The sequence below is a fragment of the Triturus cristatus genome, chromosome 10, assembly GCF_964204655.1.
Source record: "Triturus cristatus chromosome 10, aTriCri1.1, whole genome shotgun sequence".
NCBI lineage: Eukaryota > Metazoa > Chordata > Amphibia > Caudata > Salamandridae > Triturus > Triturus cristatus.
In genome coordinates this window covers 141,856,904-142,001,082 of record NC_140593.1, presented here as the reverse complement: position 1 = coordinate 142,001,082, position 144,179 = coordinate 141,856,904, and positions in this window count along the sequence as shown.

Genomic DNA, 144,179 nt, shown 5'->3' with positions numbered 1-144,179 from the left:
TCACCATAAACTGACAAACAAAAAAAGTAAACTTTTATTTTTAAACACAGCCGATTCCCTTAAAGGAAAGCAGGCTGCATTTCCTTTATTGAAATGCGATCACAGACATGGTAAGCTGCAGACTCCAACAGGCCAACATCCCTGTGATGGCATTCAATCATAGCGAATCGCAGTTTGTGACCTACCTTATTAATATTCATGAGGTCGGTCGGAGTCTGACCCAGTATGATTTGCATTTTTTGCACTTTGCTACCATATATTACGACCTGATATTCACACATCTGGGTCTTTGTCTTGTGCCAGATCTAGGGAGGACTCAGTTGAATACTAGACACAAGCTGTTATGCTAAAAATTCATAAATCAGTTTTATAATATTCTGGTAGATCTGCTTAGTTTTGGAATGGGCATCGAGATTAACTGTCAAAAATGTGGACACCTCAAGGTTGTCCTCCCCAGATGACGGTCTTTTGAGTGAGGTTTTGTTGACAAATTCTTCAAAATGCACTAGTTAAGTTAGGGATTTTCCCAATAATCCAAAATTTCCCAAAATATAAGATTTTCCACACCAAGTACAAGTCTTTTAGAAAAAGACATCAAGACTCCTTGCACAAGTAACAGAGTAACTCTGCCAGTTTCAGGACTCAACTAAAAATTTGCTGAGCATTATCTGGGAGAGCATGTCTCCTGATTAACCCTCACGATCATGTAGGTATATTGCCTGCTGTCCAAGCCTTTCCTGATAGCCCATTTGGAGTCCAATATACTAAAATGCTTGGGCTTTGTGGACTGAAGGAGGACAGAGGAAATGACACACAGATGTGCTTGAGGCTGATGGCTAAGTGCTCAAAGTCCTTTTCCTAGCTGCCACAGACTGTGTGAAGCATTGGCATATAGCCGTCGGCACTGCCATAGACGTTGTGCCGTGGACATAGTCACAGGGTAATCAGTTGGACAATAAAACCTGATCATGTGACCCTCTACACTTAGGTACCTGAATTGCAGGATCACAAGCTGTAAAAAAGAGAGAAGGATTTCAGCTCTCCTTAAATTGAATGGACACACCAAAGCCAATCTGCTTGAACCATGGCCATAGTTATCCTTTAAGCCTGAATAGCGGGCCTTTCTCTTCTGAAAAAATCCAAGAGGATCAATCAAGGGAAGCCACATTGCACAAGCCAAGTGTAGCAGATGGTAAGTTTGGTGCCTCCTAACTGACGTCTATGAACCAAACCCTAATAATAAATCTTTATCTCAACTCATTTAACTAAGTTTCCAATATGTTTTCATCCACACTGGTATTAGAATGCATGTGGTAATACCGCATTGATTACCAGGGACAATTCCACTAAGATGAACCAGGATGAATTTCTCCCAAGAAAAAGGCACCGGACGTTTGGAAAGCTATGCAGACATTGGTGCAGTAAGATACATTCCTAAATGCAATTCCCCATGGGGTTTATAGGTTGATAACTTGTGAATCTGGTATTATCATAGCTGGGAATTACCATCAAGATGTGTGATCTCAGGTGTAGCTGCCACACCACAATGCCCCCTTCAGGCTCAATGGATGCTCAATGGTGAGAAGGATTGTCTTTGGCCTCTGGGGACACTTTCTTGTAAGGGAGGTATGAGAACTGAGCAAAACATCACCCAAAAGCATTTAACCACTCTCTCACTTGACCCTGTAAGGAGGAATTTTCAGAAGGATTTTGCACTGACAATTATATTGAGCTGTATTCACATATGTAAATTAGGTCATAAATGTATGTTTACAACCAAATTTCCTTTTAACTTTTTTAAACCTGGCTGCCAGGAATTCACATGGGGGAGGGAGCAGTGGGTCTATCAAGGTGTAGCTTGCCTCTAATATCTGAGGTCACCCACAAACATGGAAGCTTGTCAACATTCCCAAACCTCTTCCTGCCCTGGCAATGGTTGGAGATTTACACCAGCACAGGGCTGGCATACCTCCCCTGCAAGGGTGGGAAGAAGCTCGGATTAGGCCCCAAAGCTGGCTCAAAGAGTTAGAGAAGGGGGTTTCTCGACCATAAATAAAAATATGCCTTAGCACAGGGGAATCCATTCCCCCATGCAGGGTTCTATGCCACGGAGGGCTATATACAGTAAAGGATTCCCAAATTAGAAAGCACATTATCTTCCAAGTAATTTGCATTGAAACCTGTACCAGATGCACATTCGATGTAGAATCCTTGAGAAATGTGTTGAATTCTTAAAAGTGAGAAATTTGCACCTGTTGTGCTAGGTAATGCAGATTTTTAGGGTGCACTATTTCCCGGGATGGTATCTTGGTGCTCAGCAGCTGTGAGTCTAGCCAAACCTAGGGATTAGTAAGACTACTCAAAAAGTCAGGTCTTCTGCTTCTTGCAGAATTCAAGGAGGTTCTTAGGTCTAGTGGCAGGTTGTTTCATGATTTAGGAGTGATGTAGGAGGAGGCTCTACTGCCAGATCTAGTTGTCTGTATGCATGGGATTCTAACCGGCAAGTTCTGAATGGTCTGCAGCCTTCTGGTGAGTTTTGTGTTAATTCTGGCATATAGGGTGTTCCTGTAGTCCAGCTTGCTTATGACCAGGGCATGCGTGACGGTTCCCCAAGATTATGATGTCAGTCTTGAAGGTGTTTAGCTTCAGACAGTTCGTCTTCATCCAGTGAGCGAGTTCAGTCATGCAGACATTAAACTTGATCTGGGTACGAGATGCCTTGTCTGCAAGGAAAAGAAGTTGAGTGGAAGAGAGTTGCATGTTGTCGACATAGCAAAGGATGTTAATGGGGGACAGCAAATGATGCTGGCTACAGGGATCATGTATGTGTTAAAGAGGGTCGAGCTCAGGCAGAATCTATGAGGAACTCTTCTGATAAGGTTCTGGGCATCTGAGCTGTACGGTGTCAGGCTGACTGACTGGGTCCTTCCAGTCAGGAAGGAGCAGATCATCACAGCCATCCTTGGATTCCGACGTTATGTAGGAGTTGGATGAGGGTGTGGTGGGTGGCAGACTCAAATGCTGTGGAGAGGCCTAGAAGGATGAGGGGCATCTTGTCTTCTCTGCCAAGGGTCATGGGGAAGTCATCCATGGTGTTGATGATGGCAGTTTCCATGCCATGGCTGTGTCTGAAACCAGACTGAGTGGTAATAAAGAGCTGGTGGCCACTGAGGTGTTCGGTGAGGCCTCTGTTGATGATTTTTCTCTAAGACCTTGGCCGGGAATGGTAGCAAGGAGATGGGTCTGCAGTTGGCATGCATTGAAGGGTCCAGGGAGGGCTTCTTCGGAAATGGGAGAACAGTTGCTTGTTTTCAAGCATCTGGAAAGGTCACAAAAACGTTGAGGCATTAAGAACTGGTGTGGGCATGGTGCTGATGAGTTGCAGTCCTCTGAAGTAGGAGTGGTGGGGACAGAGACTGATGGGGCCCCTGAGTTGATGGATATCATTGCGGCTGTGGTTTCTTCTGGGGTGATTATAGGCCATGTGGTTAGCATTGCTTCCTTGGCTAAGATGTAGAGGCATGTTTGATGTTCTGGATCATTTGGTGGTTGTTCTCAGGGCGGATTTGATACTTCTATCTGCATTGTCCTGGCCCATTCTCCATTTGCGCTCCAGTTGTTTGCAGTGGTGTTTCATCAGTCTGAGTTCATCCAGTACTAACTGGCCTAGAGTCTAGATCTTATTGTATTGCTGTGTTTGCTGGGGAGCAAGGGAGTTGGCGCAGGAGATGTTCCGATTGTTGAAATTCTTGATGGCTCTAGGGAGGCTGTGACTGTGCTTGAGTCAGTAGGTGTTGAGAGCATGTTCCAGTCCTAGTCAGTTCCACATATGGCGGGCTGGTCTAAAGGTGTTGCGTGTGCGTTGGACCAGAACAGGGATTCTGAACTTGACGAGGACGTGATCTGCCCAGGAAAGTAGTATGTTCTTGTTTACTCAAATGTTGTTAAAGGTGGTAAAAACAGGGTACAGGAGGTGTTCGTCAATGTGGGTTGGTCCCTTTACTCATTGGGTGAGGCCCAGACTACCAAGGTTTTCGATGTGTGCTTTTGAGCTGGTGTCTACCTTGTCTTCCAGTTGGAAATTCAGGTCTGCGAGTAGGATGTGATTGCTATTATCAAGGGCGAGTGGTGAGATGAAGTCTGTGATGGTGTTCCTGAACTTGGTGCATGGACTCGATGGGTTCTAGGTGAGAGTGCGATTTGGAGCTTGAACGACAGGTGTAAATACCCAGGTAAACTCAGTGATAAACATATGTTATGACCGAATTTACCTTTGTGAGAAGGACCCACCGAGGCTGACATATGCATATGTATATATGCATATACCTATATATATATTTACACATATATATTTTTATATAAAACACGTAAACCTACATGTTACTCCGAGTTTACCCAATATGAATTGCAGATCATCTATCTTTTAAATGTATAGCGGTGCCAAAATAGTGGCCACTTTTTGTAAGGTCTCAGCAATTTTGACTTGGAAATCAGGAACAAAATTACAATCAGAGAAAATGCTGCTAGCATTCTTTAGAAAGCACCAGATTACCTTTTCACCTTCAACGCAGCAACACTTTTTCTGTTGAAATTGCTGTCGGATTACTGAGAAATGCTGCGAGATAGCTGCAGGTCTTCATGCATATTTTAAACACCTTGGATTTCAAATCCTGCTTTTTTTTTGCAGCACAGCACAGTGCTGGTAACACAACAAAAGGCATCTGTAACCCTATGTGACGAGTTCACCGGGCGGATGGGGTGACTGCACCGCAGATTTAGGAAACAGGATGCATGCATACAGTTTGACTTGCAGAAGCATTTTATTTCTCCCATTACCAGGAAATAAAAAGCAAAAACACACAAATGCGCCTAATACGTTTGTACAACTTTCCAGACTCAAAAAAGAAATCACAAGTTTGTAAAATGAAACAAAAAATAGTTACTTTTACGCCAGCTACAATTCACAAGAGATCAGTAGATGGATTTCAGTTTTAATAAATTATATTAAAATCTATATCCAAATCGTTCAGTTTTCTACCCATAAGTAGCAAAATCAGGTTAGCCCTGCCATCTTAGCTACCCCATTGTTGAGATGCCATCCTCAAGAGATCAGGAGGAACGCTTTGAGGAGGCTGTAGTTTCATTCTTCAGTTCACTTGCTGGTTGGTAATCCCAAATGTTGCTAAACTTTGTTACATTTATACTTTGATGGGCAGTTCTGGCCTCTGCTCTCCTGGCGGGGAAGTGCCACCTTAATTAGAGATCACTGCTTTGGGGGGGTTCTCTGTAATGAAATTGCATCCACTGGTGTGGCACATACACATTTTTGGCTGCTGTTGCATGGGGTGGGTGGAACTCGTGGAGTTACAGAAAAACTCTACGATATTCTGTGGCATTCTGCCAACGGGCAGAAAATATGCAGCTCGCGCAACAATTTAGCACCAGTAGTGCGAACACCGCTGAAAATCAGCGCGAACGGCACCATGTGTTGCGCAAGAGTGCAATGCCATTCGAGCTGATTTTGCTGCCACTCGAGTAGAAAATCTACTCGAGGAGCAGACAAACATACTCGAACGGTGGCCCTCTGACCGTGACCATTTGTGAACTCCAGCAACCACCAGTATTAGAAAGTCATGCTAGGGGAGGCCAAATTTTGCTCGTGTTTGTCAGCTCGCATATTCTCTCGGCTCGCAGGAGAGAAATTCCACCACGTGGCAATTGGCGGAATTTGCCAGAACTCCATGTTAAAGAGTAACTCGGAGGGGTAAAAATTCTGCCAATTGGGCAGGTGGAACGGAATATTTAGCCCACCCCTAATAAAAAATTGAATTGGTCCATACGGCATTCACTTTTGCTTTGAAGCAATATATCTCCATTTGGGAATTATTGCTGCAAAGCAAAAGACAAAACTCCCTAACGTGCAGGGAGTTTTCTCGCTGTGTATGAGAGATATTGGAATATTTTCTTTCTCAGGACCGGGATGCCTTAGGTTAATACTTGAAGTGTATGAAATTTGCATAATTTGTTTTTGCTTAATTATGTGATATTTTGGCATAATTCAGTGAAATTATGCGAGATGCAAATCCATCACTTTGCCCTATATTGTATCACAAAACGCTTTCTTGCGTCAATGTTGGGTGTGAGGATGCTTTTAACCAAAACACTTTGAATAACAGCCGCTGCCATTCTATTATTCCCTTGCGATTGTTGTAAATTTTTACCATGAATGACGTGTTGAGGTAAAGTTTTAACACATAATTATACACTATTGATAGTATATTTTTTGTAGAGAATGATGCTAAGTGAAGTGGAATATTGGCATAGTTTCAGGAATTATGCATAAGAAGCACTATGCAAAATTTCCCAAATTATGTGAATTATGCCAGGATAATTTAAATTTTGGCCAGTCTTAGTTAACACTTCACTCTGCCAATACACTTTTTCTTTTCATTTTTTACCCTTTTTTATTTTTTGTCTTCCTTTGTGTTTGAATTTTTTAACTTGAGTATTAAACTCACAGTAAATTAAAGCCAATTGCACCTTTAATTTTAACTAATAAGAATCAAATTTCCAAGTGATTTGCATTGATATGGAAAAGGGGTTTTGTACCTGTTGCTCATACATTAGGCTCATAGGTGGCACATAAGAGAATTGGCTAACACCTGGCAATACCACCTAAGGCAAGCACTCCATAAAAAAAGCATGCAGCTCTATCGTTCTACCAAGAAATCAGAAAGACCGAATTTCTTGTGAAAGCAAACAGCCCAGCTGGCTGCCCCTCAGAACCAAGGCCACCATGAATATTAAAATATATATATATTATCAGCATTAGCATCTCTACCAACATTGAATATAATTAAGACTCCCAGTGCTCCGTTTTTTACTAATTTGTACAGATAAATGCAGAGAGAAATCATCTATTCTCAGTCAATTCATTTTTAATTGTCGAAAAATATGAAAAATAGGTCTTCTTTTGAGTTATGGTTGATCACTGTCAATCAGGCCATCTAAGCCAATAAACAAGCAGAGAAGTTTAAGAGTGGAATCATGTTTTTCTATTAACGTTTTTAAACAGTTTCAATGTGCATTTATATTAACATGCTATGCCATATGTGTGCATTGCACATTAGTGATACATTGTATATGGCTTCTTAGAGTACTAAATAGTTAAAAAAAAGATAAAAAGAACAAAGAAATATGGATACATATAGGTGGAAATGACTAGAACAGGGGTTTCCAACCTTTTCTGTAATAAAAGCTACCTATGTTCAATGAAACTCACCAAGAGGTACTATTAGTACTAATGTAATAGTGACAAGAATACATCAGTGGTCACTATATGAAATATCATTAGCAGTGATCACTTCAGTGCATCGGGTATCGTTGCCAGCAGTAATGTTAAAAAGGCTTTGTCAATATAGAATGCCTTTACATGGGTGATCCAAACAAAACTTAGCTGCAATGCCTCTGGCACCAAGGTAATACCATTTGAAAAATAATCTCCAATGGCCATGATGTAAATCACTCAAATATCAGCTTTAAATATACTTTGGAAATTCATCCATTTTTCTCCAAATATTGGCTTATGAGTTCTGAACATAAACACATTTGTGTCTCAAATATACACTCTCAATTTTGGTATACATAGATACATTCACTCTAGCAAAACTTTCTAATTTAGTATGCTGGGCTGCACACAAAGGAGCTACTTACAGGTAGCTGGAGATCTTCCAGTAGCTCATGAGCTACTCGTGGTAGAAGCCTGGTCTAAAACATAGGAATCATGAAACATGGGGGCCCTAACTCTAATAAATAATCATCTATTCACGTGAATCTTTCCACAGGACATATGTAAAATATACATACAACCATTATTCAGGAGAGGGGATGTAGCCTTATGGCTAGAGCGGTCGACCTCAAAGCTGGGGAACCGGGTTCGAAACTCGGCAACTACGCTCAACATCCTGTGATTCTGGGCAAATCACTTAATCTCCCCGTGCCTAGCAAAAATGGATGTGTCTTTGTGTAATTAAACTGGTGCTCATGTAAAGTGCTCTGATACCCGATATCTTGGGGTCTAGTTTGCACTATATAAAACTAAAAATAAATAATCAGGAAGAACAACCTGGACCCAAAAGACCCTAATAACTGTAACCAATTTTTAATAGACCTTCATTGGCAAACTCTTTGAAAGAGTAGCATTTCTACAAATCTTCCAATTCCTAGAAGTCAACCTCTTTTTCAGACTCAAAAATGATTCCACCCAGGAAGGGGCAGAGAAGCTGCTCTAATCACCATCCAGGCTAACTTCAAAAACAGTACTGGCAAAACGGTGTACTAGAACCTCTTGTGTATCTCTCTGCACCTTTCAGCAAGTTTCATTATCAAACTATAATTCTCAGACTCGAAGAAATTGGTGTTGATAGTATAACTCCTGTCTCCTAACTTCATGACAGGGCTAACATGATATATATACCCCCTTCTCCTTGCCACCCCCTTGACACTTTACTAAGTAAAAACAGGAGCTCTCAAAATCTCTAAAACGTCTCCTTTCCTCTTTGAAAAATACATGAAACCATTAACAGAGCTAATCAACAGAAGCACCATAAACAATGATTCTGCCACAATGCTGGAGTCTATGCTAATATTACATAATTGATTGGGCAGATTACATTTCCTAGGAAAACCCAAACATATTTGGTGTAGGTGGACTCCAGGGACTGAAGATAACATTCTCTTGGCTAGTATTCTATGATTTTCGTTTCTCCTTTTAGAAATTTGCTAAAATATTGACCAAATTCTTTCAAAAAAATTAAAACGTCCACATTTTTTTTTCAGACTTCACTGAGATATTGATGTGGAGTGAGCACTGATACATAGCCCTGAAGGTGCCGAAAAAGTATATTTTTCATGGGTACACAAAGAGACTAAAGTCGTATAGTACCAGAACAGCCTAATGCTGACTTTTTGAAAAAAAAGCTCTGGTGTAGAGCTGTGTAAACACCCTGCCAGTGAAAAGTTAATTAAATTATCAATTTTGATGTATACTTATCTGTATGCACTGTTCAAAAATCAAACCTGTAGGCTTTCTCATTGCATACTTGTCATTAAGTGTATTTATAGTGCAGAGTACCCCGGTAATTCTGTGGGACTTTGGAGTTGCTGACAATTAATAATACACGATTCACAGAATAGAATTATAATTTTACATAATGCTCAGAACTAGTAACACATTGCACATTTTTAATTCAATACATTGCACTTATTACATGGCAGTAACTGAGCAAAGCAAGCCTGTCAGTGTTTTCAATATATGATATCAAATAAGTGTTGCACATAGAAAACAGGAAAGAATACATCAATCTACTTCCTGTAACTCAACAACATATAGATATCAATCAATCAATCAATCAAACATTTGTAAAGCTCGCTACATATCCATAGGGTCTCAAGGCGCTGGGGGGTGGGGGGGAGGTGCTACTGCTGCTACCGATCGAAGAGCCAGGTCTTGAGGAGTCGTCTGAAGGCTAGCAGGTCCTGGGTCTGACGTAGGTTCATAGGGAGGGTTATCCAGGTCTTGGCGGCGAGGTAGGAGAAGGATTTGCCGCCGGCGGTGGATTTCTGGATGCGTGGAACTGTGGCGAGGGCGAGATCAGCAGAGCGGAGGTTGCGGGCGGGGGTGTAGAAGCTGAGTCGGTTGTTGAGATATGCTCGTCCGGTGTTGTGAAGGGCTTTGTGTGCGTGGATGAGGAGTTTGAAGGTGATCCTCTTGCTGATGGGGAGCCAATGCAGGCCTCTCAGGTGGGGTGTGATGTGGCTGCGTCGGGGGACGTCGAGGATCAGTCTTGCTGAGGCGTTCTGGATGCGTTGCAGCCATCTCAGGAGCTTGGTTGTTGTTCCTGCGTAGAGGGCGTTCCCGTAGTCCAGTCTGCTGCTGACGAGAGCATTCGGAGGGTGTTGAAGCAGGATGCGGAGAAGGCGTTGACTTGCTTGGTCATGGAGAGGGCGGGGTCGAGGATGACCCCAGGTTGCGTGCGTGGTCGGTGGGTTCTGGGGCTGTTCCTAGCGATGTGGGCCACCAGGAGTTGTCCCAGGCTAATGGGGTTGGGCCGAGGAAGAGGACCTCCGTCTTGTCTGAGTTCAGCTTCAGCCTGCTGTCCTTCATCCATTCGGCGACGGCCTTCATTCCTCTGTGGAGGTTGGCTTTGGCAGTGTGGGGGTCTTCGGTGAGGGATATGATCAGCTGGGTGTCGTCGGCATAGGAGATGATGTTGAGGCTGTGTTGTCGTGCGACGCGGGCGAGTGGTGCCATGTAGATGTTGAACAGCGTCGGGCTAAGGGACGATCCCTGTGGGACGCCGCAGATGATCTCGGTGGTCTTGGATCGGAAGGGTGGGAGGCGGACACTCTGGGTTCTGCCGGAGAGGAAGGATGTGGTCCATGCCAGGGCCTTCTCCTGGATTCCGGCGTCATGGAGGCGTGTTGCTAGGGTGCGGTGGCAGACCGTGTCGAAGGCTGCAAATAGGTCCAGGAGGATGAGGGCGGCTGTTTCTCCTTTGTCCATCAGGATCCTGATGTCGTCGTTGGCGGCGATGAGGGCGGTCTCGGTGCTGTGATTGCTCCGGAAGCCGGACTGGGACGAGTCCAGGATGTTATTGTCTTCGAGGTAGTGGGTCAGCTGTCTGTTGACAATCTTCTCATGTGATTTAGTGGGGAGAGTAACAAATAAACAAAGCAAAAAAAGAATTGAATTATAATGCAGAAGATAAATGTTGTACATGTATTTATAACTCGCTGTACTTTGAAAAGGAAAAGAATATGCCTGAACAACTTCTCTTTGACTCTCTATTAGTAGTAGTAGGTCAATGAACACCAGACCAAATGTATTATATCTGGTGTGTAACTGGAAATAGCATCCTTTACCACAGACAATAAGGCCCAGGTGTACGTAGCTTTTTTGTGATTGCTAATGGCCCGATTTGCAGAATTGGGCTGTTTGCGACCGCAAAAAAAAGCATTTTTTAATGTACAAATGCCCAATTTGCAATTCAGTAACCTAATAACGAATTGCAAATTGGGTTTGCAAGTCGATATTTGGAAGGGGGGTGTTTGGGGCATGTCAAAGTGGTATGTGTGAATGTTTTGCGACCGAAATGCGGTCACGAAACTTTCACATTTTACTGCCTACTTCCAGGGCCGTTTCTACCATTAGGCAAGACTAGGCGGCTGCCTAGGACAGCAAAAGGGCTAGGGCGGCAAAAGGGAGAATAAACTTTTAATTTGTGCATGAATATAATGCTCACTGGAACAGTCTTCATTCATTTCACAGAAGTAGCAGGTGAAGTTATTTACGTATGTTATCCTTCTTTTCATTTTTATAATTTCAGTATTGTAAAGAAACCATAGGGAACCCATTTCGTAACCTTTAAAAGCAGTATAAATAATGCCACCATTCTCATGCAGACACATGGAAAAGAGTACACATGTAAGTGAACGTAAAAAAAGTAAGAAAAGCTACAAATATATTGTATTTTAAATAACCACTAAGTTTGCAAGGAAATCTTTGCAGTGCTCCAAGTGACAAATGGGAAAGTAAAATAGAAAGAAAAACATGGAGAAGTGGAGATAAAGGGGGTCGTCAGGGATAACAAAGCGGAAAGGAGCACAACATACAGCACAATAAGCTCTTTCTTAAAGTGTCAAACAGAATTTCTTCCCAGAATCCATGTCGTAGATCACTGCAACTTATTGGGAGATTCAATCTATATGAGCAGTAAGGAATGAGGGCCTAGATTCACAAAAAGTAATTACGAGATGGGCTGCATCATAAGAAGTTGTACTGCACTATGCAACTTTGTTGCCTCATGGTCAGGCAGCAGCACCTGTATGTCAGTGCAAGCGCACCTGCTTATACATGCTGCGCAGCGCACCCTAGCATAGTGGTGTGTGGAGCGGGCTGGCGGTACCAGAGTGTGGGTCCCCAGGGCAGTCAATCTTGTAGTGTGGTAAATCTCTACCAATGACGGCCCTGGGCATCATTTTTGGCCAGCCCCCGAGCGGTGCTTTATGCAGCAGCCAGTGACGGTGACTTCGTCTCGCACGTCGCACCACCCTCTCTCTCGGCGCGTGGGGGACGGACTGTTTGTGTCGGCTGCTCTGGTGCAAAGGAAATAAAATAAAAATGTCAGGTAATTGTTTTATAATTCACAAATTCATTTGTTTATAAGCAGTGCAAACAGGTGGCTAATAGCACGCCACACATAAAAAAAATATGGTGCCAAGAGGCTTATTTTTTCCATCACGTCAATCTGAAATTCTTTTTTTTTGTTTTTTCACCCCAAAATACAAGTTTCGGTCTTATTATGGTCTGGAAATAGTGAAAAAAAAGACGAATAGCCATAATTTATTTTCTAACCTACAATAAAAACAAGTTCACATTGTGCTCTGCCTCTTGCGCTTTAGCTTTTGGGGTTGTTTGTCACGACTTATCGGTGGCTAGATTTGAAGTGTGAGGTGCTTGACCTGCATGAATAAAATCTTATAGCAAGACTCTCCAATCCACCTGGTTCGACAGTCAGTTTGGCAGCTCCATATGATTTACCACTCAAATGTACCCAGGCAACTATTGTACCACGCTGTGATCTTCTACGGCTACGTTTGCGCTCTATACGCCCCCTTACAAAACATACATCGCTAATTAAATTGTGCCTCGGGGCTTAGATAATAGGTCAATATTACTCAACACAAAGGCACTCCTTTTTAACTTGGAAAGATAAAAGGCTGAGTAGACTGCAAATATTTCAATTTATGACCAGCTAACACTGCAGATCTCTGCAGCAAGCAGTTATCCTATTCAGCTGTTTTGCTATGTGCTCTTTGATTGTTGGTGTTATTTATACTCAGGGCCACTTGAAATTAAGCCGCAGGGGGAGACAAATTATGCGAAGAGTTGGCTAAATTATGCGCCAAAAAAGGCAAATTATGCAGCATAACGAGGCACATTTTGTGATCTAATGCATTAATTCTTCTAGCCTGGATGACAGGGGGAGAGAGTGATGGTAGTAAAAGGGAGGGGGCGGCATTTTTCAATTCTCGCCTAGGGCGGCAAAACACCTAGAAACTGCCCTGCCTACTGCAAGTAGGTGGTAAGCAATACGCAAATGGGAAAGGGTTCCAAATGGACCCCTTCTCCTTTGTTAACGTATGTAAAAACTTTATTTAAGAGCGGGTAGTGGCCACCCGGTCTACTCCCTACTCTTAAAAAAAAAATTAATTTTGTTTTTCTTTTTGAAGTGCATCCCGTTTTCCTTTAAGGAAAACGTGCTGCATTACAGAAAAAAAGCATTGCTTTATTTGAAAACAATCACGGGCATGGTGGTATGTGTTTTTTATTGATTCCCAATGGGTTGCAAACCAAGACCTGCCTCATGAATATTAATGAGGTAGGTTTATTTGCACTGAGAATCGCTAAATATGTGAAACACATTTGTACATATCTGCGATTACCAAATAGCGAATCGCAAACATTCACTATTAGGTAATCGCAAACCCAAAGCTACTTACATCTGGTCCTAAATCCCTTTGTAACTGTGGCATCCTATGTAGGATCAGTACAGTTTCGCCCTTTTATAATTAACTCCTGTCAATTTTCAAAAATATGCGTAGTAGTTGTGGACTTTTTTGATAAGAAAACTTTAAAGTAGTTGTGTTTTCGGAGTTGAGCACCTTTTTATCAGATGCTCAACTAAACCTCATTTTGGCTTGATAAATGTTACAATAATACCACACAATAATGCTTTATTGACAAACGTTCTTAAGTATTGATTGATATAAGAAATGTGGTTACTGGTGGATTGGGTGGTGAAAACCCTTCTAAAGCAGCAGGCATAATCCTTGTCACGTTAAAACACAAGCAAACCCCAAATCAGCCTATGCTTAACCATCGGTAAGATTGGCACAAAAGCAGTCAAGCTTAACATAGAGGCGAGGTGTAAAGTATTTATGCAGCACTTAAAATAGTAACCAAGTGAAAACGCAACACAAGAAAAATCACACACCAATTTAGGACAATAGAATAAAATGTAATCAATTATTTTGTACCAACACAAAAAAATCCAATCAGTAGAGATATGCAATTTGAAAGATTTAGGTAAAAATAATGCTTAAAAGCACAAAGCACTAACTATGGTTATCTAGTCGCACAGGACCGAGACAAAGTCACAAGTTCAGGCTGACCGCAATGGAGCGCAGGCCGGATAAAAAAAACAGGTTAGACCCGCAGAATAAGCCTTAAATTCTGATTGCCGAGCATTGCGGGGTCCCATGTCAAGGATGCATTGCACAGCGTCGGTTCTGGGGGCTGAAGGGCTGCGATGCACACTCTTGCGTCGAGGATGTGTTGTGCAGCAGCGGTTCTGAGTAGTGGCAGGGCTGCGATGTAAGGTCCTGCGTAGAGGATGCGTCACGCGGGGTGGTTCCGAGGAGCGGCGGGGCTGTGATGGGAAGCCCGGCACAGAGGATGCATTGCACAGCAGCGGTACTGATGGGCTGCGAGGTAGTGAATCAGCAATGCACTGCACAGCAGCGGGTCTGATGTGGAGCTGTGAGACGATGCATTGTGCTGCATTGGTTATGCTGGGGCCACAGCTGGGTTGGCGGGGCACCTTCAGGCCCACTTCCAAGGGTCCAGGGCTGAGGGGGCACCACTTAAGGGGCAGGACTCACAGTAGGCAGAGTCCAGGTCCTGGGTTCAATGTGGTTGGAGCCTTTTCTGTCCCAGAGGCTCTGATCAGGAAGACATCCAACTAGCCCTTTGAGTCACTCTGGGGGTCCTGGATTCAAAATGCAGGTCCAGGCCTTCTCACTCAGGTAGCAGAACAGCATGGCATCAGGGCAGCAGAGTATAAAAGAAGTTTCTAGAGGCTTCCATCCACTGAGGTGTCTGGAGCATCCTCCTTCCTTGCCCTTTCCATAGCTTGTCTGAGGGCACAAAGACTACTGTGAAACCCTTTGTGAATGTGATGTGCAAGTGTGGTGGGTGACAACTCCTCCCCCTCATCCTGACAGAGATGGCCCATCCTGCCATCACCTATTCTCTCTTTTTGTCACTGTCTGGGAGCAATACACAAAGACCAACTGCCAGCTGAACCTAGTCCTCTGACCCAGGGTATAGGATGCATGCACCAAATAAATGGGACAAGAAAATGACAACTTTCTAAGAGTGGTATTTTCAGAATTGTGACTTATAATCTGACATTACCATTAAAGAGGGTTTAAAATTACAATTCTTTAGACACCAAAGTCAACATCCCTACCCACTCCCAATTGAACGTTATCACTTATTAAATATAATAAGGTAGCCAATGTTACATTATGGGAGACACCGGCCTTGCAGAAGAGAAAAACGAATGTAAGAGGTTTTCACTACCAGGATATGTAAAACCTTTTAAGTGCACCCTGGCCTATGGGATGTTTAGAGCCTACCCTAGTGGTGACATATATATTAAAATGGAATGTCTAGGCACAACAAAAGGTTAATTTTACCTGGTTAAAATGGCTACAGTGGCAGACTTGAGACATGTTTGAAAGGATACTTAAATGGGTGGCACAATAAGCGCTGCAGGCCCACTAGTAGTATCTAATTTACAGGCCACGGCTACAGGTAGTACGAATTTACTAGTAAAAGTAAATTAAATGTGCCATTGGGTGTAACTTTTTACAGAGTGAGCACATGCACTTTAGTACTGGTCTGCAGTGGTAAAGTGCACAGAGTCCTAAGGCCAACAAAAATGAGATCAGCAAAAATTGAGGAGTAAGGCAAAAAGTTTGGGGGGGGAGGACCACACTAAGGCTGACAAGTTTAACAATTGAGCAAGTACATACGTTAGATTCATTAAATGGTCAGGGTCAATTTAATGCTCAACTAGTGAGGCTCAATGATTGCTCAATTTACTGAATTGTAGTTTATATTGAGCAATCTAATTTGCATGTACAAATCTCATTGAGGTTTACCTTTACTACAGTAAAAGAATAGTTCAATGCCATTGGGTGACTGCTCTATTACAAGTGCTGGTAGAAACACAGCTCTAACAAAGGGCAGACATGGCACTAGTGGCACAATTAGCACACAGGTGAGTTATACCTACTATTATATTATTTATTTTGCAGTTTTCAATAGCGCAAGAGTGGCCCAAGGGCATTGGAGCACTTAAGAACAGAATAAAGTCAAATATACTGAAGCAAGAATGGTCAGATACAAACTCAAACAATAGAAACATTCAGTACCACAATTAAACTGTGTCACAGAAGCAATGAGATTAGATGATGGAGTTTGATATAGTCTCATTCAGAATATCTTTCAAGAAGGAGGGTTTTAAGCTCCTTTTTTTAAGGTAACCAGACACTATATAGGGCTGGGGTAATAGACTTCCAAATCTTGGTGACACTGCCTGAAAAGGATTGTTCCAATACTTCTCTTGCTTGAGAGTCAGAGTTTCAAAGAGGTGAGATTCTGCATTCCTCATGCCTCATTGGGACAGTAGTTACTAGCCCGACTGGACCTATGAGATTCACGAGAGGAGAGTGGATTTATTTACTTACACCAGGAACAGAGACAGAAAAGGAGGATTTACTGGGGAAAGTGGAAGCAGAATTATTAATTTACTGGTATTTCCTCTTTTGTCAGGGGAATTTCACGGTTTAGTACGATGCCTCTGTTAATTCAACACCCCTCCATTTAACTGAACCCTCAGAATACTTAACCCAGGAGATATGAAATTTACTCTCTCTCTCCCCCAGTCTGGGCACTGATAATGAGGCCATAAGTAATTTTTCTGACTTTATTTATTCTTGCCAGCATCTATTTCTACATTTAATATTATGTTTTCCTGCTGTGATTGCTATGTAACGGTCACACAGTGCCAGGACACTGGCCTGGCGACTTGCAGGGGATTTGATTTATTCCTTCCTAACACGGCTGATTCTTGAACAGTCTGTTTCTGTTGCCCAAGATTTTTCACAACTACCTCACTTCGCCCTTCCAGAGCTTTCCTGACTACTGCAGATCGACCAAGACGAATCCACAGAGCTTGGTTGAAGGCCTCTTATAAACCAGAGATCCCTTGGCCGCCCTTAACTTACGAAGGACGCCCAAGGCTACCCTGACTGGGCTGTCTCCTCCTTCCATGTCCTGAAGAAGACCCGCCACAACATCTTAATAAAGACTTGTCTGGGTCGAAACGTCGACGATTCCACATGGTTCAGACTTATCAAGTCTCTGGTTCCAAATCAATAAGCAACTTATCCATCTACCAGAGACATTGTTTTGTCCTAATACTCTCACCATCTTCATTTTCATTCCCTTGTAAATACGTACATTCATTGACCTTGTATATATGATATGCACTGCACTTTAATCACTGAGCACTGAAATGTCACTATAGTACACATTACTTTATACCATTCCTTGTTTTGACAGCCCTGTTGACAGTTTTGCAAATATATATATATGAATGCCTTAATTTATATAAATATTGTTCCTTGAAAGTACGTAAAACTCAGTGTCTTTGTCATGTGTTCCATGATGCCTGTGTTTCCTTTAAATCACTGCATTTGTTTGAGATTGAAGGCATGATTTTATCTATTGTATATAAAGCAATTATTCTCTGATTGATCTTTTGTTCTTAAAGGGATAGTGTATCCCTGACAGAACCATTGTTGGTTTGCATATACACACCAAGGTTCTGAGGGACACAGGGTTAACCCATTATTTTTTACCGTGATTTTTCTGACAGCAATCAGTTGTATCAAAGGACCTGTTATTGTATTGGTGTATTAAAGGTGTACCTTCCTGCACAAAAACAATCATCCCTACAATGCAGGACCCCTGGCAACATGACAAAAGGGTGTTTGAATTGGCACACCGCTGCTGTTTGTGCGCCAGACAGGAATGCCCTGTACCTTGTAGATACGGCGCATTCCTGCCCTTTTATTGTGACGCACTGCAGCTCAGCAGGAAGGTTTGCTGCAATGCCGTGTGTCAAAATATAGTAAATGAGGCCCTTCAAAAGGCCCTGTTTAGCTTTTACCTTGAGTCTGTATGACATTTCTTGCAGACGTACTTTGTTCATTATAGCCAGCCAATAGACTTAAAATACTTACAAAATGCTTGATGTCCTCTTTTAAAAGGCTAAAACATAAGAGTTAGAAAAAGAAATCAACTAAGTATGAGGGAGGTGGAGTCATGTCATATTGTATCATGTTAGGTCTTCTTCTAAAGCACACTATCACCTGTGAGAGTATCCTGGAGCTGAGCATGTGTATGTGCCTAACCATTCCCATGGTAACTTGGTTAATTGGAAAGCCATGTCTTGATCTCTTCATCTTCTGTGCAATTCAAGAAGAGAGGAGGAGGCTCAGATGTACAGTGAGATGACTTTCCATGTACTAGGATTGATGTAGTAGAACGTCAGTCCTCCTAACGTTGTTCTGTGTATGCGTGAGATGTGTCAGAGTAGGAGTCCTGCAGATCAGAGTTATGTGGGTGAGTCGTCGAAGGAGATGCAACTGTTCAGATAGGTGGAGCTAAGTTGTCTAGTGCCTTAAATGTGTATGTGAGGAGTTTGAAATGAGCGAGTTTTTTGTATCTGGAGCCCATGGAGCTCCCTGAGGTGTGGAGTGATGTGAGTTCTTCGTAGGAGGTTGAGAATGAGTCTGACTGTTGAGTTTTGGATGGTTTGTAGTCTTCTAGTGAGTTGCTTGGTGATCCCGGCACAGAGGCTGTTCCCATATTTCATCTTGCTGGTGACTAGGGTGTGTGACCACTTTTCCAGTGTTGGTTTGGAGCTGCATGAATATTTTCCTCAGTATCTTCAGGGTGTAGAACCAGAGATATGCAACTTCAAAGATTTAAGGTAGGTATGGCACCTAAAAGCACAAGTCCTCACTCGCAGTTATCTGGTCATGTGAGAATGGGTAAAAGTCACAAGTTCAGGCCTAGTGCGATGGAGCACCGGCCAGATACAGGGACCAGGTTAGTATCGCTGAAAAACATACCTTCTCAAAGTCCAGTGCAAACAGTCCAGTTTGCGCTGGAGGAGGCTGCGTTGAGCAGGGAGAGCGTTGTGTATGGTCGTCGCTGTAGCACGAAGTTCCTCTTGGGCATCTCCAACCTTTTCAGCGAAGGAAAACTGGCAATTGTCTCTCACCTATTGCCACTGTGTTGTGCTTACATGTGTAGGAGTGTTAGGAGTCTCTGCTAGAGATCTGATAGAGAGTCTCTAATCTCCAGTGAGTGAGGTGGAAGCCCGCCATTTACACCTAAATCAGTACTCGCACACACATAGTAGTATTTTTTATTATACAATTATTTATTAGACTTTAGTGTTCTTATTATTATATGAGTAAGAATGATTGACATTAGAAATAAGCCAGCAAGTAAAAATTAGAAAGGGCAAAGCTTATGTTATCTGAATACTCGTAGCACGCTAATCACTCCCAAGGGTATCCATGCTCTTGTGGTAGGTGTACAAGGCCGAACCTGGAGGGCGTACTCAAATACAGAATTCAATAAGGGAGGAGGAGGCTTTGATGTGTTAAGGGAGGTTGTTCCAAACTTTAGTAGCCACGTATGAGAATTGGTGACCCCTGATCTACTTTTCTATATGTATCGTGTGTGTGTTAGTACGAGTCAGATAGGACAAGGTGTCTGGAAGGTTGGTTAAAGTGATTACGGGTGTTCCGGTAGGCAGGGCTTATGTTTGTAGGTCTGTGTGAGGAGTTTAAAGTGTCAGGAGTTTGAAGTGTGCGCGGTTGTGTATCGGGAGCCAGTGGAGTTCATTAAAGTGAGGTGTGATGTGGGCTCAGCGTGGGAGGTTAGGGATAAATCTGGCTGCTGCATTTTGGATTGCCTGAAGTTTTCTTGTGACTGTGAGCTGATTAATTATTCCTCTGCAGTCCAGTCTGCTGGTGATGAGGGCTTGGGTGACCGTTTTCCCGTTGCTGTCTCGTAGTAGCTTAAAAATCGTCTTCAGCATCATCAGGGTGTTGAAGTAGGATGAGGCAACTGCATTTGCCTGGGTGGCCATGTCCAGTTAGTTGTCTACATTGATTCCAAGGTTTCTTCCTTATGAGCAGGACAGTGGGGTAGAACCGAGATCTGTAGCATGTTGGGCTAAGCGAGGAGCCCTGCCAGAGTCTGCAAATGAGTTCCCATGATTCAGACATGTAGGGTGGCACGTTGACAGTTTGCATTTTTCGAGTGAGGAAGGTGCAGATCTAATGAAAAGCATGTCCCAGGTACCTGCCTTGTGGAGCTGTTAGTTCAGAATGGGGTGGGAGATGGTTTTGAAGGCTGCTGATAGATCAAAGGGGATGAATGCTGCGGTTTCCCCCCGTCGAGGATCAACCAGATATCTTCCGTTGCTACTAAGAGGAAGGTTTCCATGCTGTGGTTGGGTCTAAATCTTGATTGTGTGGCATTGAGAAGCCGATGATTGGCGAGGAGGCATTTATGGATGGCTTTTTACAGGACATTGGCTGGGTAATGGAGGGGGGATATTGGTCAGTATTTGGCTAGTTTGATCAGTTCTGCTGAGGACTCCTTTCGGAGGACGTTGACGGCTGGTTGTTTCCATCTCTCTGAGAAGTTGGTTGTGCTGGTGGGGGTGTTAAGGATATGGGTAAGGACCTTGCTGATGGGGTTGCTTCTTTGACAAAGGCATGATGGATACAAGGGTCCAATGGGGCCCTGGATTGTATGGTCTTCAAGATTGCTGTGGTGTCCCCGGCGCTGATGGTGTCCTATGTGGTTATTGTGTTTTCTTTGTTCATAACCAGAAGATTTCTGGTAAGTTTCAAGGGGTCTGGTTGCGGGGTAAAGTTGCCGTCAATGGTTGTGGTCTTGATGTTTGAGAGGTTGTTACATATGTCTTACGTGGGCTGATGTTGCCGGTAACTTCTGTGAGTGTGGTGAAATCTTTGAAAATTTTGTGAATACGTCTGTGCTGCTTTTGGAGATGGCGTATATTCATTCAGCTACGTCCCTTCTCTTGGTTTCATGGATTAGCTGGTAGTATTTCCTCAGGGCAGCTTTGAAAGTGTATTTTTCCAGTTCTCCTTGGCTGGTTCTCCATTTAATTTTCAAATGTTTGCGATGTTGTTTGGTCATTCTGAGGTCTTCCGTGTACCAGTTGACTTGTGATCTTGTGTTTGTTATGTGGCTTTTTCTATGGGAAGACAGGGTGTCGGCACAGCCGGTGATCCACTTGTTCAACTTTTTGATGCCACATGCTAGGGGCCTATGGGTGCAGGTTTGTTCTTGTGGAGGCCCAATCTGTCAAACACTAACCTGGTTATCTGGCTGAAACAACACGGAAGCCTAAGACACTAGGTCCCAATTCCTCCTCTGCATCACAGCTCTCACTGTGACACCACACAGCAAAAACTAAGGTCCAAATGGGGAAAGGGGAATGGGACAACAAGAGAGAGAGTGCTCGACAGGTGGTTTCTCGTGTTTCAATCATTCAGGCGCGTTTGCTTCCGACTTCCCTTGTTTTTCCAGGAATCATCTCCACTGATCTTTCTGCAATGTTAGAAAAGTAATGTATTAATACTTTATCCTAACCCTGGTTTCCTTCCTCAGCAGCCCTGTAGGGCCTAGTCTGTACCTTCTAAATTCACTCTTTCTCATCTTTGATGCTCTGTCTCTTGTGGAAATGGTGTATGTTGGTTCTACCGCCTTAAGAAATTATACAGAACAACAGTTCATGTTATCCTTAATCTCCTATCATATATGCTTGAGTTAATCAGGTTAGTATTCATCTATATACCAGTGTCTTTTCCCATCATTATCGCCTTATCATTATTGTAGATGCCAGTTTGACAATATCACCTTGCAAACTTGTTCTGATTCATAGGTATGCCTTGATGATTAGAATTGTTTGTATTCATTCAGGCTATAATGGTTATATTCATTAACATGCAACAATGGTTAGGTTTCTTTCAGTTTTGTATGTGCCTTAAGAACCAATGATGTCATTGAGGGTGATGTACCATTACTACAATTGCATATAATCACTTTCATATATCATGTATGGTGACAACACAAAAACCATTCAACTAGTCTTGTTAGTTCTCTGTGTTAAAGGACCTTGCTAGTTCTGATTATAAAATATTTCTCACTGTTCTTTTTCAGGGTCATGTGTTCTCAGGTGGTGATCTTTATACAAGGCACATCGCAATTAGTTTAGCGCTATCAGTGTGAGCATGTTACCAACTTAAAATTGTTATTCATCACATTCTTCTTCTCTTTCAGGAGTTTGAGATCAATGGATTTTCCTTCTGAGCAGAGGGAATCCTGGGTGCGGCGGAACAGCGACTGAAGCGTGGATCCTTCTCTGGTAAGTCCAAAAGTAGAAATCAAGTTCTGGAAAGTGAATATGGCTTTAAACAGAGGTGCGTCCAACATGGCTGCCTCTTCTCTCTGGAACCGAGGGAAAAGAGGAAACTAGAAGCAAGTGTACAATAATCAAAAAGTTCTGAATTTCAGGACAACATTACAATGATTATACATGAAAACATTGTGCATTAATATAAGTCAAAATGACCATGTTTAATTATTTGTTATCAAAACATTGTTATTTTAATTTTATTTTGTTTATTATATCTGTATATCAAAACATTATTGTCACTTTATGATAAATAATAAAACTTGTCAATACATAAATAACAATATAACATACTCATGTAATCATGTATTCATGAGAAAAACTGTGCAATTAATTTATGCAAGTAATTAAACAGTTTGTTTCAATGCACATTTATATACAGAAGGGAGATCCAGATAATTCATAGACAATGGGAGGGCTGGCGGTAGATGGAAGCTACATGCGTTTCGGCTGAGGTGCCTTAATCAGGGCACCGTCTCAACTTTCTCTATTTCTGTATCAGCAAGAGGCTTATTAAAAAATAAGCAATCAATGTATTTTCTCTGCGATTCATTTGGTGTATATTATTCAGTTAAGCTTGTGACATAGGCAAAGAGTCCAAGTTTGGTGCAGAAAAAGGAGATTTTTAACCTTCTACACACTTTTCTCAAACACACTATGGAGTGCTTAATGTTCAAAGTCCTGATTTTATTATTTTTCTTTTTATTAATGCCTGTGTATACAAAGGATCCCAATCTCGTATGAAGCAGGGTCTTTTTTGTCGTTTGTGTGTTTTTCTCTATACACTTCAAAGTGTTTATTTTTTGGGGTCCTTGATATATTATATTTCTCTTTATTCATTCAGCACTTTAGCATATGTTAGGATGGTATATAGTATGTATAGTATGGTTCTTTCAATCTTCAAAGGACGCTCCTAGCTATTTGTACCGCTCTTTGTCTCTGTCCGTATTTTAAGGTAACCGATCCCACTGGAACTGCAGGTCTTGTGAGAGTTCGGGTGAGTTCATTTTTTGTTGTTTCACTCCCCATGAATGTAGTAACTTTTCACCGCTGCAGTTCTGGAGTATGGGACACCACTTGTGTCCCCTGTTCATTTGTGTGTGATGTTTTTGTGGCTCATGCATCTGGCATTCCCAGCCCCAGGGGGAGGGAATGAGTGAGGATGGTTCAAGGCCTCAAGAGGCAAGATGGTAGCAGGCCGGAGACAATCCACTTCTACTAAGTTGTTCCAGTGTTGTTGTGCTGGGCCCACTGTGAGGGTTTTTCTGTGTTGGTGGAAGTTAATTGTGAAGCTTATCAGGACTTGGTGGTTCAGGTGAGTGACAGGCCTGGGTGAGTGGATCGTGTTGTTGTTGAAGGATGTGAAGACGGGGTCTAGGATGTGTCTAGCGGTGTTGTTGGGGTCCGTGACACATTGGGTTAGCTCTAGTTTGCTGATGCTGTCTAGGAGTGCAAGTGAGTTAGGGCCGGTCTGTTCTTCTAGATGGAAATTGAGGTCTCCTAGGAGGATGAAGGTGCTGGAGTTGAGGACTAATGGGGCAATGAAGTCCGTAACGTTGCTTGTGAAATTGGCTCGAGGTGCCTGGGGGACGGTAGACCAGGGTTCCACCCAGGGTGAAGTTTGGTGTGATTTGTATTTTAAAGTTGAGATGATTCATGTAGTTTGTTCCGGGTTCAGGGGATGTAGTGCAGATGAAACCTTCCTTTTAAAAGTGATGCCAATTCCTCCTCCAGGTTTGTGCTGACTGTCTTGTCTGGGGATCTTCTACCCAGTGTGGATGGCAAAAGTGATGTCTCATGTCAATGCTGACGATCCAGGGTGATGGAATGAAGAGCCAGGGTAGGGTCGTACAGCAGGTCCCAGATTGCTGTGGCGTGCATGCTGAACTTGCGGGTGTTGAGCAGCATGCATGATATTGATGTGTGGGGGGGTTGTTGGTGGGTATTCATGTGGGTGTGGTGTTTTGTGTGTTGGTTGTTGGAGCTGCAGGTGAGTTGATGCAGATGAAGTGGCAGTAGGATCAGGTCAAAGCTCTCTCCTTGTTGTGTGGTGTTTCATACCAGCAGAGAGTAGAGGGTAATCTGGGGCTCAGTGAATGTAGCAGTGGGTCAGTGGTGGGCCAGTGGTCCTGGCGCTGGGCACAGTTCAAACGCATACGGTTTCAGACTGACTTACCTTTGCCTTGCTCCTTGGGGCACGCATCTGCACTTTGACCACCATTAATTAGGCATAGGAGGGCGGTGGAGCACAGGGGGCGGTGGGCTGCGCTGAAGAGGAGCACAGTCGGCAGGACAGCATCAAGGCATGAGAGGCGCGAGGATCAGAAGCGGGGGGAAATGAATGGTTGCAGAGAGGGTGGTAAAGCGGCACACAAAGGGGCACACAAAGGCAAAGAATGCAGGCACAAACAACACAAGCAGAAGAGCAGAGGGCTAACAGGATAATAAACAGTGAGAAAGAAATGACACATAATGTCCCAAAAGAGTGAGAGAAAAGTACAAAAAAGGTAACGAAGAGAGCGCGAGTGAGAGGAAAAGCAGCATAACAAGGGCCTAACAGACAGAGTGAAAGACGGCACAAAAGAGTGAGAGAAAAAGCACAAAAACATTGCAGAAGGTGAGAGAGAGGTGTGGGGGAGAGAGTGAGTGAGCAAGTGAGAGTAAAACGAGGCGGGTGCCTCGTGGTCCTGGAGCCAGGTTTGCAAGGGCCTTGATTGGTCAAAGAACTGGTCACAGGTAAGTCCGGGGGGGGCTGGACGTATGCACCTGCTTAAAGGTTTTCCTCTGTATAAATAGCAAGATGAGCCCTGAGGGCAGTGGCGTAACCATTGTGCCTACGGCCCCCACAGTGTGGGGGCCCGAGCTCCTGGGAGCCCCCCTCTGGCACTGTGCACATGCGGTGGGCCCCTGCCCTAAGAGCTCCTGACTGGTTCTGGAGCGTGGGGGCCCCCTCCATGTACTTTGCAGGGGGGGCCCTCAAGTTTTGTTACGCTACTTTCTGAGCTTTGCATTGCAAGCGGGATTCCTGTTAGGCATGGTGCGCATATGCCATTGTGTGAATGGTGGTACAATGCAATCCAGGTCTAAGCCTACTGGTTTTTGGAGTGGTCAGCCACCCCACCCACCCTCTAGTATTAAGCAGGAAATGGTCTTTCCTAAACAGCTCACCATCACATTGTAAAGTGAAGTTCTTTTTAGTGGGATACAAAAGTCTCCCTGGGTTGATTAAGTCATGGTCCTTCAATATGTCAATAAGCCTTGTCTTTTGATTTTCATGTCATGTATTGGGCCTTGCCACTTTGTCCAGGACAGTGTCTGGGGCTAGATTCCAGTAGCTCTTACCACCTCTTAAGTAGTGCTGAATTCTGCTAGCAATCTGCACAATATCAATGTTCTTTATGAGTTTTTGGAGCATACACTACACCCAACTACATTGTTCCATTAAACATTCTTAGCTTTAGAAAGGCCACCTCTTAAGGATTTTTATGCAGCAACAATTTTTGTTAGGGATGGTCACCTCGCATTTCTTAGAGACTTTTCCAGTCGAGGTATGCTCACCCTGCGAGTTCAACCATCCCCGACTACTGACAACTGACTACATTGACTAACTAAAAACTGAGCCCACCCAATCCCCACTCAGTACAAAGACTCAGCATCAGACCAGTGAGTTTCCTGTAAGAGTGCAATATCTACTTGTTTTGTGTGTAGGTTATGCAGAACTTTATCACACTTGATATAATGGGATAGGCTATTACTGTTCTCGCTGATGGTTGTCAGCGGACTAGGCAGATCTTGCTGGCTGGTCTACAATGGCCAAGAGTTTTCCTACTGTTAGAAGACTAGTTGACAGTTGTGCCAGCTTGTCTAAAGTACATGTCAATTGAAACAGAATCCAGATACCTGTCCACAGAAGTACAGGGGCATTTTCTATTAGCTTTCAGTGTCCCTAGGCTTCATTAGTCTATTAATACAAATATCTGAAGCAGAGCCTCCTGCTGCACTCTGTCCATCCAGGTTCATGACACCAGTCTCTTGCATTTCCATGTTCACAAAGGCATCTTCGGTGAGGGGAGGGCTCGCGGCACGTGTCCTATTGTTTTGTCCACAGTCCCGAGGCAATGGGCTTGCACCATGTTTCCTATGGTTTCCAATGGCTGTCGTCCACAGTCCCCAGGCTATGGGCTTGCGCCATGTTTCCTATGGTTTCCAATGGCTGTCGTCCACAGTCCCCAGGCTATGGGCTTGCGCCATGTTTCCTATGGTTTCCAATGGCTGTCGTCCACAGTCCCCAAGCTATGGGCTTGTGCCATGTTTCCTTTGGTTTCCAATAGCTGTCGTCCACAGTCCCCAGGCGATGGGCTTGCACCATGTTTCCTATGGTTTCCAATGGCTGTCGTCCACAGTCTCCAAGCTATCGGCTTCGTATAAAGAGCTGACAATAAGTCGTAAAACTCAAAGTGATATCACCAATAATGAGACATTCGAGAATCCTCACTTTCGCTGATTGTTAACGGTGCAGCATAGAGAAAAAATAACCTATATTTTCACGTTGAATAGATGTCTCTTTTAAGGAGGACTTCATTTCGTTATTTGAAGATTTACAAATAGAAAGGCCAAATAACATGAGGGTTTATCTTGCCTTATCTCATATCTACCATCTAATGGTATGTCTCTCATATTGAAAATTATTCAAAATTATGTTCTCAGGTTACATGACATCTAACTGTTAACATATTTCTGGGTTAATGTGACTTACCACGGGGCAGATTTAATTTTGGAAATTCTAGCCAAAGTAGGTTTTCATTTGACTTTGAAGGATACTAGTTACACAATATGGCTGCAATCCATGGAAAAACGACCCCCTTTGTATATAATGAACTTCTTCAAGAGCCATGCTTATGTCCTAAAGCATTAGTAGTGCACTGAATACCATGAATCAGAGGGGTCCTTGGCGTTGCCTTTCCGTGAAATCCCTGGGAATGTTGCAGCAGTGGTGGGTGGGGTAAGGGTCTGGGGCAGCTGTAAGTGGCATCTTGAACTTTGCAGCAACAGCGTCTAATTGTCATGAGACAGCAGAAAGAAACAGTTCTAAGTGCAGTCTCATCAGGCAGGGAAATCTCTATTTCTTAGAAAAGGTTATCAGCCATTTTGTCCAATCAATGATGACGTGCATGCCAACTTCCTGAAAGGGTGTTCATTGATTTGGCGTGCATTAGGATCAATAAAACACCCTTGAGGAAAATGTTTCCGATTCACAAATCTATTTGCAGGTGTAACTTAATTTACATCTGTAAACATGCTTCTTCCGATCGTAAAATAACTTCTGATAATCATTAAAGGTGGTTTTACAAATTACAATTGTATATTAACTCTCAGTGGCAAGGGCAGCGTTCCACGTCAGGGTGGGCTGAAAGCTCGTGCAGACTCGCCCTTGTACTTGTTTGTGGGTTTTTAAACGTGTTTTTCTTCGCTACCACCATTGAAATACTCTGGAAATGGCTGCTGTCAAGGGGGAAGTGTAACTTCTATCGTACATGCCAATAGTCCCCCCCCCTCCCGAATTTGTACGCCACAAATGGCTTTATTTTGTTTGCCTCCCTCTTGATTTTGCTTCTCATTTAATAGAGGTCAAAGGGGGAAATGCATTCTTCTGATTATTATAAGTTAAAACTATAGGAATAGGCAATGTAGTTAGAAGTATAGACAAAGGGTGCCCCCACTATCAAAAAGAATGACGCTTGAGAACCTTACCAAACGTTTCATTGTTGGTCATCAAGCAAAGAGCAAGCTTCAGCTGGTTCCATGGCTCTGGGCTCAGGGAAGCTTAAGGCTTCCACACAGCTGTACACATTTATAAGGGGGGCTGGAGAGAATTGGCATAGCGTCGGAGCGAAAAAGACCTTCTAGAGCATGGCAGGAGAGTCATGCAGAAATATTCCTGGGCCTTATCCTATTGAAGGCTCTGTGTGGAAGACAGTGTACTTTAAACGGAATACGTTTCACCACCTGAAACCCATGCAGGATGCTGCGGGCTTCAGATATGTGTTCAAATTTGTTAGACCTGGCACCGTTGGCATGGGATTCCCCTATATTTTTGCCTTTTGCCTCCTGTGTTTTTGCTGTGTGTTGGACTTCGTTTTGCTGGTCTAGATGCTTTGGGCACTTTGTCACTGCTGGTCAATGCCAAAGTGCAAGTGCTCCCTGTAGGAAGCTGGCTCTGTATATACTATACCAAAGTGAGGTATAGTGTGCACAGAGTCCAGTGGAACCCCAAAGGTCGGCAGAGGTAAAGCGAGATAGAACCTTACTCTCTATTTGTGGTACAGTGGTCGAGCAGTAAGGCAGTATCAGAGGACAGACTTAAGCATTTGTTGTACTCACTCAATCAGCAAATGAATTCACACACTTAAAGACTGAACTTCAGACCAATTTGTTTTGTATAAAAATATTCTTTTAGTTATTTTATTTTCTAGAACCAAGCAAGCCTGGGACAGGTAAGCAATAAATACTTTACAGTACTAATGCAGTTTGTAAACAGTTTGGATTGCAATAGTAAATGTACTTTGATTTGACTTACAGTATTGTTTCAGAGAAATGCAATGCTTTCTAAATACAGTACATAGACTTGAATGGGATTTTCAGTAAAATACCAGGTAAGTTACTTTTGAGATTACTTTTCTTACACAGTGTAGTATACCTGGATACTACACTGGGACATCTCCTGCAAACAGGTAAATAAAATCATTTTTGTTAATCGGTACAATTTTGACGAATTTCTTTAGGTTTTCAAACTCCACAATTAACCCCTTGAGTGCCCCGCCCTTTCCCCGCCCTGTGCCGGCCCTTTCATTAGCGGGCGGGGTTCATGACGAGATAGTCTCGTCATGGGCACAGCGCAACCGCGGCCCATGACGAGACCATCTCGTCATGGGCATTCAAGAGGTTAAAAGATTTTCACAGAAAAACAGTCAATGTTATCCTATGGAGGAAAATAGTGTTATCAGTTTTGAGGTAAGTATTTGTTAGTGGGAGTTGATGTTCTGGGGGTAGACTCAGGGGTCCCCCAGGGTCAGTGATGTACACTTGTTATACCCTCAACGGCACTACGGCGGCATGGTGCATAGTGTTGAGGCCCATTGTTATCCAGTGGGGGATAGGGAGCCTCCGGTTGGTGGCTGCTGACGAGCAGGCCACTTGGCTGTGGGAGCTAAGCTCCTTGACTTTAGCTTAGGGCAAATGGATAAACAAGCCAGCACAAAAGGTGCAACCTCAGCGGCGCGGAGACGGCCGGATGTAGAGTGCTGTTATGGCTTAGGGTGCCCTGTTGTTTTTAATGGGGATTTTCGTTTTTGGTTTTTAGCTGTATGCTTGGTCCAGGAAGACTTTCGGAGGAACCAACAGCTGGGCAGGTAATTTGGAGGGTACGGGACGTAGGTGCACCTCAGGTTCTTTTCTCCAGGGCGCAGGGCGGCTGAATGCAGGGGTGTCTTTTGAGGTCGGATTACACCTTACCGGGCCACTCGTTGGGGGGTCTCTATGCAGAGGCTGCAGGCGACGTTGGGTAGTCCTGGAGGGGTCAACCCACGGTGGACTCGGACTTTGGAGTGCTGGGGGACCTCGCTGGAACCAGTGGGCCACTTGTACTTGGGCCGTAGGTGTCGGGTGCAGTGGAAGTTCCAGGTGTCGGGTTTATTTGTCCTCAGCAGGCTCAGAGTCTATTTTCGGAGTTTCTTTTGAACAGGGCTTCTGTTCACAGCAGAACCGGTCTTTGTTGAAGGCAGTCAGTCCTCCCAGGGGTTCTGGAGGTTGCTGGCTCCAGGACAAGATGATTTTTGGTGCAGGATCTTCATAAACTGCAGACGGGCCGGTAGTGCTGGGGCCAAGTCAGTTGTTCTCTGCAGTCTCCTCTGCTAGGCATCTTCTTTTGTCCTTTTCATTCTCAGGTTAAGGGAATCTGCTTTCTTGGTTCAGGGCTGCTCCCTAAATACTATATTTAGAGGGTATTTTAGGGGTCTCAGGGTCAGTAGCCAATGGACTACACCCTTGGTGTGCTCACCCCACTTGGGGGAGTGAGCACAATCCCTAATCCTGATTGGGGAGTGCCTGCCATCCGCGAGAGGCCTTTAAAGCTCCCCTGCCACAGATGGCTCTTCCTGGCCTGGGGAAGGTGTGAACACCTCCGCCCAGGAAAGGCTTTGTTACTGGACTCAGGCAGTGAAGGCTCCCACCCTAGGGGTCCAGAAACATGTCTCGTGGTGGCAGGCTGGTGTGTACCAGTCAGGGAACCCACCAGAGGCTGGTCGTTTTTCAGGGGGCATCTCTGAGTTGCCCTCTGTGTGCATTTTTCATTAAGTCTCACACTGGCATCAGTGTGGTTTTTATGTGCTGAGAAGTTTGAGACCAAACTTCCCAGTTTTCAGTGTAGCCATTATGGTGCTGTGGAGTTTGTAATGACAAGCTCAGAGCACCATATACTCTTAATGGCAGCATTGCACTTACAATATCTAAGAATGGACTTAGACACTGTGGGGGTACAGGGCTCATGCACCTTTAGCCTCACCACTGGCATAGGGCACCCAGCTAGAGGGGTGACTGATCCATGCCAGGGCAGTGGGTTGTAGGCATGGCACACAGGGATGTGTGCTATGTCGACTCTTCACTTTGTTCAGCACCAAAACACGCAGCCTGCAAAGGCAGTGTGTGTGTGTGTGTAAAGGTACAGGGCTCTAAGAGTGGCACAATAAGTGCTGCAGCCCTTAGAGGTCTAACGTGGTCACAGTGCCCTGGGTACCTGTGGTACCATTTACCAGGGGTTGACATGTGGCCAAAGATGCCAATTGGGTTCGTTTTGCGGAAAGAACACAGGCCCTGGGAACCTGATTGGCAGGGACCCAGGGCACATCAAGTGAAAGTGCATCAGTAGTCTGGCAAACAGTGGGGGGGTGGTTACTGCAACAGAAACCAACTTTCCTACACTCCCTTTGTAAATTGTTGTTATGTATTGGAGATTCCATGATTGGTATATTTGATTTACTAGTCAGACCCTAGTACAGTGCACTGTGTGTGCCCAGGGTCTGTAAATCAAATGCTGCTAGTGGACTGCAGCACTGATTGTGCCACCCACACCAGCAGCCTGTAAATGTAAACTCTGGCCTGCCATTGCAGAGCCTGTGAGCAGTCTGGTACACACACTTGCCAGTCCCTAACCTTCCCTTTTGGTAGGCCCAAGGTACCCCTGTGGGCAGGGTGCATTGTATGTGAAAGGTAGGACATCCCCTGATGTATGTGGCATGTCCTAATAGTGAAATACTGCCAATTTCGTTTTTCACTATCGCAAGGCTACCTGCTCTTATAGGATAGAATGGGGAGTTTGTTTATAACATCTTATAAACATAACAACCCTTGGGAACAAGGTAGGAAAATAAAGTTTGATATAACCGAAGTCAGAATGTTACAATGCATGTGTTAGTGAGGGTGACTTTTTTACATTCTGTGTTTGAAAATACCACTTTTAGAAAGTAGTTATTTTCTAGCTTAGCCCTCCAGTATGCCTCTGCTAGATGTGTGTATTGTATGTCTGGCTTTGGAGTGTCAGGGGCTGGGGAGCTGGACTGAATAGGGCTGGGCTGAATAGGCCTGGTCTGCATTTGAAGTGGTGGGAGGAGTAGCACCTGCACCTAAATAGGGCTGTGTCTGCCTTCCACAATGATGGCTCCGCCCCCCTGTGGTGTGTCTGGAGCCAGGGCTCACACTGACAATGGACGTTGTTGTGCACTTGCAAAGTGCCCCACAGAACTGGTTTTGGCTGGGTACAGACACTCTCTGCCTTCAACTGAGGTTGCCTCCTGTTCTGAAGTCTCAGGGACAAAAAGACTTCACCACCAGCTCCCCTGAACTTCCTTGCTGGGAGTTCGGACCTGCAAAGAGGTGCATGCTGTGGTTTTGGACCTCTACAGACTGTTTTCCACTGGGAGATGGAAGAATCCACACATCGTCCCGGATCGTCGCTTCGCATTGAGGCGCCAAGTTTGTCGCATCGTTGGGGGACGCAGTAAGAAACCAACGCATCACCTCCCGACACAGTAAGAAACCAACGCATCACCTCCTCTCTGATAAAGAACCAACACATCACCTCCCCTGCGCAGTAGTAAGGAACCAACGCATCACCTCCCCCAGAGCAAGGAACCGACACATCACCTTCCCTGAGTGTAAGGAACCAACGCATCACCTTCTCTGGGGCCCGTTTTGTTTGTTTGCGTGACGCATCCCAGGTACTTTGTGTGAAAGATGTTGCATCTGCAATTTGCTTTGAACTGAACTATTTCTACCATCTGAAAGTCATATTTTTATTACTGTATTGTGGATTTTTGTCGTTTGGTCTTCTTTTGGTTTAGATAAAGATTACTTATTTTTCTATTTCCATTTGTAGTTTTTTCACTGTATTACTGTATGTGTTCACAAATGCTTTACACACTGCCTCTGAGATAAGCCTGTCTGCTTGTGCCAAGCTACCAAGGGGGTGAGCAGGGGTTGTTTTAGAAGTGTATCCCCCTTGCCCTGACTAGAAGCAAGGGTCCCTATTTAGACAAAGGTACCTACCTCTGTCAACTAGAGACCCCCATTTCTAACATTGGTGGTTAGCGGTGAGGATCAGGACTTGCATTTGTGTCTTGCATACAGTGGTTGGTGTACACTACTGGTATAGTGCAGACCATTACGCAACCACATACATTTGGTGGAACCTTTTCTTTGGACCATTGTTTTTCTTGCAACTGAGAACTGCCAATCTTCATCATGTCAAAAGCAGCATCACTTGCATCTTTTGATATTGAATTTAAAGAGGAGAGGGTTGATACCTACATTGTGCCACAACTTAAAGCTGTCTGCAAAAAGTTCAAAATCTCTGTAAGAGGCCTCACCAGAAAGGTGGAATACCAAAAGGCGCTGAGGGCCTGGTTGGAGTCAAGGAATGCCATGAGCACACCAAATAGCCTATGGTGGAGGGAGAGGATTTGGAGGAGCAGCAGAATGGGCTATTGGGTCTGCCTGAGGGGAGGGCCCCTTCCTGAGGGGCCAGCAGTGTCTCTTCAAAGGGGCTGTCTCCAGCAGAAGAGCTGAAGGACAGGGAGAAAAACAGGATGCATGAGTTGGAGCTCACGAAGCTCAGACTAGGGATGGAGAATAAGGAGTTGGCATTTCAGAGGGGGAAATTAGCCCTGGAGGAGAAAAAGATGCTCTTAGAGCATGAAAGAGGGTTGAGGGAGCTAGATCTAAAGGCAAAGAGTTTAGAGTCCAATCCCCCTGGTTGCAGCGCGCCATCAGTGCCTGGAGACGGGAAGGTATACATCCCCAAGGAAGTTATTTAGGATTTCATGAAGCATGAGGACATTGGTCAGTGGTTCAAGGCCTATGAGGTAGCAATGAGGTCCCACAGAGTCCCTGAGAGAGATTGGGGAGCGGGCTCGTGGGTCCGCTTTATCAGTGAAGGAAGGGAGCCGTTGCTATCTTTGCCCACTGAGGATCAGATGTCCTATGGCCCAATGAAGGAAGCCTTGATAGCCAGGTATAGGTTGACCCCAGAGCTGTATAGGCAGAAATTTAGAAACTGCAGGAAGCTGGAGTCAAGTACTTGGGTGGAGTATGTGTCCTACTTTTGGAAAGCATTGAATGGTTGGGTGAAGGGTAGCAAGGTGAATGATTTGCAGGGGCTCTATGATTTGGTTGCATGGGAGCACTTGTCAGATAATTGTTTTCCAGAGCTATGCCAGCACTTGATAGACAGTAAGCTGACTGACCCCAGAAAACCTGCTGTGGAGGCGGACCGCTGGGTCAGCACCAGGGTCCAAAAAGGTTGTGAGGGAGACTCCGCCAAAGGTGGGCAGGGTCCCCAGCAGAAGAGTGGGGGGACAAGGGTAAACAGAAGGAGTTCCAAAAAGGGCCCCAAAGTAATCCTCAAGGAAACCAAGGTAAGGGTTCCCAGCCTCCCACTGAGAAGAAGCCATGGGTCCCGACAGGTAAGCCTGTTCAGAGGAGTTTGAAGGCTTGTTATGGTTGTGGTCAGTTGGGCCACTTCCAAGGGGATCCTAGGTGTCCCAAAAATGTTACCACTGCACCCACCCGTGCACCGCCCCAGCAGATGGTTAGTGTAGCCTGGGGAGGAGTCAGGTGCCCAAGATGGGTGGGGTCCTGCAGAGATGTCCCAGGTCTCTTTAGGAGACAGTGAGATGGTCCCAAGAGCTCCTATGCCTGATAACACTAAGAAGTACAGGCAGTGGGTGACCATCAGTGGCCATAGGCTCTGAGAGACACCGGAGCCAGTGTGACATCTGTCAGTTGTTGGGTGGTGTCTGAGGAGCAGGTGGTCCACAATGCATTCTACCCAGTAGCTGCCACTGACAATTTAGAGTGCCTCTGCAAAGTGGCACAGGCTCCCTTTGAGTGGGGGGAGGGGTTGTCTCAGGTACCTTGAAAGTAGCTGTGTGGCCAGCCATGCCTGTTGACTGTCTGCTAGGCAATGACTTGGAGAGCTCCTCTTGGGCGAAAGTGGAGCGAAGGTCTCTTTTAGAGATGTTGGGTCTGCCTGAGTGGGCGTGTGTGACAACTCGGTCAATGGCAGCTGGTATGGGCATTCAAGAGGACCTGGAGCCTGAAAGAGTGGCCCAGGTGCATGCCAGAAAGAGAAGAAGCAGGGTGCGGGGGAAACTGGCCCCCAAAGTTCCTATGGTCCAGGAGGAGGCAGACCCTGAGGGGGATACCCTGGAGCCTACAGGGGAACAAGTGGCTGAACTGGGGGACCTGCCTGAGCTGACCAATTGGCAGCAGGAAGGAGGCCCCTCCAGGGAGGAATTCTGCCAGGAGCAACAGAAATGCCTTTCTCTTTTTGGTTTGCTGCAACAGGCTGCAAACCAGACAGCAGGTGATCAGTCTGGATCACATTGGATTTACTGGGAGAATGGTCTCCTGTATAGCGAGCCTAAGGTTGCTGAGCCTGAGTCAGCCTGTGTGCTGGTGGTACCCCAGCACTTCAGAGACTTCCTACGGGGTCCGGCTCATGATGTGCCTTTGGCAGGACATTTTGGGCAAAACAAGACCTTTAAAAGGCTTGTCACCCACTTTTACTGGCCCCAAATGTGTAAGAGTTCTGATACTCATTGTTGCTCTTGCCAGACTGTCCAGGCAAGTGGTAAGAGTGGGGGGAAGTGTAAGGCTCCTCTCCAACCTTTCCCTGTGGTCAGCACCCCCTTTGAGAGGGTGGGTATTGACATTGTGGGGCCTCTGGATTTCAAGACAGCCATGGGCAACAGCTTCATCCTGGTCTTGGTGGACCATGCCACCCGGTACCCGGAAGCCATCCCTCTCCGGACTGTGATGGCCCCCGTGGTGGGTCGTGCATTGATGGGGATTTTCTCCCGTGTGGAGTTCCCCAGAGAGGTGGTGTCCAACCGGGGCACCAACTTCATATCTGAGTATATGACGTCCCTGTGGCAGGAGTGCAGTGTTACCTACAAACTTACCACTCCATACCACCCCCAAGGTAATGACTGGTTGAGAGATTCAACCGGACCCTGAAGGGCATGATTATGGGTCTTGGTGAACCCATGAGGCATAAGTGGGACGTCCTCTTACCATGCCTTTTGTTTGCTTACAGACCGGTACCGCAGAAGTCCTTAGGGTTCAGTTCCTTTGGGATCCAGTATGGGCATCCTGTAAGAGGACCTCTAAGTCTGGTGAAAGAAGGCTGGGAAAAAGCTCCCAGTAAACCTCCCCAGGATGTATATAGCTATATGCTGGCCTTGAGAAACCAGACTAAATGCTTCAGGCAACTCGCTCAGGCAAATCTGGAAGCCAGCCAGGAGACGATGAAACATTAGTATGATCAGAATGCCACTCTGATTTTCAGCCTAGACAGAAAGTGTGGGTCATGGCCCCCATGGAGCCCGGTGTGCTCCAGGACAAGTGGACCCTACCATTTGAGGTGGTGGAGCACAAGAGTAAAGTCACCTACTTGGTGGACTTGCAGTCTCCAAGGAACCCTTTGCGCGTTCTGCATGTGAACCATCTTAAGCCCCACTTAGAGAGGTCCAAAGTGGGCATGATCCTAGCGGCAAATGCTGGAATGGAGGAGGAGATTAAACCTCTTCCTGACCCTCTGTCTGCGAAGGAACACAATGGGTCAGTGGAAGGTGTAACACTCTCCCCTGCCCTGACTCCTGAACAGCAGAGTGACTGCCGCCAACTGTTGGGGAAGTTTGCTGCTCTGTTCCCCATGACCCCTGGTGTCACTCAGTGGTGTGTCCATGATGTTGGCACCGGGGACAGTCCTCCTGCGAAGCACAAGATTTACAGAGTGACTGACAGGGTCAAGGCATGCATCAAGGAGGAGGTCTCCAAGATGTTAGCACTAGGGGTGATTGTGCCCTCAAACAGCCCTTGGGCCAGCCCAGTGGTCTTGGTCCCAAAGGCTGCCGCACCCAGTGCCACGCCAGAACTCCGGTTCTCTGTGGAATACCGAGGGCCCAATTCGGTCACCAGGACTGATGGGCACCCAATCCCCAGAGCTGATGAGCTCATCGATCGGTTGGGAGCTGCCCGGTACCTCAGTACATTTGACTTAACGTCTGGGTACTGGCAGATTGCCTTAACTGATGGGGCAAAGGAGAGGTTAGCATTCTCAATGGAGGGGCACTACCAATTCTGGGTGATGCCCTTTGAGTTGAAGAATGCCCCTGCTACCTTTCAGAGGTTGGTCAACCAGGTGTTGGCTGGACTGGAGGATTTCCGTGCCACCTACCTGGATGACATTGCAGTGTTTTTTTTATTTTTTTATTTTTATTTTTTATTAGCATTTTAAATGTGTACAAATCAAATACAACCATAACAGTTTTGGTCACAGTACAACAGCATCCTTCATCCAGTCTTAGTGATCCATCCCTATTCAACGGCCCTCTATGCCCTCCTCCCAGCAATGCAGTAGAAACAATCATTCAGTTCACTTGATGCAGATTCAGGTATTGGGTTAGATATTTCCAATAATCTCTTGGCTTCGATCTGGTAGGAAGTTCTTCTTCATAGGTCTTTAAGGTATCCCTACAGTACGTTAAGTCAGCATTCCAGGCTTTGGGTTTCGGAATCTTCCTGCTATTCCAGCAGAGCGAGACCCTCCGCTTGGCCATGAGTAACGAAATCACACAGAATTTACGCTTTAGGGCTGTCACCCCCGGCATCAGTCCCAGCAAACAAGTTTTAGAATTGCACTCCACCTCACCACCCACCATAGCCCCCAGCATCTGCGTTACTTGTGTCCAGTATTCCACAAGCGCCCTACATGACCATGCTAGATGTACAAAATCCGCCCCCTCTTCATTGCAGCGACCACACCTAGAATCCGATCGTAATCCATACCTGTGCAGCCTATCTGGTGTGTAATATGTCTGGTGTAGGTATTTGAAATGAAGGATGCGTAGGTTGCCATTTGGTGTTAGCATGCCGGTTAGTGTACAGGCTATCTCCCATTCTTTCTCAGTTAAAGGAGCATCCAGACAATTATTCCACTTCTCCATAGATTTATTTGTAGTCGCCGCTATGTCTGTCTGTAATTTAGTATAGAGCGTGGATACCAAGTGTTTGGCCGTGGGCGTGGTTATTAGCCATTGCAGAGCGGTCAATTCCGGCGGCTCCGCCGGAAACGTTGGATACAGGTTTTTCATGGCCTGTTGTAACCTGTAGTAGTTGAATTGGAACAATGCTGTCTTATTACTAATGTATGTCAGGTGTTCGAGCGTTTTGAAAGTCCCCTCCTCATAGAGATCTCCCATCGTGTCTATACCGACCTGGCGCAGCAACCTCACCCCCACCTCCTCCTGGGTAACCGAGATCTCAGGATGCCACTGGAGCTTGAGAGCTGGGGCGTATAGTGGCAGTTTGTTAGCTTTTCTACCCATCGTATGCCAAGCTTTGTTTGTGGCATCTATCGTATTGATATCGTTCTTGTGTAATGGAGGTCTGCGATGGGTTATCACCGCCTCCAGTGGAATCGGCAGGGCATCCCCCTCCTCAATTGCAGTATGGGTGAGGAATGGGACTTTATTATACCAGAAATGCGCATATTGCGCTTGCGCACAAAGGTAATAGAGCAACAAATCGGGAACTCCGAAACCCCCCTGGCAGTAAGGTAATGTAAGCGTCCGCAGCTCGACCCTGGCCGTTTTTCCCGCCCATATTAGCTGGAGGACCATCGATTTAATACGCCGAAAAATCTCTGCTGGAGGATGGATGGGGATGTTATTGAAAAGGTATAACAGTTTAGGTAACACTACCATTTTTACAATGGCAATGCGGTCCGCCAGAGACAGTGGCAATTGAATCCATCTCTGCACTTTCCCCTCTAAGGCATCGATTGCCCTCCCATAGTTAGTCCTAATCACAATTTCAGGGTCGCGATGGTACCATACGCCTAAATATTTTACCGGGTCGGTCTTCCACTCCAGAGGGTAATCCATGGGGTGTGGCTGCGTACTATCCATCAGGGGAATAATCAGGGACTTGGCCCAATTTATATTTATACCGGAGTGGTGTGCAAATTTAATATATTCCCTCAGCAACGGGTTCAGATTGTCCCCTGGGTCCCGCACATATAACAGCATATCGTCAGCATATAATGATATATGCAACGGCCGTTGTGGAAATTGCAGAGCTGAGTAGTGATGCCCCTGCCTGATCCTGCATGCCAGCGGTTCTAGCGCCAGTGCGAACAAGAGAGGGGACAGAGGGCATCCCTGTCTGGTCCCCCTTTGTATAGCAATGGGCTCCGAGATATATTTATTCACCCGAACTCGCGCCACTGGCGCATCATATAAAAGTTGTATCCATTGGAGAAACATGTGCGGAAAGCCCATCCTCTGCAGCACTGTATGTAGGTATGTCCACTCTAGTGAATCAAAGGCTTTGGCCGCGTCTAGGAAGACCGCCGCAGCCTTGGTAGTAGGTGTTAGATAGTGCGATAATGCAAACAGGGTCCGCGTATTGTGCGCAGTTGAACGCGACGGAATGAATCCGGATTGATCAGGCAAGATCAGCCTAGACATTAAGGGGTTCAGACGGGCCGCAAGCAGCTTGGCCAAGATCTTATTGTCCACATTGATAAGAGACAGGGGTCTATACGAATCACATAGTTCCGGATCCTTCTGCGGTTTGAGCAGCGCTAGTTGTAGTGCTTCCCTGAGGGTCGGAGGCAGGCTCTGCTGTTCATGGGCATTCCCATACATCTCCACCAGCCTAGGGGCCAGCAGATCCACAAAGGCCTTATAGAATTCGCATGTGAACCCATCTGGGCCCGGGGCCTTACCATTGGGCAATGATCTGATCACCTCCGCGAAATCTTCCACCGTGATAGGTAGAGACAGGTATTCCCGGTGTGTGTCCGACAGCCATGCTATCGCCACATCGTCTAGGTATTCCAGTATTTCGGCCGAAGTGGCCGTGGGCCTGGATGCATAGACCGCTCTATACGTAGTCACAAACTCTTGTAAGATTTCCTGCGCGCCATATTTCTGCTCCCCCTGTTCATTACGGACCATTTGGATGTGCTGTGGTGCGTGACCTTCACATATTTTAGACGCCAGACATCTGCCCGATCTGCCACCCTCTCCATAGGCCCTCGCTACCTGTCTCTTCGTTGTGTATTTAAGTTCTTCTTCCGCGTAACTCTGGTACTCAGAAAGTATAGTTCTAATATTACCTAGTATGTGAGTGTCGTGCGTTTCCTCATACTCCCTCTCCAAGTTTCGCAATTTTTCTTCCCTCATCGTGAGTTGTTGCCGTATGTCTTTTAAAATACCAGCGTTCGTGCTAATACAGACGCCTCGAATAGTTGCTTTAAAAGCCTCCCAGAGCACGCCAGGGTCCTTCATGGTAGGTGCATTGTGATCAAAATATTCTTGTATCGCCTGCCAAATGGTGTCTACATACATGGAATCTAGTAGCGCTTTTGCGTTAAATCTCCAACTGAAAGGAGGTGGTGCATAGCTCGGGAGCTCCAGGGACAGGAGCACTGGGCTGTGATCAGACAGCATTCTGGGCAAGTGTCTGACCTCCCGTGTCCATAGAGCAACCTCCCCGGTTACCAACCAGTAATCAATGCGGGACCAACTAGCGTGTGCCGCTGATGCATGTGTGGCCTCTCTCCCCTCTGGATTCCTACTTCTCCAAACATCAGTAAGCCCCCTGTCCACTATGATATCTTTTAAGACCTGCAGCGCGCGTCTGTGCGGCTCCACCGTGATCCCAGATCTATCTACGTCATCACACAAGGCAATATTAAAGTCTCCTCCCCATATCAGGTGCGTGGCTTGCAGGTCCCTCAGTGTACCCCACAGGGAATGGTAGAACTTCGGATCATCTACATTCGGCCCGTAGACGTTCGCAATAGCCAGTCTCTGCCCCCGTAGTAAACCTGCTATGATGACAAATCTTCCCAAGTCATCCGCCACCACGCTGTCTATTGCATACTGTAGTCCTCTCCTAACCAGTACCAGCACTCCCCTTGCATAAGATGAGTATGACGAGTGATGCACCGATTCTGCCCACCTGCGCCCTATGCTGGGTTGATGAGTCGGCGCACAGTGTGTCTCCTGTATGAGTGCGATGTCAATGTGCCTCCTGTCTAGGTATGCTAATATCTGTCTGATCTTCTTGGGGTTACTAAGCCCCCGCACATTCCACGTTAGCAATTGGAGGCGCCCCGCCCATACTCGTGTCTCAGCCATTCTGCATCAGCGATACTATAGCAACACTTATACATGCATTCAGTTTGCGCACCCCAGTAACGATCTAGGCATAGAATGACCTCATTGTTTCCCATCAAAAGCATTTGGATTTCAGCGATGCGTCTAATGCTCTGTGACCAACAAAGTAACTCTCCAACCCCTCCCCTCCTCCCCCCACCCACTTCAGCACCCCAAACATGCCAAAGACATGCCCCCCAGAAGAAAACTGTCATAACGTTACTGAATTCGGGGGTCACCCGTTTCGGGGAACCACCTAGAGCACACCTCTCCATCCAACTGAATGGATGTGGACGGGGATACAGTATGAGTTAGAGCCTGAGAGTCACCACAGCTGTGCAGTCATCCCATCGTCTTATACCTGTGCCTTTCTCTGATCCGTGCTGGGTGATCCGCAACACAGCATTTCCGTCGTCAGGTGGGTTGCAGCCCATTCTCCAGACAGCGTCTGCACAGTCAGCCCAGTAACAGGCACGTGTACTGGAGGACCAGCGCTAGCCAACGTAGTCTGGCCCTCCATACCCCATCTGGCATAGTATCTCACAGTCTCGCAGGCTCCGTATGGCCACAAAGGAGAGCACCGGCACCGTCGACCAGTCAGCCCCAGAGTATGCACGCGTTATCCTCTCAGCAGCCCTCCGCAAACAACGAACTCAGTCCTACCTGGACTAGAGCGCACCTGAAGCTACCATATCTTAACATAACACGTGTGAAGGCATAATAGTTCGCAACACTCGTACTTACAGTCAATGCTGGGCCAGGATGCTCCCCCTGCAGGGTTGCGGATCCGCCCCCATGCTTTTCACTACAGCAGGTGTAGTCGCCTCTTCAGCTGCGCCTGTCTCATGCTGTCATCTCCCAGCTATTCCCCTGCATCCGCATGTAAGTCGGCGTCCGTGTCCCGGTCGTTTCTCTGCCTTTCTTTGCGTTTGGCGGCAATTTTTTTGACGAGATCTTGTGCCGCCCTGGGCGTGTGACACAGCGTCGCGTGGCCTCCATGTGTCACTCGGAGCCCAGCTGGATATAGCATGGCATAGTCAATTCCAAGGTCGCGCAGTTTTTTTTTTACTGGGTTGAATTCCTTCCGCGCTAGTTGGACGGCGACCGTAAAGTCCGGATAGAATTCCAGTGTGTTGCCTTGATGGGTAATCTTCTTCTTTTCTCGCGCCAGTCTTAAGATGACATCTCGGTCTCTGTAGTTGAGGACTCTGGCAATTATGGGACGTGGGGGTGCCCCGGGCTTCGGCCTAGGGGCCAGTGAACGGTGCGCCCTCTCAATCAAGAACATCGGGGAGAGATGCTCCGTGCCCAGGACATTTAGAATCAGCTCCTCCACTTATGTTTCCATCCGGCCCACATTGGTGGATTCCGGAACCCCCGTGATTCTTACGGTTTTGCGCCGCGACCGCGCCTCTAAATCTTCCGCCTTATTTTTTAACACCTCCAGCAGTCGCGCAGCGTCTGCACACTTTTGGGCCATGGCCTGCGAGACGTCCTCCACCGCTCCAATGCGATTCTCCGCCTCCACCAGCCTCTCACCGTGCCCATCCAGCCTGGCCGCCATGCTGTCGACTCGCAAAGTGATGGCATCCAGTTTGCCATGGACATCTTGCAGGCTCTGCTGGATGGCCCTCAGCATTCCCTCCATACCTGGGGGCGCCGTCTCTTCAGCGTCGGGGTCAGTAGCCGGTGGCGCCGCAGCCCCCTTGGTCTGGCGCTTCGATTCAAAGGAGAGTTTAGATTGGGTTTTTTCCGGCTTCCCCATAGCTCGTTGCTCCACCATCAAACACCGGGAGAACCAAGTTGCAAATGTGCCAGTCGGGGCCGGCGCAGTCCTAGACCCGCAAATGCAGTTGGCCCCTGCCCAGCAGCACACAGGCCTCCAATATCTTCACAGTGTCCTGGACAGTCGCGCTCGCAGCGCCGTATTTCACGGAGCTCCCCCGCTCTCAGTCTATCACCCCCACAAGGGCCGCAGCAGCATCACACAGCGCTTCTCCAGCCTAGCGGGCGCCCAGTGGAGCCAATTCACCAGTACGTAGCACAATCCAGCAGAATCCGTGCTCCCCGCGAGCATCGGCCCTCACAGGTTTCTCGGGGAGGAGGCAGGGAGCATTCAGGCAGGCGCACCCACGGGCGATCGTCAGCTGATGTGCCGCGAACCAGGCCGTTATTCTCCATCCTTTCACCGTGGGACGCCGGAATTCAGGGCCCACGATCCCTGGGTCGCTCACGCTGCAGCCCCGTCTCCCAGCAGGCACACCATTCCGTCATCTGTCCAACGGCCTTATGTCGGGCAGCTAGGGTCTCCGGGGCAGGCACAGTCACACCATATGGGCAGCACTCACCCTCGTCGTCGTCCTATAGGCAGCATGGGGCAGTCGTCAGGGCCCCGTCTATATCACAGCCGAGCGCCAGCACCGTCCCCCCCGCGGGGCACCTTCACTCAGTGTGGCCGTCAGAGCCGGTCGCAGCCGCCATCACGCTCCTCCTCTCGCTTCAGGGCATACATGGCCACAGAGCCCCCGAAGCACCAGCGCGAGCTCAGCGCACACGGGCAGCGGCCGCGTCAGGAGCCCCAGTCCGCAGAAGCAGCCCGCACCTGCGATCCCAGCGATCCCGCGCCTCAGCAATCCTCGCTCAGTCCGGGTGGCGCCATCTTGCCAGCCGTTAGCTATTCTCACCACGAGCCTCCCAACACCGCAATGCCGGGTCTATAGTGCCTGAACAGTAGTCTTTGCACCAGCCATGGGTGGACGCCGCCTTCCGGTCACTCAGGCATCGATTCCGGGCGATGGCATAGCCCGGATCACATCCTTTATGCCGTTTTTCACCCCCGTCCGGCGGAGCTGTCTCAGGAGGCAGCCATTCCGCTGTGCGCCCTCTAGCGCCCCCCGACATTGCAGTGTTCAGTGTCACTTGGGAGGAACATCTGCACCACCTCTGGGAAGTGTTGAAGGCTCTGCAGAGGGCAGGCCTCACAATCAAGGTGAGTAAGTGCCTGATCGGGCAGGGATCTGTGGTGTACTTGGGGCACCAGGTAGGGAGCAGCCAGGTGGCACCCCTACAGCCTAAGATGGATACCATTCTGGCTTGGGAACACCCATGACCCAGACAGAGGTGAGAGCCTTCTTAGGACTCAATGGGTATTACAGGAGATTCGTCACGGGTTATGGCTCCATTGTTGTCCCCTTGACAAAGCTGACTTCCAGGAAGCAGCCCAGGAAGGTGAACTGGACTGACACCTGCCAGAAGGCTTTTGATGCCCTGAAATCTGCCATGTGCATGGCGCCCGTGATTCAGGCGCCCAACATCTCAAGGGAATTCATTGTGCAGACAGATGCTTCAGAACATGGTGTGCGAGCGGTGCTCTCACAGCTAAATGAGGAGGGCCTAGACCAACCTGTAGCCTTCATTAGTAGGAGGTTACTTCCACAGGAACAGAGGTGGAGTGCGATTGAGCGTGAGGCATTTGCTGTGGTCTGGAAGCTGAAGAAGCTGAGGCCCTACTTGTTTGGGACTCACTTCTGGGTTCAGGCCGACCACAGGCCCCTCAGATGGTTGATGCAGATGAGGGGTGAGAATCCAAAGCTGTTGAGGTGGTCCATTTCCCTACAGGGGATGGACTTCGCGGTGGAACACCGGCGTGGTACAAACACGTCAATGCTGATGGTCTGTCCAGATTTTTCCGCCTTAGTGAAGAGAACTCCCAAGAGGGTGGGTAGTTCTTCCCTCATTTCAGCTGGAGGGGAAAAGTGTTAGACCTGGCACCATTGGCGTGGGTTTCCCCTGTATTATTGCCTTTTGCCTCCAGTGTTTTTGCTGTGTGTTGGACTTCGTTTTGCTGGTCTAGATGCTTTGGGCACTTTGACACTGCTGTTCAGTGCAAATATGCAAGTGCTCCCTTTGTAAATTGTTGTTATGGATTGGTGATTCTATTATTGGCATATTTGATTTACTAGTCAGACCCTAGTACAGTGCACTGAGTGTGCCCAGTGCCTCTAAATCAAATGTTGCTGGTCGACCCACATAAGCAGCCTGTAAATGTAAACTCCGGCCTGCCATTGTAGAGCCTATGTGCAGTATAGTACTGCCATGTCGACTTGGCAAGTGCACACACTTGCCAGTCCCTAACCTTCCCTTTTCTTAAATATTTGTCACCCCTATGGTAGGCCCAAGGCACCCCTGTGGGCAGGGTGCATTGCATGGGAAAGGAAGGACGTGCCCTGATGTGTGTGGCATGTCCTAATAGTGAAATACTGCCTATTTCTGTTTTCACAATTGCAAGGCAACCTGCTCCCGTAGGATAGAATGGGGAGTTTGTTTATAACAAATAATAAACATAACTACCCCTGGGAACAAGGTAGGAAAACAAAGTTTGATATGCTTGAACATAGAATGTTGCAATGCATCTTTTAGTGAGGGTGATTTTTACATTCTGTATTTGAAAATACCACTTTTAGAAAGTAGGTATTTTCTTGCTTAGCCCTCCAGTATGCCTCTGCTAAGTTTGTGTATTGCATGTCTGGCTTTGGAGTGTCAGAGCCTGTGGAGGAGCAGTGGCTCCAGAGAGCCTGATGAAGGGCTTGGCTGAATAGACCTGGTCTGTATTTGGAGTGGTGGGAGGAGTAGCACCTGCACCTGAATAGGACTGTGCCTGCCTTCTACAATGATGGCTCCTCCCCCCTGTGGTGTGTCTGGAGCCAGGGCTCACACTGACAATGGAGGTTGTTGTGCACTTGCAAAGTGCCCCACAGAACTGGTTTTGGCTGGGTACAGACACTCTCTGCCTTCAGAGAACAAAGGATATTTAGGTATAAAAAGAGGGGCCCAGACCCCAGACTTTTAGATCACTTCTGGGAAATCAAGAGGAACCTTTGCCAAGGAGAAGAGCTGGAGAAGTTGAGGAGGAATACTGCCCCTGTGCTGTTTGCTGTCTGGGGTTGGCCTGCAGTGGCTACTTGCTGCCAAGTAAAGGAGAAAAGATTTTGCTGTTTGCTGTGTCCCCTGCTTGAGGAAGATCTTCAAGGGCTTGAAACTGAGCTTGCCTCCTGTCCTGAAGTCTCAGGGACACAAAGACTTCACCACCAGCTTCCCTGAGCTTCCTTGCTGGGACTTCTGACCTGCAAAGAGGTGCCTGCTGTTGTGTTGGACCTCGAGAGACTGTTTTCCGCTGGGAGCTGGAAGAATCCACTGCATCGTCCCGGATCATCGCATCGAGGCACCAAGTTTGTCACATCGTTGGGTGACGCAGTAAGAAACTGACGTATCACCTCCCCACGCAGTAAAAAACAGACGAATCACCTTCCCTACGCAGCAGTAAGGAACCGACGCATCACCTCCCCCAGAGCAAGAAACCAATGCATCACCTTCTCTGAGTAAGGAACCAACGCATCACCTTCCCTGTGTCCCGTTTTTTTTGTTTGCGTGACGCATCCCAGGTACTGTGTGTGAAAGGTGTCGCATCTGCAATTTGCTTTGAACTGAACTATTTCTACCATCTGAAAGTCATATTTTTATTACTGTATTGTGGTTTTTTGTCGTTTGGTCTTGTTTTGGTTTGGATAAAGATTACTTATTTTTCTAAACTGGTGTGGTGTCCATTTGTAGTGTTTTCCCTGTATTTCTGTATGTGTTCACAAATGCTTTACTCACTACCTCTGAGATAAACCTGTCTGCTCGTGCCAAGCTACCAAGGGGATGAGCAAGGGTTATTTTAGAAGTGAATCCTCCTTACCCTAACTAGAAGCAAGGGTCCCTATTTGGACAAAGGTACCTACTTCTGCCAACTAGAGACCCCCATTTCTAACAAAATGTAACCAATTTTTGGAGCATTCACTGTCTGACCACCATATTTTGGGTACTCTGTAGCTTCTTGATCAAGCCAACAGGAAGGCACGTGTAGCAGGCATCAACATATTCAATTCTTGATAGGATACCCTTGCGGTTGATAGTGACCTTCACAAATACACATAAGATGACATAACATAGAAGAGCAGTTCCCACTACTGGGGCTTGCCATTGCTAGGCAACGAATGAGAGGATTTTTCATAGTAACCTCATAAGAAAGGAGTGTAAATCCAAAAGAGAGTTAACCTGACTCCTCAGCTGCAACGCCCATTGAGCATGCAGTCAAGGCTTTTAACTGTGGCGACTGGAGATGGCACAGTTCCCAGCTCAAAAGGACAGAGGAATCAACAGATTCTGCTGACCCGGAATGAATTCCGCCATGTTGTTGGTTTTGAGATTCAGGAAATTACTACTGCTCTCTCAGGCCTGGATGCCAGATAAACAGTCCTGGAGAGTGTTCTGAGTCTTGAGCGGAGTTCATTGAAGCTGCTCCTGCTAAAAGAGGGGCACCAAAAGGAGACTTATAAACAGCCACTCATAGACCAGGCAGTGGTGAGCAGAACTATTATATTGATGAATAGACCGCTGATAACTCCACAGTAAGTTTCTCAAGTAGTGTATTGGTATGCACGATTGGATAACAGCAGCAGCACAAAAGCTGTTATCCCCACCATGTTGTACTTCCAACTGTTCCTACATCTGACTATTCCAGAACCCACATCACAACACATCCGGGTTCTGGAATGCTCAACATAACACATCTCCTTCCTTCCAAACAAACACAACCAAAATGAATTACAACAATAAGATAACTTATAAATATAAACCATACTTCAAACAACCCTCAGGCATGGATTTCCTAAATAACATATAAATATAACATTTGACATGTTTAAAAATTAGGCTACAATTATGATCAACAAAAAAAACATGAATCATGCTAAAACAAAATCCTTATACTTTGATGGGAGGCAGCGACATCTCCACTGATTCTGTCGCCTTTCATAAGTTTGCAACTTCTTCTCAACTGTAGCTTTAGATTAGAGCGTATGACCTCTGGTAGCCCTGGCATATTCAAAGGAGTAATTGGACTGAGCAGTACAATCCTTGTAATGCAAATTGTCTTCACTTAGACTACAGGTTCACAATTCCATCACTGACCATCCTCTAGTTTTCCTGCACATCCATCTGCACTTATTGTCACTACCTTATGTGTGTTTCCAAACTCCTGATGTCTTTTCATAACTTGATTCAGGTCATTTGACTCTTGCAAAATCTCCAACAATCCATTGCCTCCCTTTGGTACTCTTAGATACATAGTATTTGTCCTTACTTTTAGTATGGCTGCTCATGATGTTGTGTTTTTCTCTATCAAGAATCAGAACACATTCTTCTTCTGGTAACACACTCAATTCTCTCTTAATCACTGTCAACCACCTAAGAAATAGCATATTGCAAACATTACGTCTTCTCAAAGACATAAATGGTGTTGCACCAGTGACACTGTATGGTGGGTTGCAGTATACCCATAACATTGTGCTTAATACCAGCATCACACAAAAATTTATTCATCTCACGAGATGTGAATTGCATCATATGGTCCAAGACAATTTCCAGTGGGAAATCTTCTCTTGAGAAGACATCTGACTTCTTGTATTAGGTTCCCTCAGAAACCTCACCTCCAGCCACTTTGAAATGAAATCTACCATGACTATACCATAGATCTGATAAGATGGCAACACCTGTAAAGGACCAAGAAAATCAACACTCAAGCTCTCCCATATATTACTGGGACACTCTACAATTCTCATAGGAGGAGTCCCACATTCCAGACCCTTGTCATTGGCTTTATACACAACACATGTATCAATACAACGCTCAACATCTCTATCCATTGCAGGCCACCAAAGCCTTTCTCTCAAACTCTTCTTGCTGGCTGTCATTCTAAAATGTTCTTCATGAGATAACTTCAACAACCTATTTTGGATTTTACATGGAGGAGCTAGCTTGTCATTGGAAAATAACAAACCCTTTTCCAATATATGTTCATTCTGCACCTTACTATAAGTTTTAAACTGAACAGGTAATGAATTTTCACATGGCTAACCTACCACCACACAGTTCATAACTTTGGCAAGTTCCCAATCTTCAGACAGCTCAGTTCTCTATTCACTTACATGCTTATTTGATATCCAAGACACACTTGAAAAAGGACATTCAATGTCTTCTTCATTCTGCTCAACAGAACACGTAGACTCTGATTCCTCACTTTTAGGCAACCGAGTGAAACAATCTGCTTTCTGTTTTTTTGCTGCCAGGTAAGTATTTCACTTCAAAATAATATTACAAATGTTTGGAGCTCAATTTTAGCAGCATTGCAGTGGCTTCTTTAGATGAATTAATATTGTTGCGATTCAGAAGTGGGACCAATAGTTTATGGTTCATCCACAGAAGAAGTTTGATTCCCCAGATGTGTGGTCTAAACTTTTTAATAGCCCAAACTTTTTAATAGCCCACATACAAGCGAGCATTTCTCTTTCTATTAACAAATACTGATGCCTGCGGTGTTTCTAGCATCAACAGTGACACATATTTTTCCAAAGGAATATAAGATGTCAAAAGTGGGGCCTGAACCAAAATTGACTTAATTGAAGTAAAGGCTTGTTGCTGCTCCTTGCCCTACACATATTGCACATTTTGTTTTATAAGAACTTGTACATGGGTTCAGCAATGGTTGCACAATTTTGAATGAACTTTGAATAAAATTCACACGAACCCAAGAAATGTAACAGTTGTTCACGATCTGTAGGAGTTGGCACCACCCAGTTGCCTCCAAAAGTCCTGGTCTTGGTTTTATCCCATTTGTAGTGAACATCTGACCAAGATACTCAACAGCACCAACTTGAAAAACAAACTTATTCTTCCTGAATGTAATACCTTTCTCTTGAAAAGCATTCACCACACATGCCAACCTCTCTATGTGCTCTTCCTCAGTTTCCCCATAAATCAAAACATCATCTTGGTTCAATTAACACTCCCTTGTATTCAGGCAATGTCTGACATATCAATCTCGGGACTCTATTGTGCTGGTGCGGCTGCTATTTGACCAGGGAGAGTAGTAGAGTGTATATATTTATATATATATTCACTGAAAAAACCATAGGTTTCACACATGTTATAGTTAGCGGAAATTTTACTGATAAAAAACCAATGAAATTGCCCCGTTATAGTTAGTGCTGGCAACTATAACTCACGCGACCGCAATCCTCTGCTGATGCTAATACTGTATTTAGACACTTATTTGCCCATGTCTTCTTCCATACATTTTTAGCTATACATATATTACAAATATTTTTTTTTATAAAGACACATATGTCATCAGCAGAAGATTGCGGTCGCGTGAGTTATAGTTGCCAGCACTAACTATAACGGGGCAATTTCATTGGTTTTTTATCAGTAAAATTTCCGCTAACTATAACATGTGTGAAACCTATGGTTTTTTCAGTGAATTTGCAAGGTTTTTTAAATGCTAATTCCTAACTATAACGTGTGTGAAACCTATGGTTTTTTCAGTGAATTTGTATGGTTTTTTAAATGCTAAGTTACTTTACGCCATTCGAGGCGTGCGCGCCCACTTAACGCAGTGCGTTCCGTGCACGGTTTTTATCAACTTTAATAAGCCCTGTACATTTGGTGGCCTTCGGCCACCAAAAGCACAGGGGGTGGGGTCAATGTGGATAGTGTTTTTTTTATTTCGATTTTATAATTTCATGTTGCCAAAATATAGTTTTTTTACTGATTTAATAAGCCCTGTACATTTGGTGGCCTGCGGCCACCAAAAGCACAGGGGGTGGGGTAAGTGTGGATAGTGTTTTTTTTATTTCTATTTTTTACCGTACGCTTACGGTAAGCGTACGGTAAGCGTACTCGGCGAAATTGCCGAAAAAAAAATAAAACCGTTTTTGCTCTTGGGGGATGTTTGGGGACTCCCTCAACATGACTATGTGGGAGGGAGTTGTCAAAACAGCCCCGTAACATGTTTTTGGGCATCATGTTTGATAAATAACACTCAGTGCGAGAGACAAAATGGCGGACGCCGCTTCCTGGTTTCGGCCGATTCGAATGTTTACTAAGATCTAAGAGCCAATCAGAATCGCGCTCGCGCACGCCACCGTACGCGTACGGTAAGCGTACGGTAAGCGTACCGTAAGCGGGCTCAGATATATATATTGATTTAAAGGCTATTTTCTCAGAATCTACTGAACAGATTTACACCAAACCTACAAAAGGCACTTCCTTGACCTACGGACTACCTCTCTGCCAAATTTCTAGTAATTCTGTTCAGCCGTTCGGGCTGTAGCTCGTTCTAAAGGTCCTATGGAAAAATGCATGGGAAAAACGCATTTTGGGACCCCCCTTTTATCTCAGCCCCCGCTTGACGAATCCCCCCGAGACTTTCAGGGTAGGAGCGGAGCGTAGCGCCCCACCTATTTTGAGAAATTCGCGAGGATTCATCGACCGGCGCCAAAGTTATTCAAAATAGAATGTTGCGGATTTCCTATGGAAACAGGGTCCTAACTATAACTACCTACTGGCGACCGCCAGTAGGTAATATATCTATATATCCTACTGGTGGTCACCAGTAGGTAGTTATAGTGCATAGTTTCCATAGGAAAAGCATTTTTTTACTAACCTATAATATTGAAGCCACTTCACGAATCTTCACGAATATTTTCCCAAAAACGTGCCCCAGTGATTTGTGTTGCACATGGAAGGTTTTGGGCTGATCTGTCAAGCAGGGGCTAAAATAACAAGGGGGAGGGAGGGTCAAAAAGCGTGCATTTTCCATGTTAATTCCTTTAGGACTTTTAGACACGGCTACAGCCCGAACTACTGAATGGAATTACACCAAATTTTGCAAGAAGGTAGATGTTGGTCCAGAGAAGTGCCTTTTTGTGATTTGGTGTAAATCCTTTTAGTAATTGCGGAGTTATTAACCGAAATCCAAATTTGTGTAAATAAGAACGTGGATCCTCCAAGGTTCCGACAGTCTCCATGCTCATATCTGATTGACTGCCAACACTTCAAACCAGGCCATGCCTCCTTTCTCCACCAAAGATGCGTCCTAGCACAGTACTGGTTGGGGGATGAAGTCCCCTTGGATACTGAGGGTCTTGGGGCGCCAGGAATCACTCCTATTACCTCGAGTAAGTCCCACACAGCGTGATTGCTGTGAGGTGGTGGGAGGTCCCACCTCCTTTCTTCACCACTCTGCATATGGAAATCTTGCCACACTACTGATTGGGGAATGAAGTCCTCTTGGATGCTGAGGGTCCTTGCGGGCCAGGAACCCCTCCTATTACCTCCAACAAGTCCCACACAGAGGAACTGCTTAGAGTTCTTCGGGGGCCATGCCCTCTTTCTCCACTACTCTGCAGATGCGACTACCAGTTAAAAAAACACAGAAATTCTCTTAAAAAACCAAATGTTACATGGACGTTATAGTTAAGATATAAAATTTTAAAAACCTTGGAAATTGATTGATGTAATATGTGAGGTCATAAGCAGTGCATTGCAGGGCGTAGGTCATAGTTAGCTTAAATACCTATAACTGCTGAATTTCTATGGCTTTGTACAAGTGAAATCTGAGCAGAAATATAATGTTCTGTAACCTTAGGTTTTTTTCAGTGAACTTCTAAGGTTTTGTTTTAAATTCTATTTCCTAACTATAAAGTCCCTGTAACCTATGGATTTTCAGTGAATATATATATATATATATATATATATATATATATATATATATATATATATATATATATATATATATATATATATATATATATATATATATATATATATATATTTATTATCTATATATTATCTACTGGCGGTCGCCAGTAGATAGTTATAGTTAGGACCGAGTTCCCATAGGAAATCTGAAAATTCTATTTTGAATAACTTTGGCGCCGGTTGACGAATCCTCGCAAAATTTTCAAAACTAATGGGGCGCTCCGCTCAGCTCCTACCCTGAAAGTCTTGGGGTGATTCGTCAAGCGGGGGCTGAGAAAAAAGGGGGGTCCCAAAACACGTTTTCCCATGCATTTTTCCATAGGACCTTTAGTCGAAGGTACAGCCCGAACGGCTGAACAGAATTACTTGAAATTTGGCAAAGAGGTAGTCCTCAGGTCAGGCATGTGCCTTTTGCATATATGGTGTCAATCTGTTCAGTAGTTCCTGAGAAAATTGCAGTTAAAAGTACATAAATGTCTATAAGCGCGCACCGTGCGCGCACCATAACGTGCGCGAGCGTAATTCTGATTGGTGGTTACATGTCAGTCAACATTCGAATCGGTCGAAATCAGGAAGTTTCGGCCGCCATTATGTGTGTGACAGTGAAAAAGAAAGGTGGAGAACGTGAAAAGGGGGCAGGATAGAGAGTTCCTGACCCCCTAGCCTTTGTCTTTTCAAAAAATCGCGGGGTGCGCGCACGGTGCGCGCACGGCAGAAAAATTTTTGTAAAAAAATAGAATTAAAAATCAAGTTTAAGTGTTTGGTTGTTGGTTGGGTCTGAAAAGAGCCGTTGTGTTAATGGAGGAACAGAGGAACACAAAAAAAAAATGAAAAAAATTATGGGGTGGAGCATGTGTGCTGCTGTATCTTGTTCTCTATTAGGTTAATGCTGCTCTCACCATAACAGAGAACAGCATTGCACACATTGCACCGGATATGCACCTTCTCGAACAGAGGGTGCATATCCCGAGGTCGAGGAAGTGTCTTAACATGGAGTAAATACTGAAGGAGTATTTTTTTTTAGGGTCTCCTCTCGATAAGACCACTCCACAAACAGTGCAGGTGACTTTAGGAGCATTCACCTTCTTCTGGCCCTCTGGATATGTAAAAAATTTCCAAATAAATGAGTCTTTTTGTTTCCTCTGCGTTGGTGGCACAAAGGTCTTTTCCTCACTCCCTGAAGATGACTGCTGCTCATAGGTAGCTTATTGTAAAATAAATATATAAAAAATATAATAATACATTCATAAATTAGCATTTAAAAAACCTTTGAAATTCACTGAAAAAACCATAGGTTTCACACACGTTATAGTTAGGAATTAGCATTTAAAAAACCTTGCAAATTCACAGAAAAAACCATAGGTTTCACACACGTTATAGTTAGGAATTAGCATTTAAAAAACCTTGCAAATTCACTGAAAAAACCATAGGTTTCACACACGTTATAGTTAGGAATTAGCATTTAAAAAACCTTGCAAATTCACTAAAAAAACCATAGGTTTCACACATGTTATAGTTAGCTGGACATTTCACTCGTACAAAACCATTGAAATTCCCCAGTTATAGTTAGTTCAGCTAACTATAACTCGCGCGACCGCAATCCACTGCTGATGACGTCACATATTACATCACTCATGACATGGTCAGTGACATCACTCATGACATCACTCATGACATCTCAAATGACATCACTCATGACATCATCCTTGTGTAAGAGTGGCAGACCTCCTCTTATCCTAATATAAACTTTGATACACACATTGAAAAATACAAACTAAAGTTTTGAAAACTATAGAGATACCAATACCAGTTAGAACAACCTATTCAGTAATTCCAAAATCTACATACGCATCCACTCATTCATCAACACTTCTATATAGTCACTCATACATGTACTCAGTCATCATATGTACTCATACACCTCTACATCCTGTTACACACCTACACTCATACATAGTTACTCACACACATACTCACCCATGCAAATAAACATCCATTTACTTGCATATACAGCTCTACACACACCACTACACTTACTTCTACAGAAACGTACACATACTTACTCTCTTAAACAATCACTTATAGAAACACATACTTATTTATACAGGAACTCTTCCAATCTCTCACTCTCATAGATCCTCACTTATATACATCAATACTCAGATATACTAGTTTAAAACATATGGACTTACTCATAAAGACACTATTGAGACAGTCATTCACTCTCTTACTCACCCATACACACACACTCATCCACCCATACTGTCCTGCTCACATACTGTCTTCAAAACACATACAAACAGTGAGTCACTCATTCATGCATCTATACGCTAAGTAACATCCCCCACTGAACCATACAGACACTCATATTGATACTCTAAAAACGAACTAATAACCCATATACACACTCATGTAGCTACTCACCAACCCATGAAGCCACTTATACACAAAGTGAGACACTGATACAGATATTTAAATATTTAAACATTACTCACTAATACTTGTATTCACTAAGATACTGTTAATAAGTCAGTTATACAATTAATTTTACAAAAAAAACATCCATTTAGACACTTATTTACCCATTTATTCTTCCATTAACCTTTAGATATACATATATTGAAAATATTTATTTTTCAGAAAGACACATATTCACTGGATGATGTCATCAGTGATGTCATTTGAGATGTCATCAGTGATGTCATGAGTGATGTCACTGACCATGTCATGAGTGATGTAATATGTGACGTCATCAGCAGTGGATTGCGGTCGTGCGAGTTATAGTTAGCTGAACTAACTATAACGGGGGAATTTCAATGGTTTTGTACGAGTGAAATGTCCAGCTAACTATAACATGTGTGAAACCTATGGTTTTTTCAGTGAATAGATAGATAGATAGATAGATAGATAGATAGATAGATAGATAGATAGATAGATAGATAGATAGATAGATAGATAGATAGATAGATAGATAGATAGATAGATAGATAGATAGATAGATAGATAGATAGATAGATAGATAGATAGATAGATAGATAGATAGATAGACCCTTTCTGGCTTAGAGTGCTGCATTAATTATGCAAAATATGTAGAAAACTCTGAATAGTTTCCAGAGGAGCTCATGTGTAGAGCTCCCTACAACACCAGCAACACTCTGAATCTGCTCACCTCAAATGTCTCTTTTTCTAGCAAAGTTTGCGATATCTATAACTGGTGAATTTCAGTGGTTTTGCTCATTTAAAATGGTATGTTTTACCTGATAGACCTTCAAAACTCAAAATCGTTGTCTTTTGAACTCTTAATTTACAAGTCTACATTTAAATGACATTAGCTATGGCAGGACCTCCATCGTGTGCCCCACATGCCCTCCTCTGCCAACCCACTCGGTCTCCTCTCTGCTGGGAGCATGCAGCTGACCTCCTCCTGCACTGCCTCAAAGAAAAAGATAAATTACCTTAGTTGTTTCAGACCTTAGCAGCACCTGTGGAAAAAAGAGCATACATTTTAATGTTGCTTGCAGGATGACTTAACCTTTGTCCCAAAAAACAATACATGTATTTAAAATTGAGAAACGTGTTGGGACACCGGGACATTGGTACTGTCTGGGGAAATCCGGGACATCTAATCTGCATCCTCTTTTCCTTTGGGCCTGCCACCTAAACATCATTTTGCGACAGTGGTTACTCTTCCCTAAATGTATTTTGTACAATTTCTATGGTGGATGCTTCATGAAAAAGACGTTTGTCAAAGCATATTTTTTACTTTTTAAGGCATGAATTGACCTTATGTTCTGGTTAAGACATATTGTGGTTTTGCTTGTAAACCGCTGTTCCATTGTTGCCAAGAAAGAGCCAATTACCCTACAGCATGTTGCATCATGGAACTTGTAGTCAGGGTCGGCTTTAGCCCTTGTGGATCAAGGTGCGACAGTCTTTTTTTGGCTATCCCCCAGTGACCTCCCTCTCCACTAATAATAATAATAATAATAATAATAATATTATTATTATTATTATTTATGTTGGTAAAAGCCATAAAAGGTTCACAGGTTAAAGCAGCCATTTATACAATAAAATAGTTAAGTTATATAAAATCATCATTTTCCACTAATTCCCTCACTACCACTCTCCAACAGTGCCCCTCATCTCTTCATAGCCCCTCTCTGACACACTTTTAATTATTTATAGCTCTCTTCATAGTTCACTCACACTCAGTTCTGTGATCTGCTTGGTGCAGGTTCTTTGCAGCAGGCACATTTACTCTCTTCACTACTTTATGATGAGTCAAAACTGCCACTAGGCAAAATCCCGATCCCTCACCAATAGGAACAATAATCACCAGAGTTATCTTCATATTTTTGTTGTCTGAAAACTGCTGGAAGCATAAGTGCACGTGCTTTTAAAGTTATTATTAAACACAGCCCCCCCCCCCGACCAAAGTCAGGGCCGGGTGTGGCTGCACCGGTCGCACCGCCCTGAAAGCCGGTCCTGCTTGTAGTGTACATTTGAACATCATAAATCTGGGCTGAAGAAGTCCCAGAAGGCAATGTGCTTTTGCTTAAAAAAACAGGACTGCCAAACTTGTCAAACATGACACACGGCCACTTCTCAGCAATGTCGTTGGAAAAACTGATTCTAAGGAATAAAATACCACCACATATACAGGAAAATGATATTGTAAGGCACATTTGGCTTCCGCGACCTTATAAAGGCAATATTGTACTGTACAGTTGAGGATGATTTATCCCATGATTTAGCTATTCATGTTAATTAGTTCAAACACTGCCATGTAAATTTCTTCATCAAAATGTGATGAGTTTTGAGCAGTTTCACAAAGGCCATCCCCTGAAGTACTCAAATTTAATTTAAAACTCTCCCTTCACTGTCACTCTTAAACTAATAAACCAGATAAAATATGAATTTGGTTGAAAGAGCTCTTGGCTTTCCAGAGTCTGTGCATACAGAAAGAGGTGGAAACTATACATTATGTCAAGTCTCATAAACATGATATGATGTATTTATTCATGTGGCATGCCCAAAGCTCACAAAGCGAATTTTAGGTTTACCCGAGGAGTCATTTTCATTCTTTCTGAGTGTTTATCCTTTCAGTGTGGCTCATTAGATGGTTTGTAGGATATATTGATCCACCACCCTGTGTGCCCCTTTTGATTTGTGTGCACTCTGCTGTGCCTCGATGCCAGGGATTTAGCTGCTTTGCCTTTAATTTTTAATAGCATTGCCTTTTAGCTACAGTTATTAATTGCTTGTCCTTTAACTGCTTTACTCATTCTTTTGGTTTGGGCTTGTTCTCTCTTCTCATGCAGCCCTTCCTTACTGAATGGCACAATATCTGTTTCAGCATCTCTTCTGGCCCCGATGATGCACTTTGAGCAGCACCACCTGCAGGGGAATTAAAGTTTACCTTAGTTGATACAACACTTTCCTGTTCATTCAAATAAAATCACTTAGGGCTGCAGTTGAAGTTTGGCAGAGTGGGAGCATTGTCGTAAATCAGCTGTACTCCTGCCCTGCCAAGCTCACAGTTCCCTGCCCATTTAGAAGTATATTTTAGTATTACCGGCTGTTAGACCTGGCCTCATTGGCGTGGATTTCCCCTGTATTTTTGCCTTTGCCTCCTGTTATTTTGCTGTGTGTTGGACTTTGTTTTTGCTGGTCTAGATGCTTTGGGCACTTTGCCATTGCTGTTCAGTGCCAAAGTGCAAGTGCTCCCTTTAAATTGTTGTAATGCATTGGTGATTCCATGAGTGGCATATTTGATTTATTAGTCAGTCCCTTGTACAGTGCACTGTGTGTGCTGGGGCCTGTAAATCAAATGCTGCTAGTGGGCCTGCAGCACTGATTGTGCCACCCACATAAGTAGTCTGTAAATGTAACTCAGACCTGCCACTGCAGTTTCTGTGCACAGTTTGGTACTGCCATGTCGACTTGGCAAGTGCACCCACTTGCCAAGCCCTAACCTTTCCTTTTCGTTTTCTTACATGTGAGTCACCCCTAAGATAGGCCCAAGGTACCCCTGTGGGTAGGGTGACATGTATGAGAAAGGTAGGCCATTCCCTGATGTGTGTGGCATGTCCTGAGAGTGAAATACTGCCAATTTCGTTTTTCACTATTGTATGGCTATCTGTCCCATAGGATAGAATGGGGAGTCTGCTCATAGCATCTTATGAGCATAACTGCCCATGGGAACAAGATCGGAAAATAAAGTTTGATATGCCTTAACTCAGCATGTTAAAATGCATCTTTCGGTGAGGGTGATTTTACATTCTGGGTTTGAAAATACCACTTTTAGAAAGTAGGTATTTTCTTACCTAACCATTCAGTGTGCCTCTGCTAGGTTGTTTTTTTTTATTTTTATTTTTACTCCTCTTATGACCTTTGTAGATGAAACAACCTCTCGATCTATGCCACCCCTGTTGCTCTTAAATGGGGTCCAGACTCAGCTGATGTTATTTATGCGAAGCCCGGTTGCACCACACATCTTGAGCTGACAAAGAGGTATAATCATTGGATAATATAACATAATTTAAACAGCATCTATACAGCCTAACAGATTCCAAAATAACCTCAGGTCTGGTCTATCTCTATTCAGATTAACCTTTTGGTCCAAATCTCTAAAATATCGTACTGCATTCCACCAGGCTCTACAAGTTGGGGGCACAGCTTAACGCCATAACTTACCAATATCCCTTATTGCTAAAAGAACAAGGTAGAAAACCAGTTTACTTTGTACCCCGAGAGTCCCAGCACCCTTTCGGGTTTCAATGCAATACCAAAAAGAATAAGAGAAGGGCTTACCTCAACCTCCGTGCCAAAAACATTGGACAGGGTCTTACCCACAGTGCCCCAATAGTCTTGAATCACAGAGCAAGCCACAAAAATGTGAATATCATCTGCTTTCGGGGCTCCACATCTCTTTGCTTCTTCATTACCCCTTATTTTAGCGAGCTTCAAAGGAGACCAGTATATCCTGTGGAGTGTGAAAAAATGATTCTTCCTGAGTGCGGCAGATTTAGTCAGAGGGTGTCAAATATCTAAGGATACTTGCCATAAATTTTCCAGATCTTCACTCGCCAAGCATCTCTTCCAGACCAGGTATAGACGCTCCATTTTTCTATCCGCTGCAGCAAGAAGATGATGGTACCACAGTCCTACTTCCTTTTTTTTGACAGTTGGGTCTTGTAACTCATCTTCCATGGTGGAATCCTCAGGGGTAGACCAACATTGACTCTTACACCAAGAGGAGATTTGATAATACTCAATCTGGAAAGAGTTCCACTGGTGAGGTTTCTCCAGACTTCCCAGGGGTAACATTTATTGCCATCCACTATGTCCTTCCAATGTGAGACTCCAGCCTCCTTTCATGGTTGAACAAGAGCGCCTCAGAGATAATCTGGTGTTCCTGGGGAGTCCCACACTGGGGCTCACTCGCTATAATATGGCAGTCCCGGACAAAGCCGGCATTCCGAACATACCTTAGCCGCCACAGATAAAGTCTTCAGCCTGACCTTTTTGAAATACTTAGGGGCACCACATTTATACATGAAGCCTACCTCATCTAGGTCTAAAAGCATAGCTTTAAACATAATGCCAATCAGGGAGCTGTCTGGCATTAAATGTAACATCCTGCAGTTTTTTTGTTGATATGCCCAATAATAAAACTGGAGATCCGGCAGACCCATACCTCCCTGTGACAATTTGCACCTTAATTTCTTCCAGGACAGCCTGATCCCTTTGGCTGCCCAGATAAATGAGGAGATCTTACCCTGTATTTTAAGAAGATCGCTTTTATTCCAAGGGGATATTATTAAAAAGATAGGCATACTTGGGGAGGGCACACATTTTGATCAGATTGACTCGCCCAAAATGCGATAACGGCTCTGCCATCTCTTCAATAAGATCTCGACCTCCTTAGTAACTTTCTCTAGGTTTATTTTAGGGATCTTTCCTTTGTCCTGGGATATTATCACTCCCAGGTATCTTAGTTTGTTAGCAAGCCTTACTCCCTGAGCTGGAGTATTTCAAGCCATAATCTCGGTCTTGTTACTATTGACTTGATATCCCAACATTTTGCCAAAAGCCTGAACTTCAACCAATAACTCAGATAGCGTGGGGTTAACATTTGAGGACATTAAAATGAGATTGTCCACATACAATGCTACCTTCCTAGTAAACCCATTAACTTTAAAGGGGGAGATTTTATCATTCTTCCTTTATCCTTGGGCCAATGATTCGATATACAGATCAAAGAGAATGGGGGATAAGGGACACCCTTGTCTCGTGCCTCGCTGAATTGTTACTGCCGTGGTAAGACTTCCATTAACCAAGATCTGGGCCCGGGGGGTTTTATATATTTTTTTAAGGACTTCTCTAAAAATGTCTACGAAACCAAAAGCCTTCAAGGTGTTATTTAAATAATGCCAGTTGACTTGGTCGAAGGCTTTTGCTGCAGGAACCCCTTGTTTTGTTGCCAGATCAACTGAGCCCATTAGGGAGTAAACCAAGTCCAGCATCTGCCTGCCTGGGAGGAAACCCTTTTGATCTTGATGAATTATTGACCCCACTATCTTACTAAACTGAGCATTCAATATGCCTGCAAAGATTTTATAATCACAGTTTAGTAATGATATGGGGCAATAAGCCTGACGCTGAGTTGGGTCCTTCCCGGGCTTCAAGATAAGGTTGATAACAGCCTCACTCCATGAATCCGGTAGAGAAGAATTTCCTCTAAGGAATTCATTGAACAATCTCAAACAGATCGGAATAATTTCATCAGATATTACGTATAGACCTCTATTGGGATTGCATCAGGTCCTGCTGCTTTCCCTTTCTTGGCTTTATTTAAAACTGCCAATATTTCACTCCTTGGGTGAGTATTTTTTGCTAACCAAATTCAATTTTGCTAGTTGTTTCTCAGAAAGCCAATGGTCTATGACCTCATCCTCAACCTTTAACTCCTTGCTATATAGGCCTTGAAAGAATTCCATAAAGGCTTTCTCAATATCCCTCTTTTCCTCCACCATTTTGCAACCTGCCATAATCTTACTGATGTAATTACGGGATCTATCAACTCTACTTTTTATGGCTAGTAGTTTATAACAATTCTCACCTTGGTCAAAGTCTCTCATTTTCCTTGCCTCCCTCTTTTGGAGCATAATTGCTTCAGTTTTAGACCTAAACTTCAACTGTAAGTCTTCGACCCTTGCTAGTAGAGTTTCTTTCTCCCCCTCCGCCATCTGTCCCCTTTTAAAAGCTGTCTGTCCAAATGCTAGTTGTTTCTCTAAATCTATGAGCTCAACCTGCAACTGCACCCTTTAATGTCCCCCTCAGCCATGCCTTAAAGGCATCCCACACTGTATGCAGAGAGGCCGAGTCTAAATTATAATGAAAGAAGGTAGCTGTTTCTCTCTTTAGGGTATTTGGGGTTGAAGGTTGCAAAATAAATCTCCTATTAAAGGTCCACCTCCTCAAGGTCAGCTCAGAGGGAAGTTCTAACTTTAAGGCAATAGCACCATGATCTGAAAGGTGAATCGGTTGATATTTTATTGACCTTACAATTTCTAATTCCGAGAGATCAATAAATATATAATCAATTCTGGAATAATGGCGATTGTTTTTTACTATAAAAAGAATATTCCCATACCTCACCCATTTTTTTCCACCAAACATCACAGAGATTATAAAAATTTAGCATTGTACCTAAATAGGCTTTCACACGTGGTACCGCAATCTGTGTTCTAGGGGAAGATCTATCTAGTTTGATTATTAAGCAAGACATTAAAGTCACCACCTAAGTTCAAGGGGGCTTCGAAATCTGCCAGGGCTAAACATAGATTTTTCAGAGGGTCAGTATCGTCCTCATTTGGACCATAATAATTAGCTAAAGTATATCTGGTACCTTGGTACCTCACCTCAGCTATTACCCACCGTCCTCTGTCATCTATCTGTGACTTAATAAGCTCCACTCCTGCATTTGTTTTAAAGATTATAACCAGTCCCTTCGAACAACATAGTTGGTCAGAGGCTACAACCCTCTCCACCCATCTTAGCTTCTCGAACAGAGCCTTGCATTCTGATTGCAGCAAATGTGTCTCTTGCAGCATGAGAATCTTGGCCGGGTTATCCCTAAGATGTTGCAAGACCAAGCGTTGCCTTCTCTTGACTCTCAAACCGTTCACATTCCAACATAGAATCTCAAAGAACTCCCCTCCCCCTAACCCCGGTCTACCCCCTTTCACATTCCTTGTTCTTCCCTAAGCTAGATCTATGGGTACATATTAAGTCACATGAGGTCCTATATAGGAGTTTTTATTTTTTTATTTTTTCCCAATGCTCCCCACCTACAGCTGCACATGTGAAACACCCCCCTACCCTCCCACCCCTTGGGAACCCTCCCTTACCATTCATGTGCCTGTTTGGGCCGGAGCCCACTGACCAAACAAAATATATATATACAAAAACAAACAGCTGAACTCCCTTCACTAACCATATATTTTCAAATTCAGCTAACTGCTGATTTCTTATGGGTCAAAAAGTTGTCTACTTCTTATGGTGATCTAAAATTTTACATCTTATTATCTAACATGACCTTCAGAAATGCCGGGAACCTTAACTAGACTTGTGCGCCTAGCTCTTTTAAGGGGTCTATCCGTTTGCCTAATTCCCACCTTCTATCCTCTGTGATGCGGGAGATATCTGATCTTATTCTGCGAGATGTACCTTGTTTTTGGATAGTTTTAAGCTTCAGAGCAGCCCCAAGTAGTTGTTCCTTAAGTGTATATGATTGAATATCCACCAAGATTTTCCTGGGCTTCTTCCGTCCTGGATTTAATTTAAAAGAGTCTCTATGGACCTGTTGGATCTCAGACTCCCAGACAGACGCTGAGGCAACCTGGGGGAACGCTTTAGTCAGAATCTCTATAACATAAGTCTTGATGTTACCCCCTTCCAATCCTTCTGCTAAATCCAGAATCCTGATATCATTCCTTCTGGAATATTTTCAAGTCTCTCCAGTCTTTCCGCGAGGTCTTTCTCCTTTTCCTTTAGCCTACTCACTTCTAGAGTGTTCCCCTTTACATCTAGACAAAGCTCTACTACTTTATTATCTAGCTCCTCCATACGATACGTTAGTGCAGAAATATTCTCCTCTAGATTAGTGCATGTATCCTGTATCTTTTTCGGATTCACTTCTGAGATGGAAAAGCGTTCCTTTATCTCTAAGGAGAGCTGGATCAACATCGCCTGTATCGAATCCGAGCCCTGTGTTGTTATCACCTGCACCCTGTCTGTGGTTTTGTTCCCTATGTAGGGACCATCCTGTTGCGGGTTTACCTCAGCTAAAGAACTTGGCTCAGAGAGGACAGAAAATCTATTTGTGAGTGTGATGTCAGAATCTGCTGGCATAAAGTTCTATGCCGAGGGTACTCCCTGCTTCACAGTTTCCTCATTCTGCATATTCAATTTAAAGTAGGACCTGAGTGATGGAGTCACCCTGGCTGGGGGCAGGGTAGACTTCTTCTTCCGCTCCTTAATAGGGGTCAGTTTCCCTGCCTTACTCTGCAGTTTTCTAAGTCTGTACTTGCTTGGCGCAGCCTCTACTACTTGACTAGGGGGTATAGTTTGGCGTAGAGGGAGTTCCTTCCCTAAAAAGGTGCTAGATATTAGTTTGTATCTTTTCCCTGATAAAGTCTCACTATCAACAGTTAAACTGGTAGGACGGCTAGGGATTGAATTCTGCTGCGCATGAGTGTCTCGTTTGTATGGCTGCTCCTTTCCCCCACACTGCAGAGAGACTAGCTCCATACACCTAGATCTACTCCCTGAAATTGAGTCTGAGTCATACCTTAGCTCACTTGCCTTTACTTCAATTGGATGATGACATACATCCACGCAACAAAGTTTCCAAATAGCCAGGGGTCCAGAGCACACCTCCGTGTGGGGGCAACACGTCTCTTGCACATTTACTGATAAACAACACACATAGTGCGCGCAAGCCTTTCCTGGGCTGATCCGATAGCAAGGGATCGACTCGGAAGAGCAAGGCTGGGCTCAGTGAAACTCACCAAGCACTCTGGCAGCTCTAAGGAAGGCAAAAGCTGGTCCACCACACATCCGGTAACGAGGGGCAGGAAAAAAATAATAATAATAATAAAACAGGATTAAACAGCTTTACAGTAGCCTTCTCCTCTTATCTTAATAAAAACCTTTCCTGCCCATACAAGGCACAGTCAGGCAAAGTAAGGGGGGGACCTATTCCTTAGATAACCCCTTAAATTTCACCTTATACTCTACTCAAGGATACTCCAAGGCCCCCAAAAAAAAGAGCTTCCCAAATGGCCAGCTTCCCGACAGTCCCAATAATCCCAGCAGACCCCCGTTATGGAGCGAAAGTGCTCACCGTTCGACTGGTTACGAGTCCGGAAGCAAAGAAAGACAGATACGACCTCTGTCACCGAATGGCAGAGATCCAGAACAGCGCTGCCGACCAAGAGCCAACGAGCCTTTCCCGCCCACTATCCCCACCTCCAGCCTCCAGCCTCAGTAGCAAACCAGAGTGAACACCACACCAGCCTGCCCCGCCCCTGAAGCCTGCAACCGTGAACCGCCTTACACCACACGGGTCTGCTGAACTACCGCGGCGGCGGGCAGGCTCGGAACGGGACTTGGAGCAACCATGCTGCAAAACTCGGCAGAAGTAGACAAAAAAAGGCAACAATGCCAGATAGCTGCAGCTACCAAACATCTAGCCGACAGGAGTTCAAGTTCATGAGGTCAGTGGAGCTCGACCCACGACCGGCTTCTTAGCTGGCCGTCATGTTCCCCGTTTTCTCTGCTAGGTTGTGTATTGACTGTCTGGCTTTGGAGTGACAGGCGCTGAGGATGTGCATTCTGTTCAGACAGCCACTTGGGGGGTTGAGGTGTGTCCGGCCTTTCGAGGGTGAGCCAGGGCTGGGCTGAATAGACCTGGGCTGCATTCAGAGTAGGGGGAGGAGATTTCTTTCACACCTGAAGGGGCCTGGTCTGCCAAGGAAACCTCCTGCCAGGAAGCTGCACCAAAGAGGACAGAACTGGTTTGGGCTGGGCAAAGAGCTTCTCTGCCACAGAGAACAAACGATTGTGCATTATAAAAAGAGGGGCCTTTTAGATTACTTCTGGGAAATCAAGAGGAACCTTTGCCAAGGAGAAGAGCTGGAGAAACTGAGGAGAAGTACTGCCCCTTTGCTGTGTGCTATCTGGGGTGGCCTGCAGTGGCTGTTTCTGCCAAGGAAAGGACCAGGACTTTTCCGTATGCTGTGTCCCCTGCTTGAGGAAGACCTCCAAGGGCTTGAAGTAGAGCTTGCCTCCTGTTTTGAAGTCTCAGGGATACAAAGACTTCACCCCCAACTCCCCTGAACTCCCTTGCTGAGAGTTCTGACCTGCCAAGAGGTGCCTGTAGCTGTTCTGGGCCTCTGGAGGTTGTTCTGGCTGTGGGAGCTGGAAAAGTAATGCACCGAAGAAGAAGCGCGACACTTCCATACCTGTTTCCAACGCATCGCCAAACAAACCAATGCAGCGCCTCCCCACGGCTCGAGAAATCGCCGCATGCTGCATCGAGTGCACGATCTACAAAGGCCGGGATTACCGCACCGATTCTGACGCAGGCCCTGCTGTGCGGCTGCAAGAACCAACGCATCGTGGGACCACGGCTGAAGAAATCAATGCAAGTGTTGTTGCCACTGCCGCATCGAGAACTGATGCATCCCCGATCCTCACGCAACACACCGTGGCGCCAAGTCTACAAGGACGTTGGGGCCGCAGTATGAAACTGACACATCAACTCCCCGCATAGTAAGAACCCGATGCATCACCTCCCCTTCAGTAAGGAACAGACGCTTCACCTCCCCTGCATGGGCAGTAAGGAACCGAAGCATCACCTCCCCTGGAGTAAGGAACTGACGCATCACCTTCTCTGCGCATAAGGAACCGACGCATCACCTTCCCTGTGGCTGTTCTTGCTTTTGATTTTGACGCATCCAAGGTACTTTGTGTGAAAAATGTTGCATCTGCAATTTTCTTTACACAGAACTGTTTCTACCTTTTGAAAGTCATATTTGTATTACTGTATTGTGGAGTTTTTTGTAATTTTGGTCTTGTTTGGTTTAGATAAAGATTACTTATTTTTATTAACTGGTGTGGTGTCCATTTGTAGTGTTTTCACTGTATTACTGTATGTGTGCACACATGCTTTACACACTGCGTCTGATTTAAGCCTGTCTGCTCATGCCAAGCTACCAAGGGGGTGAACAGGGGTTATTTTAGAAGTGTACCCCCTTAGCCTGACTAGGAAGAAGGGTCCCTACATGAACAAATGTGCAAACCATTGCCAACTAGAGACCCCCATTTCTAACATCGGCTTTCTTTAGAACATTGTCCCCTTCTTTAACTCCATGGTGAATACTGACTAACGCACAATGATCGCTATGATGCAAATCACACAAAAAACTTGCAGACCAAAGAAAATGAAAAAGACTGTAGTGGAAAGGCTAGCTATAGATCAAAATATAGATGTTAAGTTATAAAATATTAGCACATCAGTTAAAATATAAAACTTGCAGACCAAAGAAAAGGAAAAAGACTGTAGTGGAAAGGTTAGATATAGATCTAAATATAGAAGTTAAGTTATGAAATATTAGCACACCAGTTAAAATGTAAAAGAATTTTAAAAAGATAGAGTGAATGGATTACAAAAAGTGAAGAAAAAGGTCAACTGAATGAGCAGCGATGCTTTAAATTTGTCTTGATGTCTTTAACGAGCTACACTTAGCAAGGCACCCCATCTATAGAAGTTTTAATCTTCAAGTCAACCAAGTTCCAACTTCCCAGCCTGTAACAAGAGAGGTGTGAAATTACCTGAGTGTAATGTCACCATAAGTTCAATATCTGGCTGCACAGTATTTTGAGTCATTTTTGTTTTCCTTATTCTTACACTGGTGATGTAATTTTTGGTTAATTTACTGGATTTGTTTAAGCAAAAAATATCTTCCTGAAACTATGAACCTGAATTTGCACTGCAGCTGTATGATATGCACGTGACTTTAGAAACTGTGTGGATAATACTTTGAGCGGGTATTTTGTAACCCTGGGCAATGGACTCCTTTCCTCTGCCTAGAGTACGCATTAAATAGAAAACACGGAATTCAGAACCGTTCCTCCACGTAGCAGAGTCAGCTACTAAACTGCACCCACAAATGCTTTGATAAAGCTACTTCACATGCAAAAAAGCATATAACCAATTCACAAAAGTGAACTTAGAAAATGAAAAATATCAGGCAATGAAAGAGGTGAAGATTTTGGGGTCTCCTCTAACCTAGGGGGAGGACCACGCAGATTCCTTGAACACAAAGAGCATATCTTACTGAACGATTCAGTGGTGATCCCATCCTCTTAGGACCACCCCAAGCACAGTTATGGGCAAAAATACAATCCCAACCAAAGGCCCTGCAAAGCATTATGGGACGAGATTAGCAGTGGGCAGTGAATATTATAGTATCCAATATCAAAATAATTCTACAAAGAGCTGCAGTTCAACTAGTCGTTACTAGGTGTCCCTCACGAGTCAAATGCAAAAGCATTGAAATTATTACATCAAGCTGCATTTCAACTAGTTGTTGCTAGGTGTCCCTCAAGTCAAATGCATTTGCATTTGACTCACGAGTGACACCTAGTAACAACTAGTGGAACTGCAGCTTCATGAAAGGGTTTCAATGCTTTGCATTGGGTTTCCCCTCCCCTCCTCCATGGGAGGAGGGGAGGGGAAACCCCTGTTTGTCAGAACTGCCTCACGGAAAGTTTCCTGCGTGGATCCTAGGCGACTGCTCCCGTTCCTCCCCGGCAGTTTTGACAAACAGGGGTTTCCCCTCCCTTCCTCCCATAGGGCCAGTGGCTTTGGTTTTTAGGGCTTGAATCTAGGAGTCATCCAATTGTGGAGTGTGACACTGATCACGCCCACACAGTGGTACACTCTTGCCACTTTTGGTAAGAACGGAGCCCCCAATTACATATTTAGGTCCTGATGAATGCCCTGGACCTTCCTGGGCCAAGACGGCAGAAACATGTCGACCTCTAAACACAACGGTTAGGGGACACTAATTACCCCACATACCATCACCTGCTTTTAAAACATCATATAGTTACCTCTCACATTGAAAAAACACAATGAGGATAACTATAATGATTTTTAATCTCACTCATTTATACACGGGCCCCCACTTAGTTTAGAAGTGCATCCCTGTCGTCAGGTGTATGCCCGCCCTCTATCAAACCAAGGTTTTAGAGGGCGAGGACTGGTCAATGATGAAGCATGACACCAGGTGGTGTGTGAGACCAGTCCATTACTTTTTGTGAGATGTCCTCACTCACAATATAACTCAAACCTTATAGTGATTATCACTTTAGGAGCAGCTCTTTTGTGGTTAAACATTCATAGTTGGAGGCTGCTAGCTCCTAAAACCCCGCGCCTCTTGTTCCCTCCTCCACACAGTGTGGAGCTCATGTGTTTTTGAAGAGAAAGGTGTCACCAGATCGAATTGAGGCGATCATGAATATGGCTGTGCCTACCTCTCAGAGGGAAGTTAGAATGTTCCTGGGGATGGTTGGCTACTGTCGCCAATGGATTCCCTGATGGCGAAGCCCTTGCAGAGGCTGACGCAAAAGGATGTGAGTGATCCGGTACCATGGGACAACGACTGTCTAATGGCGTTCTTGGAGTTGAGAGAGGGCCTATGTTGTGCTCCGGCTCTACGGATGCCTGACTACAACAAGCTCTTTTCATTGTTCTGTTGTGAGAGAGAAGGTTGCGTATTGTCAGTCTTGACTTAGAATCATGGAGGTGTCCGTTGACCAGTTGCCTATTTCTCCGCTACTTTAGATCCAGTAGCTTCAGCATTGCCCGGATGTATCAAATCCGTTGCTGCAACTGGTGTCAGCATTGAGCGGTGTGAAAGCATTGTTATGGGTCACTCTTTGATTGTGTACGTTCCACATTTTCTTGAACTGTTAATGACGAGGACCAAAACACAGCACCTGACAAACAATAGACTCACACGCTACGAGTAAGACATACTTGCTGCAGAGAATGTGACTCTGAGAAGGTGTTCTGTTTTGAATACAGCCACACTGATGCCTTTACCAAATGCTGATGATGAAGATTGTGAGGACCATGACTGTCTCGATGTGACTGAACTTTGCACCAAACCGAGACCTGACATTGTTGATGAACCTCTGCCTGACCCTGATGAAATCTTCTTTGTTGATGGTTCATGCTTAAGAGACAATGTTGGTCAGTTGAGAGCAGCGTTTGCTGTGTGTGCCAATACGGGAGTGGTTGAAGCTGCTTGTTTAGAAGGAGTATACTCTGCACAGGTGGCTGAAATCATTGCGCCTGTTTGGCAGCTGATCAGATTCGAATAACCATCTACACCGACAGCCAGTATGGGCTCGGTGTGGTTCATGATTTCGGACAGCTATGGTCTCAGAGGGGTTACATGACGTCATCTGGTTCTCCCATTAGAAATGGAGAATATTTGAGACAGTTATTGGAAGCTTTACAGTGTCCAAAAGGAAATTGCTGTTGTAAAATGGGCGGCTCATGGGAGGGGAACAGACTTCGTTTCTCTCGGCAATAAGTATGCCGATGAAATTGCACGTTTTTGCGCTGAACAAGGGTGTATATTTACTGGAGACTATACAGGAGAGCGCCAAGAGAGAACCGAGCTCAACATGATGTTAGCCATGACAGACACTTGGGATGAGCTCAAGCGCCTGCAGGAACGGGCTTCAGAGTGGGAAAAGGAGGTGTGGATCAAATCAGGATGCAAGAAAGGGGATATTAACATTTGGGTTTCGAATGATGGTCGAGCAGTGTTACCAGATGACCTATTGAGCCCGATGGCGAGGCAGATTCATGGTTGCGGTGCACCTTGGAAGGGATGCGATGGTGCGAGTGTTCAGACAGATGTGGTACAATCCACGATTTTGTGCAGTTGCCGAAGCTGTGTGTCAGAGGTGTGTTACCTGTCAACAGATGAATGCTGGAAAGAAAACTGTGGTTACGTTGAGTCATATTGGGAGGTCAGGAGGACCTTTTAATAGGATGCAGTTAGATTTCATCGAGATGCCTAAGTGCAATGGGTTGAGGTACATTTTAGTGGTGGTGTGTGTGTTTTCACGGTGGGTAGAAGCTTACCCAACACGGAGGTGTGACACCCTCACTGTAGCGAAGCTGCTATTGCGGGATCTGATACCTAGGTTCGGTTTTCCAACCTCTTTGGAGTCGGCTAGAGGAACACACTTCAACAGCGAGATCATGAAGTTGCTTTGCACCGCTTTAAGTGTTGATCAGAGACTCCATTGAAGCTATCGACCAGAGGCTTCTGGGATAGTGGAACAGATTAATGGGACTTTGAAAGCACGGATGGCGAAGGTGTGTTCGTCTACATCTCTGAAGTGGCCTTATGCATTGCCTTTGGTGTTGATGAGTGTTCGCAGTGTCCCTGATAGAAGGACCGGTCTTTCCCCGCATGAAATACTTATGTGGAGGGCGATGCGGTTGCCAGCGGTACCAGCCACAGCTTTGAGAAACATCACTGATGAATTGGTCCTTGATTACTGCAAACGACTATCTGATGTGGTCCGTTCTGCGTCCCAGCAGGTCCAGGCTGCCGCTGTTCCCGCTTCAAGTAATCTTTGGCACGACCTGTGCCCAGGGGATTGAGTGCTTGTCCGCAAGCACATGAGGAAGAGCTGCCTGGATGCTCGGTGGCGAGAGCCGTTTCAGGTAATACTGGTAACGAACACGACAGTGAAGTGTGGAGGATTGCCAAACTGGGTACACGCTTCACACACCCACATCGTTTCAGCACCCTTGGAAGAAACAGCTCCTCTCACGAATGAAAATCCAGCTGTAGTGGCAGGGCCATGAGAGGGGACAAGTCAAGCTGTGAGGGTTGCTGGCGAAGCTAGTTGCTCATCGGACCAAGGTGAGGAGGGTTACACTATCCATAACCCAGACATTGACTCTGAGGAAGAAAGTCCCTTTGGGAGTGGTTTAGAGTCAGACTGAGCGGAAGGAAGTGGTGTCCAGAGTGATTGAGAGGAAAGCAGAAGGGCTAGAAGCACAGAAGAAGCGTGGCCCGAGAGACAAGAAGGCTGAATCTGCGACTGGCTCCAGAGAGAGATCTTGCTCCTGTGTCTGAGGTCTCTGAATCGGAAGAGAGCGAAGAAGAGCAGAATCAAGGTCTGAGGAGATCCAGAAGGACAAGAGTGCCTTGCCAAAGATACGCTGCCCCGGAGTGGACCTTTGCAGTAACTCATGCCGGGAGTAGTGAGTTCCGGGAGTATGAGGTCCGTGAAAGTAGTCAGCAGGAATCCTCTACTGAAAATTGATGTGGTGCTACTAGTGCCAGGACTTGAGATCGAAGGAGTGCTGACAATCACGGTTCCGAAACCCCCAGTCTTGAGAAAGGTGCGGACCCTGATCTTGCACAGATTAGTATTCCAAAAATTTGGATTTGAACCATCACCCCATGAAATGATAGATTTTCGTCTTGAGATTCTGCAACATGTTTTAGCTGCAGTTGGATCTGAACTCATTGTAGATTGCGAATGAACTGTATTTTGTAAATAGGTGTCATAAGAAGATAACCTAGGCCCGAGTGGAGGAAGAAAAAGCTTAGGGACTTTCTGTAGAAGAAGAAAGAGGGTTATGGAAGTCTTCTTTGGACTGTGTAAATAAGGAACAAGAGTACTGTTAAGGGGATTTCCAGCACAGAGGAGTGGTGCTTGAACTGGGTAAAACAGCAACTTGTGGAGGAGAAAGAGACTCTAAGTGTTCGTTTGCTGAAGACCAACCCGACAATGAAAATGAAGGCTGGAAATCCGAACAGTATGTCCAAATGTATGATAGGTGCACTCATAGTAGGAGTGATAGTTTCAATAGTCGTTGTCATCATAGTGTCAGTTGCGATTCCACATGAGGTAGAAGTCGATGAGGTGAAGGGAACACTAACACCTAGCACTTCAACCAAGAAAGAGGGTATCATAGGAGCTGAAAAGGCTTTGCTAGATCAGAACAATCATAGATTGCATGTAGATTTGTCTAGAGGTGATTTCAAGCTTAATGCATATGCCAAGCTGCTATACGAATACATGGAGGCGATGGATGCGAAAGATTGTTATGTGTGTATGCAGCTGCCTGCTTCAGTGGATGAGGGTATTAAGTATCACCATCTTCCACTGACTTGTGGAATTACATGTAGATTGTAGCTCAGTGTATTCTATGGAAGAGGCCATTATGAGTATTTATTTTCGAATTATGATGCAGGGCTTTCAGAAGTACCAGCCTACAAACACCTGACCAAGTATTATTACTACAAACAGGAGGATAGGATTGGGAAGTATTTCATACCGGCTACAATGCTAGACACCTCTTATGCCCATAGACATAACCTGACCTGCTCACTAACAGATGTAGAGAAGAAATTTGAAGATCAAATAGAGGATAGATAAAGACAGCTAACACAGACACATCACACGGGAGAAAGTCCAGTATATTGGACAGATGAGGAGAGAGTTCACAGAGCGAAGGGAAGCTATGGCCCTATAGCATTGGACCTAGTGCAGAAGGGGAGGTTGTGTTTGAAGCGTGTGCCAACCTATTATGATAAGGTCTATGTAGGACAAAGTTCGTGTGATCATGTTTTCACTATGGAGGCATCCGCAAAGGACTTTCTGCAAGGTTCGGTGCAGTTGGTGCCAACAGTATACTATGTGTGAGGAAGGAATGCTTATGTGAGATTGCCTGCGAATTGGTATGGCACATGTTATTTGAGTATGATTTTACCTAAGATCTACAACGCAGAGGACTTAGAACTTTTGGAAGGTGAAAAGCACTCTAGAACAAAGAGAGATGCAAGTGCAGGAGCGGTGATTGGAGATATTTTTTGAGCGGTAATACCAAGTTTGGAAGTGATTTTGAATGATGTGAAGATAAGAAAGTTGTCGACTGTTGTAGACCGATTATCGACAAACACAGCTAAGTCGTTAATACTGGTGGATGGGGAGATGTTGTCGATAAGGACAATGGTGATGCAGAATCGTCTTGCTTTAGATGTCTTACTAGCAAAGGAGGGAAGAGTCTGTAAAATGTTGAAGGTTCAAGAGTGCTGTACTTATATACCAGATAACAGTAAGGATCTGGAGAAATATATAAGTAACATCACTGTGATCCATCATGAGATCAAGGATCTGACTGAGGAGGGAGTTTGGATAAAGGCTGATAAAGGATTTGGAAAGGTAAGAAACTGGTTTGCAAATTTGGGGAAAGGTATCATTAGATATATACTGAAGCCAATCATTATCATTGTGGTTTGTGTGGTTTGCCTGTGGGGATTTGCGAGAGCTTACCAGTGGTACAGGGCGAACCAAGTTGAAAGAAACCTTAGGGAGCAGGAGATAAGGATGGCTAGACTGCAGGACAGTCACTATCAGAATATTAAGAATCTAGAGAAGTTACGACAGGGAAGAATGGCTACGAGCTCTGTTTAGGTCGGTTCCTTCTCCAGGGAATTGTGATTTTTGGTGATGACACTAGTCATCAAAGGGGGGAACTGATAAAGCGCCATGAGATTCTGAAAATTGTAGGGGTTCATCATAATCATGAATAGTCCGCACCCATTAGAAATGTAAACGTAATAATGAACATTTGAGTGTAATGTTAGAAATTTAGTTTGTGTTAGTCGAAAGAGTAAAACGACATTTAAATGTAACTACCTATTGCAAAATGCCTAACGAATCAATTCATTTGTAATGTAATGCATTAGATTTAAACGTGCATCATAAAGTCTGTGCGTGTAGAGATGATCAATTGTGCCTTAAAAGTGAAGAAATGTAATGATTATAAATGCAATTTATTAATGCGTGTAATTCTCAATGTATAAAGGCCTAAATTAATGTTCACGTTTTACTATGAAAAGGCCTATTGGTAGTTTCTTATGTTAGCTGAATTGTGTAGGCCAAAGTGTATTTCCCTGGAAGAGCTCTCAGTTGAAGGCAGTCAGCAAAATTCATGTGCGTGCAAGGTTTTCTCATTCACATGCTTTCCGTTGCAGGTGCAAGGACATCGTCTCCGTTAGTTAGACTGGTGCTCTTTGTTTTAGGAGTTAGGTATGGAGGAGACCTGAAACAGTGTATCGTGGAATGCTGATAATTAGGAGTTCGCTGAAGAAGCCTGAGACCCAAGGACATATCATCCGTTGTTGGATTGAGTTCAAGTTTCAGTGGAAAGTTACCTACGAGAGGTGCCTGGCCAGAGGAGGTGTTTTAGGGGCGTGTTCTATTGAGTGATCATTTTGTATTAGGGACAGTGCCCCAAGGGAGGAGAGGCAGATGCGAGCAGAGAGCCATTAGGAGGGTAGGAGAAGGGATCAATTCTTAGAAGGGAGACTTAGCTTCGGCTACTGAAACCTTTCAACGTGAGTGTACTTCTTAGGAAGTCTTCACGAGTTAACACCCTTTCTTGATCTTGCCTTGGGAAATGTTAAGTAGGGATGTCACCTTAGTGTTAGTGTAGTGACAGAGTTAACTAAATGTTTCCTTTCCGTCACAGCTGATGAAGACTGTTTTAGATATTGGAGCAGTTGTTGCTTGTGTAATCTTTTTAGAGTTGCTTATTCTTTTCATGCTGCATCGAATCAGACTTGTACGTAGGATGAATTTTGTATTAGTACCCATGTATTTCTTTAACCTCATCATGAGGTGCTTGTACGTTCAGTTATTTTTGGCTTTGTAATAAATCCCCTAAACGTAATTTGGAGTTATTCATTCTTTAGAATCGGAATTGATTGGTTATTTGGTTTGATTTAAATGAATTGGTTTTCTCCCCTTTACACTTCACAGCAGGTAAAACGGTCCAGTCGGCCGAGGATTCTTAGGAGTGATAAGATAAGGTAAGATAAGAATCCGGCGTTATCAATCTTCCACAGGAGGACCTGCTCAAGCAAACAGTAAAGAACCTATTTGCAATATGGGCCTAGCCAAAGGAGTACCCTCAGTTAAGGACAAAATAGCAGACTTACCTTGGGCAACTGTAGGGGCAGTCATATTCAAGCGCTAGTGGAACGTATGTTCTTGGCCTTAATGAGAATATTGTGAAGCTCCTACATAGTACATTAGATGGGGTTGATGGGGAAGCTATTTATGTTAGAATCATCAATTGCTGATTTAAATGTTTTGCTATCTGATAACAGGAACCGGACCCTAGTTAAACCCCCTAGTGATTTCCAACCTGGCCATAATGTACATTCTGATGGCCCTAGGTACCCACAAGGCACTGCTATACGACAATCTTCTGGAGAGGCAACAAATGCCACTCATAGTGCCGGGTTTTTGCCCAAGGGGGGCACCAATACACTAGCTTAACCCATTACTCAGGGAGGGATAGCTCTATCTAGGGCTCAGTCAACCAGTGGGATTTCACTTTCTGCCCTCTCTGGTAGGGAGGTACAAAGGCCTGACACATGGTGCTATGCCAAGCCTACAAGCATGGAGGGTGAGATGCGTAGGCTTCAGATTCCCCCTGAGGCAGCACCTCTTGTAGCTGTCCTGGTGCAGATGCCCCCATTGAGAGCTGGTTTATCATAATCCACTTCTGAGCTCATTCGTAAGCTAAAAATTGGTGCAACAACTTGTTGGGGTCGGGCTCACAGTCCTCCTCACATATTATGGCTAGATGAGTGGGTTGGATGGGCCCAAGGAGGAAAACTGGAGAGGGTGACTGTGTTGTTATTAACTTTGACCAATCTGATATTGCTGGGGAGTTGTTTTTTCTGGATCTAATTCTTATATGGAGAGCATCAGAGCACTACTACTTTTTTTTAATTCTCCTAAGAAGTTGGAGCAGTCAGGATTTATTAGTACCTTTCTGAGAGGACCGTCAGTAAAGCAAAGAGGGCTACAGGAGACCAATACAAAGACAACAAACAGATATCAACGGTTGAGCCACTTAGACATAAATGAATGACTGATGTCTGTTCCTATCTCTTTACTCCAGGCAAAGGATAATGATGCCCCTCTAGGGCCCAAAACCACAATTAGGAGTAATATTGCCCCAAATTCACTTAGTCAGCTGAGCGTTCTCAGCTGGAATATTGCCGGGATAAATAACAGGAGTGTGGATGCGACATAGCTTAGTCATTTACTGGACCAGCATATAGTGGGTTACAAGAGACCTGAGACACTGATAACACATTTTTCTGGATAGGTTTATGTCCTATTTTGAACCAGCCTGACCATCACAGGTGGGCAGTGCTAAAGGGGAGTTACTTACTCTTATCTCCCTTAAAATTGTGGGTACCCATCAGAAGTTTGATACAGGCTCTAGTAACCTTTTGGTGGTCCAAATTACATCTAAAAATGTCTCAAACTAACTTATTGTTAATTTTTATAACTCCTTTGAGAGGGCCCACTCCCCCATGAGCATTTGATTAGCTTTAACTCTTTTTAGAGTTGTATAGGGATAAGCGGATTGATCCTAGGTGATTTCAATGTGCATCTTTGCCAGAGGGGACACCACATATTTGAAGAGCTTGGCCCCAGTATTGTTCAAATGCTCATTTTGAGCACACACAGCAAGGGGGGTTCCTGGAGGATATTATTGCTGATTTTAATTTACAGCATGCGAGGAAAGATAAGGAAGGCAATAGTATTCCTTCATTTCATTCAGAGGAGCGAATACCAACATTGATTATATTTTCATCTCTACGTATTTTTCTCTGTTGGTTCTGTCCTGTATAGTTAAATGGTTTCACTTTAGCGATCATAACCCATTATTTTTAAACCTGAATTAAGGTGACGAGGAGATTACTGACCCCTCTGGGGGCCCTTATAGTGTTGATATCAGCCCCCAGGATCAGTCTCGTAGACTGAAATAGAGTAGGTTGTCCCCAAGCAATTCATAAATGCTCTAACAAATACCTGCAGAGATTATTTTAAACTCTGTTTTAGATAATATTACCAAAGGGGAAACATTATTAAATGCATATTGTATGATATGCCAACATGTAGCCAACAGCCTCTCCAGACCTATAAGCAAAGTCAGAAATGGTTGGGAAAGATGGTTTGACTTTAAGTCTTCAGAGGCCCATCAAAATGTATTAAAAAGCTCTGAGACAAATACCCCCGATAAAGCAAATATAATTAGGTGTAGGAAATCCTACAAGCTAACCCTTGAAATCCATAAAAAAAGACATTAAAATAGAAGCCTGCATTGACTTATTGCATACAAATGTCTTTAAAAAAGTGCCCTGTTTCGGGAGATTGTAAACCGTCCATTTTTTTCAGCGCCCGATTGACTGTTCCATACCCGCAAATTGTTGGGTTACACACTTTATGAGCATTTATGGCAATCCCGTAGAAATAGTCACCCCCTCTGTCCCAGCATTTGCAGATGGTAAATACGCCCTGGTTTTTACTGAAGAAGAAGAAGTAACTGAGGCCATCTCATCAATGTCAAATAATAAAGCTCCCAGTCCAGATGGTGTTCCAGCTGACCGATTTAAGTTAACTCTTCCGATGTGGTCCAAAATCCTGACAATTGTTTTTAATGCAGCTTGTATGATCAGATTACCAACGTCCTCATCTGTGTCCACTATCATCCCAGTTTTTAAAGAAGGAGCAAGTGCTGACCCACAATGCTACAGGCCAATATCGCACATTGATTCAGCAGTGAAAGTTTTGGGAAGAATTGTACTTGTTAAACTGTCTGAATGGTTAGAACAGCATAATGTACTTTCCAACCTACAATATGGTTTTAGAACAGGAAAGGGTACCATAGACTAGTACCTCAATTTAAAGCTGATAGTTGGAAAATACACTGAAGCTAAAAGAGGGGCAATGTTTATGGCTTTTATGGAACTCTCCTCGGCATTCGACTGAGTGAATAGATCAAAACTGTGGTTACTACTGATTAACTTGGAGGTGGAGCAAAACAATGTGATTTTTTTGCAAAAACTCCATAGGGACCTCTCTGTTTCTGTAAGATATAGCCATACTACCATAACGGTACATAGGGGTGTTAGACAGGGGTGCGCAATAGCTCCTTTGCTGTTCACTCTATAAATAAGAAATTGGGGCCCGGTTTTATGTTCAGCCAACAAAGACATTCCCCGGGAAGGTACTCTGTTAATTCCTGCGTTACTTTATGTGTTTGACGCAGTGTTATTTGCGAGGATGTCCAAAGGGCTACAATGTCATTAATTAATTTGCAAACTTCATGGCATCATTAGACTTCAATACCAATCTGGTTCAGTCACACATAACACTTATGGGCCAGACAACTAAGAAGCAGAGAGCTCTCTATGGGGAGGCTCATGAAATTACAATGGTTAGTACTTCTCCTATTTGAGGGTTTTGTTTGATGAAAAGGACACTGGGGCACCACAGAGAAAAGCAAAGAGATATGCGATGGAAAGACCTACAATTGCAGTTCCTGACTTCGCAAAAAAGTTGGGGGCCAAGCCAGTTCAAGCCACGTTAAATGTTTACAGTGCATAGTGTAGCCAATTGCGTGCTAAGGGTCGGATATCTGGGGATATAAGGATTCAGGAGATCCCCAAATAGTGAAGAATACGTTTTTGGGAAATCTGCTTTCTGTTCCTCAATCTGTATCATCCTACATTGTCCATCAGGAACTGGGGGTAGGTTATGTCTCTGACCTGGTGGCATTGGCTCCATTATTACACTGGATAAGGATGTGGACTTGTTCGGAAGTAGAATTGAATAAAAAAATAGCCAAAGATTGCCTGCACTTGGAGAGGGAAAATAGTATCCCTTGGTTCTGCTAATTTAAGACTCTAGCAGAGAAACTAGGGTGCCCTGATCTGTTTGAATCCCCAAATGGATTAGTTAAAAAAGATCTGTTCTGGGCCAAAAAAAAATATTTGTCAATCATGAACGCAGAAAGAGAAACAAGGAAGCATCTTAAATCTACTGTACGGGCCTATATCTTATTAAAAACGTCCCTGTCATTAGAGCCATATTTGACTCTAATTATAATTCCCTACCATCGCTTTCTGTTAACGAGGTTCCGAATACATCTTTTACAGAACTTACTTGCAGAGCCCTCGAGGTGGCATAAGGTCGATGAATTGGGCCCATCCCGTGTGACAATTTTTCTACTCAGGATACACTGCACTTCATGATGTTCTGGGATCATTATTGTTCTCTCCGCCAACGATTTATACGACCGTTATTACACAATAAAGGCTTTTTGCACGTAAGACCGGAGTTAATTTATCTCCAGATGCTAATAAAGACTTCTAGCATGTTGTAGTATTGCACATTTTTAGTTGCGGCTGTTAGGAAGAAGAGACGAGCTGTTTAACATTTTGAGAAGTAGGTTTTTATTGTGTTTTTATTATAGATATGCTGTGATATTTATTAATGAGAGTATAAGAAGGATTATTTATGTAGGTGGATTTTATGTCTATCTTTGATTTTATTGCATGTCCTTTTATGGTTTTAATTAACCGAATGAAGTATTTTTGACTGACTAACTGAGACATAATTTAAGTGCACCTCCCCTGTGCACATCTGCATTGGAGGAGCACAAATATTGTTTGTGCAGGTCAGCTCCATTTTTAGCCACAAAGCTGACCAGTTGGCAGAAGCCCAGTGAACTGTCCAGTGCATTTGAAACTCAAAGGTCCAGCTGTTAGAACTGACATCCTTGGTGTGGTCTTCCCCTAAATATTTTATCTTTTCCCCTCCTGTTTTCTGAAGCTCATTTTTGTTAGCATTAAGACCATGAGGATTATTCACCATTGCTATCTAGAGCTAAAGTGCTTGTGCTCTCTCTTTAAAACTTGCTACAATTGGCTTACACCCAAGTGGCACATTTCATTTACATGTAAGTCCCTAGTAATGTAGTACTACATATACCGAGAGCCCATAAATTAACTGCTACTAGTGGGCTTGACGCACTCATTGTGCCACCCACTGAAGTAGCACTTAAAAACATGTCAGGCCTGCCATTACAGCATGCAATGCAGTTTTAAACTATCAATTTGACCAGGAAAAATAACCCTTTTGTAAAGGCCTAAACCTTGCTTTTTAATACATTTAAGTCATCCCTAAGGTAGGCCCTTACTAGCCCACAAGGCAGGATGCATTGTATTTAAAAAGTAGGACACATGTTTTTACATTTTACATGTCCTGGTAGTGAAAAACTCTAAATGTGTTTTTCACTATTGTAAGACCTACTTTTCCCATAGGAAAACATTGGGTTGCCTTATTACATTTAATACATGCTAACTTTTAATTGAATACAGGTAGCAAGGTCATGCTTGGACTAAAACATATTATAATTTAAAATCCTCTATCGGTAAAGTTGGATTTTGAATCACCATTCTAAAAATGCCACTTTTAGAAAGTTAGCATTTTCTTGTCATACCCATTTCAGGTCAGATGTCACATTATTTGATGCAGGGCAAGCAGCAAGACAACTTGCTGCACTGCATCAAATGGTAAGGTCAGGATTGTACCATATTTACTAACATTGCAATACTGCATTTTCACAGTGCTGGTGCACTATGTGCTGCCTAGCGCCAACGCTGGCACCACCGCGCCATCCTTCAAGGGTGCCTGCGTTGCAGGCAGGATTGCCTTTTTGCAGCAAGGGGACACCTTCCTGAAAAAAAAAAAAACAATCCTTAGAGCCTTTTTCATCTTTCCAAGTGTGTTGCAGAATAGCACACTTAGAAAGAGGACACAACGAGGAGAAATAAAGATATTGCTCCTCATTGTGCATCTTTCTGGAAGGTGCACCTTTTTTACGCATTCCCAAGTTTAATACTCTTGGTAAATCTGTAAATGTGGCAAAAATCAAAGGTGGATGCTTGAGAACATCCACTCTCCACCCATGTAACACCTTTCCAGGGCAGAATAACGCAGAACAGCAACTTGTGCTGCCTTGTGTTACTCCAGATTTGCCCAGCCATGCAGCACCACACAAGGTGGCGTAGCGTGGCTTGGTAATATTTGACTTAAGAATTGCGCTGCCCGTGCGTCACCTTGCATGAAGCAAGGGCGATACAAATCTTTGATAAATGTGGGCTTTGGTGCCGGCTGTCAGTGTCCTGGGTCACATGACCCTGCTGCACTTAGGCTTTGTTTATTCTTCCCAGAGAGTGAGACAATAGGTTTTAGGGGTGGGCAGGATGCGCCTTGATTGGTTGGGTGGGAGTGGAGCTGTGTCCTGCCCCACTTGCACTTTCATAAGGACTACCTCCATCGCTCACAAAGAAATCTAACACCAGTGTTTTGCCACTCTAGACTTCTTGGAGCCTTAACAGGGGAACTTTCTAGAACCAGATCTGGGGCTAGCCTGGAAGTTTTTCCCACGTCAAAGGCTGGCACAAAATATAAATATTGGACCCTCAGACCAACTCTTTAGTACACTCCTGGGCCTGAGGAGGACTTCATAAGCCCAGCTTTTTACCACAGAGAACTGTTCTGCTGCTTGAGGCCTAAATTGTACCCAGAGAAATGCCCACCCGATCCCAGAGGATTGCCCTGCTGCTTGAAACCTGCTTTGCTCCCCAGAGTCCTGCCCTGTTGCTTGAGGCCTGCTTTGCGGCTGGAACCCAGGACTACCAGAGCGACTCCAGGGATGAATTGTCTGGCTTTCTGTGTGAGCTACCGGAACATAACAGCCTCCAGAGACCTTGAACCCTGCACCTTTATTTTTGCTGGACTGAGTCCATACTCCTTATAGGGGTCCTTCATCTGCCTCAACCTGTGAAGGCCAGTTGGAAACCTACCCTTGGCTTGCCTAGTCACCCTAACAATGATGGTTAGCTGGCACCTGCCAGGGTTTGAGCTGGAGGGTAGAAGTGTTAGCCTTCTTTGGCTTACATCTGGGAGAACCAGTGGAGGTACTCGCTATTGGTAGGGGACAAAGAGTATTTCCTGGAAAGCACCATATCTGCAGTCTCAGGGGTTTCTAGCATAAACTGCATTAAAACCCAAAAGCAATCAAAGCAAACTGATAGGAAGAAAGGAAATTTGGCAGAGATGGTAGAGCCACTGAGATAGTACTAAACTTTGATCAATGTGCCTGCTATCCTGGAACTCATGGTCCATCCCTGCACCATTTCCTTTCTTTGCATCATGTACAAACCCAGCCTCATTCACCCAGGTCTGTCCAGCATCCTTGCTTCCCTTCCCACCTTCTGTGCCTGCTTCTCTATTAGCTTTCCTCCCCAGTCCATTTCTTTCACAATATAATCCCCACAGCAAGAGGGTCTTTTCACTTGTTATTCAGCAAAGGGTCTAGTCATAAAATCTCCTACAGTCAGTGCATGATATTATTGAATTATGCACAGTCATTATAAATCATTTTGCCACCAAACAGCACCAGTGTGGCCACTACCACAGGTTGTTGTTCTTTTGCACTACTGGGACTGACCTGGTATCAACATTTGAATAAATCCCTGCTCTCCTCCTTGGAGTTTAATGTAATACTCAGGGTGGCAGCTACCTGCATTAAAAGATTTATCCTCAGATGCCCACTCCGGTCTAGTGTCAGCAGACCAGCATCTGCTGGTGCTACCTCCCTCTTGTTTTCTAACCAGAGCCAATCGAAAGTTGCACACGCCTCACCCTTGGAAACCCAAGACTTAATTTGAGCCAGTGGTTTCCAGTGCTCGGAACCGGCACTTAATTGTCTGCACCTGCTCTAGTGACAGTCCACCACATGGTGGCGCTGTCTGAGATGTGCACAACAACCGTGTCAAATCCCATTGAAAATGAATCCTCTCACCCATTATTACAGCTTTTTGTGGCCTGAGTAGAGTGAATTGTCACACTTAGAGGAGTGTGATGGTTAGGTGTAATGTTGATACTGTCATTGGCGGCGTTGGCAGGGACACTGTGAGGTGCGTGCTTCAGTAGCATTCCGAGAAGGACTCTGGCACTTAATTTCTTACAAATTAAGCACAGGGAAAACCCTCTCCCTTCATGTTCCTAGGGGCGCTTGTCTTCAGGTGTCTTCGTATCCTATGTCTCATTTTTAATCCCTGGCTTCCTATTCGTCCTTGGTATTGCAATTACACTTGTAATGTAATTATTACAGCGCTTCATACGCCTGACGAGGTATCAATGCGCATTATTGGACAGGTAGCACTCTACACCATAAGAGGGTCCTAGTTTGGAAGGCGGGTGAATTTGGCATAAACCCCTGAATGAAGTGTTCTGGTCTCGTGCATGAGTGATCAGAGGGGGACTTTATCCTGTATTGACCAGCAGCCCTGATCAGTGTGATGCAGGCAGACAGTGAGGGATTGAGTGTCACCTGTATGCCTCACTCATGGTCACATATGCGGTTTTAGTGATGCATGACATAACAAAACGTGAATTTGTAAAGCGCACGTTCACTCCCAACAGGGCATCTTGGCACTGAATAACAGATGTTTATTTTTACCCAACGCTACTCATTTTATCGACCCCAGAAAGGATGAGCAGACACCCCTGGATTTGAACCTGTGACCATGAGATCGAACATAGGCCCCTGTAGGGGATGCATTAGTCCCCTGTGCCACCAGACCCAGCTCTGGGAATGTAATCCACGTGCATGTTGAACACAGCAATGATAACAGTGTCCTAAATGTCAATTTATATTTTCAGTAACAGGTACCTTGTGAGTGAGGGAGGTAGGGCCATGTCTCCAAAGAGCCCCTGAGTTATGAAGTGGACCCAAATTCCACATAATTGGAAATGTCTTTAAAGGCGTCCACAGAAAAGGGAAGCCTTTTTAAACCTCCCCATGATTTATTAGGCCAGCTCTCAAAGAAAGGAGGCCGCCAATATTCTGTTGTCAACCCTAATTTATCTTCTCTCTCATTTCCTTTCATGTTTTCATCCTCTGCGCTTTTTGGAGTGTCTGCAAGGACATTTCGTGATTATTTTTATCTTTATCGGTGAAAGGTCCTTTTCTTCAACCTCACAACACATGATATTGTCTGACCTTTGGCAATGTGGAATTGCCTCGGAAATCTAGCGGGCATTAACCTGGATTAAAGGTACATTTTTTGGGTATGATGGATGACTGTTCTGAAACGGAAACTTTTTGCTCCTTATCTGGAAAAATGTGTCTGCAGTATTCATACTGACTGAATCAGAGCTCACAAAACATATTAAAATCAGAGAAAAGACCCCTACAGATCTTTCTCAGCGAGCATTCAAACGCTTAATAACACTACGGGGCAGATTTACAAACATTAAGCAGTGCTGGGTTAGTGTCACAAAAGTGATGCTATAAAGCACTACGGGGCATATCAACAAGGGCTTTATCTCTGCTTTTTTGGGCTTTAAAAGCCAAAAAAGCAGAGATAAAACTAGCGCCCTATCAGCAACAGGGTGCTAACACGTAAATTCGCATGTTAGCACCCTTTTACTCTACGCTTCCCCTTGCATCTCTAATGAGATGCAAAGGGGGCATTCCAGAGTAAAATAATAGGAGAAATGTCACTAAGCGACATTTCTCCTATTATCAAGGATAAAAAGCAGCGCTAACCGCGGTTAACGCTGCTTTTTTACGTCTGGCATTTTTCTGACTTAGCCATGATATCCTATGGAAGGTGAATATCATGGCTAAGTATGTCTATCCCTATCAGCAAGCTATCGCCAAACCTCGTGGGATTATCGCTGTATTTCCTGCGATAATCTCACAATTGCCAGCTTGCGCTCTGAATCTTATCGCTTTGGAGATAAGTGTTGCTGATAGCACGCTATCTCTGCGATAAAATTCAGAGTTGGCCGGCGATAGTTATCCTCACGCTAAGAGCGCTGAGCGATAATTATCGCCGGCCTTTGCTGATATGCCCCCAGATGTTTTTTTCCTAATTTACCTTCCAGCTTAAAACTTGTTTTGCGCTGGAAAGTACCCTAAAAGTAACTCAAAGCAGCGAAAAGCACTGCTTTGCTTTACTTAGCGCAAGGGGTCCTTACATGGGCGTTCCCATGCAATCACCCATTCCTTTTGGCGCAAAACTCTATCTACAAAAAATAGTAGACATGGTTTTGCACCAAAAGTTAAGGCCACTTCAAAGGAGGCATTAAAAGGAGTAATGTTTTTATTTCTTTTTTCTTTTCTAACTTTGCATGTGTACTGCACTGTGCAACACACATACAAAGTAGGAACATTGTTAAATGTGTCTAATCATAGTATAGTGTACTTTTTGTACTACTTCCAGTAATAAAAAAGCCATGGTACCAATGGTAAACTCATGCACACACCCTAGCACTATGGCGCTAAGGTGTGTGCCTGACGCACAACAGCTAAAATCAGCGCAAGCGCTAGGGAGAGGGGAGGAGAGAGCCATATCTCCGTAGATATAGTGCTTTCTGGCTACCTCCCTGCCACACAATGCAGCGCGGCTCTTCTGAAAATATGGGCCCGCATGTTTTTATTAATAAATCATCTGAGGACTTAGTATGAGGTTCTTGAGGGTCCTCTCATTACACTGGAGAAGACTTTAATCTCCTTTCCTTTTGCCCATTAACTGTGGGCTCATCAATGCTCAGTCTTATGTAGGACTGTTATTTTCTCCCTGCCTACCTGCTACATGAAATGCATTGTACCTTGTCTTTGCTCTGGGCTATCAATTTTGTTACTATTTCATGCTATCCATTGGTGCTCCCTACACATTTCCATCATGCCTCCCTCTTCTCTTCTTCCTTGATTCTCCCATGTGCCAGAGTTCTTTGAAACTTACCTTTTCTCTCTGGCTACCTTTCCTCTAGTTTTCCCACTCTCGTCAGTTGTAGTGTGTTTTATGTTTAATTTATGGCTTCCATCTCTTTGCCCATGCTTGGCATCCTCACCCCACCTGAACCCCTCTGTCTGGTCCAGCAACTGCTACCATGCTTACTTAACTGTCACCACATCTGGGCTGGGCGCTTACTTAGGGCATCATGCAAGTATTGGAAACGCTGCGTTTCTCATGCATTCAGGCAATGTGTCACAGGACTCCCCACTCAGCAAATGTCTGGACAGCTTCTCGGCTTAGACCATGCTGTCATATACATGGTCATGTTCACCTAAAGGGGTGCTCTGTGGCTTGTGAGAGGTATCGGCAGGAGGAGCAGTGGTAGGACTGCAAAGTTCAGCACTGGACAAAAGATGTCAAACTTGGTCCTTTTCTTGTGCCTCATCAACGCCATGTGTAGCTGAAAGGGCATGTCTCAGCCTTACGAAATGTTCTTTTCAGGGATTACTGTGTGAGCTTTCCAGTCCAAGATGAAGTTAAACCTTTTCCTGTGATGGTAGTTCCTCTTTGACCATATATAAAGAAAGCATTAATAAGTGATCGATATGTGTCAATGCATTGATTCCCTTATTGTTGGTTGCCCGCTTGCTATTATATTTAATTTTTGTTCCTTCGTCCTAGCACAACTCAGAAAAAGTGATCAAGGTTTGCCTCTTTCTGTTTCTAATCTGTACTGTGCCAAATATTGCACTAACTCAAAGAGATATTGGGTTAAATGAATTAATTTTTCACACTGCTGGTGCCATATCATGATATCACTTTCAGTGTTGGCGCAGAAGAGATGTGTGCTTTTCATTTTGGCGTCTTTTCCACATTTTGTAACTCTATATATGTCCAAGTTAGCAAATATTGTGCTGACAAAAACACTTTAAAACACTTTAAAACACAGGGTTATAATTGCCTCTTTGTGTTTCCAAGTTCTGCTGTCAGCAAAACATGAACTAATTTGGAGATATTATGATTTGATGTATGTACTCTGTAGGAAAGTCATCATTTTTGCCCAGATCACCCCCCATTTTTTGACTGATGCTGGTGGTTACTGACTCTGAAGGTGCCCTGGACTCTGCTAACCAGACCCAGGGCCAGAGCTCTGTCTTCTAAAGGTAGATGTTAATTTGTATAATTCTGATTGGCAAAAACAACCTACCTGTAAGTCCTTAGTATATGGTAGGGCATGTAGGTTTAGAGAACCCAGTGGACTTAATACACTGAAGTGTACCTTGATGTGGTGTTTGGTGTCATTATAAAGTCAAGCCTGCCCTGCAGGTTGGTTTTTAAATAAAACAATGTCCACATTCCACTTTGGATTTAAAAGTACTTCCAAAGTTCAAAACTACCTTTTTAATACGTGTGCGTCTCCCTAAGGTCCGCCCTAGGTGCCCCAAGGTAGGGTGCATAGTTATAAAAAGCAGGGACAATATAAAAGATGCTTTATATGCCCTCGTAAGGAAAAACAGCAAAAGTCATTTTTAGCTCTCGGCTCGAGGGCTGCGCTTGCGCAGTCTCGCTCCGAGATTTAATGACTTGGAGAAGTCAAGTCAAGTCAGAGATACTTATATCGCGCACATATCACTCAGAGAGTCTCATGGCGCTTGCAGATACTCCGAAAAGAACAGAGGGCCACAGATTAATTGCCAAAAAGCCAGGTTTTTAGCTTTTTACGGAAGTCACCATGATTAGGCATGATACGGAGATGGTAAGGCATTTTGTTCCATGAAGAGGGGGCCAGATAGGAGAAGGCACGGCCTCCCTGCCTAGCTGTACGAATCCTTCGGGGGATAAGCAGGGCAGCATCACTGGATCGCAGGGCCCTGGAGGGTTTATACCAACGGAGCTTTGGCAGCCAATACTTGGGACCATTTCCATACATTTGCTTATGAGTTAAGCATAGTATTTTAAACAGGGTTCGTTTCCTTATTGGGAGCCAATGAAGGGAGTTTAAGCAGAGGCGGGCCGAGGTCCTATATGGGCAGTCCAGGACTAGCCTGGCGGCCGTATTTTGAAGGACTTGGAGTTTAGCCAAAAGATCTGAATTAATGGCATGCAGAAGCGAATTACCATAATCCACTCTGTTCATGATGAGGCCTTGTATTAGAGGTCTGCGGGCCTCTAAAGGAAGCCACTTAAACACTTTACGCAGGCTCCACATAACACCATAGCATGTGCTAATCACATGTTTTACGTGGCCACTCATAGACAAATTATTGTCAATGTGAAAGCCCAAGTTTCGGACCACGTTCTTAAATGCAGGGCAAGGTCCGAGCTTGGATGGCCACCACTCATGCGTCCAATGGTCAGCTGCATTACCGAACAGCATGATCTCTGTTTTGGTTCCATTTAATTGGAGATGGTTTGATGACATCCATTCATCAACCTGGATCAGACAGTCTTTAAAACGCTGCTTGGTTTCATCTGGGTCGGGGCCCAAGGTGATTAGAATCTGAGTATCATCTGCGTAAGATATGACATCAAAGCCATTTTGTCTAATCACAGCGGCCAATGGAGTCATATAGAGGTTAAAAAGGGTGGGGCTTAATATAGAGCCCTGAGGAACACCCATCTTTACTGTTTGTTCACTAGCTGTGATGTTGCCCACCTGGACCACGGTTTTGCGATCTCTCAGATAGCAGCTAAACCAGTTTAGGGCCGGCCCCCTGACCCCCATCTCCCAAAGTCGGCGTCCAAGTATGTGATGGGAGATGGTATCGAAGGCCGCCGACAAATCAAGCAGAATAAGGATAGCTGACTGCTGCTTATCCAAGGCTAATCTAATATTATCCGTGATCTCAATCAGTGCTGTCTCTGTGCTGTGTGCCGCACGGAAACCGGATTGAGAGGGATCTAAAAGCTCATGGCTCTCGAGATGACTTACGAGCTGCTTATTTACTAAAGACTCCAATATTTTTCCAAAATATGGTCGCAGGGAGATTGGCCGATAATTCAGGAATATATCTGGGTCCGCTGAAGTTTTTTTAAAAATAGGCCTGATTCTGGCTTTTTTCCAACACAGTGGAAAATCGGCTTTTGCTAGCGACTTATTGAAAATTTCAACTAGCCTGGTTAGGATTGTAGGGGCTAGCGAAGGGAATATTTTAGGAGGGAAAGGGTCATCAGGGGAGCCAGATTTAATTTTTGTGATGGCCTCAGTGACCGACTTGAGGTCACATTCCTTAAAATTCTGTAGATAGTCCTCTGGAATCAGAGGGGACTGTGAGAGTACTACCAGGTCTGTGTCTATGTGTGCAGTGGCCGAGGGAAAGGTACTATGGATATTCATGATTTTGGCCTCAAAAAAGTCCGAGAGGGAGTCCGTCCATGTTTGAGAGACGGGTACTGCAGATGCATTTGTAGGAGTTGTAAATTCTTTGAGAATATGGTATAGCTCCTTAGAGGAATTCTCTGCCATATTTATTCTATTGACCAAATATGATTTCTTGGCTAGCTTGATATCGAGCATATAACCATTATGCATCTTTTTATAGTTATCGCGATTAGCGTGATTTCTAGTTTTCCTCCACAATATTTACTGCAATACGGTACAAACGTTTAGTGGCCTTAAGTGAATCAGTGAACCAAGGAGAGTTTCTAGTCTTAGGCCTAATGTTCTGAAGCGGGGCAATTAAGTCTATAGTGGTTCCAATAGCATTGTTTAACTGCAATACATCGTAGTCAACACTTGAATCGTAGTTTAGAGGATACAAACTAAAGTTATCTTTGAATAATGGAGTAGTGACCTTATGCCAAGGTCTACGAAGAATAGACTCATTACCCTGATGAAATTTCTTTTTCGGTGCGGAAGGAATGGCAAATTTTAAAAGGTGGTGATCCGTCCATATTAGTGGTATTGGAATTTCCACCGTCAGGTCCAATACATTAGTGAACAAAAGATCAAGCGTATGACCCGCACAGTGAGTGGGCCCGTTTACCTGCTGGCCTAGTCCAAGAGTGCTCAGATCTGAAAGTAGTTTATCTGTGTCTGGATTGGCCAGTAATTCCGCGTGATAGTTAAAATCCCCAATAAGCAGGAATTTATCCGAGGCCAGAACATGAGGGGCAATGATTTCGACTAGCTGGTCAGAAAAATTGCCCTTTAAGCCAGGGGGGCGGTAGACCAGAGCTCCTCTCCAGGAGCCATTAGAAAGACCAACAATTTTAAAAGAGCAGATTTCAATGGTGCTACAGGATACAGAATCCAGGATGCTTATGGTAAACGCTCCTTTGTATATGATAAGTAGGCCACCCCCTCTTTTCTCCTTTCTATCGACTCGAAGACTTTTATAATCAGGGGGAAGGGCCACATGTAAATCAGGTCCAGAATGCTCATGTAGCCAGGTTTCGGTAATGAAACAAATATCTGGGTCATTGAGAGTCAGAAGATCCCATACATCCAGTGCATGTTTAGAAATAGAACGAGCGTTAAAATAGATGGTGGTCAGTGACGTAGAAGGAGCATTATTTTGATTGGGCACATTTGGTCTGGTAGATGGAATAGAACTGATCTGATCCTGAGAACGCCTGATTTCTGGATGCTGAGACATGGCGATTTCATGAGGACCCAAATATGTAATGGGTGGGATGTTAAGGCTTTTTAATTGGGAACTAGGATATTGAATTAAAACCATTTTAGGAATAGACCAAAATACTAGCAAGAGGGAAAGTGTGAAAGACAGATAGCACAAAAACCCAGGAACAGACCTGTACAGAACAAGGGGTATGGCCGCTGCGCGCGTCCGCGCCCTGATTAAGTAGTGAATGGCCCTGAACAACTAGAGCGCGACCCTGGACTTCCGCCGGGAGCAGGAAGTGTGAGCGAGCCCCTCCTGACCCTCCGTACAATCGGCACACGCCGTGACGGAACGGGGTCGGGCTCACATTGACTAGAGGCAGGAGATTGGAGCGGGTAAGCTAAAAAGATTTAAAACAGCAATTACAATGTTTTACGCAATTAGATTTCAAACAGATTACACTGACATGTCTAAAAACGTACAAAGTGCAATGTGCAAGATATAACGCAGAGTAGTGCAAACAGTCAGGGCAATAAGCATATGTTTAAAATACAGCATTTAAATTTTAAAATAACGATTTCACCAGCAGTAGTTAAAATCTGAAAGCAGCAGCCAGTCTGTTCTGACCGGAGAAGTGCTTGAACCCGCCCCTCTTCTCCCCTCTTCTCCATTGGCTGGCCTCTTGAATGCTGGCCAGCCATTGGAGAATAGGTTTGTCTCTCCGAACAGGCCCCGTCCTTTTCGGATTCGGGGCGTGTTTTTTGCTACTTTTCTCATTATCTCCTCCAGCCAATGGCAAGAGGAGAGAAAAGAAAAACACGCCCCCGAATCCGGAAACGCCGCTGCCTTTCTCCGAGGCATTTCTGCTTCGCCTCGGAGAAAGGCAGTGGTGTGCTTGTTTCGCTGGTGGGCGTGTTTGTATTTTTTTTTTATTTAATACTGGCATGGCGGCAGTATGCCGGCCCCTTCCGGAGGAGCGTAGCGTGTTTTCTTTCATCAACACGGCGCCCACCGCACTTCAACTTTTAGCATGGCAGCTCGTTCCTGGGGTTTGCTTGCTGTGTGTTTTTCGGCTTGTTTTGTGTGCCTTTACGCTTTCCAGCAGAGGCGCAGGACGGGTGGACTCACCGTCATGATTTGATTAACTCAGCCTGTTAAAATCACGTGTTCAAAGGTAAAAAAAAGAAATGTCCTTTCAATTTTAAGTCTTAATTGATTGCTAAGAAAAGATTCCTTTAAATTAGTATCACAACTTTATTACTGGCATGGCGGCAGTATGCCAGCCACTTCCGGAGGAGCGTAGCGTGTTTTCTTTCATCAACACGGCGCCCACCGCACTTCAACTTTTAACATGGCAGCTCGTTCCTGGGGTTTGCTTGCTGTGTGATTTTCGGCTTGTTTGCATTCTCAAATAAAGTCAATAAACGACAGGTTTCTAATTTTCAGCACTGCTGCCATTTCTTCGGCTACCTTTCCGACGCGCCTGGGCCATTTTATTAAAACACGTGTTTGTTAAAGTTTGTTTTCAGTGTTCTCCTCACATCTTTACGTTGCAGTAATTAAACTGTTGCATCCCTCCCCCCGCCTCCACCTCCTAAATCCCACGTTGTAAAATCAAACTCGGGTCTCGTCAGCGGAACCCTTAACTCCCCGTTGAATTTACTTAGTTGGCTCCAAAAGACTTCTGCGTTTCCTTCTCTGATTCGTGCGCCGTAAAACGGCTAATGAAACTCAAGCTGAGCTCTACCTGTCATCATGAAAATGACCTGAAAATTGGCTGCAGATTGCCTGATGTGGTCTGCAGTGAGAAGCGACACTTGGAAGACGGTGATCGCACCCTGCCCCGCTTTGGAGACTGACAAAATGAGCACGTGTGACCTGGAAGTCGTAAAAAGCAGCCCTTTCAACCCAAATCTCGTCAATGGAAGATTTATATGGCTAGGTGAAAACTTAAAAGCGAGCACACTCTGTTTCTTATTACCCCCAAATTCCTAATTTTAAACGATAGTTGTAATGTCAGCTGTGATCTATAAATTATTGAAGGTTGCACCAAATAAAAGATCAAACAGCAGCGTAGACGTCATGGGACGTAATCTAAAATGTAAAGCTCCTCTGGCCTATTGCTGTCACTTGCAGGAATTCATAGAGGCAATTGGCTATATCCCAGCTGACATTTCAGAATTGTAGTGTCCCATGTGTATTCATTCTTCAATATTTTCATTTTCAAGGACAACAATGGAACATGAAATACATCTTTTGTTTTATTTCATAGCCTACTTTTCCCGTTCTATCGTGTAGTAGATGGACTTCTACATCCTGGGGGGGATGGGGGGGGGGGTGTTACAAGAGTAAATAAGACTATAGAGTGACGCCTGTTGAGTAGACTATTTCACTGTAGGTGTCTTGATACCATAGCTTCTCTAATTTTCTGTAGAATCGGATGCAGCACGTTTCCAGCTGTGGTTGTTTTTTCCGTTAAATATGTCAAGCCTCTGAAAACTGTATTTTGTTGCATTTATTTACTTGCCCTTTGGAAACACTCTGACGTGCAGATAGCTGCAGGACCAATCCAACAGGCTATTCACGGGCTGCTCTTAACACACCCACAGTTGCATGACCTGCAGCTGTCCACCTTTCTTATGAGTTCATGACGTTTACGATTATAAAAATATATAGTTAGTCCTAAACCTGCCACCCCCCCCCCCCCCAATTCAGCAGTAGCAAGGGTGCTGTGAACCCAAAAGCAAGGAAGGAAACTGGGGACACTGTTTGGGAAGTAAAAGAAAGCCATAATTGGGGTGCAGTGGGGCCCTGACACCCCGAGGTTCCTGTCACACTGGAACTCCTGCACTAATCATACTAGCCCCTTGACCTGAAATCTCAAATACAGACCACTCGTTTGGACAATACATTTTGCTGGAGACGGTGCATGGATTCCCTGTTGATAGTCATAAGCCCCCATCGCCCACGTTTAGATGTGAAAAAGTCTTTAAATGTTTTAAAAACATAAACCAAAATAATGTCATGAGCAATGCCAATAGCTCTAACTTTAACAATGCCGAGACCGTTGCATTGTAAAATGCTTGTTCCCTATTGTAGTGCTGCTAGTCCCATAGGCTAACATGGGGACGGCTTTATTAAACTTAATTAAGTCTATCTTTGCTTTGGAGCTAACTAGTAATATCATTCAAAGTGTCAAAGTAATGGTCACATCAAACCCAATGACTTGACATGGTTAGATTTAATTTCATTATTACAGGAAAGTAGCTTTAGAACTTACTATCCTGAAGTTACCTAAAGCAGTCCTGTAGCAGCCTCATCTTATTGTCAGCCTTTGACAGCCAGAGATAAGCTGCTCCCTGAGTATGTGTGAAGGGGACTGGAGCTGAAACAATACAATCATTTGGTGGAAAGAGATTTGCTTCCTGGAGAAGCCAGTGAGAAAAAGAGGGCTGGCGAGATACGCTGGACTTCAAAGGCATGAAAACAGATGTCATAGGACAAAGGCCAGCCCCCACTTCATTGATCCCCAGCCAGATAGGAGCCTCCTAATGAGATTAGGAGGGGCTGGAAGGGGAGCGTAGTCAGATGTTAGCCACACCTTTGAGTTGAGTTACGCAGACACATATACACACCAAGGAGAGATTTTTTCTATTGTGATTTTTGGAGAACATTGCATTCTGGGTCAAAAATATGCCACACTTGACAGGAAGTGGTCATAGCAGAGGGAGGTAAATGTATCCTCATTTGTTGGGGTGTTCCCCCCTCTTTCTAGCCCAGAATGGAGTATGGGGAAGCTGCAGGAGCTCCTCTGAACACTGCCTAGAACATCAGAAGAAAAAGGACTGTCCTGCTGAAACTTTGGACTGCACCACAGAAGGATTGCACTCAAAAGGACTGCTCCTGCGCCACTCAAAAGGCTCCACAAAGAAAGGTGTGCGGACGCCCTGATCTGTCACAGGTACAACAGAACTGGAAGAAGTGACCTGCAAAGCCAAAGAGAGGATCACCTCAGCTGACCAGTTGCAACTGGATTTTTCCTAGACTGTGCAAGTACATTGTGAGAAATTGGGCCCTAGCCATCAATAGGCAATCCAGAGCCTCTGAACCCTTGGCTGGAGCTACTGGACCCTTGTTCTCCTCAAAGGAACCAAGAAACTATAAGATTTAAAAGCAAAGTTTTGCAAAAAAGCTCTAGGAGGAGACCGGCTCAATGTCGAGAGTCAAGCTCCTGATGTTGACTTGCCGATCTGGTTTACTTTGCTTGTTCGTCTCGCTGAAAAGCTCCAGGTAAAGCCCAACTAGATGCCAAGAGGTAAGCCATCGTCGACCACTTCAAGACTCTCCTTGCCATCGACACTGAGGAATCAACTCCTGTCTTTTCACTGACCCTCCGAGCTGCAGCCGGTCACCGTCGTTGACTTGAACTTCGGATCCGAGAGCCTGAGGACCCACCGACAACCCTGTTGATGAGGGAAAAGCTCCAAGAAAAAGACTAAGGCCGAAGGTAAACTTCTGACCGGGACCTAGCCCTCAATTTATCCAAACTGCGCTCCATTGAGGTCGGCTTAAAACTTGACTTTGTCCCGGTTCAGCACGACCGGATAGCTGGTCCTTTAACCTTTTTGGCGCTAGAATGCACCATTTTTTATGTACTGTTTAAAAATTCATATCTCCAGTTCCCTACATTGGATTTTTGTTGTTATGGTGTTGTTTTAAAGATACAAATATTCTTTATTTCTATAAATTGGTGCTGGATTTATATTTTATTGTGTCTTTTACTAATTTGATTTTTTTGTGATAATAAATGCTTGACATAAGTTAAGCATGCCTGTTTATTTGCTAAGCTACCAAGGGTTGAGCAAGGATTAATTGTTTGAGACTTGCATGGACCTATTAGTCACTGTGATATTATTACTAGCTCAAGGTGAATACTTCTACCTACTAATACTCCACTTTCCTACATAGTCAAAATGCAAAAAAGGAACATACAGATCCCTTCTGCCCACAGTACCTGTACAGCGCAGAAAATATGATTATGAGATGGCCCCGTGTGCATAGAAACTGGCGCTGAGCCCACCTGTGGCCTGTTTTGTCAAGTTGTGTTTACATTCAGAATAGCCATCAGTGTCCGTTGAAATCAAATGTGCTCAGGCTTAATTGATGGCTCAATATATTAATGTGCAGAATAAGCACATCATAATTTGAGATTCCAAAATAAGGGCAATCCAAGGGAGGCATGAGTCTTTGGAAACCTATGTTAACAGAAGAAAATCATATTATAAAGAGAGGGAGCAAAGATGTAATATCTCCATTAACTCATCTATAATGTGTTACTGCACATACTTATTTTACCGGGCTAAAAGCAGGTTCCAGTCATCAGTATGAACTGTTCCAGTTAGCAAGTTAAATATCAAAACACATTGATTCTTTGATTTTCTAATAGTAAATAAAACTATTAACTTGTTCACTTCTAAGAATCCTATAAAAAAAGGGGACAGTATGACATTTTTGTTATGTTTGTCAACACATTTTACAATAAAATCCACGCTGTGACCTAAAAAAGAGCACATTTCGCAGGTAACTCAACTTTGCATGTTAGTTTATGAAAGCAGAATCAATGAGCCTCACCCACTGTCCTAGCAGCACTTTGGTATGGGCACCAGAGTTTGTTTAAACAGCTATGAACTCCTCCTTTTAAGTAAGATCATCACAGAAGCTACAGGCTGATATTTCCCTCGTCTGGTCCTGCCACAACTGAAGGGACACTCGAAGGGTGTTCACTCTTTCTGCTAGTATTTGAAGAAAGCAAATAATCCAAAACAGCACAGCAAGACAACTCCTACATGTCCATCTAAGTAGTTCCATGCCACCTGCCCCCCAACCACCCCACTGTTTAATAGCAAAGCATGCTGGGTATTGAAGCTCTCTGCCTCACAAACAGAGCAATCCACAGGAAAGGACAATACTTCATCCAAGGAAAGCTGCAAAGACACTGACAGGATAGACTCCTACACTACACATCAGTACCTCAGCTGACTAGTCCTCCTTAGAAGAAGTAACACATTGGTGGAACCTTCTCTTAACAAGTAGCACATTTCTGCAATCCTCTCCCAGCCAAGGCCATAAAACTCCAAGACCATCTGAAATTCCAAAAGGCAGTGTGTATATGACTCTTCCTAAGATGAGCTCACTTGTCCTACAGCAAGCAGGTGGAAACCCCAGCAGGGAGGGGATGCACCCTACAGGAGCTAAGAAACATGCCGACCCAAAATGGTAACAAATTACCCTAAGTTTACTAGTCCAACTATATAGGTAGCTCTCGTTCACTACATTCATTTGATTTCATGCTAAGGCACTGTGCTAAAACAGGACTCAGCTCTGATCCTTACACACACCATCACATGCTACAGACATAGACTAAATAACAGATACTCTTCCGCCCCAATTCTGTTATAGTGTAGCATGCGGCCCGCCCGTCCACAAGTGTGCCTTGGCACCCCATCAGGGACATGAATTGCTACAAAAATGCAAATTCAGATATTTATATCTTATGTTATTTAAAATACAAAATTAATTTTGATTTCCCACATTGCAAAGATGTATTCCCCATGAGGTGGATTGAAATGCTGGTTATTTTTATCACAATTACTGATATCCAAGCTACTGACAACTAGAAACTCTTCATTACAATTGTGTTAGCTGCTGTAGATGGTGTGTCATCATAAATCTTCCAAGGCAGCACTTGGTTCATTCCTCTCCGCAAATCCCAGAGGTTGTGGCCCTGATTTCTGAAGGATCTGACTAATTTATCATTGGAGAAGGGGGTGTGGAGGCGCCTTCCATTCAAATCAGGAAGCTGCATTAATGAAGAGGAGCAAACAAGTGTCCTAGTTTCCTCGTTGTCATCATCAGAAGAAAAGAAAGGATTTCATTCTCAGGGGGTAAGACTGACATGTGATTTATGATGGACTATGTTAGCTTCTTGAGAGCAAAAATTAAAGCCCCTGTGGTGAGGCAGAAGAAATGATGTCCAAAAATATGTATTCTGCTTTATGTCATGGGCATTCGAAAGGGAGGAGTACCATGAATTTCAATCGAGTGCTGTAAGGGCCTATTCGACTGTAACTGTATACTTTTAAGGGGGATGCCAGGCTCCCCTTGAAAGTATGTATGTGTGTATGTATGTGTTGGTATTTGTAGAGCGTTAACCTAGCTCAAGAGCAACGGAGTGCATGGAACAGGGGGTATTTAATAAGATCCCGCTTCCAGGGCAGGCTGTAAACCATCCCTGCAAAAGCGGCATCATAATAGAAACCCTTGCATTGACCCCGCGAACTTCTGTATAGCAGAGAGGAAAGGATATACACACAATAAGAGGCTTCATTTAGGCCCTGTTAGGTGGGCCACTAATCCGGGGTCTCCGCCGCCCCTCTGGCGAATCAGCACCATATTGTTAGTGTTGGACCTGGCCCTTTTTGTAAGTTTGTTCCCAAACAGTTTGCCTTCCGTCTGTTTTTTTTCTGACCTGTTTTTGTTGGCTCTAGGACTCTGTGCACTTTACCACTGCTATTTGGTGCTAAAGTGCATGTGCACTCTCCTTTAAATGTGGTATGATTAGTCTACACCTGTTTGGCATAATTAATTTACCTGTAATTCCCTTTTACAGCGGTATCCTATATACCCAAGGTCTGTAAATTAAATGCTACTAGTGGGCCTGAAGCGCTGCCTGCGCACCCACAGAAGTAGCCTTTCAAACCTATCTCTGGCCTCTGCCACTGCAGGGCCTGCGTGCGCAATTTACTGCCACAGTGACCTGGCATTTAAAATTACTTGCCTAGCCTGAAACTCCCTTTTTCTACATATAGGTCACCCCTAAGGCTGGCCCTAGGTAGCCCTATGGGCAGGGTGTTGTGCCTTCATTCTGTGGCATGTCCTGGTAGTGACAAACAGCCTATTTGGTTTCTCACTGATGTGAGGCCTGCTCCTCCAATAGGTTTGCATTGGGAAATTCCCTGATATGGTTTTCAGTTGTAATTTCTGATCTGAAAGGAGTAGCGTTGCCATATTTGGTATGTTTGGAATAGTGGTGATAAAACCTGCTTGCTGGTGAAGGTGGATTTTTCATTACTATTCTAGAAATGTCACTTTTAGATAGGTGGCATTTATATGTGCTTATGACTCTTTGGGCTTTGCAGCCTGACTCCAATCCACGTCTAGGGTAGAGTGACAGCTGGGCTTGTTCATACTTTCCAGACAGCCATCACACAGGAAGGGTTGGGCGCAACAGGGTTACATCTGCATTCATCTGCATAGTGAATAGTTTTCCTGGGCTGGGAGAGTGAGGGGCATTGACACTTTACATTTGTTTAGGTTGTGTCCTGCCCTCACACTAAGCACTTGTCTACCCCCTACTGCTGTCTGGAGCCAGAACTAGGATTGAATGGGGGTGCTGTGCACTTCTTAAAGTTCTTTTGAAGTTACCTCTATATCAAAGACATTTTGAGTATAAGTACAGGGACTCTGACCCCATGATTTGAGACACTGTGTGGGACTTGTAAACCAAATGCTGCTGGCTCTGCATGCTGCACCTTGCCAGAAGACTGCCAGGAGGAACCGCCATTGGACCTAACTGCTTTGTAGTGCTGACCTGCTGCCCGCTGTGCAAAAGAATGACTGCCACTTTGCTGCAAGGATCCTTGTGCTGGTCTGCTGTCTGCACCCTGCTTTTGGTGCCCCAGGGACTTGTTGGCTGGTCCCTTCCCTGTTCTGTTGGACTCTCAGGGGCTTAAAAGAGTTCACTGGCACCTAACCCTGCTGTAGGGCCCTGAATATGGTAATTCTGACCTTGAGAACTCAGCGTGTGTTGAGCGCCTCTTATGGTACAAAGAGAGTAGAGGGTGTGTACGCCTCCCATGCTGATCACAGCGCTGTAGGAAGCTCTAAGGTCACGTCCCGGTCAACTGTGTGCGTGGAGTGCTTTCTATTTTGTTCCCTTGAAGAGAGAGGCGTAATTGCTCCTGAGCCGCCACCCCAAGGAAAATTCCACGTGAGGCCCTTTCTACTGGTGAGCTGCAGTGTCGAGGAGAGGATGCCGTAGTGAGGGTTCATGTCAGCGGCTCTCTCTCCCAAGTAGTAGCCCGTCTGTGACTATTGCTGAGGACTGCGGTCGCGCCACTCAGCTGAGGGCACCACACGGCACATCACCAGAGGGTAGGAGGATGTTGTCTCCCCTGTCTGCTGCAGGAGTGGGTCCCCAGGGACTTGAGGACCACTCTCACCACAGCAGGTGTTAGGAATAAGCCGGGCCCGCCACAGCTGCACCGCGTGAAGGCGGTCAGCTGCCGTTTCAATCCTGTACGCAGGGGACCGAGTGCAGTCTTGCCCCTTCCCTGCTACAGTACGGGTGCCTTCTCCCTAAAGACTGCAGGGCCTTGCTCCCAACCGCAGCTGTATTTCCCAAACTGCATGGTGTGTCTCCAAGCTGCTCTTGGCCAGGGCCGTACTGGTGATTCCGGGCACTGGGCAATCCCCTAGTAGGCCGAATGGTGTGGGGGGGCGGTTTTTTCAGAGGGGGACGGTTTTGCTGGGGCCGCCCCAGCAAAACCGGCCCCCTCTGTGTGTGGCCGATTTTCGGGCCGTGACTCCATGAGCAGGAGTCAGACTGACCTAGACTGTGGGGAAAAAGACTGGCATCCATCTGGCAATTATCATCATGGCGAGGCCTGATCGTAGCATGCATTGATTTATGGCAGTTGTGCCATTGGCTGAGGCAGGCAGCAGGTGATGGTGCCGGTGTGCAGCGCGCAGGTCATGTCTCTGTGTCTGCGCGGTCTTAGTCTTCACCTTTAGGGTGGGGCTGCAATAGTCATGCACATTGAGGCAGGGCGAGGCTCGCGCAATTGAAAGTTCACATTTGGATTGCCCTGAGGCTGTCTTCAGTTCTGCTTTGTCTCCTCTCTGCTGCCCGCAGGCTGCAGTTGGTGAGTGTCTGTCGTCTCGTCCGTGGTCTGTCCACTCGGAGTGGCATCAGGCAATGGGTATCCTTCCTGATCATGATTCATCATGGGCACAGGTGGGCGGGCGGCCGCCGACCGGGCAGGGCTGGGATTAAAAAGCAAATGTATCTGAACAGGACCAGGGCCTATAGTATAGGCGCCGGCGGCACTGCGCGGGCCGTGGATGATAAATCAACATTTTTAATCATGATGATTGTCACCGTGACCGTGACAATCATCATGATTAAAATGTTTGATTTATTGCAGCCACGCGACTGCGACCCTGGGTGCAAGCAGCAGGCAGCAGCGCAACTGCTTGGGGCTGGCAGTGGCGCAGCGTCCGGGCCGAGTAGAAGCCTAGAAGGTATTGCTAATTAATTTGTATATTAATACAGTAACAGGCCCCGGTAACGGTTCTGCGCTGCGCAGCAGTGAAGACTGGAGTCCAGTGTTTCCATCAAAACCCTCTGTTTGAGCTTCTGATCTACCTTCTACTCCTGCTCAGCCCCTCGCAGCAGTTTAGTGTGACAGAGGCGCTACACGAGTGTTTACTCACACATGACCCTCTGTTCCAGTTCTGAGTCCAGTTCCTTTTACCTAGAACTTCTGCTCAGCTCCTCGATGCAGTTTAGTGTGATGGGGCGCTATACTAGTTTGTTTACCTGCATAACCCTCTGCCCTATATTCAGACTCCAGTCCCTCTTACCTTGAACTCTTGCTCGGCCTCATTGAGGGGGGGGTCACGCGGGGCTCCCTGTGTGCACCACACTCTCTATAAACCGCTCACAAGTGTTCACAAAAGAGCTTAAGAGCCCCCCGTGCTCCACAGACTGCCTTGCAAGTGACCTCCAGGAGGCGCTATATCCAGTCTTTTTACCATTTCTGCCAACTTCTTAGCACTTAGCAGCGGTAATAAGCCAGACAGAAATGAAATGGAGTTAGGTTTATATAGGTAGGAGCAGTAGCAGGCATGTAAGCTGGGCAACTTCTGGTGATAAGTAGGCACCATGCCCTAGCAGGCATGTAAGGGCTAGTTTGTGGTGATAGGTGAGCACTGTGCCCTAGCAGGGTGTAAGTGCTAGTTTGTGGTGATAGGTGAGCACTGTCCCCTAGTATGCGTGTAAGGGCTAGTTTGTGGTGATAGGTGAGTACTGTGCCCTAGCAGGCGTGTAAGGGCTAGTTTGTGGTGATAGGTGAGCACTGTGCCCCAGCAGGCGTGTAATGGGTAAGGCTGGGCGTAGTGGGTGTAGTGAGGCTACATGAAGCATTATGGAGTGGGGGCAAATCTACGCCCACCCGCACACTTCCTGTAGCCCCACTACGCGATGCCTGCCTCCCTCCCGCCCTCATTTTACAATTACTTAGAACATTACATATAAAGAAAATTACTTACCTGAGCTGCTGCGTCCCGGGGCTCCATCTTGCTGCTTCCTGGCTAGCTTCTTCCTCACGAATGCGCATGCGCGGGCACCCGCGCATGCGCATTCGTGAGGAAGAAGCTAGCCAGGAAGTAGCAAGATGGAGCCGGGACGCGGCGGGACGCGGCAGCTCAGGTAAGTAATTTTCTTATATGTAATGTTCTAAGTAATTGTAAAATGAGGGCGGGAGGGAGGCGGGTGGCGGGCAACTCTGCTCCGCCGCGGTGTGTGCGTAGTCTGCCCCTGCTACGCCTACTTTGCGAAGCGCAAAGTGGGTAGTACTACGCACACTCCGCGGGCAGAGCGGAGCACTGCGCCCACCCTTAGTAACAGGCCCAGTGGAGCTCGTGGTAGGTGGAATATTGTCTGCCACCAGGGATCAGAGAAAGTAAGAGTCTATGGGAGGGGTCTGTAGTAACCCCAATAATTAAACAGGAAGTAATAATTCTTTAAATTGCTGATCTGCATGTTGTACCGAGACTGGTGCCGCAGCTACATGAACCCACAGAACTTTTGTGCCAGGTGATCTCTGCCATTGTGTGCAGCAGTGTGCAGCAGTATTTGCAGTATTGTGCAGTGCGTGCAGCACTGTGCAGTGTGTGCAGCAGTGTGCAGTGTGTGCAGCACTGCAGTGTATGTAGTGTGTGTTTGTAGCAGTGGGCAGTATGCAGTGTGTGTAGCAGTGTGCAGTGTGTCCTCATACACTCCCATGGAGGCGCTCCTCACCAGGTAAGCAGGGAAGAAAGAACTGCACATTGAGTGTTAATTAATGAATAGCCTTGTGCAAAATAACCTGCCCCCCATATCTAAGGATATATGATGATCTTGTACTGCAGCTTACGCAACAGAACCCATTGTTACAATTCAAATGCACCGTTGCAAGATAGAAACATGTCCGGTACAGAGCAGGCGGTGCACACAGAGGACTCTGCGACCGGCCTTCATGACTCTGCAGAGACCCAGTGCTCACTGGGGTCTGCTGCAAGGGGTTAAAAGCATGTCTGAGGGCCCCAGTCTCCACTGCTGCGCAGCGCAGAACCGTTACCGGGGCCGGGGCTTGTTACTATATTAATTGGAGAGACGACCCTGAGGATGATTGCCAGCCTGCAGGCCAGTTTATGATTGTGAGCAGGCCCGATTGTGAGTGAGCGGAGCGAAGTGGCCTGATTGGGGGGGGTGGAAGGGCCCTCCATGTGCTTTGCAGGGGGGCCCCCTGAAGTTTCGTTACGACTGACACCCCACATTTTCTTGTGTGGAATTTAATATTATTCAATCCAAAATTCTTTCTCATTTGGAAAACGCAACAAAGTGTACTTCTTCCTTGCTCTTTTGTTTATGGGACAAAACAAGGAAATTATTGATGTGTAATTGTTTAAACAGGCCATTTTTGTCACACTAATTCACTTTTTTTATTGAAATTACTGTATGCTGACTGTTACAGTGCAGAAGTACAATTTTAGTTAAAACATATGTTTCTTAGATACATATTGTTCATACTGACTGCTGAGACATGGCTAGATAAGTTCTTGTCGGCCTCAGATTCCTCTAAATTAAATTCATGTTTGATCTGCTTTATTACATCAAAAGGCCATTTTTGTTGGCTCTTAGGGCTCAGTGCACTTTACCACCGCTAAACAGTGCTAAAGTGCTTGCGCTCTTTCCTTTAAACATGGTAAAATTGGCTTACACCGAATTGAAATTTTGTATTTATTAGTAAGTCCCTAGAAATGTGGTTCTACATGTACCCAGGGACTGAGAATTAAATGCTACTAGTGGACCTGCAAGACTTAATGTGCCCCTGCTCCCACTTAAGTAGCCTATTTAAACATGTGTCAATGTCAGGGCCTGCAATTGCAGTCTGCCTGTGCAGTTGTAAAACTGCCATTTTAACCTGGCAAAAGGAACCTTTTGCCAGGCCTAAAAATATTCCATTTTAAAGCATATGTTACCAGGAGGTCATGTTACCACTAGCACAAGCCCTGTCCATAAGTCAGGGTGCAGTATGCAGAATGCAGTGTTTAAATGGTTTGCCATATACTTTTAAGTTTTATATGTCCCGGAATAGGCGAGACTCAATTGCTACCCTTGTTCTTTGTGTGATTCCTGAATTTTTCACAATCCCATAACTTCAGTGATGTACAGGCAATATTGATGGCAGCACCCACACTCTGAAAAGTGTTCCAGTGCCACTGGCCTGGGTGCCTTTGTGTGAATTTTTCATGCTTTCTGGCCAGGGTGCAGTGTGAGACATTTCCATGCTTTCTGGCTGCCTGGGTGCTAATGTGTGACGTTTCCATGCTTTCTGGCCTGGGTGCTTATGTGTGCTATTTCCGTAGTTTCCTCAGTGACCTGGAGGCTCATGTGTGACATTTCCATGCTTACTGGCCTGGGTGCTTATGTGTAACGTTTCCATGCTTTCTGGCCTGCTGTGACCAGGCCTGGGTGTGATGTGTCCTTAGTTTCCGACCTCTGTGCCCTAGGTGCTAGTTCTCAGATGCTCATGTGTGACATTTTCACAGTTTCTGCCCTCAGTGCCTAAGTGCTTATGTGTGACATTTCCACAGTTTCTGGCCTCAGTGGCCTGTGTGCTTGTGTCTATTTTTTGTGCTCTCTGAAATAATGTCTATGGGTACATATGACTGGGTTGGTAACCTGGTGCTCTTTAAGGTCATCATCTACTATTTATTGTGCCTTGAAAGTTGATACAATTGAATATGCACTGAAAAATGTGCTGTAAAATTCACCATTTTGGTCTGTCTTTTTCCAAACTTTTCTTGGGGGGAAAACACCCCCAACCCCCCTAGTAGTGGTCAGGCTCGCTCGCTCGCTACGATCCGGACGGGGCTGGTCTGGAAAAATTTGCCAGGGCTGCTTTCAGTTCCCAGTCCGGCCCTGCTCTTGACCCGAGTGGCCTAGGGGATCGGGTCGCATACAACCGAGCACTCGAGTTGTCAAGGGCATGCAGGAATTACCTACCTTGGGGCAACGGTTCGTTGGTAACAGAGTTACGAGTGCAGGTGAAGCGCGGCGTGTCCCTACACACATTTTCATGCCCCTAAACTTGCAAAGTATTGAGCATATTGCTATTGCCTTAAGCTGCCCTGACAAAAAGGAACATGTTAAGTGTTACGTGTAATAGGCACGCACTTGCCTCTGACCCCTTCACTTGTTCCTAAAATTACTGTATCTTTACTAGTAGGAGGACATGTGGGCCGATGACTGTGTTTCCCTTCCTGGAATAATAGGCTTTACATCACATGTTGTGCACTCATGCTTTAGGAGGTATAATAATATGCTTTACGGCTACATGTCATACACTCATGTTTTGTGTTGGTGACATGTGATGATTTATATGCTTTTGGGTCATTACCTGCTGCAATACCTGCCCTGAATGTATCAATATGTGAATTTTTTATTCTTGCGCTGATCAGTAATGGATATTATTTCAGGAGTGCATTTATGTGTGCAGTAATGAAGTTTCATAATGTGTGCAACATATAAGATGTTAGCTTATTGCACTAACTGTGATGTTATGACTATTGCCTAGTTGGCAAAGTGATTATTGGTTCATGTAATTTTGGTTTATGTTTATATGCAATTCAGATATTTATTTTTATATAATACTGTGTGGAGTCTCTTTTGTGGTCTAAATGTCACTGATGTGTGTGTGTTGCGCAAGCGCTTTACACATTGCCACTGGGATAAGCCTGACTGATCGGGCCCCGCTACCAAGGGGGTGAGCAGGGGTAATCTTGGGTGTTTAACTCCCTTACCCTAAATAGAGTAGTGGGTTCTGCCTGGTTTAGATGCATACCCTAGCCAACCAGAAACCCCATTTCTAACAGTGAGTTCCCAACTTATCTGCTAGCGAGCCTTCACTGGAAGTGCTCTTGTGATGTAAGCCAAGCACTTTTTTGCTTGTTTGCATGTGGAAAATAAAAAGAGGTCCCTGGTGTGCAGGGAGTTTTCTTTTTATGTTGTTCAAATTTTTATTATATTTACTAGTCATCCAGAATCACAGTAAAATCATAACAGCAACTATACATCACAGGAGAATATACTGAAAATGCCAGTATATTCCATTCAGAGGTAGGACATGTTCTCAACATCAACGCTGCATTATTTAAACATATTACTGAGTCCGGACATAAACAGCGTTGTTTTAAGGATATAGACCATAACACTTAACACTTAACAACCCCCCCCCGGGTAGCGTGAAGGAAAGAACCCCCCCACAACATGTACCATAAGTCGGACTACATCTCACGATTGTTGTGTGGCTACTACACTCTGGGGCTCCAGGGTGCTCCCAGACAATACTATGGGCCCGATTCACAGAACTAATGTAAGACAAAATCCTAAACTTACTACCATGTTGGTATTCACAGAAAGTACTTACTCATTTTGGTATTCACAGAAGGCACTTACTCATTTCGGTATTCACGGAAGTTAGGAGTCCTCACTTTAGGACTCCTAAATGCCTTCTGTGAATACCGAAAGCCTTAAAATTAGGATTTTTCTCAGTTTACTAGTAGTATAGTTAGGACTCCTAACTTTAGGACTCCTAAATGCCTTCTGTGAATACCGAAAGTCTTAAAATTAGGATTTTTCTCAATTTAGTAGTAGTAAAGTTAGGACTCCTAACTTTAGGACTGCTAAACGCCTTCTGTGAATACCGAAAGCCTTAAAATTAGGATTTTTCTCAGTTTAGGAGTAGTAAAGTTAGGACTCCTAACTTTAGGACTCCTAAACTGAGAAAAATCCTAACTTTAAGACTTTCAATATTCACAGAAGTTATTTAGGAGTCCTAACATTGCACGCACCTTTTCCCTCCTGAGGCGGAAGCCGGGAGGTCTCCTGTCTTTCCTTGCATTCTAATCGTGGTTTTAACAGTTTTGGTATTCGTTACCTGTAAATTCCGCACCTGATCTAACTAGGTGTGTTTGAGACCCCCCAGCGCTCTGCAGCGCCTAGAACTTACTCTCACCCCTTCCCTGCAGCTCCGGTCCCGCTCTCGGCAGAGTATTGACACCGAGAGCGCTGGGCGCCGGTTTTGGCGGCCATCTTGGGTCGGGCTGGGTTAGTGAGGCCATCGACAGCGCTATAAAAGGCGCCAGGACCAGGTAATTGGTAATCCTGACATTGCACGCACCTTTTCCCTCCTGAGGCGGAAGCCGGGAGGTCTCCTGTCTTTCCTTGCATTCTAATCGTGGTTTTAACAGTTTTGGTATTCGTTACCTGTAAATTCCGCACCTGATCTAACTAGGTGTGTTTGAGACCCCCCAGCGCTCTGCAGCGCCTAGAACTTACTCTCACCCCTTCCCTGCAGCTCCGGTCCCGCTCTCGGCAGAGTATTGACGCCGAGAGCGCTGGGCGCCGGTTTTGGCGGCCATCTTGGGTCGGGCTGGGTTAGTGAGGCCATCGACAGCGCTATAAAAACAGAAGGTGATGGCTCCGCGCAGCGGACGCGACCAGCGGACGCGCCGGACCTGCGCCGGAGTCGTGCCAGAGTCCTGCCCGTCTGCGCCCGTCCGCGCACGACCGGGCTCAGGGCTCAGGGACTCTGGCACACGCACCTGCTATACCTCAGCGGATCTCCTAGCACTGAACTCTGACAGGTATACCCTATCCCCTATTGTATGTGCCACTCTTAAGGAAAATCACATCTTGCACATCTCTAGCTGTAAGAACTTAAGCTGCTCAACCCCCTTAAAGCTAGCTACCCTCAATACCAGGTCACTGCAGAAACATCACTTGGAAATCTTCACCCTTCTACAGGACGAGACTATCGATATCCTGACACTCACCGAAACCTGGCTGAGTGATGCCTCTTCCCCGGATATCATCGCCGCCCTTCCCAGTGGGTATGATATGATCTGGCATAATCGACCAGAGGGGGCCTGAGGTGGGGGTGTAGCAACGATCTTCAAAAGGCAATATATGGTAACCAAAATCTTATCAGAGACCATAAATACCGTTGACCTACTGGGGATAAAAATTACTATGAACAATTCCTGTCTTACCATCTTAACAGTATATTGCCCACCCCAAAGCTCCCCCATGTTCAATAATCTCTTTTTTCCTATTATATCAGACCTATTCACACGTTATAAAAATATCCTGGTAACTGGTGATTTCAACGTCCACTGGGATAAAAGTGATCAAGATCCGTCAGTCCAGAAATTACAGACCATCATGACCGCCCTTGGATTGACACAACTTGTGGAAGCTCCAACCCACATAAAAGGCCATATTTTAGATCTCATTTGGTCTTCGACACCAAAAGCGGTCATCACAAGTATCTCACCTTGTCTTTGGTCGGACCACCATCTTATCTCATATGACTTACCGCAAAATATCTACCAGGCCAAACTACCATTAATAACAAAAAAAGTGCGCCAATGGAAAAAAGTGAACTCTGAGACCCTAGCAAAAACCCTGCCCAAATACAAACAGAACTTTACAACTTCTTCTAACAGTACTGATCTAGACTTAAAGTATAATATGATAATAACCACCCTCAGGCAATCAATCGATGAGCTAGCTCCTGAAAAGATACAAAAAATAAAAGGTGTAGAGAAAGGAGCCCTCTGGTTCACCGAAGGTCTACGTGAACAAAAAAGAAAGCTTCGCTATCTCGAACGATGCTGGAGGAAATCCAAAAAGGATACCGACAGGGAATCTTATAGAACATCGTTTCAATTATACAAAAAGCTTATTATATCAGCTAAGAAGGATTATTATGAGACACGCATTAACAACGCTACTAACATTCAGAGAGAGACCTTCCAAATTTTGAAAGAGCTGAGTAAGAAGGAGGAAAAGGCAGATATCCTGATTGACTGTGATACCTTTCAAGGATATTTCCTTGGAAAAGTAGTGACCATCTTGTCTGATATCAAGAAGGATAATCCAGTCCCCTACATCGAACAACTGCCTCTCTCAAACTCTTTAATCCCTGTCTTTACCAGCTTCCCCGAAATTGATTCCATCATTCTGAGACAACTTGTAGTATCCACCAAATCAGGTTCCCCCGCTGATCCCTGCCCGCCCGACATCCTTCGGCTAGCAATACCGATTCTAGAAGACCAGATCTTAGACCTTTTAAACACCTCACTAGCCACTGGATCACTACCATCTACCTTCAAAGAGGCACGCGTCAGACCCTTGATAAAAAAGCCTGGAGCTGATCCAACTAGCCTGAAGAACTACAGGCCAATCTCCCAGCTGCCATTTCTGTCAAAGGTACTAGAACAGCACGTACTAAAATCTCTGTCATCCCTCCTGGAATCTCACCATCTTCTCCAGGAGCGGCAAGCTGGTTTTCGTGCCCACCATAGCACAGAACTAGTAATGCTGTCGGTACTGGACGAGCTAAGATGCATGGCTGACAGTAAAAAGCCAAGCGCCCTGATATTATTAGACCTCTCAGCGGCGTTTGATACTGTCAGCCATGCACTGCTCCTGGACAGACTGGCTAGGTTTGGGATAGGAGAGCAAGCCCTCAAATGGTTAACAGCCTTCTTAACAGGAAGGACGCAGAAGATCCAGTTGGCAGACCAGGTCTCAGATGTGGGCATGTTAGCCTGTGGAGTCCCGCAGGGTCAGCGCTTTCTCCGCTCCTATTCAATCTTTATTTACAACCTTTGATAGAGTCCCTGGCAAACATGAATTGTAAAGTTTTTAACTACGCCGACGATACTCAGCTGTTGCTGAGTATCGAAAATACACCATCGGCTCAGTTAATGGCCCAAGACATACTACGATTTACAGTGAACTGGATGTCGTCCAATTTGCTGAAAATCAATCCAGACAAAACGGAAGTCCTTGTAATTACAACCTCTACTTCCCCCTGGAACGATTTGTTTTGGCCACAAGAACTAGGACCTACTCCAAAACCATGCCCCAGTGTCAAGAGTCTTGGGATGAAAATCGATCAGGAACTCTCGATGGCCAACCAAGTATCTGCTGTAGTTGGTTCCTGCACCAATCTGATTAGGCAACTACGTAAACTCGCCCCCTTGCTCTCGAGGAATATGCTGCGAACCATTGTCTCAGCCACAATAGTGTCTAGAATAGACTATGGCAATGCGTTGTACCTCGGCCTTCCAAAGAACTCCATCAATCGTCTTTAGACCATCCTGAATGACGCAGCACGTCTGATTTTTGGAATGCCGAGGAGGACTCATGCCTCCCCTCTGCTCCACGAGCTACATTGGCTGCCTGTGGTGCAGAGAGTCGAATTTAAGAGTATGTGTATCTGCCACAAAGCAATTCACGGACAGGCGCCAGCCTACATAAGAGAAAGGCTCGAAATATATGAACCTAAGCGCGCCCTGCGATCGTCCGGATCTTTCTTGCTATCCTGTCCACGCTTCAAGTTAATAACTAAAGGAGGCAGATCTTTTTCAGTTCGGGCTCCTACCATCTGGAATAAGCTACCGGAGGCACTTCGCAGAGAACCCAATCTTCTCCATTTTAGGAAGTCCTTGAAAACTTTACTCTTTAAAGACGCATTCCCATCCAATAGTCGGTCATCAGATTAGACACCTCTATTTTCTTATTTCATCTTTGGTGTTGTTGTTATATTCAGTTGTACTTGGTCAGTAGCGCTTTGAGACCTGTCGGTGAGTTGGCGCGATACAAAACCCAGTTACAATTACAATTACAATAAAGTTAGGACTCCTAACTTCTGTGAATACCGAAATGAGTAAGTGCCTTCTGTGAATACCAAAATGAGTGAGTGCCTTCTGTGAATACCAAAATGGTAGTAAGTTTGGGATTTTGTCTTAAGTTAGTTCTGTGAATCGGGCCCACTCATCCCAGAACCACCATGGCCTGCCTGAGACCTCTCCATCTCTTGGGAGGTGAGGATCCCTCTCATGGGTACTTCTATAATCATGGCTTACCAGGACCTCGTGTCCTCTTCCAGCTTGTCATCTCTCCAAACTCTTTTCATGCGGATTAGCTCCGCTGCTGCCCATTCCCATAAGTCTTTGGCTCAACTCTCCACCGTGGGGTGCGTCGAGCTCATCCAACTGATTGCTATTCTCCATTTGGCCAGTACCAGCCCCAGCTGGAGAAACTTTCTTGTGACTTTTTGAGCAGGGAGTTTTCTGTGTCATTTTAGATTTGTCCATATGAGACCGCTATGGTAGGTCGTCTGATGCTGCGATGGCAGCGGATGCACTGCGAGCAAAAGGTATCTGGGAGCACAACAGCTGAGGCTCCGTCATTGGTAAGCATGCATCTTCCCTACCCTTGAAGGATGCAGGAGAACCAAGATGTGATTGACCCCGGATGTTCCATTACAATGCACGGCTAAATGACACCTCTAGGCACTAACGTTGCTTCAAACATGCTCTTCAGATTTTTGATTATGTGTTGGTGAAAAATGGCTGATTTAAAAATAAAAAATAGCAAGCATTGGTAAATGCATTAGGTTTTGCCTATGTGATGAATAATAAGATATTTTTGGTTGTAAATTGTTTTGGAGAATAGTTGTAAAATATAAGTTACTGAAAGTCTGTTCAAGTGTTGTGACTTGTTGCTTAAGAAAGGCAATATATTGTACTGTTACTGGTGTTATTTTAAAGTGGGGTGATTACGTAAATGGGTTTGTACTATGATAAAAATATAAAAGCATGTACCTGATAAGTAGGCTTGAAATTGGTGCAGCTATGGGAAGAACAGGTAAGGGGTGGGTGAAAAATCCAACCAAACTAGCATATCGTAAGCGCTGTTTTAGCAAAACTGAATAAGACTATATTAAGAAAGGTATTTGCAAAGGTGTTCCTTGGTTATTGTCCATTGAAAAATAAGCAAAGAATAACAGTAAACAGATCAGTTGTACAATATAAGTGAAAGTATTGTTGAATAAAATATGTTAAAGTGACAGCCAAATTAAATGACTGCCTACAACTTGTAATAGGAGGAGCTACGTGATGAAAAACGAAGTTTTGTTAATTCCCAATAGTAGACAGAGAATACCCACAGTAAGCACAGAGATCCCCCATACCCAGACCAAACAACCACCACAGAAGGAGTGGGGATACACCCATTGGGAATGGTGAGAATATCCAAGAGATGTGGTCAGGACAGTATGGAACCTAGCAGGAGGCAAGAACAAACCGAAGAGGAAGAGGAGGCTAGGAGTACATGAGGAGAGCCGGCTCAGACCTACCCTATGCTGGCAGACATTATGCAAGCGATCACAGCCTCACGAGAAGCCCTTGAAGCCAAAATTGTTACTATAGGGGCGGACTTGAGCCTTCTAAAGGACGATCACCGACGCTTTGCAGAAAGGGTAACTAATAATGAGCGGGCAATGGAGGACATCCCTCGGAGGTGGCAGAATTGAGTAGATCCATGTCTGAAGTAAGGCCAAAATGTGGGCTCTGGAACTGAGGGCTGAAGACAGTGAAGGGAGGTCGCAAAGGAATAATATTCGTATTATTGGGATTCCGGAACGAGAGAAAAGAAACAACATGGTCCAATAGCCGGAGGACTGGTTGAAGAAGGAATTGGTCCCAGAGGGCCTTTCATAGTTCTATGTGCTGGAGAGGGCACACAGAGTCCCGGCAAGGCCTCCACCACAGGGAGCTGCGCCACATCCGGTTATCGCACGTCTGCTTCACTTCAGGGACCGCAATCATATTCTATCAAAAGCTTGGCAGAGTAAGAACTTACAAATCGGGAATAGTAAAATAATGATATTTCTTGACTACACGAGAGAGGTGCAGAAGCAGCACGCCTCTTTCTTGGCAGTAAAATGCAGACTTAGACAGCTACAACTACCCTATGCCATGATGTTCCCGGCAAGGCTGAGAGTGGTCTCGCTGACAGAGACCAAATTTCCCAAACCCCTCAGCATGCATGGAACTGGTTGGACACTGTCCAAAAGCGGAGAGCAAGGGAGAATTCTCCAGGGGGGCCTCCAAGGAAACAGCAAAGGACTCCTGATAGGACTGGAACTCTGTCGACAGTGGAAGCTAAAGTAGAAAGAAATAGGATCCTACGAGAGGTGGCAGAACTAAGCCAAGAGGGGTCCAGCCCTACAGCCATCCAGAATGACACTGAAGAGAGGTCACCATCCGGTTCCCGGAATTCTGGCTCGGCGGAGGACTCAGATCTCCCTAAAGTCACCCCCAAGTCAGTGGACGAGCTCATCTGATGACTGAACGATGGAGAGGACACTTGAGGCAGAGCAATGACTATTAGCAATAGTATTATATCCTTTTTTGCACTGCATAAGGGGTAACCTAAAATGTTGGGAGGTGCAAACGATACTGAAGAGAGGGGGGTGGGAGATAACTTGCCCACATTAATGGACGGGTGGAACTGGGGGGAAGAGCCTGGAGGCGATAAGTCAAAACTTCACCCCTGAGTACAACTGCGCAGGTTCACTGCAGAACGCCACCAAGTGGTTCAGAGTATGGATGGCTGTTGAACTCCTACCTGTCCTGGGGAAGGGTTGGTGGGGAGTTTGTTATTTATGGGGTTTTCAAGGGGGGACTAGGCGTGCCTGGGTTAGAATGATGATTGGGAACTTGCTGATACCATCCCAATGGGTTCCCCCATAGATGTTAAATTCCTCTCATGGAATGTGAGAGGCATGCACACCATGAATAAGCGCCATAAAATACATGCATATCTGATTCAGAGGGGTATACAGAGAGCGTTTCTGCAGGAGACGCACATTACTAATAAGGAGGGGGAGGCCCTGAGGAAGAGATGGAGAGGTCAGGTAAACTATACAAACTAAGCAAACACAAGGAGATGATGGACGGAACGCTGAAACTTTTCAGACACTCCTCGACATCCCACGACACAGCCACATCTCCGGACACCTAAGAGACCTGCACTGGCTCCCGGTCAACAAGAGAATCACCTTCCGCCTCCTTACCCACGCACACAAAGCTCTCCACGATCAAGGCCCGAGCTACCTCAACAACCGCATCAACTTCTACGCTCCCAAACGCCACCTCCGATCTGCCAGCCACGCCCTCGCCGCCGTCCCACGCATCCGCAGAGCCACTACAGGAGGAAGGTCCTTCTCCTACCTGGCCGCCAAGACCTGGAACTCCCTCCCGGCCGACCTGCGCCTGACCCAAGACCACCTCTCCTTCAGGAAGAAGCTCAAGACCTGGCTGTTCGAGCAGGAGCGACACCCCCCCCCCCCAAGCGCCTTGAGACCCTACGGGTAGGTAGTGCGCTCTATAAATGTCCTGATTGATTGAGACACTCACCCCCAGTCACAGATCTGGGTTGAACCCATCATTGTTCTTTAGCTCACTTCACCACCCCAGTTCAGACACAGCTATATGCAAATCAGTCTTGACGCTGTGCCTCATGGGAACGGTCAATACCGAAATGCCAAGCCATGTCTTCCCTGGATAGGAAACAAGCATCCTGGGATCGGTTTTGGGCTAACAGCCCTCATCAGCCAGGCTAGCTTGAATCCAGTGGCAAAGTGAGCAAGAGACCTGCTGGAGCGGTTAGTACAACATTTTGTATACCCCCCCCAGTCTGCATGTTTATATTAATCTGAATAATCAACTAATAGTAACCTTATTAATTTGTTTGAAGTGGAAGACTTACCAATTATATTAACAAAAGAATTACACGTGGGATTTGCATTTGCATGGCTAAACTAATTGTATACTAACATATGTACGCATACTAATGGAAGAAAAATTAGAATATTGTATGATATATGTTGCTTTTGTGATGTAATTGTAAGTTGCGCATCACTGAGTGAGTATAAACGCTTTGAATGTTGCTATTCTGCTAGATAATTACTTACACATAAGGGAATTAGTGAGGGTTTAACATTTTATTAGCCATTTTCATGTTTTAATTACGTTTTTGTGTTTGTTTTGCTTAAGTTGACCATTTTGGCCTTCCTTAAGATGGCTGACTGAGACGTATAACGTGACTGCTGCTGTCTCACGAGGTTCTGGGTGAAGTGCGCATGCGACACCGCCAGCAACAATGGCCTCGTCCTGACCCCAGGAGAAGATGTTCCTACCAAGGACACTCTGGGAGCTTCGCCAGGACTACAACAATGGACTGTCTTTAAAACCGGAACCAGCAAGTGCGATGACTTAATCTTGCGGACTATGTGAGAACTTTACCGAACGACCCCAAATCCACCAATGAGGACTGTCTAAAACCCCAATCTTGATATATTTTGACATCAGTTTCATTATAAAAGTAGGTAGGAAAGTGAATTAAAAAACTCTCTCTTCTTTGACGAACTTGATTTCCTGACGTTATGCTGACGGAGAGGACGGTGACACTGCTGGACAGCTGTTATCCTGAATCTATGAGAGACTGAATTGCGGCCTGACTTTGATGAATTTAAAGATTTTTCCACGACTTGACTGACTTAGAGGACGACTAATAGCCAGATTAGGTAAATATGATGTTCTGTGGTTTGGATGATGATTTCTAACAATTTGCAATTTTATTATATAAACAATATTTGATTAATTGATAAATGTGTTGTGTCGATTATTTGAAGAAACTAGAGAATAAGAGAAGAGTATAGATAAATGTATTGAATCACTAAATCATATATACAACTAACTGATTCATCACCCAATGAGGGGAATATCACAAGGTTGGAGTTAATAAAGTATTCAATGCATTTAAGGTTTAGGTAAAGATATTCCTTTCATGTCAGCGTTTGGAAACTTATTCCTCTAGGGAAGCAGATCAATGAAGTATGTGTTGGTGTTATGGGCCCCACCAATTAATGTATTTGAGTGAATTTGTTATTGAGGTATTTGGTCTGTGACGAAGGGGGAATATGACTTTCCAGGCTGCATCAGTTTTTCTGGTAGCAGAGTTATGGTTGTTATTGTTTTAGTTTGGTGATTATTGCTTGTAAATTGCTTATTGATTATTGTTTATTGATATTGGTTTATGTAATAACACTCTATGTTGAGTCGCGTCGAGTTTTATGTTGTTTGCACGGCTAAGGATGTAGGAAGTCGGAAGTTTGTAACGGTTCCGTAGTAGAGCAGAGGTAAGTGCTGCTCTCGTGAAAGACGGAATTGTTGTTGCCCGGTAGGTACACAGGGAGAAACGTGTAACGATTGAAGTTGCACGACGCATTGTCTGGGTTCGATTCGGTGACATCGTCGTGTGTTACCATTAGAGACATTTTTCTGTGTGAGAGAAGTGTGTATGATAGCGAAGGTCACCTGTGAAATTTTGGTCTTAGGTACCAGGAGTCCAAATGGCATTCCGATAACGCTTATCACTGGAAAGGTAACAGGTGTTCTCTGAACTTGCTAGAAGGATAAAGTAGAGGGAAGTGCTACTTTGTTAAAGTATGTCATAATTCTGTAGTAGGACAGACTGTTCGCTGTTCTCGGGAAAGACTGGATTCTGTGGGAATGTACTACATTTTTCTCTTATGAAAGTGCGTGAATGTAAAGGCATTCGGGTTAATTGTGAAACTCTAGTTTTATTTCTCAGGAGCATTGGGTCTCCAACTATGTGTCTTAATTCTGGAGAAACAGTTAGCTAATGCTTGTTAGAAGGGTAAGGTAGAGGGATGTGCTACTTTATCAACGGAAGTAGCGATTCCGTAGTAGGGCAGAGGTAAGCGCTGCTCTCGGGAAAGACGGAATTCTCGTGAGAAAGGTCTATTGCTATTCCTTGGTAAGTGAAGCGGACAATGGTGGTGTTTTTATGTTGTTACTAACAGAATTGTAAATTTGAAACAAAACTTACCGAGTGAGGAGGAGCCAAGATGGCGACCGGGACGGCAGCGTAGGCTCCCGGCTCTGTGAACCTCCGCGTCCCGCACAGATATCCTGCATGAGATCCTTAGCCTGCGCTATATGCCCGTGTTGGTGAATGATAGCGGCAACCGATCGTGTGACTCCGAAGTTTCTGGCGGCGGTATCGCCGGAGAAATGTCCAGTTGAAGTTTGCGGCCTGTGCAACCCTGGAACCGGGACCTCGAGTGGACAACATGGCCGGGCGGCAACAACAGCGGCCTTTGATGACTGGGTGAAGTCGGCCTAGCCGGAGCGGTGCGAATATCGGCCTACATTTCGCCGTGGTCGTTCCTACCACTAAGCGTAGCGGAACGAGTGCATGCCCGAGGTGACTAATCCAAGATTCCCCGGTGATTGTCTGAGCCTTCGCCGGTGAGCCGCCCGGCCGCCGCCCGTAACTCGCCCGGATTTTTGCGGACTGCTCCCGGATTTTCGCGGGCGCAGGTCCGTGGAGGGGATGACTGTTGCCCGTGACCACACGCCGGATATATTTTTTGCCTGCCCCCGAAACCCTGATTCCAGTGACATGGAACCTGAGGCGCTTGTCCCTGAGTCCTGGTCCCAATCTGGGTTGGCCCTACCCGGCGGCCATCTTGACAGGACGAAGTCTACTATCCTGTACACTGGGTCGCAGCACGATTGGAAGTGTGCGACTATGAGGAGCGTCGCGGTGCGAGCGCCGAGAGCTGTGCTGGGGTATGGTGATCTTCTCGAGGCTCTCGGTGCCCTCCATTCCACCTTGGTTCACGGCGCCTGGGTATTGGGGAGTAAGCTTGATGGGGTGACATCAGCGTTGGAACAGTTGCTGCCTGCCTGTCCCCAGGTACACGGGGAATTCCTATACCGCACACAAGCGGACAGTGTCGTGGCCGCCCCTGTGGATAGTGACCAGCTGGAAACTCCGGACAGTATCTTAACGTGTGATCGGCTGGCTGTGGGTCTGGTCTGTTCCGGAGGTATTGGACATGAGTGGGGGGTGGTGGCCTTGTCCCGTGCGCGGCCTCCGGCAACCCAGGCAACATTCAAGCAACGGTCGCCTGCTCTGGCTGATTTCGCTTTCTTGGACCTTGTGTGCGGTGCAGATCCTGGGGCTGCACTGGGAAAGATGACTCTCCATACTGCTGACTGTGTCGGTGATCAGAGACTTCCACCCTATCTGTGTGTGTCGCTTCCTGTTCTCCTTTGGACGCTCCTCTTCTTTGTAGCATTGGACATGGCACTGGGTCGATGGGTATGCATGGGTAGATTCGCAAAGAGTGGCCAAGGATAAGGCTGATCCTTCAGAGGTAGTCATCTAATAGGCGGGCGGGCTCAGGGGTTGCGTGCTCTCACGGCATAACTGTTAGTGTATTAGGCGCATAATGCTCCCCATTTTTCTTTGATTTGGTCGATTCTGTGTTGCTTAATGTTTGCTTTAGGGGAAAACAAATTGTGCGGGAGGGAGAAGCCGGGGGCATGTTTTGAAGGCCCTCCTCCAGTTTATTAATATTCTCTCTACCCCCCCGTCTGGTGGGGTTTCTTTTCCTACTCCTCTTTCTCTGTTTCTTCTATATTTCGGGTCTGGTTCCGGGGCGATAGGCACGCTGCTGGGGGGGGGGGCCGTACTCATCTGCAGAGGTGCAGGGTGGGGGGTTGGGGGAGGGGATCTTTTAGTCTTTAACCTCCTTTTTTCCATGGCCTCCTTTTTCTTCTCTTATTCTTCTTTGTCTTTCTTTTCTGGGATCAGCATGGTAAAACTCCTTCGTCGTTAATCGCTGCGTTTTCATGTGTGCCACAATTTCCGTGGTGTTTTCTGGGTTTTAGGGCAGGGGACTGCAGGTGTAAATGGCCGTGATATTCCTCCACATCCTGAACTTCTTGTTTCAGCGCCATTGACTAGATAAATTGCTGTTTATTGTGGATGTTTACTATTCTGCCTGCCATTTCTTGCTGCCGGGAAACTGTTTGGCACCTGATCCTTCCATTCTCCCTTATTATAAAATGAAAACCTTTTGTATCATGGTCTCCTACTTGGGCTGTTTAGTGGCCGAGAGTATACCAGCATGGAGATTCTGCTCCCCGAGGTGCTGCCTGTGATAAATATTGATTTTTGTTACTCTGACTGCTTAGCGGCCGGCCCCGGGGGTTGTAGGCCCATACTTGTTATTGGTTGAAATGTCAATAAAGGTTTTTCAAAAAAAAAAAAAAAAAAAACTTACCGAGTGGATTTTGTGAAGGAGGGATAGACAGGAGCAGGAGCTGCGGCAGCGGCTCGAAAAGGAGAAAAAGACCTGGTTCGGTAAAATTAAAAAGTGGTTTAAAAAGGACAAACCGATTGTAACTAGGGAAGGACAGTTACTTCCTCCACCGACAACCCCCGCATCCTTTATGGTTGCGAAATATGGATATCACAAAATGATGAATTTAGAACCAATACCTAGACTGACACAATTTGAAGCATTGACAGAGTGGGAAGATGAGATGCATGACCGAGAAAGACAGAGAAGTGGCAGAGGGTATAGGTACATGTTTGGTAGGTCATATGGACATGAGACTCATGATGATCGAATGAGAAGGTGGCGGAATGCAAGTATGACTGAGGGTTTGTTTCCCGTAAGAACTGCAGGAGAGAATGAAGGAAGAAAGTGTGTAGAAAAGAGAAATAATGTGGAATCGAGAGGGTATGGAGCGAATGAGTCAGGGAACGATGTTCTCGATGACATGTTCTATAAAAATCCACCCCCATATCGGCCAGAACCAGAAATATTAACCCCAAGTGCCCCAATGAAAGAAACAGTACGAATCATAAAATCGGAACCAGAGTTCCAAGATTTGGGAAGAAACAATTCCATTAGAGAGGTAGAGAAGAAGTCCGGAGGTAAATTAAATGAAGAAAATTCAGCAGAACTAGCAAAAACGACCCTAGAATTAACAGAGAAAATAAGAGAATTGACCAAAAATCTGGAAGCTGTAACAGTCCCAGTAACGATAGGTCCGGTAATGCCTATTTTTGATAAACAGAAAGATAGCGAACATTGTTTGACGGTCCCTTATAAAAGTATTAAACAGGTTGAACAACCAAGAATGAGTCAAAATGATAATCCATGGAGACAGACAATGAGTATGATTTAACCAAATGTTTCAAATAACCCGTTTGTAGGCCAAAACTGTTCAGAAAGGCGTATGACAATAGGGGAGTCAATATCAGCAACACAAAAGGATTTTGGACAAGGGAATGTAGAGAAATCGGTAGGACCATCTACAGAAGAATTGAGTGAATGGTTGAGAAGCTTGCAGAAGAAAGACAAAGAATCTCAGTCACTAGATGTGGCTAAACTACGAATGGTACTGGAAGAGTTAATAGTAGGAACTATCCCTACGGAAAAGTTAAAAACTTACCAAGATGAGGAATTGTTATTTCTGTGTAAAAGCATAACGTGGAGAGCAAAAAGTCTCCATGAAAGACTAGAAGAAGTGGCAAATGAAATGGGTATTGATATTGAAAAGGTAAAAGCACTACAGAAACCATATCGGGTAGATTTCACCGAAAAAGACATTGAAAACATGAATACCACAGGACGAATTGGTCAGATTAAGGAGATAATTATTTTGTTGAGAAAATGGGGAGATGTGGACAAATGGAAAAGTAGATGGTATCGAAAACGAGATGAAGTTTCAGATAAAACCTTTCCAGCTTTCCCTGTTAGAGAAAAAGAGAAGGTTGTGACAGAATTCCCAATGAGAGAAATTCCAAGAGGAGGATATGTACATGTCCCATGGACTAGGCAAGATATTTTGTCATTTACAAATGACTTTCCTCGACTACGTGAAAAACCCGTCGAGTGGTATAGACAGGTGGACAGATTTGCAAAATTGTCCAAAGTATTGTGGATTGATCTAAATAGCTTGTTTGACATAATAGTACCAGCAGATCTATGGACAGAGTGCAAAATCATGATAGATTGGCCGTCACAAGAATACCCAAGGGATCCAAAGACAGGGGCTCCAGACCCCGAGGTAATGAAGAAATACGACCAGGTTATGGCATTTCTTAAAAACAAAGTACCTCCTAAAGAGACAGACTGGGTCAAAATTGACAGAACACATCAGGAAAGCAAAGAGTCAGTACATGCCTATTATGAGAGGTTAATTTTGGCATTTCAACAATTTAGTGGAGATGAAAATCTAAGTGAAAAGGATTTGAGTCATTTTGTATGCAGATTTGTATATGGTCTTCGTCCAGAAATTAGTGAAATGATAAAACAGCATACCGTAGACTGGCAAAATAAGAAAATAGACGAAGTACTGAGACATGCTAAATATTTCAGTGATGAGATCGAAGCAAAACAGCGAAAATTGAAAGAAAAGGCTATGTGGGCACAAGTAAAGGTAGCAGAGAGGACAGGAAGCTCAATTAGCAGAAAAAGCAGGGTCAAGACAAAAATGTAATCCTGGAAAAGGTAAAGGAAATATCGAGGAAGTAAAGAAGAAATTTCCGTGTCATAATTGCGGTAGGATAGCGCATTGGAAATCCGAGTGTAAATTTCCTCCGAGTACTAACGATGAAAATGCATAATTGAATTCACAGGTGCAGAATGAGGTGAGTGGTCAACCGCAGCGACAACAGCAGGTTGTAACACAGCAGAATCAGGTGCCAAAACCACCTTTTCCACAGAACAAAAATTCCCAGAAGTATAGTAAGGAAACTGGATTCTACAACGAAGAACAGGTAAATAAACCGCCACACGCTAGCGCTGCTTCGCAGTATTGGCTGCAACACGATGAAAGCGATTCAGAAGAGGGTTATTGACGGTGCCGAAGGGAGGAAGAAGAGTGCGTACTTGGCGCAACTCTAGAAGTAGACCAGACAGGCCCATTTGTAGATGGAAAAGTTAATAATGAAAATATTACTTTCCTAGTTGATACTGGTGCTACTCGATCAACTGTTAGATCAGCTGATGTCAAGAATCTTCCTCTCTCGGATGAAACGATCCAAGTAGTTGGTGTATCCAATAGACAGATTAAAACTTACCTTACAGAACCAGTGAAAGTTAGCATAGGGAAATTTTCTGAAATGCACTGGTTTGTCATGTGCGACACCAGTCCTGTGAACTTGTTAGGTAGAGATTTATTGTGCAAGATGAACTGCACTATATTTTGTACCCCAGATGGAATAGCATTTGAAACACCAGATGATGATGTGCTGTATAAAATGACAATAGCAAACAGGGAGAAGGAGGTTACTGGAACCTATGCTGTATTTAACCCTGATGAATTACCTAAAGAATTAAAACAATCTGTTAAAGCAGAAGTTTGGGATTTCACTGGAGAAGACGTAGGATTGATGAGAAATGTAGACCCAGTAAAAATAACCGTGAAAGAAGGAGTAAGTTATCCAAATGTCCCTCAATATAAATTGACACCTGAAATAATCGAAGGAGTTACTCCTGTGATTGGGAAAATGATAAAACAAGGAATTTTGAGAGAAATAATGAGTAGTCCATGTGATTCACCCATAATGGGACTGAAAAAGCCTAGTGGAAAGTTCAGGATAGTACAAGATCTGAGAAAGATAAACAAAATTGTTGTACCATGCTGTCCCATTGTACTGAATCCATCTGTGATTTTATATCAGATTCCCCATGACGCAGAATGGTATACAGTGATTGATCTATGCCATGCATTCTTTTCCATCCCCTTGCACCATGACAGTCAGCAAATTTTGGCATTTCGTTTCGGTGAGCGTATTTTGGCATGGTGCCGAATCCCACAGGGGTATACAGAAAGCCCCTCAATATTTAATCAGCTATTGAAGAAGTCTTTGGAAAGTCTAGAAATGCCAGAAAATTCTGTACTAGTTCAATACATCGATGACCTACTTGTGGCATCGAAAACTCGTGAAGCTTGTGAGGTAGACACGGTAGCCTTGCTGAATCATTTGGCAGATGGAGGACTAAAAGTGTCACCATCGAAATTACAATTTTGCAAGAAAGAAGTGCAATATTTAGGACATAACATTGAAAAAGGACTGAGAAGGAAAACCATAGACAGAATCAGGATCATAAAAAGAATGAGTCCACCTATGACCCAAAGAGAAGTGAGAATGTTTCTGGGAATGGTTGGATATTGTCATCAGTGGATTAGCAATTTTTCATTGATCGCAAAACCTTTGGTGCAACTGACAAGAAGTGATGTGAAAGATCCCATTGATTTGAACAAAGAGGAATTGGCAGTATTCAAAAGATTGAGAGATGGGTTGTGTGAAGCACCTGCATTGGGTATGTCTGATTATGAAAAGGAATTTGAGTTGTATTGCAGTGAGAGAAATGGATGTGCACTCTCTGTTCTAGTACAGAAGCATGGAAAACTGAGGAGACCAATTGCGTATTTTTCATCCATGTTGGACCCAGTAGCTGTAGCCCTACCTGGGTGTTTGAAAGCAGTAGCTGCTACATGTCGAGGTTTTGGAACAGAGTGAGGGAATTGTGATGGGATATCCTGTGAAAGTGTTTGTACCGCATGATGTGGCGATCCTTTTAACAAGGAGTCATACTCAGTATATGACACACAGTCGGCTGACTAAGTATGAAAAGGTCATATTGGGTGCAACAAATGTAAGTCTTGTGAGATGCTTGAATGTGAATCCTTCAACATTGTTGCCAGATGCAGAGAATGTGGAAGTAAGAGATGAAGCAGATCATGATTGTTTGGATGTACTTGATTTCTGTACAAAACCACGACCAGACATAAAAGATGAACCCTTACCAGAAAGTGATTTTGTCATGTTTGTCGATGGATCTTGTTTGAGGACAGATGATGGAGTGTTGAGTGCAGCATATGCGGTATGTACAGTCGCAGCAGTAATGGAAGCATCCTATTTGAAAGGAGTAACATCGGCCCAAGTAGCTGAACTAGTTGCTTTGATGAGAGCATGCAAGATTGGGAAAAGTGTGAGAGTGACTGTGATAACTGATAGCCAGTATGGCTATGGAGTCGTCCACGACTTTGGCCAGATATGGCTGCAGAGAGGTTTCCTAACCTCAAGTAGAACTCCTATTAAGAATGCTGAAGTGGTTGAAAAGTTGCTTGAGGCAATACAGCTGCCTAGGCAATTGGCTGTTGTAAAATGTGCTGCCCATAGTCGCAGTGGTGATTATATTGCCACTGGTAACAAATTTGCAAATGACATGGCGCAATACTGTGCACGAAATCAGGATTCAATCAATCGGGCTAAGGAAAAGGAAGTGATATCTTGCTTTTCAATGTTTACTAACACAGTAGGAACATGGGAAGAAGTAAGACAATTGCAGGAAGAAGCAGGAGAGGAGGAAATAAAACAGTGGGTAAAAGCAGGATGTGCACCAAGAGAGAAAGATCATGTGTGGGTCTATCGAGATGGAAGACCAGTCATGCCTGATAGCATGATGTCTGCCATGGCACGGATATTTCATGGACAGGGACACATAGGGAGAGACGCTATGATTAGGTCCTTTAAGCAAACCTGGTATAATGCAAAGTTCAGACTTGTAGCAGAAAGTCTTTGTCAGAGATGTCTAATATGTCAGCAATACAATCCAGGAAGAAAGACAGTAGTGAGTCTAGGAACAATAGGTCAAGAAGGAGGGCCTTTTACCAGAATGCAAGTAAATTTCATTGAAATGCCTCCCTGTAACAGGTTGAGGTATGTCTTGGTTATGGTCTGTCTATTTTCCAGATGGGTAGAGGCATTTCCAACAAGAAGAAATGATGGGATGACAGTGGCAACATTGTTTTTGAGGGAATTTATCCCTAGATTTGGGTTCCCAGTGACAATTGAGTCAGACCGAGGAGGACATTTTCATAATGAGACCATAAAACTGATTTGTGAAGCATTGAATGTACGACAAAAACTACATTGTGCCTACCGGCCAGAGTCTTCTGGTGTGGTGGAACAGATGAATGGTACTATCAAAAACAGAATAGGGAAAATGTGTTTAGCCACAGGTATGAAATGGCCTGATGTCTTGCCTCTAGTACTCATAACTATTAGATCAATTCCAGACAGAACTACAGGGTTGAGTCCACATGAAATCATCATGGGACGAGCCATGTGCCACGTGTTTATACCAGTCAACAAGCTGATGACTATAACTGATGACATGGTGTTGGAATACTGTAAAAGCCTGGCTGACGCAGTTCATTCTGTGTTGCATCAGGTTGGAGCGGATGCCACCACCCTTGAAGAGAAGCCAGCCCATGATCTAAGCCCAGGGGACTGGGTAAGGATAAAAGTCCACAGAAGAAGAAACTGTTTGGTTCCCAGGTGGGGAAAACCAAGACAAGTCATCTTGACCACAACAGCCGCTGTAAAGTGTGCCGGATTAAAGAACTGGATCCATGCAAGTCATACTTTGAGAATTCCAAATCCAGTAGACAGCACAGAAAAGGAGTATTTTAATGAATCAGAATCCAGTACTGAGTCAGATGACGGAGAGCAAAAAGACAAAGAAAACCCTGAAAGGGGGGAAACAAAACCGAGTTTAACTTTTGTCCCCAGAAGTAATTCCCTGAGGAGAAGGTTACAGATTTCTGATACCAGATCAGACTCAGAGACAGAACAAAGAGCACAATCTTCCAGGAAAGAACAAGGGGAGAACAAAGAAAAGGACAGTGAAGAGACAATAAAAGAGATTCATGAAAAGGAAGTGCCAGATAAAAGATTGAGGGAAATTCCACCTGAAACAACACATTTAGATGGACAGGTGCCAGATACAGAGAGAGAGGGAAAGATTATTGCGGAAGACCCCCGAGGAGGTGTAGGGAACTCCAACATCCAGTTAGGAGCAGGGACAAGTAGTCAGCAGGAAGATTGCGTGCCGGAGATTCGAGGAGGGACAGAAGTAGGGAAAACAAAAGAAGTGGTGGGAAAAGAAACTGTTGAGAGTAAAAAGCAAGTTGAAACAGAGTCAGAGGAAAGCGAAGATGAGATACCTGAAGGTCGAGTTCTGAGAAAGAGAGCTTGGAGAACTGAAAAGAACAACAAAGGGAGTAAATTGAAAAGAGCTGCAAAGGACGACATTTGGTCGAATAAAATAAAGAGATTGAGAGATCGGCTGAAACGAGTAAAATCACCAAGGGCTGAACAGGTGAATGAAGTGACAAGTCAGGAGAAATCAAAAGAAGAAGAAACAATTGTAGTTAAAGAAAGCAAAAGAACAAGGAAACCTAACCAGAAGTATAAATCACCGGAATGGACGTATGTGGCCCTGCCTGAAGTAAAAGAAGAGGCGAATAGCCAAGGAAATCCAGAGGTGGTTGTACCGGAAGTGGTTGAGGAAGACGAAGAATCGGAAATCCTGAGAGTTATCTTGTCCGATATTGGAGAAGAAGCGGATGTTCAGGACATTCTGTATACCGAAAAGAAGAGGAGAAGTGAAAGATGATGAAATGCCAAACTGAATGAGACGATGGCGATTCCTCCTCCCGGGCGGGTGGGGCGGTCCTACCTGGAGATCTTGTATCCTTGGGGTATCGCGATGGCGATGTCCGGTCCCGAGGTGGTGTTGGTCCAGGTTTCGGTGAAGAACGCTCCGTCTGGGGTGGTGCTGTCGAGGAGGTCCCAGATTTCGGTGGCGTGTTTGTGGAGGGATCGGACGTTTAGGAGGATGCAATGCAGGATCTTCGGTTCGGTTGTGTTCTTGTGGGCGGGTTGTGCTGGATCTGTGTTCTTGGCGGTGCTGCAGGTGTGCCGGCAGCGATGACAGCTGAAGGGTCCGTGGGTGTTGGCTGGTGAGGATAGCTTGTAGTTGTTGTTGCGTCCTGGGATGAGCGCGTGAAGTGCCGCTGGGTCGTAGTATTGGCGGGGCAGAGGTCCAGAGTTCTTGGCGCTGGTCGCGGTCAGGTCGTGGACGGGCGCAGACAGGCTTGCCTTTGGCGTGCCTTTGGCCACCATTAAGTAGGGATCGGGGAGGGCTGGACAGCTGGACAGCTAGGAGGGGGAAGCGGGGAAGGGAGCTGGATTGGGCTGCTCGCGTTGGGGGGGAAAAGGGCCGCGGATGCAGCAGCACCAGGGAAAAAGGGCAGGAAGGAGGAATAAGGAGGAAAAGGGGTAAATAAAAGAGGGATAAGCAGAAAGCAAAAGAGAGCAGAAAGCAGAAAAGTGCAGAAAGAAAGATTAAAAAGAGGGTGAAAAAAACAAGTGAAAAACGGAGATGAGAGCGGAGCGAGAGGTCCACTGAACCACCAGGGACGAAGCGCAGGAAAAATTTGTGGGTGGGGGAGGGCCTCGAACACCAACACTCGTGAGTGCAGGGGCTCGAGGAAAGGCCTCACTTAATGGTGGAGCTGCGAGGGAGGGAGAGCAATTTCACTGACAATGACAAAGACACTTCTGAAGGACACACTAAAAGCTGAACAGCAGCTTAGGGACTTGGAGAAAGCACGACCGGAGCATAGGGAGCTAGATGAGCAGCTGATGACTGCACAAGAAAAGAGACAGTGGCGGAATATGTGGAGCGGCTCCACTGTTTTGACTATAAAAATTACATGATTAGAGCCCATGCCAAGAGAGATAAATCTGGGGCGATGCTAGCGTGGTTAGCCAATACGGCTAAGAGAGGCTCGCCCATACTTGCAATAAGAGACGAACTGGAAGGGGAGTCATATAAACAACAGGACATTAATAGGGTGTTGTGTTCTTTAAATATTATGCTGAATTGTACAGGTGTCATGCTCACAGCACAAAATCGATGACTTCATAGGGCCACAATACTTGCCAACTATTAACGAGGGGGCTGCTGACATGTTGGGGAGAAATATAGAACTATCTGAGGTTCGGGCGGCCATTAAAGTGATGGCCAGGAACAAGACGCCAGGAACGGATGGTCTACCAGTAGAGTTTTATCCGCAGTATATGGACATCCTAGGGCCGCGACTAGTGGAAATGTACAACCTAGCAAAACAGAAGGGGTCTCTAACAGGATCGACGAGGGAGGCATTGCTCATCCCACTGTTAAAGTCTGGAAAACCAGAAACGGACAAGACAGCATATAGACCGCTATCCATGCTGAATTTAGACTATAAGGTATTAAGTAAAATCCTGACTACGAGGCTACTCCCCCATATGACAGATCTCATACATATAGATCAGGCAGGGTTCATCCCAACGCGCAACACTGCAATGAATGTACAGAGGTTGCTGCGGATCCTGGAGTCCGAATTTTGTGATACGGACAAAGCAGTAATTTTTGCAGTCGACATTGAAAAGGCCTTTGATAGCCTTGAATGGCCTTACCTCTTCAGAGTAATGGAGAGATTTGGCTTGGGTCTAGAATTTATAAAATGGACGTCCTTGTATTTGGATTCTAGGGCTCGAGTCAAGACGGGGGCTGATCTCTGATACCTACCAGGTGGGATGGGGGACACGACAGGGATGCTCGGTCTCCCCATTGTTGTTTGCTCTGGCCATGGAACCATTGGCAACAAGAGCAAGAACAGGTCATCACTATAGAGGATTAGGGGTGATGGTCCACATGCAGCACATAGCGCTACATGCTGATGACCTGCTGTTATTCTTGGGGAATGCAGGAGCTGAACTGGTTGGAGCAGGGGAGCTGTTAACAGCTCTGGCAAATGTATTGGGCCTATGGCTAAATTGAAGGAAGTCATGCCTCTTTCTAACTAAGGCAGAGTGTGAGACGCCATGACTGACAGTGGAGGTGGCCTGGAATAACAGGTGCCTTCCTTACTTGGGAGTTTCCATTTACCACGAAAGAGCGGATGTACTGGAAGGCAACATAGGGAAAGCTATTGGAGGTCTGAAAGCGTGTTTCGCATTTTGGGGAGCCCTACCCCTGTTGGTCATGGGGAGGATAGCTCTGCTGTAAATGGAGGCTCTCCCAAGATTGCTGTATTTCTTCGGGGTTTTGCCTGTGTGAATACCAGTGGGAACCTTTCGTTATCTGCAATCACTAGTGATTTCATTTATTTGGGGAACGGATAGAAGAATAGTGGCATGGTCTACATTAACGAGACCAAAGACTGCAGGAGGACTAGCACTCCCGGATTTTGAATAGTACTATCTAGCAGCACAGTTGCAGTGGCTCACGAAGTAGGTAGCTGGAAGGGTGAGAGGAACGGACCAACCAGAGGATGCAGTCCCGAGTCTGACAGTATTATCCAATAAAGTTCTGCGACTGCCGGCAAAGAGCGGAGAGGAAACTAATGAAGTTAAAGTGATACGTAAATGCTGGAAAGGAACCACCAGAGATCTAAAATTAAAAAACCATACGCCTCAGAGATGCCACTATCCTTATGTAAGGCACTTTTGCATGGAGAGGACTGGCGAGGCCTCGAAATCGGGGCTGAGTCAGGAGTGAACACTATAGGTATGTTATATGAGGACGGCTCCCTCCTCCCATTCAACGACTTTAGGGAGCAATACGATATACCTAGAGGTCCCTTTTTACTCTATAATGCCCTCACGAAGGCCGTACGGAAGCACTGGGAGGAAGGCTTCTCAGAACCCCCGACAGTGGGGGGATGTCAGTACATGGAGACTTATAAAGCAGTTACCTGCTGATACAGATGACTCAGAAATGAAACACTGTCTGCTTTTACTCGACTGCGGGAAAAATAGTTAGTTGATTTGAAGACTGATATTGAAGAGAAAGCTTGGGATACTCTAGTGGAAAGAATGACAATGGTCACAAGAAATGCCAGGTTTCAATTAATAAACTACTATGTACTACGTAGAGCATACCTCACACAAGCACGTATACACCATCGCTTTGGGGTGCAGGTAGTCCTATACCCTCATTGTGGAGAAGTAAATCGGCATTTAAACACATGTTTTGGGACTGCCCTGCCATAGATCTCTTCTGGAGGGAAGTGACTACATTCTAGCAGAAACAACACGGAAGAAAGTACGGGTAAGACCAGGTTACTCTCTTTTACACTGGTTCCCCCACACATCTAAGGTCAAGGTAACAAGTAAGTTCCTGGATTTGGGTCTCCTGATCGCCAAACGAGAACTCACTATAAATTGGAAAACTCAAAGGGGACCCGGAATCGAAAGGTGGATAAAATAATTTACAAAATGGACAACCCACGTGGGGAGGTAAGATTGAAAGAAGCTAGACTGGGCAGGGGTTCCATGAAAGCAGCCAGGGCTTGGGAAGCACTAGTGGAGTTATTAAAACACCCCGCGGACATAGCAGAAGTGGAAAGGCAAAGCGGGGCAGAGGGGGAGGGTGAAGATGAATGAACATGAACCTGTCGAGGTAACAAGATCGATACTAGACCAATACTGGACGAACCAACGAAGTAAAACCCATATTGGGTATAACCCATAGTGGAATATCATGGCAAGGCACGCCTAGAGGGAGGGTGGGGGAGGGAGAGGGCTAGCTAGTTGATGAATGCTAAGTTGAACTACTTTAGAATAACAAGACTAATAGATTGTCAAGAGGTAATATGATTGCCTAAAGCTCCAAGGATCTAATAATTGATGTAATGTAGTAGATATTGTAGGATTTCATGATATGCAAGGATATGTATGATATGACGAAATGCCTAATAAAGTTTGTTTTAAAAAAAACGTGTTCCATTGCGAAAACGAGCATGAATCAGTTTACTAAAACATACTGAAAGACTATGGCACTCCACACACTCTCATGTAGTACACCAATATGTGTCCACAAAGTACTAAACGTGAAACCCAGCATTCCGATGCCACAAGCAATGTAGAAGATACAAAAAACATTGATTGCTGTAGCTTCCGGCTTACTAAAATGGACAAATGAATGCCATTTATATTAGAGCATTGGAATGATTCGGGCTTCTACTGGCTGGTAGAGGCCCGGAGAGCAACATTCCATTCTTGTTTTCCTTTCACAGCTGCTGCTGTGAACAAAGGACACTCGGAGCCCGAGGGGATGTAAACCCCCTAGGGCTCCAAAAGGCCTTTGTTTTGACTAATTAGAACAGTCTGCACTCTGGGGGTGGAATGTTCTAATAGCCATAGATCTGATTATGTCTTTGGTAATGTTGGCGCTCAAAAATCGCAGCACGACACAGAGCAATATGTGCAGTCTCAGCCAGTGCCTCATGAGTCATCCAAAATGATTAAGTCAGCATACAACTTGATATCTTCACACATGAAGCATAGCAGCCGCCCCGGCACTCAATACTTCAGTGGCACAGCGGTCCTACTTGTGTCACACACATGCAATAACAGCAAAACAAAGTAAAAAAAAAAATGGAAGGGTACTGAATGCTCCTGTACTTCATGGCAGCTATTGCCCATGCTATTTGATGTCGAACAGCACCCTCGCCCCTAAGACCATCACCCGGAGTTGTTAGACGGTTGTAAATTCTAATGGCAGTTCCAAGGATCATTACATCAAAGACTCAGGGAAGACTCTCTGTCTTCTTGGTGCAGTAGGATGGAATTATAATAGATAACACAAGTGGCAGTGAGTTTCTGGAAGTGGGGCGCTTTGCGCAGTGGCACAGGGAGATGTCATTTTTATGGAAACCCAAAGTATGAATGTCATAGGTGCAGCTCGGTTACGAAGAAGATATTTAATAATGCAATTTTTTTACATTATTTAAAATAATGGAGAAGCAAATCTGGCAGTTGTATAATAATAAACAAAACTTTGTTTGTTACAATACAGAAACTTGTGTCTTCACATTTAAAGGGCCGGAAAAGCAACTACCGCAAGGCATAAAAGAAACTAGCGTAAGGGTTAGAGTGGCCGACTTGGAAGCTGGAGAACAGGGTTCGAGTCTCTGTGGGTGGCACAACATCCAGTGTTTCTGTGCAAATCACTAAGGGCCTCATGTAGGTGGCATACACTTTACCGATTCTAAAATACCGAATCATACCGATTCGGTATTTAAGAATCGGTAAAGTGTATGTAGGTAAAAATTCGGTAAATGTTACCGAATCGGAGTGAGTCGGTAATTACCGAATCGGTATTTACCGATTCGGTAATGAGGCATACCTTCCCATTGATGGGAAGGTATGCCTCATTACCGCATCGGTAAATACCGATTCGGTAATGGGGGAGCACATGCAAGGGTGGCAGGGTGTCACATTGACACCCTGTTGCACCCCTGATTCGGCCATGTGTGCACATGTGGCACACATACATGCCCTAAGGGCATGTATGTCTGCCACATTGCACACTTCTAAGCGCTATAACATGCTTTTACACATCCATACTTTATTTACCACCAACTATTAGTTGGTGGTAAATACAGACTCCAAACAACACCCACACACTCCCCCTACATCTCATTTCTGTATTCGGAATTTACCGAATCGGTAAAATTACCGATTCGGTAATTTTACCGATTCGGTAAATTACCGAATACAGAAATGAGCCCCCTACATGTCACAAGCCTAAATACCGGTCGGTAACGGTATAATTACAGAAAATCGGCCGTTACCGACCGGTATTCGGCTACGTACATGAGGCCCTTAATCTCTCCGTGCCTGTGAAGTGCTCCGATACCTTGTTTGGGATATGCGCTATGTGTGAAATAGCAAAATAATTAAGAAAAGAAGTTCCAGCAAAGGGCATGAAAACAGTACTTGGGCCACGGGAGACTGATAAGAGGAACAACAGGAAACAGAACACCTACAACCAATAGAAACAAGGAACAGTAAAGTGACAAGCACATGGACCAATAAGAAGTGAAGGCTCTTTTAAGATATGTTCAGTACAATAGATTTCATAACCGCTGTGCAGGCAAAACCTAAAAATTAACAGAGGGGCTAGGGCACACTAATGTTTTGAAGGGCCAGTGGTGGCAGCTTGTGACTGTTGTGTTTTAGGAGAAGTTGGTGCAGAAATTATTATGTAATGTTACTGAGATCTGTAGACCAGGTCCTCTTTCATCTCAAGGTTTGTTGCAGGCTGTGGAATGCTACAAGTGAGGGGTTGCACGTAACATGATGGTTGGACGGCACTATGCACATTTTCTTGAACTAACACACACAAGGGCCTATTTTAACATTTTCCCAGGAACATCACTACAGTAAGGGGTACCCAGTGCACACGATTGTACTTCTGAATATTGACCCCCAAAATATTATAGTAAAAGAATGTCGAGGACAGAATATCAAGCAACAAAATATCAAAAGGTAAGTGCATATAGGGAAGCATAGATTTACTATTCCTAACTTGACATCTACATACTTTGAAGATATATGTTCCACATAGGTACCCATATGTGGAGTTAGGTATAGAAAATCTATATTTATCTGTTGATATTTTTTCGATATTGATATTTTCGGGTTGATATTCAGCGTGCCACACCAGTGCCAACATCTAAGGTACACTGCTCATGTTTCATAGGCCATCCAGCAGCACTACATGTTGCATTGATGGGATTTTTTAAAATTAGATCCTGGAGAACATTAGCATTTACTTTATACTTGGTGGTGATACTGTGCTAATGTGTGCTTCAGGAGGCACAAAAGAAATGTCTTTTTTCTCTTTTATGGGAGGTTGTAGCAGCACTGTAAGGTCCTTGGGCAGGTTGCAGAAAACTGTGGAGGAGATGTAAGCAATGCACTAATCCTGTATTGACATGAGTATCTAGGTATCTTCTGAGTATTGTCTAGCACAGTTGATCCATCTATGAATATGCAGCATGTAGGCACAAGTTCGGCTGCTGCATATTTTTTGGCATCTTCCGGTGTGGCACGAACGGAGACTTGAAAGAGTACAAAGACTTCTGATTCAAGCAACTTTACAACTTCTTCATGCCAGCAAGGCAGTAAGTTGGGTTCTAGAGTGAGGCAGTGCTAGACCACCATTAGTGCCGCGACTACCGCCTTGATTACGAGTACCTCTGTTTATGACCTGTGCTCTTGTTACCACACATATTGAAATTGTGAGTTTAAAAGCATTTTACCACACCTGGTAAGTACCAGTTGTGGTAAAAATCTGCATCCATCCAAGCAGTTTTATCACGTCAATCCTACAGATATTTGACAAGGCAATAATACCTACTTAACACCGATACGTGTAGGTGTGGTGCACCATATTTCTCATGGTATGCTCTATTTGTTGGGAGAACACGATGTAGGTCATCATTTTTATAAAGTCAGAACATATCAGGGCACTTGTGTTCCAGGCCTGCAAGGTGGAAGGGTAGATTCCCATTACAAAGACTAAATAAAACCACAAGGACACCATCCAAAACTGTGGCAGCTGGCGATTCCATCCATGCACCAGATCAATACGCAAGTGTCATTCTTGGTTCTTGGCAGAAACTGTAGTCTTCTGACCTCTGTGGGAGTACTACAGAAGTGACAGAAGTGAAGCACAGCAAAAAGAAAGCTAGTGGCCCTCTTGATGTCCACTGGCACACTGGTAGCCACCTGGGTGCATTCCTGCCTATGTCCTGGTTCCAAATACTCAGTGGCCGTGGTGCACTGAGAGGAAACGGGGCTGTCCCTGTGATCACTGCCTGCCTCGTCGGGTTGTCATATGGTTTGTAGCTCCGTCTGTAAAACTGTGCGTTGTGGGACAACATAAATGTCATGGTTGTTCCAGATGGATTCCGTCCACACCCTCGGGATATGTTGACCCGTAGTCCTGCTAGCTCACAGTGCACCATCTGAACCCCTAACCTTACAGGGTAACAAATGTATGTGCAACCTCAGAACATGACAACACAAGAAATACACAATGTGAGGTTTCAATATTTATTGAAGCAGTGAGATTCTTGAGTAAAATACGTGCGCTGTAAATAGTAACAGAACAAAACATATCACCATAATTATCAATACAAGAATGGAGGAGAGAATGAAAGGCTCCATCATCGTGCTGAAACAATGAATACATGCTGGCATATATGTAGGGCATTGTAGTGTGCTCCTACCTAATGCTCGGTAATCTAGTTTGGCCTAGGGTGGGTGATCTTCCAAGAATCGCTGCCAGGTGACCTAACTCCACATTACCTGTGGGCAAGTGTCATCAGGCAGTCCATCTGGGTATAAAGTGGGACACCCCTCATGGAGAGGACAGGATTCAGCCGAGTTGGATTTCCAACTAACCCCGACCTCGAAGTGTCAGCAGAGTGCTCCTCTGATTTTAACGTGGAAGTCAATTCATATATATAATAAACAGTGCCCAAGTTGGCATGTCGAAGTCTGTGACAGGCTGTAATTGTTTAGATTAGTTAAATATCATTGTCACCTACTGGGTAATAATAAGCTGTGACATTTGTGCAGTGAATGTTCAAAGTGCCATGGTAGTGTGTCTATTTAAGTCGTAATGTAAGCAAATGCAGTTTCAGAGACTCCTCTCCTGCACTGACACGTACCAAAATGTATGTCAAAAGTCACCGTATTGTAGAAAGAAGGCGACTTAAGAATTGTGAGTGTAAAGATGGCGTCGTTTCAAGTTGGGCCATGTGACAAGGTAAGGCTCTCCAAGCACTGCATCACACAGTAGTGAGATGGGTGCCAGCATCAGCAGTTAACATACTTCTTCCCCCTCTTTACAAGACCAGTACTTAATGTTTAATGTTTGGTCATCCCACCAGGCACATAAGACACTCTCATAAGAAGACAGCAAAGAGTTTGCGACAAATGAGTCAGTACCACAGCTTTGAGGTTTCTTAAGTGATCCTCCACCTCTAAGAGAGCATTAAAAGTCTGGTTCGCTTTTGCTTTACTTTGGAATTTGGATTTGGTTTTAGGAATTATTGAATTGAATTGGATATTTGTAGAGCGCACTCCCACTCCCAAAGGAGCATCCTGGCGCTATTGCGGAAAACCACACTACTCACTGCATGAAGATTAAGCCTAGGAGGACTCCCTATAGTGTGTAGCATAGTGTGTCGAGGACTCCAGAGATCCAAGTCTTTAACTGCTTTCTGAAGGTAGCACCTGAGTCAATGAATCTTAAACGTCTAGGGAGATGGTTCCAGGCCTTGGTACCAAGGACAGTGAAAGGTTTGCCTCCTCTAGTTCTTAGGGCCTTATTACAAGTTTGGTGGTCTGACCTCCTTAGAACCACGTCCGCCACCACCAGAAGCCCACGGCGCTGGCTGTCCCAAGACTGCCGTATTATGAGTTGACCACAGGCGTTGTGGAGGTGGGGATCTTGCGGTGGTGGTGAGTACTTTGTCCAAATATATCAATGCCTGTGTGTGCATTTCGACTGCATATGTCGGATGCACACATATGCATTATATGTGTGGAAAAATACCATATACCCATTACCGGGGTTCAGCCCATATCTGGGCAGTCCTGGCAATGAGTATATGGTATGAAAAAGACTCACCTGTATATCGTGACACAAAGGGCCATAATCCTTGGGGTGAAAATCCTGCTGTGAAGTGGGGACCTGGAGACAGGGATCCACGTTGGATTCTGCCCGGAAGAAGAAAGGGGTGAGTACGCACCCCAAATCCTTCATCACTGCCACCTTGAAGCAGGCGGTCGCACCGCCATGGTCCGCTCGTGGATCAAGCAACTCGTAATGCGCATAGCGGTGCAGCTCCCCTGTACTGCCCTATGGCGGCTGTCTTTCCCTGATCGCAAACCCAGCAGTCTGCTGGCAGTCTCTGTGGTCCAGCAGCAGTCTTTCCTAAATCAATCCGCCCGACTCGTAATACAGCAGTCGGACCGCTGAGCTCTTCATGCTTGGACCGCCACCACCTATACAGCTGTCCAGCAAACTTGTAATAAGGCCCTTAATCTTCAAGGGACAGGCTTGAGCAAATTGGCTTGGGAGGAACTCCAGGGTTCTGCTCGTAATATAGTGAGTGAACCTCGATGTGAATATTTTGGACCGGTTGCTTTGTAGGCTCCGAAAATCATGAAGAGAATCTTGAAAAGGACTCTCTTGTGCATTGGCAGTCACTGCAGTGCTTTCAGAGCTGCTGAGGCAGATGATCTTCTTGGCAGTTTGAAAAAAACTCTGGCGGCTTCATGCTGAACAATGTGGAGTTTCTGCACAGTCTGTTTGGAAGATCCAGGGTACAGACTATTACGGTAATCCAGTCTGGAGGTTATGAGTGCACAAGCTACTGTTTTTCTAGCTGTCAGAGGCAAAAACATTTCACAGAGATTTTATTAAGTTGAAGCACATGCCTGTGACAGCAGGGCCTGTGCGGAGGAGGAGGGCTGAGTCTGGCTACCATTTGGCTGAGTCAAAGGGATTAAACTCGAAAAGGCTTAGGGAACAGTCTTTGTCAAAGCCCTTGGATTAGTGGTGTGGGGCAGGGTATAGCTGCACTAGTGATGCACAACACTGAAACAGCGAGCCAAAACAACAATCGCACCTCCCTCCTTTATCACCACTTCATTTGGATAAAGAATTTGAGTAGAAACATTGCGTGCACCACCACTGCACCTGCTGTTTCAAGAGGTGCGACCTCCACGGGCTGGAAAAATTCAACAAATATACGTGGAGTGCACCGCACAACAAATGTCCACAAATGTTAGTCCAACCTTGTGATATGTCATCAAAGGCAATCTTTATATTTCTTGTGAATGGAGCTGAACAGTCAACGCGTTTCGTTCACTACATGTGAACTTCATCAGGGCATGAGCAATGATTTTCAAGGCATATAGATGATCGCTGTGGCATTCCACTGAGTTTCATAGACTTCCATTAATAGTATCTTCTTGTATCAAAAATCAAATGTGTTGCATCATTGTTGATGTATAATGGAGCTTGAGCTCCCGGGCCGGCTTCTTTCGGTGAGCTCACTGAAAGTAGCTGACTCGGGAGCTCATGCGCGGCATGTACTAGGGTGTCTCAGCCCCATTATACATCAACAATGATGCAACACATTAGCTTTTTGATACAAGAAGATACTATTAATGGAAGTCTATGAAACTCAGTGGAATGCCACAGCGATAATCTATATTAGCCCTGGGCGGAGCTGGCGGAGTATAACTACGCAGAGGTCCACGGAGTTGGGGGAAACTCCGTGGAACTCTGCTCCGTCACCCGCCTCCACCCCTTAATGAAATATTACTTAAACATAATTTAAAGGAATAAAAAATAACTTACCTGTATTGCTGCGTCCCCGGGCTGCCCTCCTCCTTTTCGCCGTATATCTTGCATGATCTGCGCATGCGGGGGCGCATGCGCATTTCTCACAAAGAAATGCGCAAGCGCGCATTAAAGAGCTGAAATTGGATCATAAATCCAAAGCTGTTCTGAACAGGGGCCCCCCAAATCCAACTGGGCCAGGGTCCCCAAAATCCTTAAGATGTCCCTGCCATCTGGTACTGAGAGGAAAAGCAAAAAGAGGGTATTTACAGTCAGTGATTTGACAAAAGATTTGAAGAGCCACATCCTTGCCACAAAACATGACTCCTACAGCCAGCAACTCACTTTTGCAAGGTCCCTAGGCAGGCAATGAATTATACTGATTTGTGTGCATCAAGATAATGCCCCCTTTTCTGACTACCGCTGACTTTGTTTTGTTGTTCATGCTGTCTATAGAACATTCTGGGCCAGATTTATCATTGTATTGCCTTGCCCTTGTTCCACGCATGGTGTCGCAAGGGCAAGACTTAAGTAAGATTTATCAAGCAATGAAAGGGCATTTTGGTACATCTGGAGTGCACTCTGCAGCTCACTTAGAAAGACGCCTCTAAGGATTGCAGAAAAACAATTCCGACTGCAACGCAGGCAGACTTGAATCGTCATGCAAGGTGCCTGTATTAGTGCTAGGCAGAAGATAGATTGTAGGCAGAGAGATAGGATACGCCATATATAGGTAAATAAGAAGCATTCCTCCCCTCTCCCTTTCACACAGAGAAGCAAGTTGTCTTGCTACGTTGCATGAAAAATTGATAAATCTGACTCTTTGTGTTCTTTACTTATTTCTTTTATTTCTATCAGGTGATGCCTCAGTAGCTGCACCCCTTAAAAAGCCAGTGTATTCCAATCATCCTCTGACCTGTGGGTATTTCTCAGAATAATCCTTCAAGTCTTTTTTTAATTCTGACTTCTTACCCACCTTGCCCATTCTGAATGTTTTTGTGAATAAACTGAGCGAAACAAGCTGTGTGAGAACCGATCTCTGAGCCAGAGAGGTTTTTCAATTTGCATCTCGGAAGAAGTAATACATGTGGGTGCCGCTCGCAGGCGTGGACTCTGATCCCTGTTCTTTTGCTGTTCTTAACCCTTGGAGGAGTTGCAGGAACATTTTAAACAGCGCTACCTACCCCCGAGGCTGCCATTGACGCCGGGACTGCGAGGCCCAGGGTGCCCTGCATCGCGTTCGGACATCGCACCTGGTGCCTCTTCCCGGCCCCTCCTTTCATCAACTCTCCCTACTTAACGCCTCGCGGCCCCCGCTTCGCGGGAGCCACTCGCAGGCGTGGACTCTGATCCCTGTTCTTTTGCTGTTCTTAACCCTTGGAGGAGTTGCAGGAACATTTTAAACAGCGCTACCTACCCCCGAAGCTGCCATTGACGCCGGGACTGCGAGGCCCAGGGTGCCCTGCATCGCGTTCGGACATCGCACCTGGTGCCTCTTCCCGGCCCCTCCTCTTCCTGATATCAAGGTCACGCCCTCTACCGCGCGAGCGGGACGCGAGCGGGGCGTTGGCCGGGGCGAAGACCGGGCAAAGAGCGGGCCGTTTGAGGCCGGGCGAGGCAGGGCAGGGACAACTCTACGCTGCTGTGGACCCTACATGGTAACTCTGAATACTTAATCGGCAAGGATGTCCGCAAGAGAAACCAGAAGCAAAACAGCGCAGGCCACGGGGCCCTCTACAGGTACTCTGGACACATATTTTGCAAACGCCGGGTCCTTACTTATAGATGAAATTTCTACATTAGAAAGGCGCATTTCTCAAGAGATTGAATGGGTCAGAAGGTCGTCTTTGGGTCCCTTACAACACGCTACAACTCCAGACCCTTTGCCGAGGCACACTATGGCAATAGGGGGGGAACCCATTTCAATACCTAATGCTACAACTGAACAATCTGTATTATGCGATCTTAGTGTCCCTATAAATGACTGTGACACCTCTGTTCATTCCGAGCTTAGTTTATTACCCTTCCCGTTGCCCACCTCATCTAGTTCTGCTACTAACCCAAAACCTAGATTAACAAACAAAGAACATCTTGCCACTAGGACTCCCCAGCCTGACCTAACACCACAACACACCCGAGAAGGGGCTATCCCGAAAAGAAAAAGAGGGCCGCAAATAACAGGAGGGCGCAAGCCAAAGAATCCCAAACTAAACCCTAGTTGTGAGAATAACCGACCCGGCATGGCCAAAAAGGGCACGAGCAACCCACAAGTACAAGGGTTAATATTTTCTAATATCCTCCCCCAAAAGAATTCCAGCCTAAATGCTATACTGAGGGAGGAGGGTTTTACTCTGTCGAATATTGGCGCTCTCCTCAAGGACTTACTCGCTCCGCTTGAAAATTGCCTAGTAAGGATTGAAACTAGTTTGGCCCACCTCCAGAAGGGGATCACTCAACTTGCGGAGAGATCAAACACAACTAATAAGTTCTCTAGTGACATATTGTCTGCCGCTCCTGTGGCCCCTCCGCCTGTAATTCTAAATAGCGTAGGCTGTTCGACTTCAAAGGATGCACAATTGCAACAGCCAACCTCTGCTGTCCCAGAGACCTTATATTCTAATCCACCAACGAATACACAAGGTCTAGGCCAGCAAGCGAAGCCAGTTGAATCTCTAAATGATGCTTATGGTAAAGATGCAAATTATCGACTTATCGATTTGCCACCAGAGGCCATCCCCTAAACAGTAATTTTAACGGGGATCCCAGAACGTAATCCTTCTACCCGTGAACCACAAGGGGCCCTGAAAAACAAGGTAATATACTGGCTTTCTGCCAATAGGCCCCTTCCGGAAGGAATTCACAGTGAGGTACTGATGGTGAGGCGAGTCCCATGGATTGGAAATACTAGAAAGTCAATTCAAGGAGATTGTGTCCTGATTAACTTTAGAGATCCCCGCACCGTCTCCCATATATGTAGTTGGACACACCAGGCACATGGGTCTTCAATCCACTCACGCCCCTTATCTTTTTTTTACCCACTTTTTAACTGCGAACAGACAGAGGAGCGTTGGGAATTAGTACCCAGAAGGTTAGGCAATCGGGCTCCAAGGGTTACATGGGCAAATCCTCTTTCCATACCATCGCGACTAGACCATTTCTCCACCTACAATAGATTCACTAGCCTTGACATGGTGGATTGACCACAAAAGACGTGGGGGGTGGAGGTCAAGGAGCACAGAAGGTCTATTAAAATTCAACCATGTAGACTTGCTTTCCCAGAGAAGGCCAGAGTCAATCGGGACTACTCAGGTATGGAAAAAGGGGCTAGGACCTTCTCGGTAGTGCCCAGTTTAAGCGAGGAAATTGTACCCCAAGTAGCTAGCCCAGTTGTTGTCCCTGCAACAGGGCAGGACGTGGGGGTCGATGTGATCTTAAACTCACAATCTGAGAAAACTAACTGTTCCTCCCTTAAGATTTTATCTTGGAACGTGGCAGGTCTGGGCAATAAAGTTAACTGCCCGGATTGGTGTGCCTACATACAGGCCCAAGTCACTTGTAACAACAGGGGAACCCTACTCACAACGGAACCAGGGTAATGATTAGATATGGAAGAACAATGGTTCCAGTGGTTAATAAAAAATGATTTAGGCAATATATATATGCACAATGGCAATGAATTTGTAAAGGACTTCGTAATGTCAGAGGACAGAGAGAAAACTCTACACAGTTGAATCAATACTGTATTGTATACACAGCAATAAATGGTATATACATTTCTTTTGAATCAAAAACATACAAAGTGTTTTAACCGTAAAAAGGTTTTTTGGTGCTCGGTGTCCCCAAGTGAAAATTGGAACCCAAAAGTGACTGTACAAGATAATAATAAATGAATGAAAATGAGCATGAGGCCCATGTACCGGCACAGATGCGAGAGACTAAAATGAGAAGGCCAAGTAAAGGGAAAGTACCTGAATGTAAAGGGCACAGCTAAAGTGAAGTGCTTTCGTGAGAGGTGAATTAAAAAACTAATTTATTGTAGATGTCCCAGTATCCTAAGTCCTGAAGAGACCCCGCATTCACAGGAGGGTCGAAACGCCGTCGACAAACACACAGAACAGACCACAATTCAGCCTGTATCATTGCATACATAAACTGTTCAAAAATTTGTATTGATATGGTCGTTCTGTTTCTTTTTCTTATTTATGGAAACCTATTTTTCTAAAAAAACATTATTATCTTGTACAGTCACTTTTGGGTTCCAATTTTCACTTGGGGACACCGAGCACCAAAAAACCTTTTTACGGTTAAAACACTTTGTATGTTTTTGATTCAAAAGAAATGTATATACCATTTATTGCTGTGTATACAATACAGTATTGATTCAACTGTGTAGAGTTTTCTCTCTGTCCTCTGACATTACGAAGTCCTTTACAAATTCATTGCCATTGTGCATATATATATTGCCTAAATCATTTTTTATTAACCACTGGAACCATTGTTCTTCTACATACAGGCCCAAGACATCTGCCTGTTCCAAGAAACCTGGGCGAGAGAACATATTACCCAAATAGGTTTTGCATCATTCACTCTACAAGCAAAATGGAGTGATATAGGCCGTCCCTCTGGAGGTTTGGCAGTATGGGTGGCTAATGACTTGGGATGTAGGGCCACTGTTTGTCCACAAAAATCGGAGGATATTTTAGTTATTCGGCTAGAGTGGCCAAACGCAAATAGTCTCCTCCTGATCAATGTATACTCAAGGCCAGTTAACATCTCGCAGGTATCGCGCACAATAGAGGAATTGGCGCAAGTCCTAGACGAAGTTATCTTGGGCACCCACATCTTAATCGGGGGAGACTTTAATTGCCACTATGAACCCCTTCCGGGTATTTTGGTGGACCTGGCTCAGGACGAGGACCTGGAGTGGTCTATACCTCCGCTGCAAGCATCGGCGCCAAGAGCATGGACACCACTGGCTACACAAATAGTTTCCCTAACATTAAAATACGGTTTCCGGGCCTGTAATGGTAGGGCAAACCTGGATATCCCAGCTAGTTTTACTTATAACAGACTCGGTAGGGAGTCAAGACTAGATTATATTCTTGTCCCATTAGCTTTGTGGCCGCGCATTATTGACTTCCGTGTGACATCTAGGGGTGATAGCGACCACAACGCGCTGGAACTCGAATATGACCATCCTGGCCTTGACCCCAGGGAAAAACAAAGGGTGTCAGCTGAAGCGGGGCTTGTCCTAACTCACAATAGACGTAGAGTGAAATGGGAAAGATTAGTTTCCAACCCAGAGAATTTACCTAAACTTTATGCGAGGGTAATTCCCATATTCGAAAATATACAAGCACTCACGGCCCGGAGTGTATACAAACAGTTGGGGCATTTTCATAAAGATCTCATCAACTCAGTATCCGAAATTCTTACCTGCCTCCCAAAACGGATTAATGGAAGCGCGGCAGGCCCAGCTTGGTACAACAAGACCTGCCGAAAGGCGAAAACCAGCCTATTGAATTCCATTAAGGCGGGACTGGGAACTGACGCTATTAGGGCCAGGAGATCTGCTTATAAAACCCTAACGAAAAATGCGAAAAAAGAATGGGAACACGATAAATGGGAATCACTTACCACTTCACTGGCCATGGGGGACTCACGCAAATTTTGGCGCACTGTTAATAACGGTTCGGTGGACTTGGTGCCGGCAGTGGAGCCGAATATTTCA